Source organism: Ziziphus jujuba, chromosome 8 (genome assembly GCF_031755915.1).
Source record: "Ziziphus jujuba cultivar Dongzao chromosome 8, ASM3175591v1".
In the NCBI taxonomy this organism is placed as follows: domain Eukaryota; kingdom Viridiplantae; phylum Streptophyta; class Magnoliopsida; order Rosales; family Rhamnaceae; genus Ziziphus; species Ziziphus jujuba.
This window is the reverse complement of record NC_083386.1, coordinates 6,141,014-6,251,253: the sequence shown is the minus strand read 5'-3', so window position 1 is coordinate 6,251,253 and position 110,240 is coordinate 6,141,014. Positions and strand designations below refer to the sequence as shown.

At 33.7% G+C, this 110,240-nt stretch overlaps 12 protein-coding genes across 28 annotated transcripts; 7 read left to right on the top strand and 5 right to left on the bottom strand.

The window, feature by feature from the left end:
* Positions 1 to 23,019: 23,019 nt before the first annotated feature.
* LOC107412869 (uncharacterized) lies at positions 23,020 to 25,511 on the top strand. Its single transcript, XM_016020693.4, has 4 exons — positions 23,020 to 23,353; positions 24,448 to 24,568; positions 24,899 to 25,015; positions 25,117 to 25,511. The coding sequence occupies exons 1-4, from the start codon at positions 23,169 to 23,171 to the stop codon at positions 25,318 to 25,320; spliced, it is 627 nt and encodes a 208-aa protein (XP_015876179.2). The 5' UTR covers positions 23,020 to 23,168; the 3' UTR covers positions 25,321 to 25,511.
* Positions 25,512 to 40,340: 14,829 nt separating this feature from the next.
* LOC107412867 (mitochondrial metalloendopeptidase OMA1) lies at positions 40,341 to 41,102 on the top strand. Its single transcript, XM_016020691.1, has one exon. It carries the CDS (start codon positions 40,341 to 40,343, stop codon positions 41,100 to 41,102), a length of 762 nt encoding a protein of 253 aa, XP_015876177.1.
* Positions 41,103 to 42,901: 1,799 nt separating this feature from the next.
* Positions 42,902 to 44,523, top strand: LOC107412866 (mitochondrial metalloendopeptidase OMA1-like). The gene has a single exon (XM_016020689.3). The coding sequence runs from the start codon at positions 43,702 to 43,704 to the stop codon at positions 44,362 to 44,364; it is 663 nt and encodes a 220-aa protein (XP_015876175.3). The 5' UTR covers positions 42,902 to 43,701; the 3' UTR covers positions 44,365 to 44,523.
* Positions 44,524 to 50,431: 5,908 nt separating this feature from the next.
* LOC107412881 (serrate RNA effector molecule) lies at positions 50,432 to 56,630 on the bottom strand. Of its 2 annotated transcripts, none has more exons than XM_048470233.2 (12): positions 56,171 to 56,630; positions 55,412 to 55,539; positions 54,861 to 54,918; positions 53,708 to 53,782; positions 53,502 to 53,576; positions 53,361 to 53,408; positions 53,058 to 53,126; positions 52,169 to 52,972; positions 52,040 to 52,088; positions 51,202 to 51,512; positions 50,908 to 51,090; positions 50,432 to 50,823 (listed from the first exon to the last, which is right to left on the bottom strand). In XM_048470233.2, exons 1-12 carry the CDS (start codon positions 56,545 to 56,547, stop codon positions 50,763 to 50,765), a joined length of 2,238 nt encoding a protein of 745 aa, XP_048326190.2. In that variant the 5' UTR covers positions 56,548 to 56,630; the 3' UTR covers positions 50,432 to 50,762. The 2 variants fall into 2 exon arrangements, with proteins under 2 accessions (XP_048326190.2, XP_015876193.2); XM_016020707.4 differs by having other exon boundaries at positions 51,202 to 51,488; positions 56,171 to 56,627.
* Positions 56,631 to 57,109: 479 nt separating this feature from the next.
* On the top strand, positions 57,110 to 61,591 carry LOC107412863 (uncharacterized). Of its 4 annotated transcripts, XM_025072223.3 has the most exons (7): positions 57,110 to 57,343; positions 57,928 to 58,002; positions 58,181 to 59,939; positions 60,023 to 60,227; positions 60,721 to 60,956; positions 61,260 to 61,346; positions 61,453 to 61,576. In XM_025072223.3, exons 2-7 carry the CDS (start codon positions 57,982 to 57,984, stop codon positions 61,464 to 61,466), a joined length of 2,322 nt encoding a protein of 773 aa, XP_024927991.3. In that variant the 5' UTR covers positions 57,110 to 57,343; positions 57,928 to 57,981; the 3' UTR covers positions 61,467 to 61,576. The 4 variants fall into 4 exon arrangements, with proteins under 4 accessions (XP_024927991.3, XP_048326187.2, XP_024927992.3 ...); XM_048470230.2 differs by lacking the exons at positions 57,110 to 57,343; positions 61,260 to 61,346 and adding an exon at positions 57,369 to 57,791 and having other exon boundaries at positions 61,456 to 61,591; XM_025072224.3 differs by lacking the exons at positions 57,110 to 57,343; positions 61,260 to 61,346 and adding an exon at positions 57,369 to 57,791 and having other exon boundaries at positions 61,453 to 61,588.
* Positions 61,461 to 65,491, bottom strand: LOC107412864 (calcium and calcium/calmodulin-dependent serine/threonine-protein kinase). Its single transcript, XM_048470243.2, has 7 exons — positions 64,549 to 65,491; positions 63,908 to 63,962; positions 63,712 to 63,822; positions 62,665 to 62,897; positions 62,036 to 62,243; positions 61,749 to 61,808; positions 61,461 to 61,637 (listed from the first exon to the last, which is right to left on the bottom strand). The coding sequence occupies exons 1-7, from the start codon at positions 65,313 to 65,315 to the stop codon at positions 61,461 to 61,463; spliced, it is 1,611 nt and encodes a 536-aa protein (XP_048326200.1). The 5' UTR covers positions 65,316 to 65,491.
* A 3,262-nt stretch (positions 65,492 to 68,753) lies between these two features.
* LOC107412940 (probable pectinesterase/pectinesterase inhibitor 46) lies at positions 68,754 to 71,343 on the top strand. The gene is made up of 2 exons (XM_016020780.3): positions 68,754 to 69,804; positions 70,496 to 71,343. The coding sequence occupies exons 1-2, from the start codon at positions 68,754 to 68,756 to the stop codon at positions 71,170 to 71,172; spliced, it is 1,728 nt and encodes a 575-aa protein (XP_015876266.3). The 3' UTR covers positions 71,173 to 71,343.
* A 653-nt stretch (positions 71,344 to 71,996) lies between these two features.
* On the bottom strand, positions 71,997 to 77,118 carry LOC107412941 (probable pectinesterase/pectinesterase inhibitor 47). The gene is made up of 3 exons (XM_016020782.4): positions 76,269 to 77,118; positions 73,363 to 73,732; positions 71,997 to 72,834 (listed from the first exon to the last, which is right to left on the bottom strand). The coding sequence occupies exons 1-3, from the start codon at positions 76,935 to 76,937 to the stop codon at positions 72,134 to 72,136; spliced, it is 1,740 nt and encodes a 579-aa protein (XP_015876268.2). The 5' UTR covers positions 76,938 to 77,118; the 3' UTR covers positions 71,997 to 72,133.
* A 1,978-nt stretch (positions 77,119 to 79,096) lies between these two features.
* On the bottom strand, positions 79,097 to 86,165 carry LOC107412878 (type I inositol polyphosphate 5-phosphatase 10). Of its 5 annotated transcripts, XR_009640182.1 has the most exons (13): positions 85,528 to 85,962; positions 84,829 to 84,911; positions 84,541 to 84,616; positions 83,933 to 84,020; positions 83,718 to 83,822; positions 82,621 to 83,143; positions 82,269 to 82,462; positions 82,066 to 82,174; positions 81,427 to 81,575; positions 81,119 to 81,344; positions 80,779 to 80,847; positions 79,464 to 79,665; positions 79,097 to 79,355 (listed from the first exon to the last, which is right to left on the bottom strand). XR_009640182.1 is itself a non-coding variant. In XM_025072010.3 (11 exons), the coding sequence occupies exons 2-10, from the start codon at positions 84,859 to 84,861 to the stop codon at positions 81,149 to 81,151; spliced, it is 1,473 nt and encodes a 490-aa protein (XP_024927778.3). In that variant the 5' UTR covers positions 84,862 to 84,911; positions 86,015 to 86,165; the 3' UTR covers positions 80,642 to 80,847; positions 81,119 to 81,148. The 5 variants fall into 5 exon arrangements, 4 of the variants coding, with proteins under 4 accessions (XP_024927778.3, XP_024927777.3, XP_060675336.1 ...); XM_025072010.3 differs by lacking the exons at positions 79,097 to 79,355; positions 79,464 to 79,665; positions 85,528 to 85,962 and adding an exon at positions 86,015 to 86,165 and having other exon boundaries at positions 80,642 to 80,847; XM_025072009.3 differs by lacking the exons at positions 79,097 to 79,355; positions 79,464 to 79,665 and having other exon boundaries at positions 80,642 to 80,847; positions 85,528 to 85,961.
* A 6,201-nt stretch (positions 86,166 to 92,366) lies between these two features.
* Positions 92,367 to 98,141, top strand: LOC107412926 (uncharacterized). Of its 4 annotated transcripts, XM_016020755.4 has the most exons (7): positions 92,367 to 92,519; positions 94,616 to 94,693; positions 94,907 to 94,943; positions 95,055 to 95,338; positions 95,502 to 95,538; positions 95,730 to 96,001; positions 96,312 to 98,141. In XM_016020755.4, exons 2-7 carry the CDS (start codon positions 94,631 to 94,633, stop codon positions 97,005 to 97,007), a joined length of 1,389 nt encoding a protein of 462 aa, XP_015876241.2. In that variant the 5' UTR covers positions 92,367 to 92,519; positions 94,616 to 94,630; the 3' UTR covers positions 97,008 to 98,141. The 4 variants fall into 4 exon arrangements, with proteins under 4 accessions (XP_015876241.2, XP_048326201.2, XP_060675617.1 ...); XM_048470244.2 differs by having other exon boundaries at positions 94,907 to 95,338; XM_060819634.1 differs by lacking the exon at positions 92,367 to 92,519 and having other exon boundaries at positions 92,571 to 94,693.
* Positions 97,806 to 103,126, top strand: LOC107412932 (polynucleotide 3'-phosphatase ZDP). 5 transcript variants are annotated; one of them, XM_048470264.2, is made up of 11 exons: positions 97,806 to 98,183; positions 98,402 to 98,461; positions 99,137 to 99,205; positions 99,549 to 99,617; positions 99,779 to 99,835; positions 100,106 to 100,182; positions 100,650 to 100,791; positions 100,886 to 101,002; positions 101,299 to 101,426; positions 101,615 to 101,684; positions 102,778 to 103,126. In XM_048470264.2, exons 1-11 carry the CDS (start codon positions 97,806 to 97,808, stop codon positions 102,826 to 102,828), a joined length of 1,218 nt encoding a protein of 405 aa, XP_048326221.1. In that variant the 3' UTR covers positions 102,829 to 103,126. The 5 variants fall into 5 exon arrangements, with proteins under 5 accessions (XP_048326221.1, XP_048326224.1, XP_048326223.2 ...); XM_048470267.1 differs by lacking the exon at positions 102,778 to 103,126 and adding an exon at positions 102,143 to 102,384 and having other exon boundaries at positions 100,650 to 100,731; XM_048470266.2 differs by lacking the exon at positions 102,778 to 103,126 and adding an exon at positions 102,115 to 102,384 and having other exon boundaries at positions 100,650 to 100,731.
* Positions 103,127 to 103,801: 675 nt separating this feature from the next.
* LOC107412933 (uroporphyrinogen decarboxylase 1, chloroplastic) lies at positions 103,802 to 108,197 on the bottom strand. 2 transcript variants are annotated; one of them, XM_048470262.2, is made up of 6 exons: positions 108,175 to 108,197; positions 106,892 to 107,043; positions 105,778 to 106,160; positions 105,399 to 105,683; positions 104,775 to 105,010; positions 103,802 to 104,321 (listed from the first exon to the last, which is right to left on the bottom strand). In XM_048470262.2, the coding sequence occupies exons 1-6, from the start codon at positions 108,189 to 108,191 to the stop codon at positions 104,153 to 104,155; spliced, it is 1,242 nt and encodes a 413-aa protein (XP_048326219.2). In that variant the 5' UTR covers positions 108,192 to 108,197; the 3' UTR covers positions 103,802 to 104,152. The 2 variants fall into 2 exon arrangements, with proteins under 2 accessions (XP_048326219.2, XP_015876258.2); XM_016020772.4 differs by lacking the exon at positions 108,175 to 108,197 and adding an exon at positions 107,132 to 107,281.
* Between the last annotated feature and the right edge of the window lie 2,043 nt (positions 108,198 to 110,240).

Below are 110,240 nucleotides of genomic sequence, written 5' to 3'. Positions count from 1 at the left end.
TTGTCGATGTGAACAGAACCCATGTAGCTTCACAATGTTTTGATGTCTTATATGTGTTAATGCATGAATCTCGCTCTTAAAGCCTTTGAAATATTCAGAAATCCCACCATCTTCATTTGGATGAATCTTATTCACAGCAACAGCCTGACCAGGTCCTAACTCAGCCTTCTAAACACTCCCAGATCCTCCCTCACCAGTGCCATGTATTGGGTCGAAATCCTCTGTTGCTTCAATGATGTTCTCATACACCATTTTGCATCATAGCTCCATATTTCAAACATATTCTCATTTTGTGTTTCATTATCACCAAGTTAGGTCTGTTTTCTGTCTTCCTCATTGATCTTCTACAAAGAAGGTATAAGAGACCGAAAATGATGGATAGAAGAAAGAGGCTACAGAAAAGTGGGATCATTATAATCAAGATGTTGGCTTTGTTGCCCTTTTTACCTTGAGGATTTTGAGTTATTGTTGGACAAAGCTTCAAACCAGTGGCATTTCACACAAACCTTTGTTGTTTCTCAATGCTTCAAATGGAGCCTCGTGAAAGGCTTTGGCATTAGGAATAGGACCATCCAACTAGTTGTTGGACGGATCAACCATCGTCAAACTTGACATTTCATCAAAAGCAGATGGAGTTGAACCAGAAAGGTGATTGTGAGAGAGAAGTCAAAGCTTCTAAGCATTTCATTTGTCCAAGCTTTGGTCATATCGCTCCTATTAGCAAATTCAAGCTAAGATCAAAATATTGAAGAGTGCTCATACTAGCCATGCGAGAAGGAATATTTCCTTCAAACTTATTATTTGCCAAATTCAACTATGATAATTTGAAGCACCTTCCAAGTTCTTTTGTAACTGACCCACCTAGATTGTTTGCTGCTAGGTGTAAATTGTTGGATTTTCAGAACAAAAAACACAGCAAAAATGAAAGATAAAGAAGCTTAAACTGATGTGGTCTCTACTCCCTCGTTCATTATGGACATAATATATAACCACAAGTTTTCAGAAACAGTAAACCACCTTATTTTCACATACTACTACGGTAATCATATTGCCAAAAAACAAGCCATACTTTGGCTACCTAATACAATAGTGTTTTTTTATCAAAAACTGAAAGTACAGTAACTAATCATTACAAACCAACTTATGACAGCAACAAAAGTGACATTACACTAACACTCCTCCTTGGCACTTTTGCTGGAAACACTAAGATAATTTCTTAATGTTTCAAACCTGTTTCTTGGCAAAGTTTTCGTCAGAATATCAGCAAGCTGGACCTCAGAGCTGCAATGAACCAGCTTCACTTCACCATTTCTTTCAGCTTCTCTCACAGCATGATATTTGACTGGAATATACTTTGTTCTTCTATGTTGACCTGGATTTTCAGCAATGGAAATTGCAGACTTATTATTACAGTATATTGTGATAGCTTCTTCTTACCTCTCATTTAAATCAACAAGCAACTTCCTTAGCTATAAAGCTTGATTTGAAGCAGCTGCAGCAGCAATATATTCAGCTTCAGCTATGGATTGAGCAACTGAACCCTGTTTTTGTGAGCTCCATGAAAAAAGACCTGAATCAAGAGAAAATAAGTACCCTGAAGTACTTTTTGAATCCTCCATGCTTCCAGCCCAATTACTATCAACATAGCCCATCAACTTGCCTTCTTCATGCTTCAAAAACAAAACACCATAGTCTATGGTGCCTCTAATGTGCCTTAGCACTCTTTTAGCTGCAGAATAATGCATATGTGATGGAGCATGCATAAATCTGGAAAGCAAACTCACAGAAAACATAATGTCAGGTCTAGAAGCACATAAATATAGCAAATTTCCAATAAGGCTTCTATAGGTTGAAACTTCAATCTTGGCAGCACCATCTTCGAGTTCAAAATTTTGATTGTAAACCATTGGAGTGTTAGCTGTATTACAATTTCCATGTCAAACTTTTTGAGTAGTTCCACAGCATACTTCTTTTGGGATAAGAAAATGCCATGATTAAATTGATATATCTCCATGCCAAGAAAGTAGTTCATCACTCCTAAATCTGACATTTCAAACACCTTTTGCATTTCCGATTTAAACTCTAACACACTTTGTAAATCTCCTCCTGTAACAAACAAGTCATTAACATATAGAGAAACAATCAATTTTTTATCATTTGAACTTGACTTCACGCACAAAGTAGGCTCATTCTCACTCCTTTTAAATCATTTTCCAACAAGGTGTGAGTCAATTCTGCTATACCAAGCTTTGGGAGCTGGTTTCAAGCCATAAAGAGCCTTATGCAATTTATAAACCTTGTCTTCCTTTCCTTGAACAACAAAGCCTTCAGGTTGTTCAACATATACTTCTTCTTACAGGTAACCATTTAGAAATGCAGATTTCACATTTAAATGGTAAACTTTCCAGCCCTTTTGAGCGGTAAGTGCTAGTAGAAATCTGATTGTTTCATGTCTCGAACTAGTGCAAAGTATCTCCATAATCAATACCAGGTTGCTGCACATAACCTTTAACTACCAATCTTGCTTTATGCTTATTTATTGTACCATCAACATTGACCTTGGTCCTAAAGACCCATTTCACTCCAGTGACCTTTGTACCTTAGGGTTTGTTTACCAATTCCCAAGTTTTGTTTTTGCTTATCATATTGATTTCTGTTTTCATGGCCTTTCTCCATGTCTCGAACTGATTTGCGTCATTGAAAGTAATTGGATCACATAATGCTAGGTTACATCTTTCATATTAATCAGTCAAGGGTATTGTACCTCAAACATCGGACAGAGGTCTTATAGCTCGGACATTGGACAGGGATCTTGTATCTCGGATATTGGACAGGGGTCTTATAGCTCGAACATCTGATAGGGCTCTTGTATCTCGAACATCGGACATGGGTCTTGTATCTCGGACATCGGACAGGGGTCTTATAGCTCGGACATCGGACATGGATCTTGTATCTCGGACATCGGACAGGGGTCTTATAGCTCGGACATTGGACATGGGTCTTGTATCTCGGACATTTCTCTCGGATGCATCAGTGAAGGGTCTTGTACCTCGGATGCTTAGCTCAGATGCATCAGTCAAAGGTCTTGTACCTCAAATGCTTTTCTTATCTACATCAGTCAAGGATCTTGTACCTCGGATTCCAACAGCATCTTCATCATTTGAATCATTCTCCTCCTGAATCTCGTCATGTTCTTGGATAAAATTCTTTTCTAAGACTTGAACTTCACTTTTTTCCCAATTCCAAACAGCAGTTTCATCAACTTTAACATTCATACTAACAATTAGCTTGTTACTTTTCAAATGATATACTCTGTACCCTTTTATGTTGCTGCTGTAACCAACAAAAATTCCCATATCAGCTTTTTGATCCAACTTATCTCTCTTAATTTCAGGAACATGTGTATAACAAATGCTCCCGAATATCTTCAAATGCTCCACAGTAGGCTTAACCCCATACCACACCTCATATGGAGTTTTAAACTCCATTGCTTTAGTTGGTAATCTATTTAGCAAATACACCGAGGTGTTCACTGCTTCAGTCCAAAACTTCTTTGGTAATTGCTTCTCAAACAACAAGCATCTACACATCTGCATGATAGTCCTGTTCTTCCTCTCACTAACCCCATTTTGCTGAGGAGTATAGGGAGAGGTCAGCTAATGTTGAATTCCAGCTTCTTTGCATTGCAACTCAAACTTTTGAGCTGTATATTCAGTTCCGTTATCAAATCGTATCATCTTGATGCTACATTTTGCTTGATTTTCTACCATGGCTTTAAAGCTGGTGAAAATCTCAGCAACTTTACATTTTTGTTTCAAAAAATACACCCAACACATTCTGGAGAAATTGTCTATGAAAGTGAGAAAATATCTACTACCATTGATATAATTCTCACTCATAGGTTCAAATACATCACTATGAATTAACTGAAGCTTTTAAGAGGCTCTCCAAGTGCCTTTCGAAGGGAATGGCAGCCTTTGTTGCTTACCAAGCTGACACACTTCACACACTTCCAAGTTTTTGCTAACAGTAGACATATTATCCACCAATTTTTTTTCATGCATCAAATTCAAGGAGTCATAGTTAAAATGACCAAGTCTTTTATGCCACAACTTAGATTCATCATTAGTTTTGGCATAAAAAACATTATTTCCCTTCTTGTTCCACTCTACCACAAAGCTTTTATCTTTCATTCCAACATTTAGAATTTCACTTCTATGTTGATCATATATTATGCAGGACTTATCTTGAAAATTTAAAGAATATCCATTTTCAAGCATTTGTCCCACACTTAACAAGCTTTAATTAATTTCGGGTACATATAACACATTTGAAATGAGTTTAGTACCTGTTGAAGTTTCTACAGCCACTTTTCCTTTGCCTTGAACTTGAATAAAATCTTTATTTTCTATTTGGACTTTGGAAACAAAGCTTCTATCCAAGGTCTTGAAGAGATCAGCATCATGAGTTATATGTTGAGTGCAACCATTATCCACCAACCAAGCTTCTTTGTTGCCGTTTTCTACATAACATGTAGCAACAAACAGTCTTTTCTCACTTTGTCGTGCTTCATCAGCAACTTGTACTTGGTGTGCTTGTTGCACTGGTCCTCCTTTTTTTTTGCAAACTTTTTTAATATGTCCAAGTTGTTTGCAAGCTCTACATTGAACATTAGGCCTAAACTAACAATATTTTTCAGGATTCTTGTTCTTTTTGCAATAAGAGCACTTCGTAAACATCTTTCTTTCACCTTCTCTGCTTGTACTAGCACCATGTTTTCCTTTGACATTACTTCATCCACCTTGTTACTTCCTTTGATTATTGTTTGCTGGAGCCTTACCTTTTGGAATGCTAAAAAAGCATTTTTTGAGGTTTCTTCTTGTCTTATAGATATTCTTTGTTCAGTTGCTTGTAAAGCATTAACGAGCTCTGACAAAGAAATATGATTCAGGTCTCTTGACTCCTCCATGGATGATATCTTTGCTTCGACCTTTTCTGGTAAGCTGACCAGCATTTTTCCACCACTCTTCTATCTCCTAGCTCCTCTCCAAGAATTCTGATCTGGTTTACTACCTTTATAAGTCTATCAATAAAGTCTTTTACCAACTCAGAATCCTTCATTCTTAAAGTTTCGAACTCCTTCCTTAAGTTTAATACCTGCACTTGTCTTGTTCTTACACTTCCCTGAAACTGTTCTTTCAGCTTGTCCCAAACCTTTTTAGCTGTAGTGCAAGCCATAATTTTGGTGAACATCACTTCTGAAACACCAGCATGTAAGGCAGATAAAGCCTTAAACTTTCTAGCAAACTCCTCACTATGTTGTTTGATTTGAGTGATAGTGGTATTTGTTGTCAAAGGGGTAGGATTTCTTTCGGTCTCTACTACTTCCCACAAGTCAAAAGCTTAAAGGTAAGCTTTCATTTTTATAGACTACATGGCATAATTTTCTCTAGAAAATATAGGAGGTGATGGAGCAGAAAAATAAGTTGAAGCTATTTAAAAAATAAAGGAAAGATAGAAGGAAGGTTTCTTGTATTTTTTGCTATTTCACTCACAACCCCTCTAAGATCATTAGAGCTCTAATACCATTTGTTGGATTTTCAGAACAAAAAATACAGCAAAAACAAAAGAGAAAGAAGCTTAAACTGGTGTGGTCTCTACTCCCTCGTTCATTATGGACATAACATATAACCACAAGTTTTCAGAAACAGTAAACTACCTAATTTTCACATACTACTGCGGTAATCGTATTGCCAAAAGACAAGCCATACTTTGGCTACCTAATACAACAGTGTTTTTTTATCAAAAACTGAAAGTACAGTAACTAATCATTACAAAGCAACTTATGACAGCAACAAAAGTGACATTACACTAATAAATGCTCCAGATTTGCCAGCATTACAATTCCACAAGGAATCTCTCCGGATAGTTGGTTACCAACTTAGCATAAATTCCACAAGGAATATCTCGGATGGATGGTTACCACTTAGCATAAGTTTAAACAATGACTTCAAGCTTCCAAGTTCATCTGGAATCTTTCCTGAGAGATGATTTAAAGAGAGATCAAGCACTTCTAGCTAAAACGCTCCTCCAGGTGCGGGTGGTATAGAGCCCGAAATTCTATTGTTGGAGAAATTCAGACTTGTCAAATTATGCAATTGCGCCCATTTTGTGAAAGTTCTCCATGCAATTTGCTAGCACTCAGATTGATATATTTCAAATTTGGGTATGTACCAAGTGCTTCTATCAAATTTCCTATTGTTTGGAGTCGAGTTTACTTCCAACAAGGCTGCTGCAGTTCTTGAAGCTTTCTGGGATTGAAAATGTAAAACGGTTTCCAGAACCCACAAAATGGGCAAGCGATCCACCGCTACAGATTTGTTGTGGCAAATGGCCAATGAAGTTATTGTAAGACAATTGCGCATCTCTCAAGTTAGTGAGGTTATTGATTCGCATAGGAATCGAACCACGGAGTTGGTTATATCCAAAGCAACAAAACTAAGATGTATCGAGTTCCCTACAGAAGAAGGAAGCTCACTAGAGAGATCGTTGACACCAAGGTAAAGTTTTTCCAAGTTGCTCAAATTTCTAATTTCTTTCGGAATATTTCTGGAAAGTTAATTGTCTTGAAGCAAAAGAGAATTTAGCTTTTCCAAGTTTCCAATTTCTCTAGGAATATTTCCAGAATGTTGGTTGAAGTGAAACATTAGAGAGCTTAACTTTTCCAAGTTTCCAATTTCTCCAGCAACATTTCCAGAAGGTTGGTTTCTTTGAAGCTGAAGAATGCTCAAATTTCTCAAATTTCCAATTTCTCTAGGAATATGGAGGTTATTCCTACAAAGGTATGTCAGGACCCGTCCAGAATTCCTTCCCCGGAACCCTAGACAGCCTTGATCCCAGGGAAACCCTACCGGACCCTCCAACGGAAAATCCGACAGAGCCTCCCCTAAGGGATTTACTTACCACAAACTACCTGCACTGAAAACACACTTCTATAATCATCCCCTTATTCCTCCCGCAAACTACAAACTGTTCCACAAATTTCAGTACTTCCCAAAAACAACAACAGTCCAGTGCATAAATAAACAGAAGTATCCCAATAGTATACAGAGCTTTAAGAAGTGCTAAACAACAGAAATACAACAGGGCTGAAAAGAAATAATACACTGAAATGAAAGAGTACAGAAGTACTTCTCGAAACACAACAGCAGCGGAAAACTTGGTTCGCTCCGGAAGAACGTCTACCACCACTTGCACCTAAGGGAATGGAATTTAAGAGTGTGAGATGCTAATCATCTCCGTGAGTAACTCGAACTACTGAACACCTTTTGTGATAATAAAAATAATAGTAATAACAATTAAGGAATAGAACAAATACCAACAATTAATAAATAAATAATAATAACTGTTGGAAAATAATAATTTCCCTCGAAACTCTCACCAATCGCTCCGTTTGAAATGTTCCCTTTTTAAAACCTTTTCGCAAAACCCAATGTACATACCTCCCAAAAACCAAGGGATTAAATAATTTAACAAACAACAATTAAATAAATAAATACCCCAAATATAATTAAAATATAATAAATTATAGTAAATAATTTTGAACATCTTTGGGGTTTAAACCATTATTTGCAATTTACACCGACGCACCACACCATATACCGGTGATGCCCTCCGATACCCAGCGTCCCGAGCACTGACTGGCGGGGGGTTAAAGAGAGAAACCTGCAACGGTCACTTCGGCGTCCCGACAGTACCGCTGCTAAAACCATCACCCGGCCAAGGAGGGGGGCGGCTATGCACAACAATAACCTTGCCTGCCCACGGTCCAATGGCAACTCACGGGTGAAGTAATAACCGCACGCTAAACCACATAATAACCGCGTGCTACCACGTGTCCATACACCATACACCAGAACACCAATACTGTATGAGTGCGTCTAAAAATAAACATTAACTAACCGTACCGTTTTTCCAAAAACCACCGTGGGAAGTATACCAATTTTCACAAAACACCATCCCACATATTTTTATTTAATAACCCGGTACGAAACAGCGATAACAACAAACCACAATTTTCTTGAAGTACGAGATGCAACCACAAAAATACCGCGGGCATAATTTATAAAATTTAACCAAATATTTTCGTAAAATATTTAACCCAATCATGCCCGGAAAATCAAATTTAAAACCACATACAAATACTACCAAAATACACCTTACTCATGCATAATAAATAAATTAAACCACAATAAAACCACAATAAACCACACCACATGAGCATAAATTTAAATATCAATTTAAATACCAATTAAATATAATTTATTTCCCAAAATAATTTTTGAAGGTGGGTCACTCACCTGGAGCACGCAAATCAACTAAGATCCTCCTCGGGATCAACTCCACTACTCGCGCGTGCACCTAAACAACCACAGTGCACCAACCAAAAATATTAATATTTTATTCGGGTAATTCCCAAATGGATACCCGGGGAGCGAACGCCAAACGATATCTAAAGGGTTACGAGTTATATACCGAATCGAAGCTCGCGTGATGAGGATCACGGATTCGGTCTTACTTTCCGATGATCGGACCCGACGGGGTCGGAATCTCGTCGGAAAGCTTTTCGAGTTTCGGCTCCGCAATTCTCCCAAACCATCGCGAATTGGCGGACACGGAAGCCGGATTCGAATTCAGGAGGTCGAACACAGCGGACTGGAGCTGACCGAAAATTCAGGTACTCACCGGAATAGTACTTTCAGGCGAGCCGCCGCGGTCACCGGCAACCGTCGCCGGTGGCGGCGCGTGCGGTGGCCGTTGGTCGTGAAATTTTGTAGACTTGTAGATCGTGAGGAGAGCAATCCAACGGGACCGGCGGTGAGCAAAACGGAGGCCGGACGGCGGAGAAATCCCTGTTTGAAGATTTCCGGCCCCTCGCCGGAAAACGCTCCGATCCCGGTGCGTCGGTGGTCCGATGGCCGTGATTTTTGGTGGGTCGACCGGATTTGAGGAGAGGATCAAGGGTGTACGGCGCGTGTGGTCGGAAAATGGCCGAAAGTGGGTCGATTTGCGGTGGCCGGCGGTGGAGGGGTAAAACTCGCCGCCGATCTTCGGAGGTCCGATCCGGGTGCGTCCGGCGGCCGTTCGCCGTGAAATTTGGAGGTTTTGCCGGAAATGAGGAGGGCAAGCTTGCTGGCCATCGCATGCACAGTAACACGGTCGAAAAAGTGGAAAAATTCCCGCGGCCGGTGGTCCTCTCTCCTCTCTCTCTTTCTCTCTCTTCCCCGAGAGTTTTAACAAATAAAAACCCCTGTGTGACACTGTTCATGCCACGTGGACCAATCAGAAGCTGACACGTGGTGTTTCACTGTTCACCGACCCAAAAACATTAAAATAATACGGTATCTGGTAAACTTCAAACGTCCATAACTTTTTAACCGGATGTCCGTTTTGAGCGTGCCGCTAGTCTGTGAACTCGTATCGACGAGCACTTCACAACCATGTATGGGTCAAAGCTCAATTCCCCATAAACAAAAAGTCAACTCCGGCACTCCTTGGACAGTTTGGACCGCAACTTGTTTCGTCCATAACTTTCAAACCGTAGCTCCGTTTTCGACGTGCTACCAGTCTACGAACTCGTGGCATCGTGCACTTCGCCACGGTACCCTGGTCAACTCGAAATTCCCACCGAGTCAAAAAGTCAACTTTTGACCCACTTCGGTCAACGGTCAACCTCGGTCAACGTGCACGGATTCCAGTGTGATTTGGGACGGGGTGTTACAGGTAAATAGAAGATAAATTGGTCAAGCTTCCTATAAATGCATGTATTGCACCATAGAGATTGTTGTTACCTAGGTCAACAACTTCTAAGTTGCTCAGTTTTACAATTTCTCTAGGAATATTTCCATGAAGATGGTTTGAAGAAAGCTCAAGAATGACTAGTTTTGCCAAGCTTCCAATTTCTCCTGGAATATTCCCAGAAAGTTGGTTTCTGTAAAGGTGAAAAGCGCTAAGCTTTTCCAACTTCCCAATTTCTAGTGGAATATGTCCAAAAAGAGCATTATTAAAAAGATAAATATCAACCAAACTGGTCAAGTTTCCTATAGAAATAGGAATAGGACCTGTAAGGTCATTATGATTTAAAGCAAGTTGAGTTAGAGGCCTTAAACTTCCAATTTCTTGAGGGATTGAGCCATTGAAATGATTAACGGCCATGGACATGGTATGCAGATTCATGATGAGGCCTATCTCCACAGGTATTCTTCCTGAGAGCTGATTGCGAGATAAATGAAAAAATGAGAGATTGGAAAGATTAGCAAGGGTAGGCGAAACAAATCCATAGAAAGAGTTGGCACTCAAAGCAAGATGAGTGAACATGGAAAGGTTATAGAGGTCCAAGGGAATAGTTCCATGAAGTAGATTTTCTGATAAATCAATGGAAATGAGGTTTGTCAAGGATGAGAAGCTGAGATTTTGAATCGTAGCTCTGAGACCAGACCGCGAAATGTTTAGATGAGTAACACTTGCTTTTTATTCATCACAAGCAACTCCAAACCAATTGCAAGGGCTGCTTCCATTGATCCATGATGAAAAAAAAGGAATATGGGTTTGGTTATAAAGGCTGAGTTCCCATTCCTTAAAAGCTGCTGCTTCTTTTCCTTTTGTTGTTTCGTCATTGTCAACAACAGCTGCTCTAACAAATGAAACAGTTTTGGATACAGAAGAAAATAGAAGAAGCACTATCAGACACATATAAAACTTTAATAAGATCAACAATGGTTGTTTCTCTGACATTGGATTAGCCAACAAGGAAACCAAGGCTTTGATCTATTAATCTGTCTGCCGGAGAGTAAAGTTATAAGACCAAAATTAAAGGACTACTTCCATTCACAAAAGTCTCTAATATGGAATGCTCCCTATTTTATTTTTTATTTTTATTTTTTTTTTTATTTTTGGCTAGATTGCTGTGTTTTTTTTTTTTTTTTTTTTTGTCTATCAAACTTTAAATGTGGCGTAAAAATCAAGATTTTCAGGACCTTGAACATGTGGAACTATCTACTACAAAAGCTTGAATCAACCCGTGCATTACGCTAAAAATATATGACTAATAAAAATGAGTTATTTATATAATTATGCTAATAACTTGAATGATGAAATTTGTAGAGATTTTTTACTATCTCAAATATTGAAGTACAATTCATGGATTGTCATGTTGGTGTTGTTAATTAATTAGCAACCAAATATACATTTATATATATATATATATATATATATATATATATATATACGTATGTATATATGCGGAAATTCTATAGTGAGGACGGTCCGCATGAGGACCGTAGTATTAGTGACGGTTTTTCATAGTATTAACCATAATTTTTTAAAAAATCGTCATCAATACTATGAAAAACTGCCACCAATACTGTGGTCCGCATGAGACCCGTCCGCACCATAGACGGACTGTGTATATATGTATCTATATTCTGACCAAGGAGCTGGTTAGCTAGCCCTGTTCCTGCAACATTTCTGTCAAGTTCGTTATCAAATAAAAGAAAAAAGTAATAATAAAAAAATAAAAAATAAAAAACTGAATCAAATACCGGTTGCTTATATATGCTTGTAATCAAGTTTTTAACAGTCTTAAGGCTTATTAGAGGCATTTTTGCTAATTTGAGGCGAGGCATAAGCCTCAAATTAGACAAAAATAAATTTTAAAAAAAAAACATAAAAAATACTAAAAATATCACATAAACATAGAATAATAAGAAAAGCATTAACAACTTAGTTGATTATTCTTCAGTTTCAATAGTTTCTAGTTTAGTTATTCTCTCTTTCACATGATTGACCCAACTCTCTCATGATTTCAAATACTCTTTCAATATAGCTTTTAGGTTTCTTGTAAGAGAGAGAGAGAGAGAGGAGGGAAAAAAAGAAAAAAAAAAAAAAAACCAGTAAAACTAGGGCCAAATATGAGGCTCATGCCTCAACTGCCTCAAGGCTTAAGCTATGAGATGGTGAGCCTCACCATATCAAGGCGTAAGCCTCAGCATAGGATGCAAAGGCTATAGCTTCAAAACTATAGCCTTACGCTCTCGAGGTGGGCCTCAAGGTATGAGCCTCAAAGGAATTTATTTATTTATTTATTTTTTTCTGAAAATGTAAACAAATATACTCCGACCATGGACAATCTCCATAATACTCTGCTTCTTGATGAATCCAAAGGACTCTGTTTCAACCACTCTGTTCGACAACTCTGTTTGACAACTCTCGTAGTCTAAAAGCAAAATTAGTACGAAACATATAAATATTAGGGTCCGAAATCCTCATATACTTTATATTTTTTTATGAATGCCACTGTGTACTTTAGAGCAAAATTCTACTTTGCGGATATTCACATTTTGATACCGTGTAATTTTACCAGATTGCATGTCTCCTATTCTGACTCACTTAAAAATTTTGAACTATTTTTTTTTTTGGTGAATTTTTTTTTTAAAAAAAAGTTATAAACTAGTTGTCTAATCTCATATGTAATGCATAGGAGTACATAACCAATTAAATTTATATCAAAAATTGAAATTATTAATCAAATAAACATTTAATTATCCATTTCTAGGTTATATGAATTTTTCAACCACTAATAGATATCAACATCAATTATAATTTCATTTAGTAAATAAAATTGAGATGCTAATAAATGAGTTGATAAAAAACTAGAAATCTCATTGTTTGGAATGTCAAAAGCTGGAGAGATAGTCAGATTATTTGGGTATATAGTGTAAAAGGGAACAAGCATTTAAAAAGTGGGAGCACTGGGTACAAGTAGAACTGGTATTGTGGATAGAGGAAAAGGCTTTGACAACTGCAGAATCTAAGTTGACATTTCCTGAAAAATTTGTTTCATCGTTGGACAACTTGCGGACTGGCGTTCAAGCATGCGAATGCTATCTTCGCAAGCGACACCACTTCCCTTGCAACTGCTTTATTATCTTTTGGAGGCAATATGCGCTGGTCCAGAACATCCTTCATTGCCACTTGGTCTCGTTTGTTGCATTTGATGATGATGAAATGATGATGATGATATTGATGATGTTAGATCTCTTGGATGAAACCCCATAAGTATTTCCAAAGTTACTACTTCAAAGCTATAAACATTGCATTTCTCATTCACTTCCTTAGTATAAGCAAGCTCTGTTTGAAAAAAATTTCATAAGATGCAATAAATTTATTAAAAGCATAAATACTGTTAAATGAAACTAGTTAAAATATGATACCACAAGGGTTTGAAGTTTCAGTACTGCAGTGTAACCCAATTGGATTTTTTAGTTAAAAGTTATTGATGGCTCTGTCCAATTGGATCGATACTAAAAGGCAATGATCTATGCACTTTTATACCTTTAGTTTCAAGTTTTGAAGATTAACAAGTAGACGTGCTTTAGTTTTGGTCATGTCCAAGTTGCATGGAAACAGAACCGATAATCAATGATAGTAAAAATAAACGGACGGGTCTCAAATGCAACATTTTAAATTTGAAAAGCAAAGGTATAAAACTTTCATAGTAAATGTACTAAAATACAATAAACCTTTATAGTCAAAGACATAATAATAATAATGAAAATGAGTTACCCAAAAGAGCCAGTGAACAAGGACATGCCAACTAGTTTGGCACCCTCCTGAACTCAAAGCTCGAACAGATAGTAAAATGGAATTAAGAAAAAAAAATAGTACAATATCCAGAACAACAATGATCCAAAATAGAATCTTCTCATACACCATTTCCCCATATTAGCTCCATATTGCAAATATATTCTCATTCTATGTATCATGAGCATCAGGTTGGTTTTCTTTCTTCTTCATTGATCTTCTATGAATAATGTAAAAGAGACCGGAAATGATGAAGAAAGAAAGAGGCTGCAGAAAAGAGGGATCAGCATAATCAACATGTTGACTTTGTTGCCCTTTTTACCTTGAGGATTTTGATTCATTGTTGCACAATGCTTCAAACCAGTGGCATTTCCTCACAAACCTTTGTTGTTTCTCAATGCTTCAGATGGAGCTTCACGGAAGGCTTTGGAATTAGGAATAGGTGTTGAATAAGTTAATATTTGTGGATTTAGCATAATCAATTACTCACTTACAGGGCCTATTTATGTCATTAATGGGACTGGTTTATTTTATTATTTTGTAGTAGGGCCCTTGATCACACACTCTCTATAAGACTCCAGTTGGCCCATTGGACTGGAGGATCAACTCTCTTTATAAGCCTATTGACTTATCCATATTTTTCTAATATAATTATATTATCAAATTATTATTATTTTATGTGTGTCAAAATTAATGGATAAGTCTGACTTGCAGAGACTATTTAAAGGGGCTAGGGCAAGCAAACATTAAGAATACCATACGGTATTTGAAGATTAGGGTTTTTAGAAATCTGAGAGTGGTTTGAGAGTAGTGTGTCCATAGGCACTACTTTACGTTGTTTCTATTTTGCAGGATTAAAGATCTAATTTATCAATGGCTGCGTTTGGAGGTTAGTAATTTATGATTTATGGAATTTATTATGTATATTTAGATCCATAAAATTTCTAACAATTGGTATTAGAGCAGTGGTTAATATGCATAGTCAATTTCCTTGTAATTTATCGCAGTTCGCATGTGAATATTGATCTGTGTTTCAGCCATTCATGATTGATTATCAATGTGTTCTAGATATATATGTACGTTGCTTTACATTAATGTTTCTTTTCTTTTCTTTTCTTGATTTGTATACATATGTAAATTTTGAGATTCAAGATTATGTATTCTATTAAACATATTTACGTATATATATATAATCATGGTCGATTATTGTTTATTCTAAAAAAAATAAATAAATAAACCTGGGTTTTCGGCGACCGAATTTCACATGCTTGGGTGTTATAATTTTCTGGGTTTTGGACCAAATTGATTTGGGGAAAAAGTTTCCCAAGAAGACACAAAACAAACAGCACCAATTTTGCCCAAAACTTTCTGGAATTTCTTGTGTTTTCATGGGTGTTTTTTTGTGTTTTGGCCGGTTATAATCTTGAGTTTGGGTGTTAGTTTTTTGATTATTTTTGACCAAAAATGAGGCCAGATTATGGTTTCCTAAGAACAGAGGATTCAAATGCCGCCGGAATGGTTGAAAAAAAACGGTGGCCGGAAATCAATTTGCTGATGGGTTGAACAAGCGGGTCGAGTGACCCATTACCCATAAAACGGGTCGAACCGCGACCCAGTTGTGTGGAGAAGAAGAAGCACACGACTTGTCGTGTAAGGTTGTTTTTATGTTGTTGCTGACATCATCATGGTGACGTCAGCTCTGTTATGCTGACATCAGCGTGATGACGTCAGCAGCCGAGGTAAAAAAACAAAACCTGTTTTCTTACTTATATTTATTCTCATTTATTTAATTTATTCTTGATTATTTATTTATTTATCTATTGTTTTTATTTTATTATTATAAAATAAAAATAAAAAATAAAAAATAAAAAAATTTGTTATTTATTTGTTTATTGGTAATTAGTTCATTTGTTTATTTGTTTAATTATTTTATTCCAAATTTTATTAAATTAAATTAAATATTTGTGATTGGAAAATTGGATTGTGTGAGCTTACCCAAAGAGGCTTTATGCCTAGTTGGTATAGTAGTATGGGATTTTAAGTACTCACCTGTCGTGAGACTTATTTTGTCTGCATTATGTGTACCAATGTAATGTGTGTTGGCATAGTGGATGGCTTATCTTTTATTTACCTATATCATGATATTGCCAATTTGTTAATTATCTCCCACTTATTAACCAGGGTCTATACGGGTAACTAGGCTACCCTGTCGATAGTTTTAGTTGCTTTATATGACGCCTGGAATGGCAGTGGAAGTTAATTAAATGCCATATATTGCAGGTTCTGAGTTGCCCTATCAGTGATTCAGTTTAATGCATTTGATTGTTGTTATTTGGTTGACTGTCCCTGGCCCGCGTAAGGGTATCTTTAGTGCTACAAAGACCCTAAGCAATATTTATGTTTGTATTTTTGTGTTGAGGGACTGGAAAATAGTAATTGAATTGTCTTAATTTTTTTTTTGAATGTCTTGTTGTTTACTATTTTTACAGCTAGTAGCACCCCAAACCTTTTGCCCATGACTGCCATGATGAAATTGGATGGGACAAATTATCAGAAATGGAAGAAAACCTTAGTTATGAATTTGACCTTTATGAAATTGGATTTGCCTTTGGAGATAGATTCACCCAAGATACCAACTAATGATAGTAGTGCAGTAATTAGGAAACTTTATGAGGATTGGAAGTACTCTAATAAGTGCTGTATGATGATGATGGAGAATTACATGGATGAGGCCATATATGCTAGTATTCCTAAAGTGGATACTGCAAAGGGACTTCTTGAGGAGATAGGAAAGAAGTTTATCAAGTTTGATATGAATGAGAAGCATTATTATTTGGACCTATTAAATAATACCAAGTATGATGGTATTAAAGGAGTAAGGGACCATATTATGCTACTTTCCTCCAATTATAATAAGCTGATGGACCTTAAGATGGACGTTGGAGAGGAGTTCTTGACCTATTCTATAATGAGGAGTCTTCCATCACAGTTTGATAATATAAGGTCGAGTTTGAATACTAAGAAAGAAGGTTGTAGCTTGGAGGAATTGACTGCTATCCTTGTCAAGGAAGAGGATGATATTAAATTAAGTTCTAGGTCTGTTTCTATGGTTTCACATCAGGTAGATAAGTCCAAGAAGTTTTTCCAAAAGAAGGGACAAGGATTCAAGCCAAGACAAGGTTTCAAGCCTGGGCAGGGTTTTAACCCCAATAGGAAGAAGTTTTCTGGTATGAAGCCTAAAGGGCCGAGGGATGGTGTTTTCAGATTAGAGAAAGGAAAGAGTACTTCAATGGAAGGTGTGGATACTGCAATAAAATTGGACACAAGAAGATAGATTGTTGGCATTTGAAGGGAAAGCAAGAAAAGAAAGGGGATGATAAGGCAAAGGGGGGCCAACCAATCTTGAGCAGCATGTTTATATGGAAGATAGCTCAAGAGTGAATGTGGACATTGTGGGAACAATCAAGTTGAAGCTTGCCACTGGATATGTTTTAGAATTACAAGAAGTTTCATATGTACCCTCAATTAGGAGAAATTTGTTATCGATTTCACTTTTGGATAATCAAGGTTTTAGTTTTTTGTTTGTGAATAATAAAGTTGAGGTATATAAGGATGATAAAGTTGTTGGTTTTGGAACTTTATGTGGCAATTTATATAAGCTTGATTTATTTAATAATAGTCTCAATTTCTCTGTTAATTCTATTGTTTCTCCTATTGTTGCTTCCAAATGTCAAAAAGTTAATGATAATTTCTCAATGTTGTGGCAGAAGCGTTTGGGACATATTTCTAGGCACAGGATGGAAAGGTTAGTGAAGGATGGAATACTTGCTAATCTTGATTTCTCCTATCTGTTGACTTGTGTAGAATGTGTGAAAGGGAAGTTAACTGCCAAGGTAAGAAAGGATAGGTTAGCTAGGTGTGGAGATGTTTTGGAGTTAATCCACACTGACATATGTGGACCTTTTACACCAACTGCTTTGGGTGGTTATAGGTATTTTATTACCTTTATTGATGATTTTCTCGTTATGGACATGTTGAGCTTATCCGTGAGAAGTCAGATTCTTTAGTTGCCTTTAAAGAGTTTAAGGTAAAGATGGAGCTTCAAAAGAATAAGAAAATAAAAGCTGTAAGGTCTGATAGAGGTGGTGAGTTTTATGGTAGATATGATGAGACTGGAAGGAACCCAGGGCCTTTTGCTATTTATTTGCTTGAGTGTGGCATTGATGCGCAATATACGATACCTGGTACACCTCAGCAAAATGGCATAGCTGAGAGAAGGAATAGGACTTTGTTGGATATGGTACGGTCTATGTTGGCAAATTTTAGTTTGCCAGATTATTTGTGGGGAGAGGCTTTAAGGACGGCGGCTTATATTTTGAATCAAGTTCCAAGTAACTCCGTTTCTAAGACACCTTTTGAGTTGTGGTCAGGAAGAAAGCCTAATTTGCACCATTTTCGAATATGGGGTTGCAAAGCTGAAGTAAGGATTTATAATCCCCAAATTAAGAAGTTGGATCCTAAAACCATTAGTGGATTTTTTGTTGGCTATTGTATAGGATCTAGGGGTTTAAGATTCTTTTGTCCTTCTCACACCACCAGGATCGTGGAATCAGACAGGGCCATTTATTTTGAAGATGATTTTGGATTTGATGATAATAATGGAACAAGGGTGCCTCAATTTAGAGAAGAAAGTGTTTTCATTCCCAGTATAGTTATTCCTGGTAGAGATATTGTTGATCCAGTAGTTGATGAACCAGTAGTTGGTCAGAATGGACTTATTGTTGAAGAGCAAAATACTCCAGCTATTGCAGATGCTAAGGTACCTTTGAGGAGGTCACAAAGGACTAGGAGATCAGCTATTCCTGATGACTATGAGGTTTACTTGCAGGAGCATGAGTTTGACATAAGTGATGATTCAGATCCAGTCACTTATGAGGAGGCCATAAGCAGTTCAAACTCAAAATTTTGGTTGGATGCAATGGAAGATGAAATGAAATCCTTGGCATCAAATGGAGTTTGGGATTTGGTTGAGTTACAGAGGGTAGCAAGCCTATTGGGTGCAAATGAGTCTTTAAGACTAAAAAGGACTTCAATGGTCAAGTGGAGAGGTATAAGGCTAGACTTGTAGCCAAAAGGTTTAGCCAGAAGGAAGGAATTGATTATGCAAAGACTTTCTCTCCTGTATCCACAAAGGATTCTTTTAGAATCATTATGGCGATTGTGGCGCATTATGACTTGGAGTTGCATCAGATGGATGTCAAGACTGTTTTTCTGAATGGTGATTTATATGAGGATGTATATATGGTTCAACCAGTTGGTTTCCAACAAACAGGGAATGGTAATTTGGTTTGTAAGCTTAAAAAATCTATTTATGGTCTTAAGCAAGCTTCAAGACAATGGTATCTTAAGTTTGATGAGGTTGTCACCAAAAATGGCTTTAAGGAGAATGTTGTTGATAGATGCATATATATGAAGGTCAATGGGAGCAGTTTTATATTTCTGGTGTTGTATGTTGATGACATACTTTTGGCTACTAATGACACTGACCTATTAGCTGAGACAAAACAGAAGTTGTGCAACCATTTTGATATGAAAGATCTTGGTGAGGCTTCTTTTGTTTTGGGCATCAAGATTGTTCGAGATAGGACTAATTATGTGTTGCAATTGTCTCAGAGAGCTTATATTGATAGAATCCTTAAGAGATTTGATATGCATAATTGTTCTCCTGGAAGTGTACCAGTTACGAAAGGTGAAAAGTTTTCTAAAGATCAGTGTCCCAAGAATGATAGAGAAAGGATGGCAATGAAGAATGTTCGCTATTCTTCAGCAGTGGGTAGTTTAATGTATGCTCAAGTTTGTACACGATCTGATATAGCTTTTGCTGTGGGTGTGCTTGGTAGTTTTATGAGCAATCCCGGTCCTATTCATTACCAAGCAATTAAAAAGGTCTTTAGGTATCTTCAGGGTACTAAAGATCATATATTGACATATCGTCGCACCAACTCTCTTGAAGTATTGGGTTATAGTGATGCAGACTATAAAGGTTGTGTGGATGATAAGAAATCTACCACTGGTTATATATTTATCATGGCAGGAGGTGCTGTGTCTTGGCGGAGTGCCAAGCAATCAGTGACAGCATCCTCAACTATGGAGGCAGAATATGTGGCGTGTTATGAGGCTACCCGTCATGCAGTTTGGTTACGGAATTTTATTAGGGATTTAGGAGTAGTTGACTCCATTGAGAGGCCTATTATGATGTATTGTGATAATACTACAGCGGTGTCTTTCTCCAATAATTTAAAAGGTACTCCTGGTGCAAAGTACATTGATATGAAATATTTTGTGGTAAAGGAGAAAGTTGAAGAGGACCTCATTACTGTTGTTCACACTCCGACTTATAGCATGGTGGCAGATCCACTGACCAAGGCTTTACCGGCAGTCATATTTGAGGAGCATGTGTCCCGTATGGGATTGTTAGGCAGTTGAGACTGCTGTGGGTCAGTGGGAGTTTGTTATGTTTTCTGTAGTAATATCCATGTTGAGTATTATTTATTTCTTTGAATATTTTAATACATTGATGTATGCAGATCATTATTTATTTATGAGATGATTTATTACACATATTATTGCTCCTTGTATTTGCAAGCCTGTTGAGACTATTAGTCTATATATATGTGTATGTTGATCCACAGGTGCCCTGATGAATCCCTACTACCTAGTTTGGGTATATTGTTGTATCCTGTCAATACGCAATGTGCTTGAATGAAATGGTTTTGTGTGTTGGGGGATTGCACATGGTTAGGTAAATCTCTACTACCTAGACTGAGTTTATGGCATGCAAAGTACTCAATTGAAATGGTATAATGTTTTGGAAGATTTACTAAGAGAATCTCTACTGCCTAGTCTAGTATATTGTTGTGCCCTGTCGGTATACTATATATTTGGATGAAATGGCATTATGGTTCGGGAGATTCTATAGTAAGTGAGTTTGGATTTTATATGATGATGATTATGCAGTCCAAGTGGGAGAATGTTGAATAAGTTAATATTTGCGGATTTGGCATAATCAATTACTCACTTACAGGGCCTATTTATGTCATTAATGGAACTGGTTTATTTTATTATTTTGTAGTAGGGCCCTTGGTCACACACTCTCTATAAGACTCCAGTTAGCCCATTGAACTGGAGGACCAACTCTCTTTATAAGCCCATTGACTTATCCATATTTTTCTAATATAATTATTATTATTTTATGTGTGTCAAAATTAATGGATAAGTCTGACTTGCAGAGACTATTTAAAGGGTCTAGGGCAAGCAGACATTAAGAATACCATACGGTATTTGGAGATTAGGGTTTTCAGAAATCTGAGAGTGGTTTAAAAGTAGTGTGTCCATAGGCACTACTTTATGTTGTTTCTATTTTGCAGGATTAAAGATCTAATTTATCAATGGCTGCGTTTGGAGGTTAGTAATTTATGATTTATGAAATTTATTATGTATATTTAGATCCATAAAATTTCTAACAATAGGACCCTCCAACTGGTGGTAGCTAAGACAAATCAACAGTCGTCAAGCTTGATATTTCATCCAAAGCAGAAGAAGGTATTGAACTAGAAAGATTATTGTAAGAGAGATTCAAAGATCCTAAGCGTTTTATTTGTCCAAGCTCTGGTGGTATGCCTCCCATTATCAAATTCAGACTGAGATCAAGGTATTGAAGAGAGCTTATACTAGCTATAACGGAAGGAATAGCTCCGTCAAACTTATTATTTGCCAAATGCAAGTTTGATAATTTGAAGCACCTTATAAGTTCTTTTTGAATCGACCCACTTAGATTGTTTGCCTCTAGGTGTAAATACTTTAGATCTGCTAGCATTCTGATTGCATGGGGAACCTCTCAAGATAGTTGGTTACCACTGGGCATAAGTTTACGCAATGACTTCAAGCCTTAACGCTCCTCCAAGTGCAAGTGGTATAGAGCCTGAAACTTTGATCCTCCGGTATCTTTCCTCAGAGATGATTTGTAGAGAGGTCAAGCACTTCTAGCCTAAACGCTCCTCCAAGTGCAGGTGGTATAGAGCCTAAAATTTTGTTGCTCGAGACATTCAGGCTTGTCAAATTGTGGCATAGTGCCCATTTTGCAGAAATCTCGCCATACAATTTGTTAGCACTCAGATCAATATATTTCAAGTTTGGGTGTATATCAAAGGCTTCTGTCAAATGTCCTGTTAGTTGGTTAGAATCGAGCCTAAGTCTTTTCAAGCTTTCTGGAATTGGCTCTGTAAAATGGTTTCTGGAACCACCAAATTGGGTAAGTGGTCCACACTACAAATTTGCTGCGGCAAATGGCTAGTAAAGTTATTAGTACCCAGTTGCTTATTTATTAAACTTAGTGAGATTAGTCATTCCCATAGGAATTGAACCACTAGTAGGTTTAGCATGAAACCTACATACCTTAGATTTGTCAAGTCTCCTATAGAAGAAGGAAGCTCACCAGAGAGATTTTTGATGGCAATGTGAACAATTTCTAAGCTGCTCAAATTTCCAACTTCTCTGGAAATATTTCCAGAAAGTTGGTTTCTTTGAAGCTGTAGTGTGATTGGATTTCTCAAACTTCAATTTCTCTAGGAATGTTTCCAGAAAGGTTATTCCTATAAAGGTAAATGACAAATAAATTGGTCATGCTTCCTATAAATGTAGGAATTGCACCATAGAGACTTTTGTTAGCAAGGTCAAGATCTTCTAAGTTGCTCAATTTTACAATCTCTTTATGAATACTTCCATGAAGACGGATGAAGAAAGGTCAAGAACCACTAGTTTTGCCAAGTTTCCAATTTTCTCCAGGAATATTCCCAAAAGTTGGTTTCCATAAAAGCTAAAATATCTTAATTTTTCCAACTTTCCAATTTCTGATGGAATTGTTATTTCATCTTTCTTTGGGGAAAAAAAAAAATTGACATATGTGATCATTACATATTTGCTTTTATTAATCTTTTTAATCATAACAGTTGATATAAAAATACATAAAATATTAAAATTTAAGGCGAAAAATGGATGCTATGGTTCATTATTGTAATTTATATTGTAATATTTTTGGAGAGGAGATATTTGAAAACTTGTATTATTTAGGGGTTTCATATACATATATATATTAATGCAGATTGTAAAGTTAGAGAACAAAGTTATGAATGGTGAGGTTACAAATTTGATGTCAATAACAAATCTTCTGCTTAGGGGCTGCAGGCTGTTTTTTAAAATACGGTGTTGAAAAGGAATTTTAAAAATTGAGAGGGGAAAGAGAGATTGGATGGGAAATTATTTTGGTGCTATAAAAAATAAAATAAAATAAAATAAAATAAAAAGAAAAAAAACAAAAAAAACAAAAAGCATACATATATTTGAAGGGTTGCATTCTCGTTCATCTTCATTCATTCTTCAAAAACCCAATCTGAAAGACAAGCCGCCGCAAAGCACATCGCAACGCTGAGGGTTTTAGGGTTGGATTATCTTAGATTAGACGGCAAATCATGGAGGCCGAGGCCGAATCCCATCTGGATTCTCCAGACGAACCTGCAATTTCTTCAGATATCTCCTCCTCCGATTTGAGGATTGTTGCATCTCCATCTCCTTTGGAAAGGAAAATCAGGACACCTCTTTCCCACTCTTTTTCGGCATCCCTCACAGAGAATCAGGCGGATAAGAGTCCCAACTGGTATTTCCCTTGATTTCTTATTCTCCTGCCTCCTCTCCTTTGTCATCTTACATTACATTCTATTCTATTCTGACCCTTCTTTGCTAATCTTCACTTTTTGTTTGAGTAGTAGTCCTGAGAGTCTAAAAGAAAGCTTCTCTTAGAGTCGTTATTATTAAGACCCTGTTTTTCTTTTTTGTTTTTAACCAATTTATATTTCCTTGATAGGCTATGACAGAGCTTAAACCTTTTCCTTTATGAAATTGATTGTTTGCTTTGCTCCTTTATCTATCTAACAATGTGGTCGTTACCTATCTTTATCTTTATTTTTGTATGTGGTCGTCACCTATCTTTATCTTTATTTTTGTTAGTGTCTCTGATGAATGTATTTAGGCTCCTGTCTTTATTTTTGTCTTTTGGCTTTTGGATATCTAGATTGATCTTGTAAACTTAAACAGGGGCTTGAACCTTTATATGACGTCTTACTTTCTCAGAACTGAAGTTTTACATTTTTGAAGATGTTTTAGTTATTCCTAATAACTTGGTAATTCAATTTTTCCTTCCTCTTTCTTACATTCTGAATATTACACCACCCCTGTGTTAAACGGAAGCCCTTCTCTGATATACCCCTATTGTCCCACACCATGTGTCTCTCTCTGTGGTTTAACTCTATGATTTTGTCTATATTTATATCTGGCTTTTGGTTTTGGACCTTGTTTACTTTTATTGTATGCTGCGTTTTGGATGTGGCTTTTGCATATTTTTTTTTTGTTTATAGCTTTCGAACTTAAGTGTTTATGTTTCTGGCCACTTAAAGAGATTAGATTGAACCTAATTGTAGTATACTGATTACAGAAGTGCTTTTTAATGGGTATTTATGTTTGTTGTTTGCTTCAATTCGAGTCAGCTACCATTGGTAACAGAAGTGCTTTTATTTGTTACAGAAGTTCTTTTTATTGGTATTGTAGGTTTGTTGTTTGACAAGCAATTTTTGTGGTGGTGGTGTAGTTATGCCTTTGCTCTGCTGCCTGAAGCTCATCAAAAGTCAAAGAAGCAAAGATTAGATTTGCATAATTAATTTATACTTTTTCTTATTATTATTTTATCTTGGGCAGTTATGACTATGCCCCAGTAGATAAAGCTCGTATGGAGTCATCCGAGAGGCCACGAGAAGCTGATTACTCAAATTTGGATGACTACTTCAGACAGTACTATAATATTGTGGCCAAATCTGAGGTATACCTCTTATATTATTTGTGTTTATTATGTTAAAATTCTATTGTTAAGAAAATATATATCTATATATTGTAAATAAGCTTTTTAGGAAATTTAGAAGTTTAAATTGAAAAGAGATTAAAAATGTGATAAGTGGCTATAGTTTTGAATATCCTAAAACCCAAAGACACTAATATATATGTTTTCACAACGTGTATTTATGTTTCACAATGTATCATTGTCCACTACCATGACTATTTTTTTTTTTTAAAAAAAAGATAATTTTCAACTTTCAATAGGCTTTATAATAACTATAATATATATATATTTTATGAAAACTCCTGCCAATAGGGTTTCACGTCCTTTGTGGATCCAACATCTAGAATGGGTGGCGGAATTAGACCTTGTGAAGTTGATGAAGATGCACAAGAAGCTGCTGACTGCGCTGTGCAAAAGCATAATAGTGAGGTAATGAAGATTTTTTTTTTTCTTTTTTTTATTTCCTTAGGTTCTTTATATTGAAAATATATTTGAAATAATGAAAACTTGTTTTTGTTTTTGTCATGTAGGGTCCAAGTGTAATAAAACTGAAGAGGATTTTGAAAGCTAACAGGCAAGTCCAAGTGCGTTCAGTGTATTATATTACACTTGAAGCTGCAGATGCAGATGGAGATGGAACAACTCTCTATTATGAAACTAAAGTCAGGGGAACGTCAAAGCCGGGCAGGTATAAGGTGGAATTTTTCAGACCGGCATTGAATCATATCCAGTGATATGGTGTCATAGTATATATATATATATATATATATATCAGTTTCGACGTTTTCTTGTGCTGTAGATGTTACTAGTTGTAGTTAATGCCTGGAAGGATTGGAGAGAATTTGTGATGCTGTTAAAGACTGATATATGTAGTTAGATTATTTAACCAATATATAGAATATTATTAATGTTTATTATATTAAAATTAATGTTTATTATATAATATTACAATTCACTGCCTACGTAGGATATTCCCTTTATCGATCGCTTGAGAGAGTGCACCATAAACACGGCAATCTTCCATTTGGTTTTGTCTAAATTTACCGTCACTTAGCTAATCTTCCTCTTTCTCTTTTTGGATAAATATAATAAAATAAAATAAAAGTATTATATTAAATAATGAGTGCTTAATTATTGCTGTGACTAGCTTGATGATTAGATTTAAATATCATTTATATGCTTGGCTAATAACAATAAGTTAAAATAGATTGATTTTTTTTTTTTTGTTTGGTGAATTTTTAAAATAGATTTTTCTATTCCTTCTATATGCTGTTGTTGTTGTTATTATTATTACTTTATACTTTCTTCTAAAATAAGATTTTCATGTATAACAAAAGAACAAAAAACTCCAATAATCTTGATGGAAGATGGCTCCGTGGTCCCACCTCCTCGGTTCCATAGTTACATGGTTGAGGACAATAGGACCGCGTTTTAGAAAGATCAATGTTGTGACATGTGGGACTTTTAGGGTAAAATTGAAGGATTTTCAACATTGACTTTGGTTTTTAGAATTATATATTTGGACAGCAACTAAAGCTTTGGAATTGGTGAAGAAAATATCTAATAAGCTTTGCACCGACTTTGAAGGGAAATCCAGAAGGTTTGAGTGAGTTTAGCAACCGACATGCCATGCTATAAAAAGGGAAGCGAGGCTGCTATGTAACGTGAGCTACCCAAATGAGCTCCCATAAGGCTCTCGGTCTGTATGAGTGAGAGCGCGAGACTCGTAAAAGGGCTTATATGTGTGTGAGTGGCGTGTGGTTAATGTGGCCCGGTTTAGGAAGTGCTAGGTGGCTATAGTAACATTTGAGTGTGAGTGCTGAGTTGGGTCCATTGAGTGTATGAATATTTTATGTTTTATGTATGTATTTGTTGAAGAACAATCTAACACTAGTGTCTGATTGTGCAAGCGTGCCATCTTCTGGATTGACACCTTCTGGATTGAAGGAAATGGGGAAAATAATAATAATAACAATTGTAAAAATAAAATAAATTCAGATGATTATATTTAATTACAGAGAATAAACAATTAATATGGTTTTAATAATTTAATTACAGAAAATAAACAATTAACAAAGTTTTAATGCCTTAATAATTAAAGGATTTTAATCAACTAAGAAAAATAATTAAGAACAATACTAATAATAATAAAAATTAAAGCTAATAAAATAGGTGATCTAAAGACCAGTACAAAATTAAATGGCTAAAACTAAATAATAAATGGCTTAAGGGCCAATACTAAATAATAAGCAACTAGAAGATTTGTTCTATGTTAAAACTAAAATTCAAAATGAGAGAATTATTCTAATGTAAAAAGATGTAGTAGAAGTTGAAGTCCTTTCAATGAACAAATGAGATTTCAATATATAGTAAGAGAAGCAACCCAAAAATTTCTTTTTTTTTCGACGTGGAATATTTGAAAACTTTTTATTTTTTAAAATCCAATTAATTTTTTCTTTTCCTAATCCATATGGGATATTTTTCCTTTTGTTTTTTTATTATTTTAGGCCGAAAATATTGGTACAAACAGTATTTGTTATGTATTTTTTTGGTATAAGTCATTAATATAATAGAAGTTATGTATCTTCCTACAACAAATTAAATATTTACATTTAGATATGCCAAGAATAATAATGTTAATTTATATTCAAGAAAAAAAAGAAGTAATAATAATGTTACTTTTATGCTCTGGCCATGCATGGCTGTTCGAAACTATGGAGGAAATTAAGCTGATTCTGCAGGCATGTATAATTCCAAATACAGCTTTGGAATTAAATGTTATCACAAATATAGAAACCCGACTTCTTTGCATGATTTACTGTTTCCATAACTGCACAGAAGGAGGATTAGGTTCCTCGACCTTCTTTCTCATATTCATAATTTTTCAAAAGAAAATAAAAAAATAAAAAGGGAAGCCTTAATTTGGGGGGTCTTTATTTCCTTTTTTGGTGAATGAGTGCCTGTTTCTTTTGATCCTCCGAGATTTTGCTGCGTGAATTGCTAACTTTTCTCAGAGGCAGGCCTGCCGCTGCTCAGGAAATAAGTGCTGCCTTCTTGGCCAATGAGATACCAACAAACCCCAAGAGCACTGGTTTTTGTCTTCATCTTTGACCCCATATCTCTCTATTTCTGAAATAAAACACGTTTTATAAGGTTTCAATCTTTCTTCTTTTCAATTTTTCAATTGCTTTTTGATCATGTTCTTTCTTTGAGATGATCATATTGTAAAATACCCATTCGCCAAAAAACGAAAAACAAAAATTGCTTTTTTCGAAGATACCGTAATGAATAAAAATATAATATTCTAATCTAATTGGCATGTATATATATATATATATATGGTTATATTGATTGGTTGTTATATTTATTTATTTTATTTTTAATGCAGCAGGGTAGTTCAAAATCACGAGACTGAGAATCAGCAATGAACACTGTATCAAGCAAAATTTGCTGATCATCATCAAGCAGCACAGTTGGAACCAGAATAATCAGGAACATCAGCAGCTTCAATATCAAGATCCAATGGAAAGCAGTGATCATACTTCAGTACTTTTTGGGTAAGTAAAATCAATTTTACTTGCTTAACAAATTAACGGTAAGTAAGTAATTTCTGGTATTTTATTTTACTTTTTTGGTATTTAATTGTTTAAACAGTCCTTCTATGGTGCGGTGCGAACGGTGCTCATGCGGACCACAGTATTGGTGACGATTTTCTAAAAAACCGTCGTTAATACTATGTAAAACCGTCACTAATACTGCGGTCTTCATACGGACCGTCCTCACCATAAAATTTCCAATTGTTTAAAATATATAAATATATATATATATATTTATTAACATGTCTATCTTCTTTCATAAAAAAAAAAAAATGTTTTTCTTTATATTTACGATGACCACCTAGCATTGATAAAGTTTGACAAATATTGGGGTTCACTTGGAAATGTCAACAAGTTGTTGCTTATTGCCATTGTGCTTGATCCACGATATAAGCTGGAATATGTATCATATCTTTTTGAGGATGCTTATGAAAGTGGTATGGTTGAATCTTTGACTAGGGATGTAAAAGATACTTTAGTTAACCTTTACAACTTCTATAAGGAAATTGATTCTATGAATGGGAGTTCTAAAGTATCAAATTCAAATGATGGTCAATCAATGCAAGCACAACAAAGTGGGATGATGATGGATTCATTGGATGATGGAAGCATAGATGATCGTCGGCGTTTGAAAGAATCACAATTTAAAAAAAGAAAAATGGAAAAAAATGAATTGGAAATAAAGAATGAGGTTGATAAATTTTTGTTTGATCCATGTGAGGATGTGGAGAGTGAGAAATTTGATATTTTGGCTTGGTGGAAAAATAATTGGACAAAATATCGAATTTTATCTCAAATTGCAAGAGATGTATACGCCATTCCAGTTTCTACAGTAGCATCCGAATCTACTTTTAGTACCGGAGGGCGTATTCTTGATGCATTCAGAAGTTCATTGGGTCCAAAAATGGTGGAGGCTTTGATTTGTTCTCAAAATTGGTTGCAATCAAAGCCTATGACGTATGATTATAGAGTTGAAATACCAATAGAAGATGTCGCATATTATGATTCTATTGAATCGGGTAAGAATTTTTTTTATTATTATTATTTGTAATTTTATTTTTATTATCTATTTTAGAGTTTTTAGAATTTTTTAGTAATATTTACAACTTCGTTTAGCTTACTAATTAATCTAATATCATATTTTAATTTGTTTAGGAGCATCTTGGGTTACAAAACAAAGTTTACCTCCACCTAATTGATATATGATTACTTGGTAAGTTTGTTGTTAATTCCAAATCATCAATTATCTTTTACGTTAGATAATATTTTAGTAATACACTTAATGTTTATTGATTGCTAATTCTTTACATTTAATGCTTAATGTTTAATGTTTATTTATAATTTTAATGTTTGTTGAAGGATGAATGGAATTTGGTTTATTGAGGTAGTGAGCTTGTGGTTGCTGCTGGTGGCTTTTCATGCAATGGAGAATGTGGAAGAAAACAATATTTAAACTAATTTTTATTTTTATGGATTATTAGTTTATTTAATTATAAGTTTATTTTAAAATTTTAGATTTCAAATATGGGTTGTATTTTATTTTGTAGCTAATAATGGTTGTAGACTTGTTATATACTTTATTTGTTGATGTATGGTTTATAATTGGATGGTGGTAGTAGTAGATTTGTATTATAGTTGTATGATTATGTGTTGTATTATTTAATATGTTTGATGCTTAATAATTAACTTATTTGGTATTTTTGTTTAGGTGGATGGATGTATGTTAAAATTATTTAATTTAAAGAATAATTTGAAAAGAATATCTAATTTAAAATATAGATTGATGATTAAAAAGGTCTAAAAATTTTTTTATACAATTTTGGTCCAAAAAATACCAAATTCGAAATATATATATATATATATATATATATATATACAATTTGGGCCGAGGCCCAACACGAAGCCCAGACCGGCCCAACCCGCAAACCCAACCCAAACCGATCAAGTATGGTCGGTTCGGTTCGGTTCGGTTCGGTTTTTGTATTGGGTTCGGTTCGGTTCGGTTATGTAACCAACCCAAACCGAATTGGTCGGTTAGGTTTAAAAAAACCCCAAAAACCGAACCAATCCGCACCGAGCCCACCCCTACCTAGCAACCTAATTTACTTTTACAAAAACATAAGATATAAAAATATACTTGAGCTCATTATATAGTTTCTTTTGTAAAATTTTCAAAACAAAGAAGAAGAACCATTAATATATTTTTTTAAAATAAAAATAAAAATAAACTGAAAATCCAATTGAAAGAAAATAAACTAGTATGTCTAATTAAAAACTGTACCCATTGTTATGTACGGTAAAACTTATATATATATATATACGGAAATTCTATGGTGAGGACGGTCCGTATGAGGATCGTAGTATTAGTGATGATTTTTCATAGTATTAACGACGGTTTCTTAGAAAATCGTCACCAATACTATGAAAAACCATCACCAATACTGTGATCCGCATAAGGACCATCCGTACCATAAACGAACTGTATATATATATATATATATATTGGTGTCCTGCAAAATGAAGCTTCACAAATTTTCTTCATGTTTTACTTTCCCCACCGTAAATTTGGACCAACATTTAAATGAAATATAAAAATTACGTTTAATTAATTAAGATCAACAATAATATATATATATATATATACAAAAATTCTATGGTGAGGACGGTCTGAATGAGGACTACAGTATTAGTGACGGTTTTTTATAGTATTAACGACGGTTTTTTAGAAAATCATCACCTATATTATGAAAAACCATCACCAATACTGTAATCCGTATGAGGACCGTTCGCACCATAAACGGACTGTATATATATATATATATATACACATTTATATATATATATATATATTGCCTGGCCAAAGGCTAAAGAGAGTCATACATATATTAAAATTATAAAATCATCCTTATGCTGTCAATGAAGATATGCCCCAGTCTCCCATTCATTCATATTTCTACCGGTTATAATATTTCCAGTATGCGACCAGTATTGGGATATGTGAATGCTTTTCCGTTTTGCCACATTTCTGAGCCGATCCTTCCAGTTATCCTCAAACTCATTTTCTGGAAAAATAAAAAATAAAGTTTTTTTTAAATCATAAATAAAGAATAAAATTAAAAGGATAAAATAGATTTAATCGAATAAAATTAAAGGATAATATAGATTTAATCAAGTTAACATCTTGGATCTTTTCAGCAATATTTTTCTTTATTCTAAAAACTAAAAACAAAAAATTGACCTAATTGAGAAATTGTGCAGCCTAATCGTGGGTATATTTTTTTCTTCTTTTTTTTCAATGGTAACTTAATGCTTCTGTATTCGCGTGGATGGGGTGGCATTAAATATCAATTAGTTAACATGATACAACTAATTAGCTACCTATTAAGGGAATAGAGATCAACATATTGACTACTGGCAGGTGTTCTTTTGTTTTTTTAATCAATTACTACTGGCAGGTTTGTTTGTTTGTTTCTTTTTATTTATTTATTTATTGCTTTTGGTAAAACGCTAAGAGAGTGAATCACTTTCAAACCTTTTGCCACGAAAAGCAAAGCATCATTTCAAACCAATTAACAGAGCCTAAATATTCACCCAAAAAAAAAAAAATGAAAGGAGAGAGCCTGAAGCCGGTACATATAACCTATGGCCAATCAACGCGGGGCTACATTAATGGTCCGTTCTTTTTCTCTCGTCTCTCTACTGCCTCAGCCTTCTGCCGTCTGCCCGTATAAACTTTGTGCGTACTTCACTCGCTCTCCCTCTTCCTTTCTTGCAATTTCCTCTAAACTTCAAGGACAAACCGGGAAAACAAATGGAAATAAAGGGGCAAGGCGCTTTGGGCGTGAAGAGCAAGCTTTCTGCGCTTTCTAACAACTTTCTGTTCTGCGGTTTCTTGTTGCCTGCGCTATCTCAATGGGCTCAAGTCTCCCAGTTAAGCGAATTTAGATCATGGGAAGCAACTACAGAAAATCGAAGATTGTATTCAATGCGCTTCGTGGTTTCACTGGTAGGATTTTTCCCCTCAAATCCCCAATTCAACATCCGAGAAATACCCTATTGGGGTCTTCAATTTTAGCTCCCAAATAAAGCCAAGTTGTTTTCAGGGTTTTCTTCCTACCCTATAATCCCATGGAAAAAATCAGTTTCTCGTTATTTTGGGTTAACAAGGACACAGTACACTCTCCTTCATGGCTGTGGCGCAAAGAGATATTACCATGTTGATCCACACCACCAGGTGCAACATTTTAAGCCCTCAAGGCCCTGGTTCGGAATCCTAGAAAGAAGATCATCATTTCTGTTCTTGGTGTCTCAGGGACACTGGCAAGTACTTGTGTATTTTTGGAATTTAGAAACTATTCCCTACTCCAAGAGAACCCATTTAGTGCTTTTATTCAAAAAATTGGAGAGGAAGCTCGGAGTCTTCCTGTTTTTGGGATTGAAGGGGTAATTCTAGGGCAAGATATTGCCCACAACGCACTCCAAAAGTGTTCGAGTTAGATCGATATCCAACCACATAATAAAGGCATTGCAGTATAAATTAGGGGACTACTGATTCAACTGGGATGTTGTGGTTGTGGATGATCCTGATTTCGAAGCATCTTACTGGCTGGGAGGGAAGATTGTGGTTTGCACTGGCGTCCTTGAACATCTAAAAAGTGATGCTGAAATAGCAGCTATAATTCCGCATGAGGCAGGACATGGTGTTGCTAGGCATGTACTTGAGAATATTACAAACCGTTTTACAAAGTATATGTAGTTGGATATCCTGCAAGTTATACTTAATCTATTGGTTAACAATCATAATTTTGTCAACAGAATGTCAAATCTTTTGTTAAAGCTTCCTTGCTCTTGAAGAAATGAATTTGAAGCGGATTACATAGGGATGATGTTGATGGCACCTGCTGGATATGATCCTAGAGTGGCACCCAAGGTGTGGCGCAAGCTTAGGGATGTTAAAGATTCTTGTAGGATTTTTAGAACAAAAAACACAACAAAAATGAAAGAAAAAGAAGCTGAAACTGGTGTGGTGAACACCCTCGTTCATTTTGGACAGAACATATAACCACTAAGTTTTTAGAAACAGTAAACCACCTAATTTTCACCTACAATTGCAGTAACTATATTGCCAAAAGACAAGCCATACTTTGGCTACCTAATACAATAGTATTTTTACCAAAAACTGAAAGTACAGTAACTAATCATTACAAAGCAACTTATGACAACAACAAAAATGACATTACACTAACACTCCTCCTTGGCACTTTTGTTGAAAACACTAAGATCATTTCTTAATGTTTCAAACCTGTTTCTTGGCAAAGCTTTTGTTAAAATATCAACAAGCTGGACCTCAGAACTGCAATGAACCAATTTCACTTCACCATTTCTTTCAGCTTCTCTCATAGCATGATATTTGACTGGAAATTGTAGACTTGTTGTCATAGTATATAGTGATAGCTTCTTCTTGTCCCTCATTTAAATCAACAAGCAACTTCCTGAGCCATAAAGCTTGATTTAAAGCAGCTGCGACAGCAATATATTCAACTTCAGCTGTGAATTGAGCAACTGAACCTTATTTTTGTGAGCTCCATGAAAAAGGACCTGAACCAAGAGAAAATAAGTACCCTGAAGTACTTTTTGAATCCTCCATGCTTCCAGCCCAATCACTATCAACATCACCCATCAACTTACCTTCTTCTTGCTTCAAAAACCAAACACCATAGTCTATGGTGCCTCTAATGTACCTTAGCACTCTTTTAGCTGCAGAATAATGCGTATGTGATGGAGCATGCATAAATCTAGAAAGCAAACTCACAGAAAACATAATGTCAGGTCTAGAAGCATATAAATACAGTAAACTTCCAATAAGGCTTCTATAGGTTGAAACTTCAATCTTGGCAGCACCATCTTCGAGTTCAAATTTTTTATTGTAAACCATTAGAGTGTAAACTGGATTACACTTTTCCATGTCAAAACTTTGTGAGTAGTTCCACAGCATACTTCTTTTGGGATAAGAAAATGTCATGACTAAATTGATATATCTCCATGCCAAGAAAGTAGTTCATCACTCCTAAATCTGACATTTCAAACATTTTTTGCATTTCAGATTTAAACTCCAACACACTTTGTGAATCTCCTCCTGTAACAAACAAGTCATCAACATATAGAGAAACAACCAATTTTTCATCATTTGAACCTGACTTCACGTACAAAGTAGGCTCATTCTCACTCCTTTTAAATCCTTTTCCAACAAGGTATGAGTCAATTCTGCTATACCAAGCTCTGGGAGCTTGTTTCAAGCCATAAAGAGCCTTATGCAATTTATAAACTTTGTCTTCCTTTCCTTGAACAACAAAGTCTTCAGGTTGTTCAACATATACTTCTTCCTGCAGGTAACCATTTAGAAATGTAGATTTCACATCTAAATGGTAAAATTTTCAGCCTTTTTGAGCGGCAAGTGCTAGGAGAAATCTGATTGTTTCATGTGTTGCAACCGTTACAAATGTATCTCCATAATCAATACCAGATTGCTATACATAACCTTTAACTACCAATCTTGCTTTATGCTTATTTATTGTACCATCTGCATTGACCTTGATCCCAAAAATCCATTTCACTCCAATGACCTTTTTGCCTTGGGGTTTGTTCACCAATTCACAAGTTTTGTTTTTGTTTATCATATTAATTTCCGTTTTCATGGCCTCTCTCCATATCTCGAACCGATTTGCGTCATAGAAAGTAATTGGATCACACAATGCGAGGTTGCATCTTTCATATTCATCAGTTAAGGGTCTTGTACCTCGAACATCGAACATGTGTCTTGTAGCTGGGACATCGGACAGGAGTCTTGTATCTCAAACATTGGACAGGGGTCTTATAGCTCGAACATCAGACAGGGGTCTTGTATATGGGATATCGGACAGGAGGCTTATAGCTAGGACATCGGACAAGGGTCTTGTATGTCGGACATCGGACAGGAAGCTTGTATATCGGACATCAGACAAGGATTTTGTATCTCGGATATTGGACATTAGACAGGAGGGGTCTTGTATCTTGGATATCAGATAGGTGTCTTGTATCTCGGACATCGGACAGAAGGCTTGTATCTCCAACATCAAACAAGGGTCTTGTATCTTGGACATCGGACAGGAGGGGTCTTGTATCTCGGATATCATATAGGTGTCTTGTATCTCGAACACTTCTCTCAGATGCAACAGTGAAGGGTCTTGTACCTCGGATGCTTCTCTCGAATGCATCAGTCAGAGGTCTTGTACCTCGGATGCTTCTCTCGGATGCATCAGTCAGAGATCTTGTACCTCGGATGCTTTTCTCATAAACATCAGTTAAGGATCTTGTATCTCGGATTCCAATAGCATCTTCATCATTTGAATCATTCTCTTCCTGGATCTCATCATGTTCTTGGATAAAATTCTTTTCTGAGGCTTGAACTTCACTCTTTTCCCAATTTCAAACAGCAGCTTCATCAACTTTAACATTCCTACTAACAATTAGCTTGTTAGTCTTCAAATAATATACTCTGTACCCTTTTGTGTTGCTGTTATAACCAATAAAAATTCCCATATCAGCTTTTTGATCCAACTTGTCTCTCTTAATTTCAGGAAAATGTATATAACAAATGTTCCCAAATATCTTCAAATGCTCCACAGTACGCTTGACCCCATACCACACCTCATATGGAGTTTTAAACTCCAATGCTTTAGTTGGTAATCTATTTAGTAAATACACTGAGGTATTCACTGCTTCAGCCTAAAACTTCTTTAGTAATTGCTTCTCAAACAACAAGCATCTACACATCTCCATAATAGTCTTGTTCTTCTTCTCACTAACCCCATTTTGCTGAGGAGTATAGGGAGAGGTCAGCTGATGTTGAATTTCAGCTTTTTTGCATTGCAACTCAAACTTTTGAACTGTATATTCAGTCCCATTATCTGATCATATCACCTTGATGCTACATTTTGCTTGATTTTCTACCATGGCTTTAAAGCTGGTGAATATCTCAGCAACTTCAAATTTTTATTTAAGAAAATACACCCAACACATTCTGGAGAAATCGTCTATGAAAATGAGAAAATATCTATTACCGTTGATAGAATTCTCACTCATAGGTTCACATATATCACTATGAATCAATTGAAGCTTTTCAGAGGCTCTCCAAGCGCCTTTCGAAGGGAATGGCAGCCTTTGTTGCTTACCAAGCTGACACACTTCACACACTTCCAAGTTTTTGCTAATAGCAGGCATATTCTCCACCAATTTCTTTTCATGCATTAGATTCAAGAAGTCATAGTTAAAATGACCAAGTCTTTTATGCCACAACTTAGATTCATCACTAGTTTTGGAATAAAAAACATTATTTTCCTTCTTGTTCCACACTACCACAAAGCTTTTATCTTTCATTCTAACATTTAGAATTTCACTTCCATGTTGATCATATATTATATAAGACTCATCTTGAAAATTCAAAAAATATCCATTTTCAAGCATTTGTCCCACACTTAACAAGCTTAGATTAATTTCGGATACATATAATACATTTGAAATGAGTTTAATACCTGTTGAAGTTTCGATAGCCACTTTTCCTTTGCCTTGAACTTGAATAAAATCTCCATTTTCTATTTGGACTTTGGAAACAAAGCTTCTATCCAAGGTCTTGAAGAGATCAGCATCATGAGTCATATGTTGAGTGCAGCCACTATCCACCAACCAGGCTTCTTTACTGCCGTTTTCTGCATAACATGTAGCAACAAACAACCTTTCCTCACTTTCTCATGCTTCATCAGCAACTTGTACTTGGTGTGCTTGTTGCACTAGTTCTCTTTTGTTTTTGCAAACTTTTTCAATATGTCCTAGTTATTTGCAAGCACTAAATTGAACATTAGGCCTAAACCAACAATATTTTTTAGGATGGTTGTCCTTTTTGTAATAAGAGCACTTTATAAACTTTTTTCTTTCACCCTCTCTGCTTGTACCAGCACCATATTTTCTTTTGACATTACTTCCTCCACCTTGCTGCTTCCTTTGATTATTGTTTGCTGGAGTCTTGCCTTTTTGTAATGCTAAAAAAGCACTTTCTGAGGTTTCTTCTTGTCTTATAGATCTTCTTTGTTCAATTGATTGTAAAGCATTAACAAGCTCTGATAAAGAAATCTGATTCAGGTCTCTTGACTCCTCCATAGATGAGATATTTGCTTCGAAATTTTCTGGTAAGCTAACCAGCACTTTTCTCCATTACTCTTCTATCTCCTAGCTCCTCTCCAAGAATTCTGATCTGGTTTACTATAAGTCTTTTACCAACTCAGAATCCTTCATTCTTAAAGTTTCGAACTCCCTCCTTAAGTTCAATACCTACATTTGTCTTGTTCTTGCACTTTCCTGGAACTCTTCTTTCAGCTTGTCCTAGACCTCTTTAGCTGTAGTGCAAGCCATAATTCTGGTGAACATCATTTTTGAAACACCAGCATGTAAAGCAGATAAAGCCTTAAACTTTTTAGCAACCTCCTCACTATGTTGGTTTATTTGAGTGATAGTGGGATTTGTTGTCAAAGGGGGAGGATTTCTTTCGTCTCTACTACTTCCCACAAGTCAAAAGCTTGAAGGTAAGCTTTCATTTTTATAGACCACATGGCATAATATTCTCCAGAAAATATAGGAGGTGATGGAGCAGAAAAATGAGTTAAAGCCATTTAAAAAAGAAAGGAAAGGTAGAAGGAAGGTTTCTGTACTTTTTGCTATTTCACTCACAGCCCCACTAAAATCATTAGAGCTTTGATACTATTTGTAGGATTTTTAGAACAAAAAACACAACAAAAACGAAAGAGAAAGAAGCTTAAACTGGTGTGGTGAACATCCTCGTTCATTTTGGACAGAACATACAACCACAAGTTTTTAGAAATAGCAAACCACCTAATTTTTACCTACTACTGCAGTAATCATATTGTCAAAACACAAGTCATATTTTGGCTACCTAATACAACAGTATTTTTACCAAAAACTAAAAGTACAGGAACTAATCATTACAAAGTAACTTATGACAACAACAAAAGTGACATTACACTAACAATTCTTCAGAGAGAGAAGAGCTTTCCACACATCCACGTGGATACAAGAGAGCTCAGTTTCTGGCTCAACCCAAGGTCATGGAACAAGCACTACTCATATACAGTAAAAAGGATGAGAAAGCAGAGCAGGACATTGGGATTGAAGCACATTTCATAAACAAAACCACAGCTTATTGATATTCAACAACTTTTAACAAAAGATTATGGTGATATCATATCTTTTCTTTTTTAAATGTATTTTAATCTTTGTGTAAAGCATAGTCAAGATGAAATTAAACATTCTATGCTAACGTGTAAGGCCCTATTATAATTTTTTTCCTTGAAAAATAAAAAACATTTAAGCCATACATAGAGCAATTTCAAATCAAATCAGATTAGAAAACTTATAATTTGATATTTCAGAATCTTAGGGATGGCAAACGCCGTAAGTATTACAGCATTTCGAAAACCTGATCCCTACCAGCAATATTTGATTTGTTTTTATGTTTTTTCTTTTTTTCGTTTAAAATTTATTTTCGTCACTTTATTTTGAAATATATATGTATTTAAATATTAAGATAGTTTATTACTAATTTATCCCAGCAATACAGTCCCTGACTGTTTTTACATATATATATATATATATATATATATATATATATATATATATATATATTTATTAACAATACGGCTTGTTCAAACGCTTAGATAGCATAACACAATACAGAATTTGAAAGTTCTATGAGATTAATTATGATTCTCTTTAAGAAAAAAAAATCTGTATTTTTACTTGTTTTAAATAATACTTAAAAGTCCTTTTTTTTTTTTGGGTTAAAAATATAATATTTAAAATATTAAAAATATTGTAAAATATATATATATATATATATATATATATATATATATATATATATATATATATATATATATATAATATTGAAATAGGGTTTGGATCCCAACTCAGTACTTCAATCCATGTCGGATATCAACTAAAATCTCCTTTCCGAAATATACTCGTTTGGCCACAAACCCACATTTATTTTTGCCATCAGTAAATGTAATGCGTAAAAAATATTTAAAAAATGCAGAAAAGAAATACAAACATATATTTAAAAACAAGAAAAAAAAATTTACTCTCAAAACTATATTTAAAGTGATTATTATTATTAGTTCTCTCAAATCTTTTACTATAGCACAACTCTAGTGAATCGAGAGCGGAGGCTATTGCGCTTCTAATATTATTCAATTATCCTAATATAGTAATCATTTTTTGTTGTACATAATTTTTTAAACATAATAGCTTCTGTTTCTATATTTTGGTGATAACAATTAGAGGTAATTATAATGAATAAAGCAGAAAGGCAAAAAAGATAGAATCTTTTTTTTTTTTTTTTTTTTTTTTACCCTAAGTTATTCGGGGTTGTAATATGTATTACGTACCGTAGACTATAGCTATTTGGTGCCACCTATTATTGCAATAAGAGGTTATATTTGGATGTCGAATAGGAAAAGGAAAGTAAAATTTAGTAAGGAATAGGAAATTTGAAGTGGCATGTGGGCTTAAGTACTGATTGAATATATTTATCTTCTTTAGGAATTTACTTTCTAAAAATCACCAAAACCCAAAACGTTTTTTGTTTTTTTATAAATATATATTGATCTATATATTCTTTCCGGGAAGGGAATTGGGTTAACTTGGGGGTGTGGATCATGGGAAGAAGATTGAAGATTGTACTGGATGCGTTTCGCTTTTTCACTAGCAAGATTTTTCCACTCAAATCCCCCATTCAACATCCCAGAAACATCCTATCTGGCTTGTTTTCTTCCAATTCTATGATCCCAAAGAAGAAAAAACCAGGAATTTGGCAATATTTACGGTATTATTTGGGCTTAACAAAATGGACGCACTACATTACTTTTCATGATCGATACCAGATGCAACATTTTAAGCGGCAAGCGTCTCGGCGTTGGCCTTGGGCGGCTTTTGTGGGTTGTTGGATTCTGTCAAGGGTGTGTTTTAGGAATCTAGAAACTATTCCCTACTCCAAGAGAACCCATTTAGTCCTTTTTTCCAAAAAATTGGAGAGGAAGCTCGGAGACTACATGTTCGATATAGCGAAGGAGGTTGAATACCAAGGCAAGATATTGCCTTCAACACACCCACAAAATGTTCTGGTTAGATCGATATCCGACAACGTAATGAAGGCAATGAAGGATAAAGGGGACGGATTGAACTGGGAGGTTGTGGTTGTGGACAAACCAGAAGATTGCAATGCGTGTTGCTACCCGGGAGGGAAGATTGTGGTTTACACTGGCATCCTTAAACATCTTACAAGTGATGCTGAAATAGCAGCTGTGATTGGGCATGAGTTTGGGCACGGTGTTGCTAGACATGGAGCTGAGAGTGTTACAAGCCTTGTGTGGTTGGGTTTTTTGAGATTCATACTAAAACGGTTCGTTATGAGTTTCATTGCCAATGCAATGTTAAAAATTTTCTTAAAGCTTCCTCTGTCTCGAAGAATGGAAAAGGAAGCAGATTACATAGGGATGATGTTGATGGCTTCAGCTGGATATGATCCTAGAGTAGCACCCAAGGTATTTGAGAAGTTGGAGAAGTTGATGGGTGATGAATCTTCAATCGGAGAATTTCTTTCCACTCATCCATCTGGAAAGAAGAGAGCTCAGTTGTTGTCTCAACCTAAGGTCATGGCAAAAGCAACACGTTTATACAGTGCAAACATGAGAGAGCAGAGGCTGAGTCAGAGCAATAATAATGATAATACAACTTCTAACTCGCTAGCTATGATTGATTTATTACAAAATTTATTTTTAACAGTTTTGGTTAACCATCCATCCCCTTGGTAGTAAATTTGTAGATGGGGATTTTTTTTTTTCCTTTTTTTTTTCATATCAATTTTTGTTTCGAGTTCAAATGTAATTAACATTTTGTCAATCTTCTTGAACCGTTTTTTGATATATATCCAAGGCTAAAATACACAAATCTCTACTGACAAATAACCCAGTAATCATAATAATAACTTTTAAACTACGGAAAAATTATAATTTTGAGTAAAAAAAATGTTCCTTTTTTCTATGGTATAGTAAAAAAAAAAAAAAAGTCGAAAATTAAATAACTACCATTTAAAAGAAATGCACAAAAAAGCTTTTAGACCTATTAATTTTATGTTATATTTATTATTATTATTATTATTTGGTTTATACTCCTTTTAGTTGTATACTTTTTAAAATAATATTTAATGAAAATATTTTTTTTTTTAAAAACATCAATTTAATGTAAATATTTTTGGTAAAATAATGTAAAATATTGAGGTATTGTAAAATATGAATATTATAAACCCAATATGATTATAAAAAACTATCGTAATCATTTTGTTTAATTATGAGTCATTTGAGAGATTATTTATAAATTGCATGTAATAGTATAGCGGGTTTAGTGTGTTTTCCCTATCCGAGTTATATTTTTAGTTTTCATATTTTATAGATTAATTACATTATTTTTAGTATTGATATTATAACCAATAAATTTATTTGACAGTAAAAGAAAAAAAAATTAAAAATAAATATATAAAAACACTATTTGGCAACAGAAAGAACGTAATTAGTTAGAATAACCAATTAATTGATTAACTTTAGATATTCTTTTAGTAATGACCTGTTAGGTAAGAAAAAAACAAAGCTTCTATTCTTTGTATTTATTATATTATATTCCTATGCATAAATTTTTCATTTTTTTATTGTAAATTTTTTCCCTTTCAAATAAATAAACCAAAATAAATAAATAAATAAATTCCTTATAATTTGGTATATGTGAGGGATGGCAAACAGGGTGAATATTCCCTTATTTGGGGCAGTCCACTTAATCACTACCTTAAATGGGCACTGGAAAACCTTATCTGTACCAGCAATATTTGATTTTTTTATTTTTTTCTCTTTTTTGGTTTATTTTTGCCACTTTATTTTGAAACATATGTAATTCAAATATAAGTATAATGGATTACTAAGGCCCTGTTTCGCCCAACTGTTTTTAGAACAGGTTTTTTCATTATAGTAGACTTGACCCATCACGATTTCCCTATTAACTCACAGTTCTCTTAAGTGTTATATTTTTGGTCTATGACCCCAAGATGTCCCTACACCTGAATGAATGCAAGACTAATCCTCATTCAGAAAGTGGAGCATTAATAAGTTACAGTTCCTCCCAATTAAAGCTATTCTAACCAACTACTGACCTTTCTCATCAAATCCCTTAACTTTTTTGAAAGTAAATACGAAATAATTATTCTATGAGTGTTATATTTGCACCTTATATATATCCATTACCAGTCCTCTACGACCACATCTTCCATAACTACAAAATATATACAAAATTATGTACATATATATATATATATATATAATAAGAATAAAAATTGAAGTGATTACTATTCTATACCGTCTTGTTGTGTTCTTGTATATACAAGACAGTACATTTACTTGCTCATTTCTTTTTCCTTTTTTTTTTTTTATAGGAGTTAATTATAATAAAACAAAAACAAATATAAAATATGTTTCTTGTCAAACAAGTTTTATTTATATATATATATATCTATATATATATAGATAAACATATATGAGAAGCAAGAAGAAACATGAAGAATCTGAATCCAAAAAGGTTTCTTTTTTTTTCTTTTTAAAATAAATATATACGGATTGATTTATTGTTTCTTGGAATACAAGGAATTGGGTTTGGGCGTGTCGGAAGAAGCTTTCTGCTTTTCCCTCTTGTCAGTTCATGAGCCGGCCATAAAACCTCTCACCAAACAAAACCCCGTCGTTGCCTCAAAGCCTTTTGTCTCTTTTTGCCTAAGTTTCCTTCAACAAGGAGCTCAAGTCCCAGTTGAGCGAATTTCGATCATGGGAAGAAGATCGAATATTGTACTGGATGCTTTTCGCTGTTTCACTAGCAGGATTTTTTCACCCAAATCCCCAATTCAACATCCCGATTTCGCTCCCAGAAATACCTTATCTAGGTCTTCTTCTTCAATTTTAGCTCCCAAATCCAATAAAGGTAAGTTGTCTTCTGGGTTTTTTTCCTACTCTAAAATCCCACCGAAGAAAAAACCAGCAATTTGGCATTATATTGTTTATTATTTTGGGTTAACAAGGACACCGTACAACAGTCCGTTTCCGCTTCATGGCTGCTGTGGTGCAAGGAGATATTACCATGTTGATAGATACCAGGTGCAGCATTTTAGGCCCCGAGGGCCTCGGCATTGGCCTTGGATTTGGTTTCGGAATCCTAGAAACGTTATGATTGCGGGTCTTGTGGGTTGTGGGGTTCTGGCAACAGCGTATTTTAGGAATCTAGAAACTATTCCCTACTCCAAGAGAACCCATTTAGTGCTTTTATCCAAAAAATTGGAGAGGAAGCTCGGAGACTACCTGTTCGAGGACATGAAGGAGGATGAATTTGAAGGCAAGATATTGCCGGAAACACACCCCAAAAAGTGTTCGGCTTAGATCGATATTCAACCGCATAATAAATGCATTGAAGGATAATGGGGACGAATTGAACCACAACTGGGAGGTTGTGGTTGTGGATAAACCAAAAGTTTCCAATGCGTTTTGCCTACCGGGAGGGAAGATTGTGATTTTCAGTGGCATCCTTAAACATCTAAAAAGTGACGCTGAAATAGCAACTGTCATTGGGCATGAGGTGGGACATAGTGTTGCTAGACATTCAGCTGAGCATATTACAAGTTATCTGTGGTTGGATATTTCGAAATTTATACTAAGACGGTTCGTTATGCGTGATATTGCCAATAGAATATCAAAAAAACTTTTGGAGCTTCCTCTGTCTCGAAGGATGGAAAAGGAAGCTGATTACATAGGGATGATGTTGATGGCATCAGCTGGATATGATCCAAGAGTGGCACCCAAGGTGTTTGAAAGTGATGGGGGAGATGAATATTCAGAATATTTTTCAACACATCCATGTGGAAAGAAGAGAGCTCAGTTGCTGTCTCAACCCAAGGTCATGGAAGAAGCACTGCGCATATACAGTACAAGGATGATGGGAGAAAGGAGCTGTGACAGAGTAGCAGGACGTCGCGGCCGGGATTATTGAAGTTTTTCTTTAGTAATAATAATATTAATACAACTTTTACCTGGCTATGATTGATTTACAACTCTACTTTTAACAGTTTTGGTTAACCATCCATTGATCCCCTTGGCAGTGATGGGGATTCTTTTCATATGATATGAATTTTTGTTTTGAGTTCAAATGTAATTAAGGTTTTGTCAATCTTAAATCGTTTATTCTTTTCAAAATATATATATATATATATATATTACAAAAATATTATTGTGTTAAGTGATAAACAGGCCTGCAGCAGGGCCGGCTGAAAGCATAGGCCACTAAGGCATGTGCCTAGGCCCCCATTTAGGCCCCCATTTTATTGGGGCCCCAAAATATATATTTTCTATATTATATATACATATATATTTATTAAATAAAATATTATTATTAATTTATTTTGGAAATATAAGAAGTTGGTTATTGTTAGAATTCTAAATTATCTTTAATTGATCATTTATTGCTATAATTATTTATAATTATTTTTATTTTTGGAAAAGAACACTAATAAAGTTTAATTGAATTTTTTTATATTTTATTTCTATAATTAATTAGATTGTAACGGTAAAAAAAAGAAAAAAAACACATATTAAATACTCATTCCTGTTTCTGCAAAGTTTATGCGTTTTTTTCTCTTGCTAACTTCCTTTATTCTCTTCTCATTCACTCATCTTTTCTCATTCACTCATCTTTCATAGTTGTTTAATCTTTGATACTCAATATACATAATTGCAATTTTAATCCAGAAGGCCCCAAAATTAAAGGTAAGCTTGTTGGTTTTTATTTATTTTAATGAATTCACATTTATTCTCTTGCTAACTTCCTTTATTCTCTTCTCATTCACTCATCTTTTCTCATTCACTCATCTATCATAGTTGTTTAATCTTTGATACTCAATATACATAATTGCAATTTTAATCCAGAAGACCCCAAAATTAAAGGTAAGCTTGTTGGTTTTTATTTATTTTAATGAATTCACATTTATTCTCCTCATATATTATATCTATATATATATTTGTATTATTTTATATGAATTCATGATGATGTTATTTACTAATCATTCTTATTGTTCTTATATATATATGTAACTCACGGTTTTGTTCTGTATTTTGTGTTTTTATTTTTTTTTTATATCTTTTATTCAACTAAATTGGTTGGATTTGAATCCTTACATGGTGTTTTTAATTTGGGCCAATTATTCTCCTAGATGCTTATTTTAATTAATCTAAATAAAAGTTAATATTTATTTGTTCTTTTATCATATTCATGCAGATAACAGTGTCAGATTTTAAAGTTCATCAAATTGAAAGTACAAGGCATAAATCAGGTAATATTGTTTCTTTAATTTTAAGCATTTTAATTTTGATAAAATATTAGGGATCTATATTTTCTATTATTTGAATATAAATATGTCTACTAGAAAATATGAGTCTGGATATGCAAAACGTATGAAAAAAAGAAAAATAGAAGAATTTGTTCAACCTCAAAAATGAGCACTTGATAGGTTTGTTACTTATACTAAAAATCAAAACTCAGAAAAACTAATTGAAAATTTAAATGAAAAAACAATTGAATTTTCACTAAAAGATGATACTTTATTAGGACAAAAAGAAATCTGTCAAGAAGTTTCTAATAATCATAAATCTGATTCACTAAATATTAATATTAACGAAGAAGATAATAATAATTTAGAAAAAGATGAATTAGTTGATCAAGAAGATAAAAATTTTAATGATATTGATGAAACTATTGTTAAAAATATATATGATCCAGCACAATGGGAAAACATAAATACAAATTTAATAGAATTATTAGTTGAAAAAGGTCCAATTAGAGACACTAATTTATGTTTTCCACACAATAAAAATTCTAGACACTTTTCTACTATTCATTACATTCGAAAATTACCAAATGGAGAAAAACATGATAGGAGATGGCTAGTATATTCAAAAGAATTAGATAAAGTATTTTGCTTTTGTTGTAAATTATTTAGTCAAAAATCAACTACAATTCAATTAGCAAACGAAGGATGTCAAGATTGGAAAAATCTTAGTGCCAAACTTAAAAGTCATGAAACAAGCAGTGAACATATTATAAATATGAATATTTGGTTTAATATTGAAATGAGATTACTTAAAAATAAAACTATTGATCAAAATTTACAAGAAAAGATAAACAAGGAAAAAGAGCATTGGAGGAACATATTAGTAAGAATTATTGCTGTAATTAAAAATCTTGCAAAAAATAATTTGGCATTTTGTGGCACAAATGAGAAGATTTATCAAGATAACAATGGAAATTTTTTAAGTTTAATTGAAATGATTGCAGAAGTTGATCCTATGTTGCAAGAACACCTTAAACGTATTCAAAATGGTGAAATTCATAATCATTACCTTGGCTATAACATACAAAATGAGTTAATAAATATATTAGGATTAGAAATAAAAAATATTATAATTAAAAAAATAAAAGAAGCAAAATATTTTTCAGTTATACTTGATTGTACCCCAGATATAAGTCATCAAGAACAAATGTCTCTTATATTAAGATGTGTAGATATTTCAACAAATCCAATCAAAATAGAAGAGTATTTTTTAGAATTTTTAAAAGTGGATGATACATCAGGGAAAGGTCTTTTTGATATACTTATTAGCATAATAAAAAATTTTAAACTTGATATAAATAATATAAGAGGACAAGGATATGATAATGGGTCTAATATGAAAGGTAAATAACAAGGCGTACAAAAGAGATTGTTAGATATAAATTCTAGAGCTTTTTATACACCATGTAGATGTCATAGTCTTAATTTAGTGCTTTGTGACATGGCTAATTCTTGTCCTAGTGCTATAACATTTTTTGGCGTGACACAACATATATACTCATTATTTTCTTCTTCTACAAAAAGATGAAAAATTTTACAAGATCATGTTTCTAATTTAACTCTTAAACCATTGTCACAAACACGTTGGGAAAGTCGTCTTGAAAGTGTTAAAGCAATAAAATATCAAGCTCCACAAATAAGAGATGCTTTATATCAACTAACAGAAGCTAGTGATGATCCTAAAACAAAAAGTGAAGCGATTTCTTTAGCAACATATGAGATTGAAAATTTTAAATTTTTATTATATATGATTATTTGGTATGATATATTGTTTGCAATTAACACTGTTAGTAAATTTTTACAATATAAAGATATGGATATTGCCATTGCATTAGATCAGCTAAAAGGTCTTATTTCATTTTTTAATGGCTATAGAGAAAATGGGTTCACATCTGCTATGATTTATGCTAAAGAGATTGCTAATGAAAAATGTATGACCAAAATTTCGTGAAAAACGTGTAATTAGAAGAAAAAAAAGAATTTGACGAGAATGAAACTAATGAGGTGAGACTTTCACCTAAAGAATATTTTAAAATTAATTATTTCAATTATATAGTTGATCATGCCATTTCTTCACTTCAAATTAGGTTTGAATAGTTTAAGATATATGAAGATAATTTTGATTTTTTGTATGATGTAGAAAAATTAAAATTGCTTGATGATGATTTTCTAAAAGAAAAATGTTTGCATCTTGAAAATTTTTTAAAACATAACATGTTATATGATATTAATGGTTTACATTTATTTTCAGAACTAAAAATTTTAAAAGAAATAATAAATCCTGAATTAAAAACAGCACTTGAGATATTAAACTTTATAAAAAAATTAAATTATTTTACTAATGCATTGATAGCTTATAGAATACCTATTAACAATACCTATTAGTATAGCTTCAGCAGAAAGAAATTTTTCAAAATTAAAATTAATAAAATCTTATTTACGTTCAATAATGTCTACAGAAAAATTAAATAATTTGACAATTTTATCAATTCAAAAAAAATTATTATCAAAACTTGAATATAAAAATTTAATTAATAACTTTCCATCTCAAAATTTAAAAAATTAAATTTTATATAAGAATCTACTTTTTAAAAACTAATATTTAATTTTTTTTTAAAAAAATATTAAAACCCCAAATATTTTTCTCTGCCTAGGGCCTCAAAATTGCTTGAGACGGCCCTGGCCTGCAAATTATGAAATTCTAATGGATATGGAAGTTGTCGTCCACTGTAGTGCCCAGTTTTATCTACAATAGCAGCCATACACATGTGAGTATAAATAGCATTATGCTAAAGAAAGCGGTGCCTCTCACTAATAGGAACAAAATATTTATATTCAAAAAGATTATATTATATTCAAATTATAATATAAAATAAGAACTTTTGTTGGCAAAAATATAATATTTAAAAGACTTAAAATATTTATATATAAAAGTAGAAAGCAGAAACCTTATTATCAATTACCCAAAAAAAAAAAAAAAAAAAACCTTATTATCGGTCCACCGACTCCACCCACCGCCTCAGCTTTTTTCCTTTTCTTTTCTTTTTTTAATTCTAAAATTTAACTTTAATTTGATTTATATATATATATATATATATATATATATTAAAACCCTTAGAATTTTTATTATTAACTTTTTCATTGATTTAAGAACTCTTGGTTATTTAATAAATAGACAAAATTAACTTTATCTAAATTTATTTAAATTTTTTTAAAAAAAATTCTATCTTAACATTCGAAATAATTAAAGGATTGTGATGTAAAATTCTAATAGAAAAACTATTAAAATGCCTTGACGGGAGACTTTTCTGGTGTGTGTGTGTGCGCGCGCGCGCGCGCGCGTAAATAGATAATAATCCTCTCTGATTTAGGAATATTAGATAAATTTGTCTAAACAACGAGTAATCAAATTTGATTATGCATATATTTTTGTTTATACGAGTAGCCAAACTTGATTACCGAATGTTCCTATCGAAAATTTATCCAAGATTTTATATAAGAAAATTAATATATATTATTTCCAAAGCTAAAAAACACAAAACTCTATTGACAAATAACCCAATAATCATAAAAATAACCTAAAAACAGGTTACAAATTTATGTTAAATGTATTATAGTTTTTAGTTAAAAAAAAAAAAAATCGTTTCTTTATCTATGGTATAGTAAAAAATTTAAAATAAATGCATAAAAAAATTTAAACTCGTTAATTTTAATTTATATTTATTAGTTTTTTTTTTATAATCCTTTTTTTAAAATATATTTTGGTAATTTAAAATTGTAAGCAAAAATGTTGTAAAATTTTTTTTTTTTCAACTTTTTAGTTAATTATAATATTATTTATCAATTCAATGTAAAATATTTATGTAGTGTGATATAATGGATATTATATCCAATAGGACTGTTCTTCAAAAAACTATGGTAATAATTTTTTTTTTAATTACGAGTTATTTGTTATATATATAGTTTGAGAGGTTATTTATAAATTGTATGTAATACAATAGTGAAGTTTTGTGATTTTTGCCCATCCAAGTTATATTGTTAGTTTTCATATTTTATTGATTAGAGCATTTTAGTATTGATAGCATAACCAATAGATTTATTTGAAACGAAAAAATCTAAAAAATAAATAAATAAAACACTATTTGACTTCAATTTGAGAGTCTTTTCTTAATGATAGCCCAAACTTTTAGGTAAGAAAAACATAAAGCTTTTAACCTTTGTAATTATAATATTATATTACTATACATAATTTTTTCATATTTTTATTGTAATATTTTTTCATTCAAAAAAAATAAACCAATAAATCTATACACCAAAGACTACAGTAATTTAATGGATTTGTTGCTAAAAACTCCAAAAAGGAAAAAAGTCAATTTCTTCATTAAGTTTGCCTCAACTCATCTTAGACATTCTTATGAAAAATGTCCTTAGGTTTGTTGGTGAAGGAACTTGTCTCTTTCCCTTGTAAATATTATCCAAATTTCGTTCTATATAATGCCATTTACCATTCATGAGAGGGAGAGACAGAGAACCACCACTTTCCCTAAACAAAGTTGAAAAAATAAGCCCCATCTCTACGCTTAAAATTTGGGAAATCAACCCTTCTTCAGAACAGTCTAAATTCAATCCTCAAGGCTTCTATATCAGACAAACTAAAATCAGCAACTCAGCCAGTGTCTAAAACGGGTAACGAAACATCATTTTTATTTCCCTTGTCATACGGTCCTAGATTGTTTTTTGGAGAACTACTATCTTACAATATGATACAGCATGTCAACCGCCTTAAGTACCCCTGATACAGAATTTGAAAGTTCTAAACAAGCTAAAGCCACCTCTAATGGAAAAGGAAAAAACAAACAAAACAAACAAAAAGCCGCATGCAGAAGTCGTGATCTTTACACCACATTCTCTTAGCTTGGACAAGTTGAAAATAAAGATGCAGATCAAGCTTTTCCTTCGTTACCAAATCCTGTATGATCACTGCATTTACCAAAACCAGTGAAACCTACAAACTTCGATAGTCTATTACAGTGACTTCATCTTCTGGGGCATCTAGATCTTGATAACTGTACCACCATGAGAAACAGAGTGTCAAACACACTCCAGAAAGCAAAAATAGCATAATAAACTAAGACCTATACATCACTTACCTTCGCATTCTTCGAGGATCTTGCCTAAAAGCTGGAGGGACAGCAAGAATTGGTGTCGGCCCACCTATATTAGGACCAGACCGCATTTTTCTACCACCACCATCATAGGGGGAAGGCCCCCCCTGGTCCCTTAACATCTGCATTGCAACTTCAGGTGGAGCAGGAACAAAGGGTCCCAAAGGCCTAGAGGTTTTAAAATGTGCAAATGCTACAATTAAACTGTGAACTTAAATAAGCTCAAGATATCAACAGAAAGCATTATTTTCAACAAAAAAAAGGCAAAAAAACACCAACCCTGCACCAGGTACAGGCATCAATACTGGAGGAGGGGCCATATCTGATGCAAAAGGGGGAACACCACCCACACCTTGCCCACCATATACATCATGCATAGATACATCATGATTCCCTCCATCTAAGCCACCAGATTTCAACTGAAGATCACGGGAGGGAGAATTCTCGAGATTAATCATCCTGTCTCCATCATTAATTCTGTCAATCCATTCATGATCTCTCCGGTTGCCACGATCATCTCTCAACCGACCTTCCAAACCTAACCTACGCCTCTGTGGCTTGTCCTTCTGCAAGATCATGAAAGAAACCATCTAGCATATGCAAAGTGATTCAAGAGATAAAGAAACCACATCGTGAATAACAGAAGTATGCTAAGCACAATCCTAGCACCCCAAGAAAAAGTTGAAGCGCAAAAACGATCACATTTGTGAAGTGCAAAATTGACAAAATTCTACAATTACCAAAAGTCTCAAAGGTAACTCATATTCTTGTTCTTTCATTTTAAGCTAGGGATAAAGATATTTTCTATCTTACATGGACTAGGAAGTTGACCTTGGAAGTGGCACATGTCCAACTTTCATACTGTATTTTCATTACCAAACTTCTTTCATGGGTTTGAACAACAATTACCAAACTATAGAATGCCATATTCAATTGACAACTGTACAATCAGACGAAGTGGACATTTAATGTAAATGCAGATGCTCCTCGAGTTAGGAGATAGAGTGAAGTGACAGGATGGGAGGGATTAGTTTTTTAAATAACTATTACAAAGATAATTTCGGGTTATCTATATGCCTTAGCAACTCAACAGACTGGACTAGTAAAGGAATATTACCTGAGGTTGCTGCTGCATGATAGGTGTTCCACCAGGAGCATCAGGATCACTGAAAAGATATCCAGGTAGTTACCAATCAATACAAAATTTATGCTAACAGTTCCATTGAACAAACAAATGTGAAGTTACCTCATGTAGTTATGGAAATAAAGATCTTCACGCACTTTTGAAGTAAGCTCCATCACAAGTTCTGGGTGTTTTAGCTTCAAATGTTTATGCACAAATTCAGCAGCATGGAAAAGTTTTGTACAACCCTTGGCTCCACAACCATACTTCCATCCATACTTTTCATCCCTTATTTTCCTAACATACGGATCTAAACCTTCAACAGCTGCTGCATCTATTTTCTCCTTGGCAGTCATAGCTTCCAAAGGATCCTGACCCCTCAACCTCTCTTGCCAAAATGAATCAAATTTCTTTTCCCACTCAGCCCCAGATTCCTTGGTTTCTCCATGATTCTTTCCATCAGGCCTCACATGTCTAAAACCTTTGGGTTCACTACTTTCAATCATGCCATAGTAATTTACACCATGGACGCGCCAGAGATATGTAAGAAGAGTGTCCAGAAGTTCAATTCCCTCTAGGCCCTTTACAGATGTTAAACCACGTATAATCACAATTGGACCCACAGATCCACCACGAGATTTATCGTTATCCATCTTGCTGTAATCAACGCTACACAAAACATTGTCTTCAATCCCTTTCTCAATGTCAAGTTTGCGTACAAGTGCATGAGCTTGTTCAATATCGGCTTGTATTCGTCTAGGCTCAGAACTGACTGGGTGAACCTTTAGCGCAGATGAAAAATCACTTTCTTCGACTCGACCTTTACCATGCTGCCTTCGTTTGCCACCAATGTCTGCTTCAGCATCAGAGTTTGGCTCACTAGCCTGCCCTGACTTGCTTAAGGATGGTGCAGTGGCACTGGGAGTCCTACATTACAAAATTGTGATTATTTGCATTGCATCAAATTTGAGAGAGAGAAAGACAAGAGAGATAGAGACGATAAAATCCATACAAGTCCAATGTTCCACTCTGCAGGTCAAGTAAAAAATTCTTTGCAACCTGCCGCGCATGCTCATTTCTCCTGTAAAGATCATGCACCAAATGAACAACAATATGTGTTGCAGACTGATTAAATTCTAAAATGAGTTAAGTCATATTATAAAGCTAATGATTTAACACCATATTTAAGTACTAATAATAATGATAATAACAATATAGTCATTGTAACCATGATAATAATAATAATGATTAACAATGAGGAAAACAACAACGATGATGATGTCAAGTTTTATCAATCTTCAAAAATAGAACTCACCTATCAATGACTGCAAGTAAATTTGTCGGATGATATTTATTTTTCAACCTTCATCGACATAGAAGTCAAGATTAGAGAGCTGAAAGAACAAAGAAAAACCCAAGAAGGAAACAACCAAATTAACATAACTAGATGATGTACCATTCCTCATCCTTATGAGCATTGAAGAAAGCACGCTTCTGAGTGGAAATGTACTCTGATCTGTACTCCTGATACCTGTAAAATCATTTGACTTTATCATATCTCAATAATATAATCAATCATGCCAAGCAGAAGTCTATAGATATAATCACTCACTAACTCTCTCTCTCTCTCTCTCTCTCCCTTGTCTGAATATTGAAACATACCTACGCTCGGCTTCTGCAGGTAGTATGTCATCTTCAAGCTCCTGAATGAATTGCTTATAAGACATCAAGCCTTCTCTGAAACAGTTTACGGTTCCATTATATTGATATACCAATCCTCCCTAATAGACTATCACAAAAAGGGCAAGAGGGGGAGGGGGGGGGGGGGGGGGGGGGGGGGGGAATATCTCGAAATCAACTCTTAGCCTTTTTTGTACTTTTCCACAATCATAAGAAAACAACTCAAACAAAACATATATGAGCAAATAAATGATTATTTAAAACTGGTTCTACTCATCATTGCCAAGTGATATATAAAAAAATGGATAAACAAGTTATAAGTTATACAAAAGGTATGCCAATAGGAAACCACACAAGTACACAAGCTGCATATAGAAAAGAAGAACAAACATAAACATGTAAAACAGAGGCAAAATCTAAAGATAGATGAAAAGAACCAGCCCAATTATTTCAAGTCCAACAAAAGAACCTCCTCAAAGAAAAAGGTGGACTCTACATTCCATAAATTTTGCAAACATAAATCTTAGAGCCATAATAAAACTTAAAGGTCTTCCACGATGCTATCACTGTAACAGTAATTCACTACGAAGATGCAGCTGTATAGTATTAGCCTTCATTCGAAAGATTTAAAACATGTTCTCCCATGCACCCAATCTTTACGATTACTATTTCTAGCTGGCATTACAGGTATGATTACTATTTCTAGCTAGCATGAATTTCAATATCTATCACCCTCCAGAAAGGAAATATATATATATATATATAATTAAAAAATAATAATAATAATAACATTTAGCCATCAAAATCTTCAATTTTCATCTCATAATTTGTTAAATGCATTAGACTTTTTTTTCTGCAACCTCAAGCCTCTTGTTACAACTTCACAAAATCCTAAAGACTACAAGATTAGTAATGGCATGCAGATTTCTAATTCTTAACTAAAGTCCACAGATATATCAAGTATCAACATAAAAGGACATGGAGGCACATATATTAAGACAAATTTATGAGATATCACATACAGTATAACACCAAGTAAAGTTATGTATCCTCGCTCCTCCTTGTACTCCCATAATGATGGCAAGTACAATTACTTTTAATGATAGCAAAAATTCAAGAATAGTTAAATGCTAACCTTTGTGCACTCCCTTTGTTGGATGTATCAGCATAACCCCCACGATTTGATTCTAATTCTGCCAACAAATAACTCCAAACGAAGAATACAGACTAAAAACAGAGTCCCAGGCCAGCAAACATAAAAACATATTACATTTACAGAGAACAACAAAGGACAATGTCATATCATGTAGCTCATTGAGGATTGTGCAATCACCATTACAAGCCAATCCACCAAATCCAATAACATAATGAAATTTCAAGCTTCTAGGATGTCATATAAAAAGACAATGATCGGATACAGCAAATATCAGCTGCACTCCCATAACAATAAAAGAGGTGGTAGAAGTCCCACATGCAAACTCCAGCAATCTATGATATGAATATAGCAGCCTCAAAGGAGTTCCAATTGAGCATCAGACTAGTAAATAAATGTTCATAGGAAGTCAAGGTCATAATCATGAGTTCACTCATACAAAATATATCATATAGACTCACCCATGCTCAATAATCCACATGCAAGAAAGTCAAAAAAATCAAAGCATGTAACCAAAAACACAATTTAGATACCTGGAGGTCCATGTTGATAGCCACCAAGTGGACGGTTAATAAAACGACCACTGTGCGACTTCTCATCAGCATAACTAAGCCTTCCCCCCAACCCGCGCTCATATCCACTATTATGGTCGTAGCCAAACCTGCAATACCATCAACAGGATTTTAAACTTCAATCGGAAATTGGATGTCATGTAAAGATATCGGATTCATGTGTAACATACTACCATAAAAACTGAAACACCCAAATAAATAACAACTGAAAAAAAAAAAAAAAACAAAAACAAAAACCAAAAACTTCCAAGAAGCCAGGATTTCCAACATTCTTACAATTATTTCAGACTCTTTTTTTCCTTTATCTTTGTTTCTACGGGAGGCAGGGCACAGGACATCTACATCTATGGAAAGAAGATCAGATAACAGGGTATAGTAAACTCGCACTAGTATTCACTGTTTCTGGAAGAATTGCTAAAATTTCACCATAAAAGTGGTCAAAACTCAAAAGCAAGCAGAATATTCTAAGCTGTTGGATCCTGGAAGTTGTCATGCAAAATCTTATATCAAAGAAGCAACCCACAGCCCCAAATTTCAGCATATTTCCTTTCTACAAATACAGCATATTGAACATTGAAACCCTAACTAAACAGTTATCCCAATATATCCAAATACGAAATGGAAAAAGCCAATGTTAAAAGCTAAACAAATTTCCACTAACAAACCGTTAATAGCTACAGAAAAACTGAATACATAAGAAAAGCAAAATCACTGTCCGACCTATCATCGTGTCCATAACCACCGCGAGGACTACCACGTCTGGACCGCTTGAAATACGATGGAGAATACCGGCGGTCACGATACGGAGGAGAGCTAGGGCTCCGGCGGCGCTTGTATTCCCTATCCCTCATCGGCGGCTGCAGGGGTGAGTTCCGGTCGCCGTAATCGCGGCGGTTCGGGGGACGATCGAAGTCCCTGTTGTCGTCTCTCCTGTCTCCTCTAGGTTCTCTCTCCCTTCTACGCGACAAGGTGTGAGAATGAGGTGGAGGCGCCGGCGGCGGAAGGTCATCGTCTCCGGCAGTTATGGTGGCTCCGGCACTGGAGGCCGGAGGGGATTTGGTGAGAGAATCGGCGGCCGCGTTCATGACTTGCGCCATGGATGCGGGAAAGAGACCAGGAAGGAAAATTTTTCGAACGCTAAAACGAAATGACAATTATATTTCGAATTTTTTTTTTTAACCCAATTAGGATTTTTTATTTTTTTTGTACGGCTTTTTCTTTCCAATAAATAAATAAAAGAAAATTTTGCCTGCTTTTTTTTTTTAATCTTTTTTTTTTATGAATCTGATATTATAAATTGGTTCGATTTTCAATTATTTAAAAAAACAATGAAAACAATTTATGTATTTAGAAAAAAAAAATTTAACTTTATAAATTTCAAATAAAGCAGAATAAATCGTCCACAAGAAAATATAGCAGAATGAAAATTTTGTATTACGTGAATTATATATTAGACTTTATTAATTTAGTTTTTGAAAATTGCAAAAATATTAATTAAAATAAATAAAAAAATAAAAAGCGATGCTAACTCACACGTGCGAGAGTGAGACGAAACGAAACGGTACGATAATTAAGACGCGAGCGAAACTCTTCCACCGTGGCCATACGATTATTTCGCGCCGTCATTTTTTTAAGACGATATTTCCGATACGCTCTTTTTTTTTTTTTTTTTTTTTTTTCTTTCTTTCCTTTCAAAGTTTCGGTCCTCGCTAGTTTTGCTCTTCGGTCCCCGAAAAACTTTGAAAAATCGGATCCCTTTTTCATTTTTTTTCGGGTTTCGCTTCCAATCTTTCTTGATCTCTGCTTTTGTTGTTTGTTTTTGGATGCGAATCTTTTAGCCTGAGACACCGATATTTCGGGAGGTGATAGATATCGACATTCGGAAAATTTCAGGTGAGGCTTGCTGTTTCGCTTGTCAAATGGAAAACCCATTTCTATGTGATAGAAAATGAAATTGAAAATTGGGTTTCAACGAGACGATTGAAAAGTGTGTTTTTTTCTTATTTTATTTTATTCATTTTGTTGGTTAGTTAATTGAGACTAGAACCGTTATGAATTTTTGTTTCTCTGGCCTGTTAGAAAAAGCAGTGATATTGATTGTTTGGAGAGAAAGAAAATAGTAGAATTTTACAAGAAAAGGGAGAAGATGCATTTGTATATTGTGTATTGTTAAGTGTGTTTGGGTAAAGGGCTATCTCTGTTATTAACAGGGTGGTGGATTTTTGGTTTCCTGTGTATATATATGCGGCTTATACATTTTTCTTCAAGTTCTGAATGCAATCCAAATTTCCAGTCTCCTACATTGTTCTCTAAAATGCAACTCAAAAGTTCCACCTGCCAAGTACAGTTTCCAAAATTTATTGTCTTTAACATGATGGTCAAGTTCTTATTATCTTTGTGCTTATGTTTATTTTTTTCTTCGTTATTGCCGTTGATGCTTATTTCTTATCTTTTGTATTTTGGCTACTCAAAACCAGTGTACTAACAGCACATGGTGGGGATTTAGGAGTTTTTTGGATATTTTTCGAGCAATGCAATTCAAGGATAATCAAGTAAGCGGTATATGTCAATGCATAGTTTTTCAAGTGTGCCTTATATGACATATATTATAATAAATCATCTATAATTGAAATACCTCTCATCATTATGACATGATTTCGTATCTTCTTTTTCTTTTTCTCTTTTACATGTGTTTGCATTTTTACGTTTTTGACTGAGCATTCTCATCAGGGTTTGGTGCCTCCTCGTGCTTCTGATCCTGGTTGGGCCCATGGTATTATGGTAAATGGGGGCCGCCAAAAGATTAAATGCAAATACTGCCACAAGGTAATGCTTGGAGGTGGGATTTCTAGACTGAAGCAACATTTAGCAGGAGAAAGGGGGAATGTAGCTCCATGTGAGGAAGTACCTGAAGAAGTAAAAGTGCAGATTCAGCAACATTTAGGCTTTAAAGTATTAGAAAAGCTGAAAAAGCAGAAAGGACTGAAGCATTGCAAGAAGTCTGCATCCTACATGCAATGTAGAGAAGAAGAAGATGACCATGATGATAATGATGATGTCGTCCGAATTCAGAAGACATCTCTCACACAAGGTTCTGGGAAGAGAAGGGGAAAAGAGGTTGTGGAAGGAATTTCCAGTCGAACAAAGAGGCAAAAGAAGCAATGCTTTCCAACAGCTACACCGATTGTCACTCAACCATTGTTTCAGAGTTTTGCTTCTCAAGAGATCATAGATCAAGCTGATATGGCTGTTGCAAGATTTATGTACGAAGCTGGCATACCATTCACTGCTGCAAATTCACATTATTTCCAAGAGATGGCTGATGCAATTGCTACTGTAGGTCCTGGCTATAGGATGCCTTCTTATCATTCTTTGAGGGGCAAATTGTTGAACAGAAGCGTTCAGGATGTTGGTGAATATGGTGAGGAGCTGAGAAAATCTTGGGAGGTGACTGGGTGTTCAGTCATGGTTGATAGGTGGATGGATAAAACTGGCCGTACAGTCATAAACTTTTTTGTTTATTGTCCTAAGGGTACTTTGTTCCTCAAATCTGTCGATGCATCAGACATCTCAAATTGTCCAAATACACTTCTTGATTTATTTGATGGTATTGTTCAAGCAGTTGGGCCTAAGAATATTGTCAATTTTGTCACAGATTCCACACCCAGTTATAAAGCTGCAAGAAAACTCTTAATGGATAAATACAAAACCTTTTTCTGCAGTACATGTGGAATACATTGTATTGACTTAGTGCTTGAGGAAATTGGAAAACTAGATGAAGTAAAAGGGGTTCTGGCAAAGGCAAAAAGGATAACTCAGTTTATCTACAACAACGCATGGCTCCTTAATCTAATAAGGAAAAAAACAGGTGGAAGGGATATAGTCAAACTTGCACCTACAAGGTTCGCTTCCATCTTTCTAACACTGCAAAACATTGTATCTTTGAAGGATCAGCTCCATCAAATATTTACTGGTGCTACTTGGATGCAATCAGCTTTCTCCAAACAAAGGGCTGGACTTGAGGTGTCAGAGATTATTGTGGATGAACATTTTTGGTCACTATGTGATCAAACTGCAAAGGTGACAAAGCCCCTACTTTCTGTTTTACATCTTTTAGACGGTGAGGACAAGCCCTTCATTGGATATATGTATAATGCAATGGAAAAGGCAAAGAAAAGTATCATTGTAGCATTTAACAATAAGGAATCAAAGTACTTGCCTTATTTGAAGGTAATTGATGATATTTGGAAGGCAGAGTTTCATAGCCCACTTCATGCAGCTGCATACTATCTCAACCCATCCATATTTTATAACCCTAGTTTCTCTACCAACAAAGTTATCCAGAAGGGCTTTCTTGATTGTATTGAAACCTTAGAGCCTAACATAACAGCCCAGGTAACAATTACAAGTAACATAAAATTCTATGAGGAAGCTGCGGGGGATTTTGGTCGGCCTGTTGCTTTACGTGGTCGAGAATCATTAGCTCCAGGTTACAATCTTCTCAGTTGTTTTGTCATGGGCTCCAGGTCTATTTCATAATGATTGTTAACTTTGTGCTGTCTTGTTTTCCAGCTACTTGGTGGTCACTTTATGCAGCAGATTACCCTGATCTACAACGATTAGCTGTAAGGATATTAAGTCAAACTTGCAACATAATTCGATGTGATAGGAGCTGGAGCATGTTTGAACGTACACATTCAAAGAAGAAAAACCGGCTGGAGCACCAACGGCTGAATGACCTCTTATTTGTTCACTACAACTTACATCTTCAACAGAGGTAGGTTTTCTTGTCCTCTTAACTTTTGAAAACTAGTGTTTTTACGATGTGAGTTATTTGCTATAAGCATTATCTCTACTTACATTTAAATTGTTGTATTCATGTAGTTTTTCTAATCAATTTAAATACAAGTGAGAAGAGATTACAAAATGCTTTTGTGCTATTATTCTTTATTAGGGTAATTTTTGTTTGATGCACCTCAAATTTCTATTCATGACAGAAATTGATGATTTCTGATCAGAATAATTTTGGACTACAGGATGATAAAAATTGTTTGGTTTTATTACATTTATCTTTTTGTCAATGTCTTGTCAGTACTCCTACTTATATTCAACTAATTTATCATTGGTTAATTAATCGATATACTGTCCTGATAGGGCACCTTTTCTTTAGTTTGTAACCATAAGATGCTGTAAACATGTTCACATCACAGTTTTTCTGCAGAACCAAATTTGCTTACCATATCTTAACCTGGTTTTTCTTATATGGGCAGACGATCTGAAACAAGTAAAACTAGATATTCAAGAGGTATGCTGGATCCCATATGCTTAGAAGCTACAGATGCCAACATGGTAGACTGGTTGGATGACCCAGGAGTTAACGATAATGAAGATCTTAGCTGGATGGATGTAACAATTCCCTGTGAGAAAACTTTGCCAAGTAATAGTGCAAAGAGTACTGATGATTCTAATGACAGTACAGATGACCGGGGTAGCGATGATGCAAGAGGTATGGATGAAAATGATGATTCGTAGTGGTCATATTAGAGTCAATTAGACCACCTAGTCACATTTATTGATAATGCTCATTGTATGAGGTTTGTCTGTTGGTGGTTCTTATTCTCTCTCGCTCTCTCTATTGTACATGCACAGACTAGTTTGCATTGCTGACGTGAGGCATGCATGTAATAAGGATTAATCAGCACTGAATTCCCAGAAAATAGATTTGCAATTTTTTTTTTTTTTTTTTTTAACGAGATAGAATAGAGACAGAAGTGAAATTGTTTAAACTTATACAAGAAATCCCTCATAGGAGAATCCATTTCTGCCAAAGCTGGGGAAATTCTTCTGATTTTCGTGAATTCAACATCTTTGTCTTTCTCATGTTTCTTGTACATATGTAAGTCAATATAGAAATACAAAATAAGCTCCTACATTACCTTTATATATTATTTATAGGGGGAAAAGGAAAAAAAAAAAGTCATAATTAATTAAAACATATCCAGTAGGAAAACTATGAAGGGCGAAGAGAAGAGAGGACTAGGTCTTTGAGAGAGCTGTCTATCTGCATGGCGGCTTTGAACTCATCGAAGGTAACTTTTCCATCGCTGTTTGCATCCATTCTATCAAATATCTCATCCAATTTCCCTGGTTCTGTTATATCCACTGGTAGACAATCATCTGGCAAGGCCTGCATTTCCTCACCATATAAATATAATGTACGTGTAAATATAATATAGAGCCTCAGCTTAGATGGAGTATTACAGTAATTATAAAGGATAAGATTCATTAGTTTACTTACTCTTAGCATGGATGCTACTTCTTCCTTAGTGATGCATCCAGATCTATCTGTATCATACATCTATGTATATATACACATATTCACAAAAGCCAGAAACCAAGAAAATCAGACATGTTAGAGAGGATCTGAGCAATCTCTGATCAAGCAGTGAAACAACTATGATGATTCAGGCTAGTTTGCCTTTTAACTTTTGATGGGTTTTATACTTTGATCATGAAGAAGAAATTATGGCATTTAGAAAATAACAAGAAAGATGGAAAAAAAGAGGACATTCTTTTGAGTTACACCTGAAAGCAGAGGCGGAGAGCATCGTCGCCTTGAGATTTTCTGAGACTCGAAAACCCGCAAAGTAGTTCTCTCATGTCCACAGTTCCATCACGATTGTTGTCGAAAAGGTCAAAGATGCGAGGAGCTAAAGGGATTAAGGATGACATGTTCATTGCTTTCAAAACCTCTTCAAACTCAGATAGAGTTGCATTGTCCCCTTTTGCACATCTGCACTTTCACCAGAATTTAGATGATCATCAACTATTTGGTTTCGAACTAAATTCTTCTTTCATTTGCAATTTCTAATCTTTTTCATATAAAATGCAAGTTTATCTCCTTAATCTAATATCAACATGCTAACTAAAACTGCTTCAACATGAAGAATCTGGAAGATAATTTGAGCTCATAAAACATTACATTATATTTGGGTATTAGTATAAATCTTCTTTACACTAGTCAAGAATTCTATATTTTCAGGAAGAATCCAATGGTGAAGTCTACAATTTTCTAAACAGAAAGCCCGAATTAAAATCTTTTTACGTCTAACATTCAAAAAATAAAAAATAATAAAAATAAAAGCTTTCCAAGAACTCCATACTGAATAGAAAAATGTTGATCGATAATGAGTTTATGATGAGTGGTGACTCACATTTTCTTGAAATGATCCCTGAGATTTTCAATTTCATCTGGTGAGAGGTCATGGGAGCCAAGCAAAGATTTGAGCTTTTTGGTCCTTAAGAAAATGGAGGAGCTCCAAACACTAGCGATGGCAGCTGCTCGGAGTTTGCGGCGAGCATTGAAACTCTGCAGCCTGGAAACGATCTCGGCGTCCATTTGATCCTCCTTAGCTGAATCACCTCTCACCCATGGATGATCTAGAAGCTGCTCCACTCAAACATATACAATCATTTGTAAGTTTCATTTTCCTCACTTCCTTTAACTATCTCCCAGCTATTCAAATTCACTCAGAAAAATAAATAAATAAATCCCAGCTATGCAATTCAGTGTAGTTTATTACACTTTTTTTGTTTAATTCTTTGATATTTCATATGACTAAATTTATTTATCAAATTTTTCTTACCAATTAGTGATAAGAGAATTCAAGTTGTTGAAAAATAAATAAGACCAAACTGTAAAAACGGTGGGACTAAATGGAGACATAGAAGAGAGAAAAAATGACACAATATCTTTTGTTGTGTAATTTGATTGCCTAGGTCAGACTAAGGTGTGACTTGAATTTATTTAATTTTCCAACTATTTCAATAAATAAATAAAAAATATTCAATGTACTAGAAATAATTCAAATTGTAAAAATTTATTGAAACATCTCCAAATTGCACTACTTGAATAAAAAAAAAACAATACATTTCGTATTATACAAAATTTATTATATTGGTGATTTTGAACTTCTACAGAACTTGCAGAGAACAGTCCTATTGACTAACGTATTGACTTAGTTACAGTAACTTCCTCGAATTTTAAAACAAGTTACAATAATAAATTCTAGCTAGTTTGCCATAAGATTCCTTAAGGCAATTCCTCTATGAATTTTATTTTTTAAAAAATAAATAAATAAAAAGATTCCTCAACTAGGGATGGGATATATTTACACAGATAGATACAAAATAAAATATATATATATATATATATATATATATATGCAGGGAAATTAAAGGGCATTTTACATGTAGCTAACCTCTAAAGCACTAGGCCTCCATTGAGGGTCAACAGTCAAGAGGCTTTTGATCAATTGTTTTGCTGATGAAGAAATGTTTTTCCAAGTTTTCTCATAAAAACTGAATTCTCCCTGAAAAATAACCAAATGAGTTTATTTGAAGAGAATATATATTTTTGCCAAAAAAAAAAATGCAAATTAAGCATGTATGACTTACAGCCATTATCATTTGTTGCTTTTGCCGATTTGACTGAGCAATGAAAGGTGGATACCTAAAATTAAAATGTATGAAAATAATAATTATGTCAAATTCTGAAATTGTAGAATTTGGAATTCTATACAATTACCATTTCAATTTTAAAAAAAAAAAAAAAAAGATTTGGCAGGAATTCAAATTATATATTTAACATTGAGAAATATTCAACAACTTTCTATTTGGTGGCTTCAAAAGTTAAACAAACAAAAGGAATTTCAGAATCTAACAAACACATGGGAATTGGAATATCAAGGAAATAAAGATGCCAAAGTTTGAAAATCTGTTTAATTGCTAAGAATACAGGAGAAAAATTTTCCTTTTTTTTTTTTTTTTTTTTTTCTTTTGCAAGAGTTTTTTGGTTTTACGCCATGCAACAAAATCACTGAAACAAGAAAATATTGCTCTTATATATGTTAGTATTGTAATTATAATCACAATGCTAGAGTACTACTAGGTTAATTATTTCATATAGACTAAGCATATATAGAGAAATAATATTCAAAATCAAAACTTTAGCAGGCATAAAAAGGAAATAATATGCTGCTTGTTTGGCAAAAAAGAAAAATCCAAGCACTATCCTAGAAAAGTTTAGCAAAACATACCCAGAAAGAAGGATATACAAAATAACACCAAGAGACCACATATCACTCTTGCAAGTAATATTTCCCTGAGAAAGAGCCTCAGGAGAGACATAATCAATGGAACCAAACAATCCAACAACAGGGTCAGTGAATTCCTCCACAGAACTCAATCCAAAATCCATGATCTTCAATGGAGAATCCTTATTGGTGTTCAAGAAAAGGCAGTTTTCAGGCTTCAAATCCCTGTGGACAATATTAGCCTTGTGAAGAGCTCCTAATCCTTTGGCAATCTGCCGGACAACAGTGGCGGCTTCGACCTCATTGTACTTTTCTTGTGCAACAATCCTATCAAACAGTTCACCACCAGAACAGAGCTCCAACACCAGGTGGACCCCATTTGAATCCTCAAATACATCATAGAGGTCAATCACATTCTCATGGGGTGAAACATTTTCTACTATCTTCCTCATCACCAAGATCTCATTGGTTAATAAAGCATCTGATACCGAGACTTGTTTCCTCAATGGAAATCCCATTGAACCCATGTTTGTTTTCTCGGAAAATCCGCGAGAATTAGATGGAGGAAAATTTGTCGATGAAGGTCCTAGCCTTTTCAGAGTTTTGATTGCTACATGGGAATTGATGTTGTTGTCGCTATTGTTGTTATTCCCTGCTGATGATGATGATGATGATTTTCTTATCCCTCTTCTTACAACTGAGAATCCTCCTCTGCCTAAAACCTCTGAGATTTCATATTCATCTGTGAGTCTTCTTTTTTCCTGTCCCATGTTTGGAAGCCTAGAAAACCCAAGAGAGAAAATTATTGAAATAATTTTTTGTTTTTGTTTTGGAAAGAAAGTCACATGGAGGAAAAATATATATATATTAAGAAAGAAGAGGACAGGTAAAGGTCATATAAATGATACGGAGGATTGACATCAGCTTTTTGTTTTGGAATTGGAGATTAATTAGTTTTTATGGAATAAAATATGAATGGAAATTCAAATGGAAGCCAGAGAATAAGATGAAGGGAATAAGAGCTGAGGAAGAAGGAAACAGAGACAGAGTCAACTTAATCATGTTAAACAAACTTTGTTTCATTTTTATATTAAATTAATTCTGTATGTAATATTATGCATGGCTTTATATGTATGCATAACATACATATAGGGAGTGTTTTACAAGCCAAATAATTTTTTTTCCACAAATTATTCTAGTCCTAGCTTGAAAGTTTACATGTAACGGTGGATAAACAACAAAAAGTAAAATACTTAATTATGCATATATTATTAAGACCATAATTTATACATTGTTAGATCCAAGCATCTTTGTTTGAAGATCTAAGTTGATGTGTTAAGTAGTGCTATAAAAACCAGTTTGTTTATTAAATTCATTTACCTAATAATGTGTTATCATATTGTTGGTTGAAAAATGAAATATTAGAAATAAAATAAAATCTCAATACAAGTAAATAAAATATTATCATATTATTTAGTATAAAAATTTGGTAACAGTATGATGTTTCTAACTTTCTATTATTGTTCATATATATAGATTTATAAAACCCTCTCTAACATACATCTATGTCTTTCTTTTTCTTTTTTCTTTTTTTTTTCTTTTTTTCTTGTTTTCCAGTGGGCTGTGAGTGTTGGATGTATTTGTTTACATACCAAGATGATGAACTATAACACATGGTTAATTTTTATTTTTATTTTTAAATTAAACGTCCCTTATTTAACTATAATGTCATAGGTAGAGTGAAAATCATGTTCATAGTGGGTTTTGTAATGGAAAATTAAGTTCTAAATTATTCATTGATAGAGCGGGTGCAAAAATCCTTCTTCTTAATTTATCAAAAAAAATTCAAAAAGACAAAAAATCTAAAGTACTCAGCAGAAGGAGGAAAATAAAAATAATTTATAAAATATTGTGATTTAAATTCCAAGATGATCTGTGGGTCTAACTTTATAAAGCTCAATGGGCTTGTAAAGCTCCAAGAAGACAGTTTGAGCTTACAAGGCCATGTTTGTGATCCGTTTCTTGCGAGCCCATTTACTAACTGGCTGTGTTTTTTTTTTTTTTTTTTTTTTTTTTTTTTTAACAATTTATCTAAATTACAATCTATTTAAAATTTTTTCTTTTTTACAATTTGAATTTATATTCTCGTGAATATAAATAAAAGTGTTCATTTACTATCTGGCTGTGTTGCTCACATCTATTTCACACCTTTTAGAAATCCCTTACCTTAGACCATAATTTAGGCACTGTTAGATGTAGTTATTTAAAGACCCATATGATCTATCAAAGTAACCCTGCAAACACCAAATTGTTTATTGAGTACATTTGCTAGATGATATAATACAGGATGAGTCAAATCATTGTTGGTTGGAAAATGAATAAAAATTAAATATTGAAAAAGTTAATCCCAATAAAGCTGATATTTGACTGTTATCACCTTATTTGGTATGTAAATTTTGAAAACAAATTTGGTGTCTCTTGTATAATTGTTTATCATACTATGAATTGGTTCATAAAACCCTCACTAACAAGCATAAATAACTTGTTTCAGGTGGGCCGCATCTGGGCTTAAATGGGCCTGAATGTAGTGGCTAATTTGCTTGTGGGCTTGATTATTGAACTATGTGGATATAATAAATTAAAATAAGAATAATAAAAGTGTAATTCTGCAAACCAATTTTTTTTTTTTTTTTTTTTTGATAATTAAGTTTCTTCAAACAATAGATATTTATTTTGATCATGGACAACCAAATCGTCCTATGAAGATGTTCTTAAATTAATGAAGCATTGAAAAAGTAAGCTTTCATCAATTTATTCCGGTTCTTAAGTTGAATTAGGAAGGTGATGATCTGTGACTTATATTCTAAGAAATATAAATGTAGAAATAATATTGACAAAATTTATCTTTAAAGGACAATTTTAGCTTTGGTATTCGATTTCAGAATCAATAAATTGAAATATTTTCAAAATTAATCAGTCATTTAAATCTCCTTTTTTATCCCCAAAAAAAAAATTAAAGTCTCCTAAATATTTTCTTAATGCAGTCATCTAAGTCTAATAAAGTTAATAATAATCTATAAAATGTAAGATTGTATTCCTACAACGTATGTAAGGTAACCACGTAAGGTATGCTAAATGTTTTTCTAACAATAAGTTGTATTAGAAAATTTGAAAATTCAACTTATAGAATATATGATGCTTCAAATATTCTTCGCACGCTGAGCTATATAAATAATTAACATAAAAAGCTAGGCTCGGACTATATACAATCTTAATTAGATGTACTCTGCTAAATACATATTCTATATCTATGTATATTTAGAATCAGATCACTTTATATATTATCTGTATAACTCATCACTTCATAATATTTTCTTTCTACTATATTTGTAATATATCGATTCAATAATATTATCCACGAAAAATTATTATCCTACCATGTACACTTTTGGTTGATGCACGCTCATTTCTATCAGTAAAAATGAAAAAGGAATTAAGCTTCTGATAAAATCCTTTATTTTTATCATTTCTATAAAAATCAATTCTTAAATTAAATATAGCACTCTTTTATTTTATTATTATCTTTTTTTTTTTTTGGCATACATCTAACTTTACCCATAAAAATTTCAAAACAATTTACACAGATATAAGATCACAGTCTCAAACCCAAATTATTATGTAAAATTGAAAGCATTTAAAAAAAAAAATTTTTTGATGAAGAAAAATATGACTCCACCTAAAAATCAATTCTTAAATTAAATAAAGCACTCTTTTATTTTATTATTATTATTTTTTTTTTTTTGGCATACATCTAATTTTACCCATAAAAATTTCAAAACAATTTACACAGATATAAGATCACAGTCTCAAACCCAAATTATTATGTTTTATTGAAAGCATTTTTTTTAAAAAAAAAAAAATTGATGAAGAAAAATATGACTCCACCTAGACAAACTTCATTGGCTCCAATTACATATATACAAGTCCCAAACATGTGAAGCACTCAAGGTTACAAATTTGAAGCTCTTATATATATACATAGGGTAGTGCCTCGCACGTAAGACCACGTTACATACCAAAATAAATAATTGCTTTCTTCAACCTTTCTCTATATATACAAACCCTACACGCCCACCAACCCTAATATCATACACAAAAAAACACAAACACATAGAATTCAACACTCAAAAGAAACAAACATGTCAAACATGTCTTCCTTCAAAGCCCTCGGCAAAGACGTGGACGAAGCCGAGCAAGCCATGATCGAAGCTCGTAAGACACGAAAAAGATACATCAAGATTGTCTTGTACTCCATAGTCTTCGTGGCAGTCGTCGTCGCCATCGTCGTCGGAACCACCACGGCTTCTCGTAACTCGGGAGGAAGTTCCAAGAATGGAGGAGAGACCAAGTCTCTCACTTCCACCGTCAAGGCAGTCTGTGACTTAACCCTATACCAGGACACCTGTTACAGAAGCCTCACTCCTCTCGCTAACTCCACCGGTATCCTCCAGCCGGCGAAGCTCTTCAAGTTGTCGATCCTCGTGGCGAAGAACGAACTGTCGAAAGCTGCCTACTACTTCTCCGAGCATGAAGTTTTCGTCAATGTCACCGATAAAATGTCCATTGAAGCTTTGAAAAATTGTAGAGATTTGATGGGACTGGCAATGGATCATCTCAATAGCTCGGTTTCGACCTCCGGTGACGACGATCAGACCTTGATCGAAGCCATCGACGATCTCAAAACTTGGCTGAGCACCGCCGGAACTTGCTACGAGACTTGCATAGACGGTCTGAAGGAAGCGAAAGAGTCTCTCGTGGAGTCCATTTCGAGTCATCTCAAGAATACCACCGAGGTGACCAGCAACAGCCTCGCCATTGTCTCTTCTATGTCGAAAATCGCCAGGCGATTATTATTGAATTCCTCCGAGGATGGTGAATCCCATGGAGAACCGAAATGGATTCGTTCTAGAGATCGGAAGCTTATCGAGAGTTGGGATTTGAGGAAGAAGGCCCATATTGTAGTGGCTCAAGATGGAAGTGGGAGGTTTAAGACAATTGGTGAAGCTCTCAAAGCTGTTCCTGATAATAGCAAGAAGCGGACTGTGATTTATGTGAAGAAGGGGATTTACTATGAAAATGTGAGAGTCGAGAAGTCCAAATGGAATGTTGTCATGGTTGGTGATGGGATGACTGCCACTATTGTCTCCGGCAGCCGCAACTTTGTTGACGGAACTCCGACCTTTTCGACCGCCACATTTGGTAAGCTTTCATGGTGTCTAAAATTTTTAAACATGCATATAATATAACTTGACTTGTTTATTAACATATATATAGTATATATAACAATGATATACTAACTAATAGTATAAATTTACCTTGTTTAAAAACATTTATAAAGAAATAAAATTATTAAAAAAAATTAAAATATATATTTTTAAGATGAAGTGGGATTTTATATCGAAAAGGAATAAAGATATAAAAATGGACATGAGGATAGAAAGGAAGATTCGCATCCATAATAATGTTATCAAATGATATAAATATTAAGAAAAAAACAATACTAAGGTATTAAAGAATCTACCTACTAAAATATTATATTAATATTTCAATCAATAAAGCAATGATACTTATACATTTGGTAAATATGTTAGATAAATTTTATTGGGACCTTAGTATTATTTTTTTAAAAAATATGTTATTTAATAGTATTAATGACCATACCTAATAAAAATTAATAGTAATATTTAAATTTTTAATAGGTTAGAATTTTGAGTTGACTTTCTCTTAAAAGTTTGTAGTAATTTAAGTGCCCACTTTTATGATGCAATAACTTCTTTATATATGTTTAAAGAGAATCATAATCTTTTGTGCTTAGTACTAATTAAATCTCCATTAAGTTGCTAAAAGAAAAACCCTTTTTTTTTTTTTAAATTATTTTGTGACCATGCAGCTGTGTTTGGAAAAGGATTTATCGGAAGGGACATAGGATTCCGCAACACCGCAGGAGCTATCAAACACCAAGCAGTTGCCCTAATGGCAAGTGCAGACATGGTGGTGTTCTACAGGTGCCGGATGGACGCATTCCAAGACACTCTCTACGCACATTCCAACCGCCAATTCTACCGCGAATGCGACATCTACGGGACAGTCGATTTCATCTTCGGGAACTCAGCGGTGGTCTTCCAAAACTGCAACATTCTTCCGAGGGTTCCAATGAGTGGCCAAAAGAACACCATCACAGCTCAAGGCAAGGTGGATCCCAACCAAAGCACAGGCATTGCAGTGCAGAACTGCACCATTTGGCCGTTTGGGAACTTGTCCTCCGTCCAAACCTTCCTCGGGAGGCCATGGAAGAACTACTCCACAACAATATACATGAACAACTACATGGCAAATTTCATCGATCCCAAAGGTTGGATGCCATGGGTAGGAAATTCAGCTCCAAGCACCATTTTTTACTCGGAGTTTCAAAACTTTGGACCTGGTTCATCCACGAGGAATAGAGTCCAGTGGAAGGGTTTGAGAAGCATTAGTAACAAAGAGGCAAACAGGTTCACGGTGCAGTCATTTCTTAACGGTACTAAGTGGATCTCTAATGCTGGTGTTCCTTACAAATCTGGACTTTGAGTGATGGGAATAATATTTTTCATTGACTGATGATAAAAATCATGTATTTTGTTACCTAATTACTTTTCTTCTTCCTTTTTTCAATATTTATAAATTTGTTTTCGTTTTGCTCTATTCCTTTTGTGATACACTATACTAACTGGTTTTGGCAATCTTGATTGAGTTTGATTTAATGCATATGGACTATTGACGATATGTTAATATGTAGCAATATTTTCATATCGGATATATGTTGTATCATTGTTTAAGTTTTGGTTAATTAATAAATTAATTGAAATTAAAATATAGCCCTATTAATCATCATATCAGCATTCATCTAGGTAGTTAGAGTCATTTTGTGATCACTGTTCTATATTTGAGAGTGAAACAAAATACAAAAGCAATTTAACATAATTATGTACAAATTCATAAAGATCAATTAACTAATATTGAATTACATCATGCACATATATAAGAAAAATATTACTATGTGCATAAAAAAAATATTACTTGTCATTATTGATAAATCATTATCAAAATCTATATGTCAGATGATAATTTGAATGGTTACCATTAAAATATTCAGTTTTAAAATTTTAGTATAAATAATTTGAATATTATCATTAAAATGTTTATTTTTAAAGTTTTAATATAAAAAACAATAAAACTAAGAAAAATACTATTTGTCACTAAATGATCACCAAAAAAATTTTTATTGGTCATCATTAAAAGGTTCACATTTACAATTTAAAAATAAAAATAGTAAAATTAAATATTCCAATTAAAATTTGACATGTAGATTGGTAATTTTTTTCATCCGCACGTGGTGATAAACAATACATGGCTCAATTAAAATTTATCACATAAATTGATAATAGTCACTGATAATAACAAATCTTAGGACTCAATTAACTTACATCAAATGAATCAATCATTGTCATCATCATTAACACCTAATGATTTCCAAACTAATTAATACCATCTAATTGACATGTATCAATCCAGGATGGTATGGTATATCTGTTTGGGGCAACCAAGTTTCAGCCAAAGTGAAATTATACAAAGTAAAATTCAAAGCCTGTGTAACATTCATCAAATTATACCCACCCCACTTCACTCTCATACTAGTATTCGAACCCGGTCCATAATTCTCAAACTCACCATAATAAAGAGTGTCCAAACCAACAGTTCCATTCCATTCCAACCATCCATCAGGAGTTATCAGATCTCCAATATACGACTGCATGAAAACAGTCCTAGAGTAAACCTTCCATGGCCTCCCCAAGTAGTTCAAAGTCGAGTTCAACTCCATCGCCAAGTCCGGTGCTGCTTCGATCGTGCAGTTGTGGATGGAAATGCCGGTATTCTGATTTGGATCGGTACGGCCCTGAGCCGTGACGGCGTTCTTCTGGTTGGCCATCGGTTTCCGAGCATAGATGTTGCAGTTTTGGAAGACGGCAGCCGCATTGCCAAAGATGAAGTCCACGGTGCCGTAGATGTCGCATTCGCGGTAGAATTGCCGGAGGGAGTGGACGTAGAGAGTGTCTTGATACCCCTCGAAGCTGCAGCGGTAGAAGGTGGAGAGGTCGGCGTTGTTTCTCACCGCCACTGCTTGGTGCTTTTCTGGACCTGCCGTGTTCCTGAACGTTACATCTATTGCTATGAAGCCCTCCCCAGAAACAGCTGCAACATTGACATTTTTCAAGTTTGAAATTCATAAGGGGACACATGAAAGGTCAGCATAAATATAATTAACACTTGTGTATGAAGTAAATTAATCATTCTTAATTTGTCCAATCAACATTAGAAGTTTAGAAAGCTAGCTCTAGAGCTTTTTACATATACCAGTAATGGTATGTTAGCAAAAAGGGGTAAGTTGCTTTCTCTTTAAAACTGCTAATTCAAGTGAATATAATAAATTACATGTAAATAATTTTGGAATTAGTTTGATTTAATTTAATTAAAAAATTGAATGACTAATTAATCATATAGGAGATTATAATCAAGATCGACATATATAAAATCATATTTTATTTAAATAAAGGATTATCTTTCGAATTTTATTTTATTTTTATACTTAAAAATAAAAAAGTGATGAGACAGATAAGGAGATACATATAAAAAAAAGGATAAAAATATATAAAAATTGAAAATAATTATAAAAAAATTAATTATATGATAAAGTGTATTATTTTGAGTGCTAATACTTACCAAACGTTGAAGAATTAAAAGTGGTCCAACCATCCATGACACTATGGTTTCCAGTAATGACAGTGAGATTGATGCCATCTCCAAGCAGCATTATATTCTTCTTATACTTTGGAACGACAATGTATTCCTCGTAGTATGCTTGTTTAGCATAGATTACAAAATAACCATCTTCAGGCCTTGAATTGTTTGGAGCAGAAGCTATGGCTTCTCCAATGGATGTGAAATTGTCACCAGATTCAGCACCATATGGACTCACACTCACCATATCGCTCACTAGTATTCCTCCACTGTTTTCCCCTTCGCCAAGAATCCTTTCTTCTCTTAAAAAGCAACCTCTTGATGATTTATGGCATGACCCTTTTCGAACAGCCTGCAAATATCTTGCAAGTCGCTAATAATAACCAACTATACATATATGCATAATTCATAAGAAGATGAATTTTGATATGGGTACTTCAAAATAATTGAATAATAGATTGTACACTTATTAGGCATATCATTGTCCCGCTTTGGTATTATTTCTGATAGATATATATATATATATATATATATATATATATATATATTAAATAGAGGGTTTGCGTATCATTAATGCTCATTGATATTATTGACGCATGATAAAACAAATACATATTGTATTAGTTAGTACAATGTATGTGTGTGTTACATAGAGTTCTTATCTAAAAAGAGAGATCAATTTCACCATTATGTGAGTTGTTTATATTACTCCGAAGAATATAATACTTACAAATATCCCATTCCATTTCTTATAGGATAAGGAATAAACCAAGGTTTGGGATGTAGATTTTGGTCCCAGTCCATTGTTGTTTTATGTATCGTGCACATTCCGAATAAATCCCATAGAAAAAGACAAATAGGGACACCTTCGGTAGTTTGGTTTCTAGCTAATCTCTAAAATGCAAAAGCTTATGAGTTAATCGAAAAATCATTTTCTATCCTTGAAAGTCTCTGCATGCCCTCAGAGGTGATACATCTAATTCATATAATAGTTTAAAAAACTGGCTTGTAATGGATAGGAGTACTCCGTGAGCTATCACGAGCCCCGTGTTGGATATAATTCCAATATACCGACACACTTTATGCAATTGGATCATGCTTGATCCTTCTACTCTTTCAAAACTAAAAAGGAAATAATTGTTAGTCACGTTCTTTCATTTAATATTTTTTTAAAATATAAAAATAAAAATAAAAATAAAAATTATAGTAATTAAGACCCTCTTTTTTTAATTATTTTAATATTAGATATACTCTAGAAAGTATAAAAATATCTCATGAGTTAAAAATTAGTAAAATTTAGAATAAAATCAACAAAATTTTTCCTTGTCACTTTATTAGGGTAGAAAGAAATTTCATTTTTGGTTGGTAGGCCGATACATTCACTTGACCGGGATCTGCAAGTAGTGTCACTGTGTCAGCACGTGGAAGTGCATGTCTATATCAAGCTTTAGTTGCCTTATTATAATATTTGTCTCATATAGCAATAATTAATTAGTCTTTTTGAAACAATCCACAAAACAACCGTTTTCATAAATACTAATAATAATGATAACGAAATATAGAAACAATAAAATAATATAAGGAGCAGGGAATGGGCAATATGCATGAGTATGCTCAAGTTGTCTCTTCTTCCTAGTTGTTACATGATCCAATTCCAACTTCATCATCAACATATGCATGTGTCATGTCCAAATTGCCTTTCCATATGCAAACCCCATGTGACATTTGCTTGCTGGATAGCTGGACCCCTTTGACTCTAATTTATAAAATTGTTTATTAATTTATTAAAACACACACACACACACGCGTATTTCTTTGAACATCAAGGCCAGCACATATGGTTGACCCTTCAAATATACTCACAAAGACGAGCTCTTCTACAAATTTTTACTAGATCTAGAATAGCTGAGCACCAATCAAATGGTTATGTAACTATAAAATAATAGTTCGACAATTATTTTAATATATTTGTGTTTCGGGTTTATTAATTTGAATGTAATTACTAGCTAGCTAGCCAATATATATCCTCTGGGAGGATCTACTTTGACTTCATTGACAAATTGAATTCAGATTTTGGAGGGCGCATGGCTTCAACTAGACTATATATTAATAGTTAGATTTGTTAATACTTGTATTGGATCTTTTATCGAACTTCCGGCTTAAAATGGCTTTTTTTCAACTTAAAAATATTTAATATTACCACATTGGTAACTGCATTGCTTATATACATATATATATATATATATATATATATATATATATGATTCGCATATATAAATCTCGGTGAGAAATTTTTAGCTAGTCAAACAAGATTTTAGCTTTATTTCAAACAACAAAAAGGGGAATAACTTGTTAGAGGTTATATTGTTTAACAAAATATATTTACGACCCCTAATCCTTGAAAACATATATATTTTCTTCAAATAATTCTCGACCATCCATATATCTTATTGCCTTTATGTTTTTTTTTTTTTTTTTAAAAAACACATTTCCTGTTTTATTAAATCATTACATTTATAAGTAAAAAAAAAAAAAAAAAGACAAAAAACCATTTATCTTGTTAATATTTCGCACAATATTATAGAAAGTCATAAGTACCAGCAACAATAAAGTTCCAAATTATAAGAGAAAGAAAGATATACTACATTTAACCTAAACTTCATGGAGGGTTAATATTTTTTTTTTCTTTTTGGGAAAAGAAAACTCAATTAAAAAAAAAAGAAAAAAAAAAGAAATGAAGGAAAACTTTTTTAAATAGAAAACCAGACACCTACCATGTGTAGACGGGAGAACTAGGATTACCAAATCTAAGTATATACCATATCTAAATATCTTCTTTAAAAAAAAAATCAAAATCAAAATCAAAATCAAAGCGACAACCAACATACCTTGATGAGAGTAGTAAGATGCTCGCGGATCGGGTGAGCCTTACTCGAAAACCCACTCCGACCCGACGACCCATTTCGTTTCCTGTGCTTCTTTAGATTCCGAGCCAATTCGCTGGTCACCAGCCCCAACGACACACTGTACAGCTGCGTTGCATTCGCAAGCGGAACCGACAAATCCCCACCACCTAGAACGACGCCGTTTCCCGCAGCCACAAGTCCGTCATAACAAGTCTGCTGGTTGGTCACAATGGCGCTAAGCATAGTCTGAACCCGGTCCACGAGCTCATCGTTCATGGACTCTGCCGACTTCAACTCCTCGGAGATGGATTCGAAATACTCCACGTTGAGCTCCGAGAACTGGTAGCAATCCTCCATGGCATTGGCCTCGGCGAAGGTCAGGTCGCGGCGGAGCTTGTGGATGTACCGGCGGATGACGCGGGACGTTTTCCGAGCCTGTTTGAGGCACTCTTTGACGGAGAACTTGCCGTAGTTGTAGGGATCGGATGGGGAGGTTCCGATGGAGGAGATGATGGAGCGGCATAGTTTTGGGTAGAGTGAGGATTTGCATGGTGATGATGAAGATGTTGATAGGGAGGAAATGAGGGAAGGGAGGAGGAAGAAGAGGAGAAGAGAAAGGAAGAGGAAGATGGAAGAGTGGAGCTTCTTCATAGTCCAAGTGTTTATGTGTGTGTGTGTGTATGTGTATGTGTGTGTGTGTGTGTGTGTGTGTGTGTGTATACATATAGAAGGTGGGGGTGGTTGTTTGTTTGGTGGGAAAGTATAATGAATGAAATTAAAGGCAGCGGATGGTACATTGCTGTTATTAGATAGGAACGTGAAAGGAAAGACACATTAGTAACTCTTTCATCATTTTTTCTTTCTTTCAACATAAATTTCTAATCATATTATATCCCAAAGGAATTTGAAAAAAAAAAAAAAAAAAAAAAACTAATAAGATTTATCTATCATATGCTTTTCATTAAATGCTGTTAGCTTTGTAACCAACAATTAGCTCAGAATTTTGTTCTAATTTAACATTTGACCCCAATGAATCTTTTAGAAAATAATTTATTTTGTTTTTATTTGAATAATAATAATAAGAAATCTTGCATAATTATAGTAATAACAATTTATGGGTTTGTACTGGTGATGTGCATATGCAGAAAAGACAGGTCGACTCAATGCAATTTTTTTTTATCTTTCTGTTGTAAAGTTTAAGGCATTTCTTTTAAATATATAAGTAATTATGTACTTGCATATATTTATATTAACTAATTTACATAGTTGTCCATTAATTATTAAAATCATCCCTTTAATTTTTGTTAATTTCAATTTTGTATTTGCATTTTTTTTTTAATGTTAATTTCAAATTTGATTTTTTTTTTATATCAAATTTTCATGTGTTTTTTTTTTTTTTTTTTTGGTCTTTTGTTTGATGACAATATTTCTGTTTAAATCTAATTGAAAAAATTCAAATCATACGATATTAATAAGGCCAAGTCTAATTTATGGGGCTATTTACCCAAAAAAAAGTCTAATTTATGGGGCTCTAGGAATACTCGGGGCAAACGCATCAAGCTGTTCAAATGGAATTGGGCCAAGTCAGGCTGGATCCAGGTTGGAATAACTCTATGCACTCCTATCCATATCAAATTACCAAAACACTATTCAATAGCATTGCAAATGGAAACACTTAAACCTTAGACAAACAATATGGACATCACGGATCCAATTTCGTGCATAACCTTCAATCTTCGCTGTCAAACAAAATAACTTTATATAAATTAGCAAAATTTATAAATAACATGGTCTATTTAGTAACTTAAACAAATTGAAAGTTTAAGAAAAGCAATCAACGTTTCTTCATGCAAAAGTTCCTCAGTTTTATTAAAGCAAAATATATATGAGTTTTATTAAAGCAAAAAACATATATATATATATATATATATATATATAGTTCCTAAGTTTCAATTAATCATTCAACCTCAACTCGGAAAAAGCAAAAGGAAAAATTTATTTACTACATTTCTAAAGCACTACAAACACACGTGCCCTCATACATTTTCATGCTTCATTCAGAAAACAATTTTATCACCGAATTTAAGTTCCATTCTAGCAGACTGTGATCAAGCAAATTTGTCCATATAGAAACAAATTGTTCTTTCTCTTTTTCTTTTTCTTTTCCTTTTTTTCTTTTCTTTTCTTTTTTTTAATATTCAAGGTAAGGGAATTTGAATTTGGAATTATTACCTGAAGAAATAGTGGAGTTTGTTGGTAAAAGCAAATCAAATTAGTTTTATAGATGGTTTATAATCAAGCGTTTTGTCTCTTATACTTACTATTATCACTTTTGATGAGTTTTTATTATTAGTGGTTGCAATGTGGTGACTGTACGAACAAATTAATAATTGATGGATTGTATTCTTTTATACATCATTTTATTATGTAAATATAGCGAGAAAAAAGAATAAATGAAATTAAGGAAAGAAAGATTTAGTTCATAATGATAATTGATGTCCAGCTAGCAAGCGTCACTTGATTATGATATGTAATTGAGAAATATAACCATTTCTCTATCAATGGGTCAACATTAATTCTGTATACAAAGTGTATGTATACATGCTTTGTATACGTATATATATTTTTCTTTAAGAAGATAATAAATTTAAAAATAGTCCTAAAATTGATTCCTTGCTTGCTAAACTTTCAAAAAAGACTAGCTCCAAAAGGTAATGTAACAAAATTTATTAGAAAAATGCTACGAATCCCCATATGTATATTTCTAACAATAGTACAAATTAACACAAAAATTAAAAATTAAAAAAAAAAAAAAAAAAAAAAAAGGATGAGCTCTCTTATAACCATATAAACTCTCTTATATTCTTTTGCCTCAGACCATTTCTATCACCTAATTAAGCTCCTTCTAACAGAGTTACAATAATCTAACTATTTTTAAATACTCTTTAAACAAAAGAGAGTTACACAATATGATCCTTCAATGGCTTCAAGCAAAAAGACCAAGTTGTGAACGTTCAGAAGTTCATGCGAAGCCAATACCTTCTTCAACACTTTATCTGAGGCTTTGACCTGCAGCCACACAAACATGTCTTGGAATCAATTCCACATACAAACTAGCTATCAAGCCATGGTGATGAATATACATATGTATATATACAGTGATCTAATTAAATTTACTTGTTTTGTGTAGGGTTTGGAATGCTAGGAGGTATTCTTCGAAGGCTAGTAGTTGCCGGCGGCACTACTTTTGAGCCTCCATTTTGCCTCTCCAAGTGCTGAGAAGGGAATAGAGTTTGAGAAGACAACGAAGAAGAAGAAGTTGATGATGATGATGATGATGATTGTGGATGAAGCCTGGCTTGGGAAACACTACACCAAACTGAAAGCATCAATGAAACAGCAAAAAGAACAGCAGTCAATGATTTGCTGATGGATTTCATGGTTTTGGTTGAGACTGTGTACTTGGATGTTCCTTGTCAAGGCTTGGTCTTGTTGATAAGTTTGAATGGTTAATATTTGGTGCTCATGATTTATAGAGAAAGAGAGGTGGAGTGATTATTTTTTATTCCCCAAAAAACTTCTTATTTGTTGGTATTTGGGCAAATTAGAAAAGGATTGAGAAATTGGATGCAGCCGGTTTGGCATGTGATAAATCTTTGAATATTAAGCTTCACATTTGACTAATTTTGCAGATTTTCAAGTTCCAAAGCTAATGACCCCACAGGATTGAGACTAGCCACGTGATTTAATCGGAGATAATTGGCTGGCAAACTTTGGATTCTGCTTCTAAACAATTTACTATCATCAAAAATGAACAAACCAAGATATACTTCAATGACGTAGATTACCAGGCTTAAATATTTCACTCTATGAGTAAAATAAACAACGTTGCTACTACCTATGCAAAGTAAATAATATATACATATATATATATATATATATATATATATATAAATACAAATTATAATATAATTTTGCAGCAGAGTATCAAATATAAAAATACAAGCTTCTCTTCCTTTTTGTTTTAAGAGAACCTTTGAAATGTTTCTTTATAACTAATGGAATCAGATATCGAATCCAGTTAGTTTACAGGTAAAACTCTGAAGCTAAATCAACTTGGTCCAATATTTTCACCTTGACCAACCTTTCTTTGATCTAAGTTTTGCAACCTAGAGAAAAAAACTGACACCAAAGTGTGTATTAAACAAAAAAAAACAAAAAACAAAAAACAAAAAAGGAGATTCAAAAAGATATCAGTTTTTTCACAATCCTGCAACTTTTTGCAATTTGTACCAACCTCAATTGAGTTTGACCCAAAAAAAAAGACACAGATATATACCAAAGCAAATTGCCTGTATGGGACACCATTTGTATTCGAGGACACAAAAATTTTGATCACATAACCATTTTTCAACATAACATTGGTCGTCGAGGAGCTATTTACGCCTGATAATATATGCATATATATAAGGCTCTATATCAGGACACCTACTTTGTCTTGGGAGATAAGCAAAAACTCGGTATTCTTTAACCTTGCAATGCCCGGTTAGCGAGTTAGTACCTGACAAACAGAAAAGGACAATCAGTCAAAGATTCATGACACCTAACACTCAGAAAAAATGCCAGGTCCTATAAACAAAACAAAAAATTGAATAAAAGAAATCATAGTTTTGTGATAGGGTCAAAAAGCAGAAACTAATAATATGTCAACAATTATTTTTTTGGTCAAACTAATCTGCCTCTTCAAAATATGTAACATGGCACTAGTCTGTAAAATAACTACTCTGTATAACTTTAGTCATATGAGCATAGAGTTTTAGGCACTAACTCACATGTTATTAAAAGAAAATTTGAGGTAAGTATTAGTTGGTGGGCAAAAGCTCCTCAATTTCAATCTTCATATTATAGTTAGATGATCCCTTCTTAAATCCATTACTATTAACCACCACATCCACCATAAATGTTGCACAAACTGGCCGGTGATCAGAAAAACGGAATTCACCGCGTATGTAAGAAAGTTGTCGGATCCCATTTCCATGCCATAATATTCTGTCACACCTGCAATACCTAACTAATTTAGATTTTCTAACCAAAATGCTAATTCAAAACCTATTACATATTTTTTCAAGCTTAGACGTACCAAGCTGGGGTTCTCCTTTTCTTTTTCGATGTTTTAGTTTCTCCAGTGTAATAGTCCGAGTTATAGGAGTACTTGTATGTAGGTGCAAAGTAGATTTTTCCCTCTCTCCATCCCTTAAACACACGCCCTGCTTCCCTTTCAATCTTGAGCTATATAAGAAAGAAATTAAATCTATATGAGCTATACAATAAAGGAGGAAATAAATGGTTTTGGGAGAGAGAAACAGAGAGCAAGTCTACTACAGTGGGCAGTCATGCAAAAGTCGAGGACAGAGAGGCAGTCTTATTATAATTGAAAGGCTTCTTTGAATTAAAACAGTGTTCTGCAATCACATGTTCATTTTGTATTTATTATGCAGCAAAAAAAATTGAATTGTCCAAAATACTGTCAGGTCGTGAAATGAGTTTTCAATTTTATGAAAAACCACAAACTCAGAATTTTACATTGTCATGTCAGTTTCAGCCATTTTTTTTAATGACCATGAAAGAAATTGTAGCCAAACTTGTCAGAACTATTGTGAGGTATTGATTCAAATTTTAACTGCAGAACAAACTCACCAAAAAGGTCAAGAATGAACTACTTATACGATGTCCAAACTGTATCCTAAAATCTCAGTCAATCAATGGTTAAAGCAACAACCTGATCTTTGTTAAGAAGTGCATCCCAGTTTTGAGCCTCAAGAAGCTTCCTGGTATCAGAGTAACTCAAGGCAATCCGGTAATTCAAATCCCCTAGCCATATGATCCGACTGAAGCCATTTCCAAGAAATATATTAATGAGACAAACAGTTTACTATAAAGACAATTTTCAAGTACTTAGTCAATAATTTCTTAGATGCATACTCATGTTCTAGAATCTTTTCTGGCACCCTACTGTAAGAAGTTCTGCAAATCCTGGGAAACTGAGTGCTTTTAAGTATCTCTATGACATCAAGATTTCTCCTAAGTTCATCCCCCTCTTTCTCTCCAGATGCCAAGTGACTGCAGATAAAACAAAACGTCGTCTGGTGCAACGAAAATCTGACAGATATACACCCCTGCATTCAGAGAACACATTGCAATTGCACATTAAATGATAAGGAACTAATATAATATCTTCTCAATTCAAACATATCTAAGACATGTATTTCTCTATATATCCAATGTAAAATATAAACAATTTGAAAGTCTATGCCTATAAAAGTTTTAAAACTACCTTATTTCCAAGACAGCCCATGATCCCACGACTAATGCAGCAGATCCTCAAGTGACCTATATGTTGAACAAGTTCCTTTCTCACCCAAATAGTAACGAAAATTCCCACCATCTGCTTACTCGCTATAAGGCTGTACTTCATCTGGTTATTATGGGGAACGGAATTCTCCAAAATATCATATCCATTAGCACCATCTTCTTCCTCATCCGAAGATAGGTCACCTTCGCTTATATAGGATTGCTGGCATCGGAAACAGAAATCCTTACTATGCTTCCTTTCCAGTTCTGTACTGCAGTTACAAGTCTTCAGCTTCCTTCCACCATCTGTCCTAAAAGTTTTACTGATTTTTTTGAGGGAAGGCTTCGCGAAGAATAGTGATCCTCCAAGGCCTGCCATTCGTCTTGAAACACCATTGGGTGGTTTATTCAGTGACTGATTGATTAGAGCTAGCCATTTTGCAGCAGGTTCATTGTCTTCTATAACTAGCACATTTCCAGCGTTTAAAGGAACAATCTCCTGGAAACTGATAGGTCAAAAAAAGAGCAACTTAGATAAGAAATAAAGATCAAACAACTATTCCAATGAAGATTGGCTTTGACATGAACAAAATTCTGAAACTATTCAATGACAAGAGCAACAGGGGCCCCCTGCATAAGTGCATGCACAATTTACCCTCTTGCATGTGAATCTATTGAAACACCTGTATAAGTTAAATGAAATATCACACGCTATGAGTACCATCTTTCAATGAGTTTGTTTTAAATTCATCTACATATATTCTCTTCCAACAAAAAATTGAATGCATGATTCAGATCAATATTAAAATAAGATTAAATTTTCTTTCTTTTCATGCTTTTTGGATGGAAAATACAGAGAAAAGTGAAAATCAACAGGTACAGCACAGATGATAGAAAAAGAATAGGAGGATGGTTATTAGATAAGTGCTTATACTATTAATATATACGTAATTCTGATAAAACCGTAACAAGAAGAAATGAACAGCTCCAAAAGAAAAGCATAACAGTAGCAAGATTTTGGGTTCCAAATTTTGGTCAAAAATCAGAGATAAAGAAAGTTGAGAGAAAGAAAGGAAATACCCCAAGACATATATGTCTGATTGATTATCAACTTGAAGGAAATCATCCAAATTAAGGCTGGTGTGAGGAGACGTTCCTCCTACATTCCATGTAGCTACAAACACTCTAAAAGAAATAAGAAAAAAAATTACAAGAAATTAAAGATTACCATAGACAATTCTTCAATCAAGGGACGAAGAGATAGAGAAGAGAAAGAAAGAGAATTTCATGAGTACCGGAAAGACTGAACATGATGGTCAGAAGACATAGATGGTCCTAAGCTTCTCGAAGATGAACTCTCAAGGGCTGCTTTAGACTGTGCAACTACATGTAGATAAGAGCATAGATATATAAGAAGCAAAGATAGAGAAAGGGATATTCTCCAAGAATTGAAAGCAGATAGAGAGAGAGCTAACATCTACTATTCTCACTTGTTTTCGTACGCTAGCTTAAAGTTCAAACACGAATATATTCTAGTCCAGATCAAATTGCCATGATGATGCTATTTCTTTCTTCTCAATTAAGCCTTTTAAACAGTAAAACTTATACCAAGTAAAACAATTTACGAATGAAAATTATGACTCCGCCTACTAAAACAGCATATAAATAAAACACTGTTTCAGTAATATAGACAAAAAAACAAAAAAAGGAATAAAAGAAAATAAAAATGGTCATTCAAGAAAAGGCAACTATATCAGCATTATCTGTCTTTATAACGAATTAAAAGAGACAACAACTATATTTATCACAAAAAAGTTACTATTTCACACCCTCTGAGAAGACAGAAAAAAGCACATTCTCTCTGCTTCTTTATAATAAAATACCGATAAGTTAAAGCACTAACCAGAAGAATCAAACGAATTCTTTATCATTTTCCTTCCGTGTCTCTCCCTGGCGGTGAAAATTCTTTGAATGAAAGACTGAAATCGTGTTGAAAATAAATTAAACAGAAACACAAATTGAGGAATCCCATTTTTGTTTAATGGGGATAACTGTAGAATTTGATCAAATTGGTGCCTGCCTATCCAAACTTTTCCAAACATTAAAGATATATTTGAGGAAAAAAAAAAAAAAAAAAAGAAGTCGGAAAATGAGAATCAAATGAAACACAAAAAAGGAGAAGAATAGGAACCTTCTTTTTCCTGTCCAGATTCCCAAGACTCATATTTGGAACACCAGTTCTATCATGAATGTGTATGACCGAAAATCATAAACCTTCATAAACGAATTGCATAAACCGGATCAACATACTTTCAAGTTAGATATAGATTCTAATCCGCAAAATTGCATACACAAATCCACTAATTAACTTTATAAGAATAATTAATTATCACAATATTGTCAACCAGCATATGCCATAAAACAAATTCATTGAACATGAAGATTCAAATTGACAGAAAAATTCAAAGAGAAAATAAAAATTCAAAAAAAAAAAAAAAAAAAAAAAAAAAAAAACCTACAAAAACTTGATGGCATTGATAAAACAAAAAAGGATTTTGAACAATGCCCATGAAACTAAACATTCTAAGGAATATCAAATGCAAACCCAAAACTTACTTAAGTCTAAGAGCATTAAAGAAAACAAAATTTACCACAATTTGAAGAAAACAGAATGGCATTCATGGAGGAAAGGATCTGTTTCCAATTCTATTACATAAAATAAAAAGGGTGGCAACCAATGAAAGGGGTTGACAGCCCTATTGGGTTTTCTCGAGAAAGTCAACTGGACAAAGCAATTCCTATATATTATAAACTATTCTATTGTATATTTTCCTTAATAAAAATATAAAACTTTGATGAGAAAATAAAAAGGAAAAAATAAATAAAAAACCTGAATATTGGACGTCCTAGAACTAAAAGAAAACTCTTTCTGTCTGATAGTCCAAATATTGTGAGACGGCATGAAAACTTTTGCTTGTTCCAAGAGAATGAGAACGAGGAAGAAAATATTATTGGAGTTCTCAACGAAATTTATGTACCCGTGTGATATTGAACTTAAAAAGGAACAAAAGCAATGAACTTTACGGTTACAAGCAAAGAAAGATATGGTTTTTCTATTTTTTTATTTTCTCGGGAAAATGAGAACGAGAGAGAGAGAAAAAGAAAAAAAAAGAACGGTCAAAGTGGGGCTAAAAGAGATCTCAAAACATGTCCTTTCAAAGACTCTGGGGAAACTCTGTGTTTTCGTCAGTTTATACTTTGTTATCTTCTCCATTCCAAAAACCCTTTTTGCTCTTTTGTGGACATTTTTTTATGTGCAAAGTTTGAAGCTTCCAATGATTCAATCAAACCGAGAGAGAGAGAAAGAAAGAGCTTACACGAGGCCCCACGTGTGAGTATGCTCTGCTCTATTTGCATACAAGTCTGACAAAGTTTTAGAAAGAGAAAGAGAGAGAGAGGTAGAGAGAGACGACTTTCTGGTTTGGTTTCCTGGCTGTGTGGCAAGGCACTTAGTCCGGCATCAACGTGTCCTCACCCGGTCTCTTCCTTGTTTGGGTCAATGGAAAAATCAATTATTATTATTTTATTTTCTTTCTTTTGGGACCCGTGTATAAGATTTTCCAACAATATTTTCATTTTTCAATGGTCTAATTGCTTCCTGGGTTTTCTTCTTTCAATCTTATAGATAATATGTACAATCTTTTATTTCATTTTCCAATGGAGGATAGAGGGATTTAAATCATTTTTTTAAATGATTTAAATCTAAATGTTAATAAAACATTAATTTTTTAATTAGATTGCCCTACAAAGAAACTATATAAATAAATTTCTTAAACATTGTTTGATTTATAATTTGATTCGCTTTAATTTGTATTTGTTGCAAAAAGGGCAAGGTCGTAATAAAATCTTTATAAATGGTAGGTCCAACTCATCAATATGGGTCCAATTTGAGTAAAAAGTTGGAAGCTATAAAAATTCATAACTTGTACTACCAACATAATGAACACCAACTGGATTGTGGTCCGTGTTTGTTTTTGTGGGTCTTCAGGTTATTAGTCAAATATTTCAAGGCCTAAGAGCCAACAGGTCTTGTAATCAAGTATGGAATTCAATCAAAGACTATCAAATAAATGGGGGATTTGCCATTGCAGACCATAAAGCAGAGAAAAAGGTGCAGATTTTGAAAGAAACCCAGTCAATCAGAGAGTCTCTCCTGGTCCTCAGGTGGAGTAAAGTCTTATTATTATTATTATTATTATTATTATGATTATGAACTGTAATCTATATATATTTCCTTTGAGAACATATATATCTATAGGTTTTATATATTATATGCTTATAATTTGGAAGATCACTTTTGGATTCGGTGAGAAGCCAAAGATAATATGCCAGATGCTGGCATTTTTCTGATCCAAAAAGCAGAGAATTCCCTCAAAAAAAGGAAGACCAATTTTTCCTTTTACTTTCTAAGCTGGCAAAGGTGGTGGCCTCACAGACAGCATGTTTAGTAGTAATCTTTTTGTGCTCTTAAACTTGAAGCATTCCTCCACTTTCCCATGAATCTTGTGTAAATACAATAACTCCTAGTGGGCCTATCTATATTTCCCTGCAATGAATGAGTTTTGTTATAGATTTCGGAACCCCATTAAAGTACATGAATTTTATTAAATGCTGTTTAATAAAAACCATTAGATGAGAGAATCTATGGGTATTTATGTTATAATCAATTTAAATATGATCCATGTGTTTAAGTCCAAAGGGTTACCATCATAGGTTTACCTATTCCAATTTAAAATTTAAAAAAAAAAAAAGGCTTATTTATGTATTCCAATTGGCATTAGCCTTTACAAAGTACATGTTTAATTTGCCATATTTGGTATCCAACAAAGCAAATTGGTATGACATCTTCATTTATAGATGCCAAAATATGGCATGCCTAGTTTTCAACGGCTCTTAGTTTAATGGCAAACAACTACTCTTTTACAATGGCATTAGGTGCACCAAGTTTCTCAATTTTTAAAAAGCAAAGTAATGTGCTATTATTATTATTATTATTATTAATTATTATTATTTTGGATACAAAGGAGGGCAAGCATCTTCAACAACCACAGTACCAATCAAATTAGGAAGAGTTTAAAGCATGGTTACTCCAGAGATTCCAACTCACACGTTATCCAAGAATTTTGATGTGTCATTATTTTATAAAAGTTACTATTTATTATTATCGATAAATTATAATTAGTGGTAAGTAAAATTTATATGCTAGATTGCAAATATTAAATAGTTTATTTTTAAAATTTTAATATAAAAAATAAAAAATTAAATATTTTAATTAAAATTTATAATATAAAATAATGATAGTGATAACAAATTACGAAACTTTTAGGTTATATTTCGTATGCAAAATAAATAAAGAAATAAAAAAATTATTCTAAAAGTTTAACTATTACCATATTTGGTAGCTTTAAAATTTCAATAATATCTATTTCATATAAATATTTATTTTTCATTTTAAGAAATAACTATTTTTTTTTTCAAAAAGCTTAGAATTATTATTATTATTTTATTTGAAACATAAATATTCTTATTATATTTAAAATATATTCAAATTGAAATTTATTATTCTAAATTAAATATACACAGATAATTATAAAAATTTTAATTAATTTTTATCAAATTTGATATTTTTGAAAAGAAAATAAATCTTTATAAAAATTAAACATTAAACCTAATTCAATATAATATTCAAACATATCAATAGGAATATTTATTTATTTTTTTCATTTTTAATTCCTATGAATATATGTTTTTATTTTATCAAGAATAATTATTTTATATATCAAACATGATCTTATTTTATTAGTTGTTTAGACTTTACTTATATATATATATATATATATATGGAAATTCTATGATGAGAACGGTCCGCATGAGGACCACAGTATTAGTAACGGTTTTTCATAGTATTAATGACGGTTTCTTAGAAAATCGTCACCAATACTATGAAAAACCGTCATCAATACTGTGGTCCGCATGAGGACCGTCCGCACCATAGACGGACTGTATATATATACACATACTAAATTTCTAATAATTCACAAACAATCCTATTGGTTGGTATCAAAAAAATTTTGATAAAAGAGTTAGATCCTATTTGGTATAACTTTTAATTTTGGCTATACTTTTTCAAAAGTATTTTTTGATGAAATTATTTTTTATTAGTTTTGATTAAAAATACTTTTAAAAGCTTGAAACAATTTTTGAAAATTATTTAAATACTCTAGTAGCAACTTTTAAATTTTAAAAATTATTTTTAGCTTCGCATAAACTATGCCAAACATAACTTTAATACCTTTCTCATGCTGTCATTATTTAACAACCATTATCTTTTGCTTTGCTAATTTTATTTTATTTTTTAAATCATTTGTACTAGCTGTGAAATTTTTATTATTTAACCTTTGCAAAATAGTTTAGTTTAATTCATACTTGATTTTACGAATGGCAAACAAGGTAAGTCCATACACTATGTAGTTCACCATTTCTAATATTTGTATCCACCGCTAATTTATTTTAGTTCACCATCCTTCTTGACCCAATTACATTTAGAAGTATATACGTAACGGATTCCAATCCCTCCACTACTACAAAAAAAAGGAAAAAAAAAAAAAAGTTGCATAGTAGAATTTGAAAGATAAAAACTATAGGTTTATCTCCCAAAATTACATCGTTTCCATCATATTACTCAAATTAAATAACTATGAACACTTAACTACTGGTGAGTGTTAATAAAAAAAAAATTAATGGTGAATTATTTCTTAAAATAAAAAACTAATGATGCATAATTGATTTTAATGTAAATTTAAATAACTAGAAAAAGGGGAGCTTCGTTTGATGTATAAACGAATAATTGTTGGTAGATGAAATAATGATATTGTAGATGGGGTAAGAATAGGTAGGAGAGGAATGATAACTTAAGGAAGACAAATGACTAGTTAAGGAAGAACAAATGAATGGCATATCATTCAGCTAAGGCACTAAATATTATCTTAAATGAACTAAGTAAAAAATTTATCATTTTCAAATCAAATTTCCAACACCATCTGAATAAGTAATTCTAAATGTATAAAATAATGTTAGTTGTTAGGAAATTAATGATACAAAAAGCTGGTCATGAAAAGTATGCAAAGTAATTAAGAAAGTGATCAGCCATAGAATTAGGTGCATAACAACCAGTTAATGCAGCATTTAATGGGATGAACTTAGGATGCAGTGTACCACAACTTCCTGTGGGGGAACTGGTCAAGATTCTACATTGTTCTCTTTCTTCACCAAACCTTACAAACCTCATTGTTTTGGCTCTTTAATATGCTATTTCTTTAATTTTATTGGTCGATTATTTTTTGCTTAACTTGGTCGATTACATATTTTCCCTAGTCAATTTCCTACGCTCTGCTAATATATTGGGTCTTACTTGTTAATAAGTTTGGTAAATGTCCAACACCCCATTAAAGTAATAGAAATTCTTTGTACTTCAGCACACTGTTAATGAGATCTGAATCTGGATATATAATATACAAGGTTAAATATGAAACCATCATTAATTGACTAAGTTATAAGTCATAACCCAAATATATAGATTTATATATAATATGATCATATGTTTGGTTAGATCTGAATTCTGAAAGGTTAGTCAAACGAATATACCAATCTCTTAAGTGCCTTGTTCCTTCAACTGCATTGCACTTGACCCTGAGGCAATCCAAAATGCATTTGAATTAAAAATTCTACTAGTACTAAAATATTGGTTTGGTACACTGGTGATCGTTTTCTCCGCGATTGGAGTCTAATCCAATAAATAGTTGGCGGGTGTAACTTTTACAAATTTTTATTTTGACCTTCATCGGAAAAAAACAGATTTAGAGTCCAACATTGGCTCACCTTCATAATCGATATTGCGTTGATACATTCTTTTCCATCCACAATGAAATCTAAACCATAGGAGATTTGAAATAAAAGGGATAATTATGACTTATGATTGCCACAGTTTTTCATTTAATTAGGATCGTTGGTATACCTTACATAAGTTATATATATATATATATATATATATATAGAAGGATGCATTTTCTTCAAAAATAAAAATAAAATAATAAAAGAAGAGGAGGATAATGATACATTTAAGCTCACAGTTTCATTTAATTCCTCCTTTATTTGGTAATTTATTTAATTCTTTCCTAATTAATGTTCATTAGAAGAGAAAAAGAAAATTAAATGTTCATTAAAAGGTAGAAAACAACAATATAATTTTCCTTTCATCTAATAATAAATGCTTTCAATCTCAAACCAAACTTTATCAAGCTAAAACGAGTGTATAAAAACTACATAAATTAATTCAATCAAAATTGTTGTTCGAATGGCTATTCCTCTTCAAAGATCAAGATGAAGCTTTGCAGAATAACTTTTGTTCTTCTAAGTGCGTTTCTAGCTCTCTGCTATACGTGCCAAATTCACTCTCTATCATTCAATGAAACTAAAATTGACTATATATTCCAAAAAATTTATGTTCATATATTTAACGGCTTCCAAAATGAGACTTTTATTGCTCATTGCTCGTCAAAAGACGACGATTTAGGGTTTCAACAAATTGTAGTGGAGGGTGAATTTAAATGGCATTTTCGAATCAACATTACAAACACAACCCGTTTTATGTGCACCTTCAGGTGGTATGGAGGTTCTCTTACTTTCACTGCATTTTGGACAGGTTATCAATTTATCGTTGATTATTGTGGTAATAATGACTGCATATGGAAAGCTCAAGAGGATGGAATTTACATCTATCACTCTAGAGACCATGAATACCAACCTGTATATAAATGGGAAACTACCATCTAATTACCAGATCAATATCAATCTTCATTTCTTCATTATTATTATTAGTATCATTATTATTATGGTGAAACAAATAAATAAACTTGCACCTTTAAAAACTCTTCTTTATTTTTATTTATCTTTTTTTTTTTTGTTCTGCCTTTCAATTTCCTATTTATGGTGTTCCTATTCAATTTTTATAATTAGAATCTGGGTGTGTTGAAAAGAGCTGTTGGAGCCATCCTTTAATTGATGCCCAACACTAATAAAAATAAAGATATAAAACTACTGGTTTTTTTTTTTTTTTTGGTTGTTAAAAAATATAAAATAATTTTCAATTTTGGTCTTTTTGATATAGTTGTCTTTATATTTAATGAATTTTTCATATAAAAATCTATAAATAAAAAAGCCCATTAATAAGAAACAAAAGTATATTTTTAAACTGGATTTTTAGCATCTATGCCCCTCCAATGATAACAATTTTACACTTTGCTACCAGATTATTTTTTTTTGTCATTTTAGTATCCATTTTTTTTTTTTGGGGCATTATAGTAGCCCTTTTACCATATTTTGTCTACCATATAGTGGCTTGTATATGCATTTACTGAAATAATAAAATAATAAATTAGTTAATTTCAAAGGATTAAAGTGTAAAAAATTTAACATTTGAGAATTAATATGTCCCAAAAAAAAAAAAAAAAAACTACGGACCAAAGTGAAAAAAATTTAATAATTGCTAAATATCTTTTAAAAATATAAACTATAGATGTTTTTCATAATAAAAATATATGATTTTTTTTTTTAAATTAAATAAATGGCGGGAGTACCACCCGCCACTGTTAAGATCCAAAATTGAAAAAAACCAGCGAAGCAAACCCCGGTGCTCTCTCTCTGTGCTATCGCAGTCTGTTAGTTGCCGCGTCCCATTAATAAGCTGTTGATGGTCTACTCTGCTCTCATTGGCTCAATTAAAGCACACTGGGCTCTGTGTACATCTCTCTCATCCTCTTATATGTAAGCATTCCTAAAATTTTTCTCTCTATTTCATTTTCTCCTTTTTTTACCTTCTGGGAATGCCATTGTTGTAGCTGGGGTTTTCAAAATTTCTTAGTTTTGGGGGGAAAAAAATTGCTTTTTGATACTATCAAATGTGGATTAGATAGTTAGGTTACTTTTTAAATTCGGGTTTGTTTGGTTTCTGAGAAATTGGATGAAACTTTCTTGTATGTAATGCGACTGTTTCAATGGGGAAAAAAAAAATTTCGCCTTTTAAGCTATTAAGTGATGGCTGTTATTTTGGTTTCACATGTTTGATTGTTATTATTATTTTTTTCTTGATACTGGGATTAGGTTAAACCATTTGCTTGTGATTTTGGTTGGGATCAAGGTTTTATGGATGCATATAATTCTATTATTCCTAATTCCGGTCAAGACCTAGAGCATAGCAGATTGTTACATTAGTTTGCAAATTTCGCATTAGTTTTGTGTTACTCATTACTGCAGCTTTCCTGAACTCAAAGCCTCATAGTCATAGTGAAAGCCTTTTGCAAATTTCGCATTAGTTTTGTGTTACTTATTACTGGAGCTTTCCTGAACTCAAAGCCTCATAGTCATAGTGAAAGCCTTAGGGTTTCTAACTTGGTATGAATGATCTCTCGTCTTGCTTCTCTCTGTCTCTGTCTCTGTCTCTATCTATATTTCTTTAAGTTTGTAGAAGATGAAATTGATTGCTATTAATATGTTGGTGATTAAACAAGAGGAAGTGAGGGAGTTGGATTTGAAGTGGTCAGTGCAATTTCACCACTAGTTGTAACCAATAGGATTTTTGTTTCTAAAATCTTCCTGTAGCCAGTTGGAAGCAGTAGTAGTTTTCCCTATGAAGAAGTTCCAGTGATAAATATATAACTAATTACTCATTAGGAAAATGGAAAACATAGTTGTGCTTGTGGATTTTTCAGGCAGACATACAGTCATTTAGTAATATTGTATAATTCGTATTGTTGTTTTCATGCTTTCCTTTGTATGTGTTTTTGTTACCAGATAAAATACCTGGTGTCACAGATAAGTGAGAGACTGAGCAACGGCAATACCATTAAACCTTAAGCTATTTTTCAAAATTTGAGAGTGTGCAATCTCTGTAGAAAGTGTAGGATTACCTTACACTGCATATGTAACCATATCATCAGTATCTCATCCCTAGCTGTGATCAATAGCGTCTTGCTCAAATCTTCCAGTAGTCAGTTGAGATTGATCGAAATTTTCCATATGAAGATTTGCTCATTAGGAAAATGGAAAATGAGTTGCGGATTTTTTTGACACACTTATCTACCCATTTGATAATACTGTTTTGTTGTCTTCTTGCTTTTTGTTGTGTGCATTTTTATCACTGGACAAACGTGTGACGTAACACACGAGTGAGACACCTTTTATTTTGTCCTTCTAAGTGTTAGTCTTTGAATAGACTCGAAAATTCAAAATTTCATTGTAGGATTTTACTTGTTATGAGTGTTTTTAGAAAGTAGAGGATCACCATTTTTTAAGGGAATTTTCCTGATAGGCAGCCAAAATAGCCTTAAAAAAATTTATAGACATTCAGGTAATAGCAGTTTCATTACTATATAGTTAAAATCGGATAGCAGGAGCATTCCATGTATCTTTGAATGGGTACAAATATTTACCAAAACGTCATTGAGTTATTTGTATCGATAACATAACATTTGTTACGGTGACCATCAAATGTGTGCCATCTCTTTTTTTAAGTTCATTTACTTTTGTTGTGAAACCACCCCTAAAGGGTAACCACATCATTGGTATGTTATCACTTGTGGCTGATAGCATTTCTGTTGCCAAAATCTTTCATTAAGTTATTTGGTTTATATTCGTACTTGGAACTCTTACCATGGCCTTTTAATGACCGATAGCCAGTCGTTTGGATGGAATTCAATGACCTTCTAAGTATTTTATTAAATTCTTTCCACCATTGAATATGGTGCCACCTGCATTAGAAGGATATTCAAAATAAGACAAATGAAATAAAGGAGTAATTATAAAAATCTCTGTTTTTTGGTCTCAAAATTTAACGTAAGTGATCACAATACATTGATTTTCAGGCACAGAGAACTCTGATGGAGCATTCAAAGCCAAATGTCGAAACCTCTGATCTCTCTCTTAATGCCTCGGATTCTCAGGTACGGGTTTTCAAAGTTACAATAGTTAACTACAGGAAAGCAGGAAGGTAGAACGTTAAGTATTCTACATTGGTAGGGCGTGTACTCCATCTAAAGCTCTTAGCAGAAACACATCTTTACAAAGCTTGGAACTGCTCAATTTTAAACAATTTTGTTTTTGTTTTTTGTTTCTTGTTTTGTTTTTTTATTTTTTATTTTTTTCCTGTTTTGCAGTTTCTGGATCATTCATATTCGCTCGCGTTCCCTTCTGGTTTGTCTTTCTTTTCTCCAAACGGTTACTGTTTTCCCACCAACCAAATAAAAACTATTGAATTCTTATCCAACTTCATTATTTTTTATCTTCTTTTCTGGGTTCTGCCAGAGCCTCCTGAGCTTAGAATCTGGTTTTCAAGCTATGAGTATGAATCACCTGCGTTGGGATCCATTAATAATTTTGGGGAACCTGTTTTGGAAGAAAGTGAAATTGAAAAAGATAAATCTGTTAAGAATGAGGGTGCAAGAGAAGAAGAAGAAAATTTAGATGGGTTTAGAGAAATAGGAAAGAGAGAAAAAGTGCTTGTTGGTGAGAAGCTCAACTCGAATAGGTTTATAGAATGCAGCAGTTCATTTGATGATGATGAGGGTGAAAACCAGTCTTCGGATAAGGTACTTTTTCTTTATTTAATCTTTTCTGTCCTCTTGGAGTTCGTTCCTGAAATCTATATTATTACAGTTTACAAATAATTCTCACCTATTTGTGTAAGAGCTATTAAATGTGAAGTTGCATCATGCTTGAGTTTCTAACTCAAGCTTTTTCTTGTTTTTACAGGATAAAGATTGTTCATATTCACCTTTGCCTCTTTCTGGTTTGTATCACTTCTTTCTACAGTTCAATTCCAAATTTTATCAACTTTTTGGCTTATAAGAAAATGGAAGTTTCTCTGTCATTTGATCTGTTTTTGTTGTTTTCTTAGCAACAAAACAGATTATGTTAAATTATGGTTTAAGTGAAATGTGAAAAGTACTGAGTTCTTTAATTTATTTCCCTGATATGTAGAGCCTACTGACATCAGAAACTGGTTTTCAAGCTATGTGTATGAATCTCCTGCCTTGGATACAAATGATGGTTTAATGGATTCTGTTTATCTACAAAGTAAATCTAAGAAAGATGAGTTGGTTGTTGAGGAGAGCAACAAAGATAAATCAGAAAAATTTTGGGAGTTTAAGGGAAGTGGAATTAGTGATGAAAAGGTTGTTGGTGAGTCAGGACTTCAAAGCTGTGATGACTTTCGGGGGTATAGTAAGCAGAAAAAACTGCCTTCAATGAAGGTGCTTACTTCTATATCATTCTTTCCCTTTTTCATTCCTCTCTTTCATGATGACTGCTAATGAATTACAATTCATTTGATTCTGGCTAATAGTGTTAATCATACTTTGGGACTTAGGGTTTCACGAATTAAATTGGCATATATTGTAACAAAGCTGAAACTAACTCCATCTCCAGAAGTATTCTTCTTGGTCTTTCCATTTTCTTTTATGATATTTCCAATGGGAACTCTTTAATCAGACAAATGGAGAAAAACTTATTATTCATGTCATTGAAGTCATTGCTTATCATCATAACTTTTGAAAATTACAGGCTGGTTCAAGGTTTGGAGTGGAGACTGAGAATCTGTTTGATCAGAGTGGAATTCATATTGAAAGTATGTTCAAACAAAGCTCCAAGCATAAAGTACCACAAAACCAAGGTACTGATTCAGCTAATAATATTACAATACCAAGTTTGGGTGAGGAAGGTTCCAACTCCATGCCTAATCCTTTCCATGAAATTGGCTCTATGCCATTGAACATCCAAAATTCATGTAGTAAAGCTTCAAAAGAGTTGTCAAATAGAATAAAATCCATACAGGAGAACTCACAATTGAATTGCCAAACTAAAGCAGCTAGTTGTCTATCACGTGGGAGTGGTTCGAAGTCTGTTCTAGATAATGGAGCATCGGTGAGAAAATTTACTCATGGATGTAATGGTAAAGAAAACACTGGAAAAGAAATCTCAAAAGATGGTTTTGTTTCAACAAGGAAGGGAAGATATAGCAGTTCAAATGACGAAAACTGTCTGAAAGTATCAAAAGAGAATGGTGATGGGACGACGATGCCATTAGCAGGTGATAAGCATCCACATGTAAAAAGAAAGGCCCTATCAGAAAGAACGAATTTGCAACCATCTAGTGGAGTGGAGACCATTGGGAAATGGAAGTGTCCTCAGAGAAATAAGCCAATCCTTGGACCTCCATTGAAGCAGCTTCGACTAGAGAGATGGGTTCACAGGGTGTGAAACTTGCTTTGCTTCAGTATTCCATCTTTGCTGCTTGAAGAAATTGGCTCTGCAGCAGAGGATTCTTGTATTGGACTGTTTAAGTCATCAGTGTGTATATATAGAAAATATTTGACCTATCTAAATTGGACTTTTTGTCAGAAAAGGGCATTGAAGACTTTGTCTATTGTCTTCATTATATATACATTAGTGTTTAGAATCTGATGAATGCAGGAAGTTTTGCTTGAAATTATAGATGGTAGAGTGTTATATTGAGGATGTACATCTGAAACTCAATTCAGTATAAAAGCTTTAAACCTCTAATTTTACTTTCATCAAATCAGAGCATTTTTGACCCTTTCTTTTTTTTTTTTTTTGGTTTTGGGTTATTTTTCTAACCAGTAACCACTTAAATCATGTCCTTTAGGAACAATCTTATGACTTTTGGTGTTTAACTCCATGATCTGGTTTTTATTGAAAGTTCTGCGGCTAAAAAGTACCCTTGGATTATTTAAAATTGTATCCTACATCAGATAAGTTTAATTTATTATTCAAACAAGGCCCAAAAAAATAAAAATAAATAAATAAATAAAAAATAAAAAAATAAAAAGAATGAGGTCAAAAAACAAAACAAGTCAATTAACAGTCCGAGCCTATTTTAGTAAATTACATACCAAAACTGTTTTTCATTTTGGTCTTGGTTGGCGAAACACGGTCAAAACCAGAGTCCATCATCAAAGCAAAGCACTTAAAGAAATGGCGGGAACAGTCTCAACTCCCAAAAGCTACTGCTTAGGCCAAGCTCCTTCCTCTTTGTAAATGCTAACCATCTTCAATTTCGGTACAACCTTCTGTAATCCTATATTATCTCCACCCTCAATTCCCCTCCTTCCCAAAATCCCCAAATCCATAACCCTATTCTCCAATCGTTTCGCTTGTTTCTGCTTTCAAAAACCACCAATGCCTCGCTTCTCTTCTTCTTCTACTACCAAAATCGTTGCCGAGTACGCGAAGTCGAACCGTTCGACTTGCAAGAAGTGCTCCAAGGCAATTGATTCAAAGGCTCTGAGGTTGGGTCTCGTCAGTAGAGACGCTCGGGGGTTCGATATGACGAAATGGTATCACTTGGCTTGCTTTTCTTTCGGCTCGGAGTCGGTTGCTTCGGCCGAGACCATCAAAGGGCTCGAGTCTTTGAAGGTGTGGTGCAATTGGGGTTTTATGAGTTTTTGTGTTGTTTGTTTGGTGAGAGAAGTGAGAAAGATGATAAAAATCAGATAATTACTATCATTTTTTAAAATTCTGGAATATATATATATATATATATATATATATATATTTTTTGGTTAATCTGTGTTAAATTTATTAAATATATAATTATTCTTGTTATTAGTTGTTCCACCACGTTTTTGTTTCAGAGTGATGATCAGGAAGCTTTGAAGAAATTGTTGGCTACTACAAGTGATACAACTCAGGAGGTATGAGTGGATCTTCTGCACTAACTTGCTTTATTTTGTGAATTAACAAGAATGAAAAAAAGTATTGAATAAGGTGAAAATGTATATTATTGAAGTGTTTTGATGAGTATGGAAATTTTGGTTGAGCTGGTAAAATGGCAAACAATCCTACTTCGTGGACCTGAGTATAAAGTGTACTAGACAAAGAATTTCTTGGACATAATCAAATAAGACCAAAGCAAACTTGCACTGCTGATCGACAATACAAAATGCCCCAAAAAGAAATTCTACAAATATTCAATTCTAATAAATCAACTGCTAACACAACAGTAAAATAACCAAATGCCAAATATCATAGGTAAAATAGATTATTGCTTACAATATATATTAGCTAGAGGACTCCCAAGTTGTTGTAATTTTCTGAGAAAATTTCACTTGAGGAATATTATTATGGCAGTACTTGAACTCGCAATCAATCCGTTTCACTTTTATTTATTTATTTATTTTTAAAACACATATTGTTTGGTTGCATGATAGCTTCTTTCTTGTGTGGTGTTTGTATGTTTTTTTCCCTGGTTAAGACCAAACTTTATCTGTGGAGGGGGTTCAAGTGAAATTAATAATTCTGCTTTTTTTACTGGACACCAATTTACTTAAGCAAAGGCTTAACTCATGTTTAACGTTTTCCGTTTATAGGTCCATGAACAAGATGAAGATAAAGATGAGGAAAATGAACTGGAGGAAAGAGCTTCAAAGAAGGCAAAGGTTTGCAGATGCTATTTTTAAAGGCATAATATGTTTAGTGGTTGTGCTGATACATTCTACCAGCTTTGTTAAACATTGCAAATGAGTTTACGAAGTTATTTGTTCTGCCTAGAACACCAATTGACAAGCAATTTACCTGGGGCATAGTAGTCCAACTTTAGTTAGGCTATAAACCCGACTCTTTTAGTAGTGAAACACTTAAAATTGAGAGTTCATGTGCAAACTGTTTATTGATGTTTGGCATACCCATCTCTTCTTCTTTTTTATTTTTATTTTTATTTTTATTTTATTTTTTTATAATTATTTATTTATTTTTTTATATTTTTGACATCATTGCTTGCAGATATCTAAATCTAATGGAGAAAAGCTGCTTATTGCCTTTTCAGTTTCTGATATCAAGGACACGTATAAGGTCTGGTCCGTCCTTTGTTGCCTTCTCACATATATTTGTCTGTCTCTGTTTCCAATTGTCCAATATTTATTTGAAAATTTTGTGGCATAGCTATCTTTTTCAGATTGCATGTATTTACCTTTTACTATGATTTTGTTTTTCTGGAATTGTTTTCCATCCAGGATGCAACACTTTCACCAAAATGGAAGGCATTCCAAACTACAATATTTCTTGAACGGGTGAGATATTTGGCCTACTTGTTAGTTGATGAATATTATGCTGGAATCCTCTCCCCACTCTCTCTCTCTCTCTCTCTCTCTCTCTCTCTCTCTCAAGTTTATCTGTTTCTGTTCTGCTTTTTTTCTTGCGTGTAGCATAGACATGCAATTTTGCACATATATAGTCTAAGTTGCAAGTTTTATGAGTTGTCAAGTCTCACTTGCATATGAGTAATCCAAGATAGTGCATACTTGATGCTTCTTGTTTTTTATGTGTATTGGTTTATACAGGATGATGGTCTTCATGATTCAAGTAAAATTGCTGCTTTTGATTTTGATGGATGCCTTGCAAAAACTTCGGTGAAAAGGTGTGTTCTATCCAATGAGGCATTGTCTCAAGTATAAATTGCTGAACTGTCTGTAATAGTATAATAGGCTTAACAATCTTGAGCAATACATGTAGTGATAAAATCATATTTTGCAGACTAGTGTCCCATGAATTGGGTAAGAATTTGATAGTGTTTAGATGTGATGGCAGAAGACCACTATAAAACCATCCATGATATTGGTATTAATCAAAATTTTACTTTGCCATAAATCATGAATACCATCTCTTTAAAAAATAAATGCTCTTTATTGTTAAGAAAGTAATTGTTCTCTAATATCTTCTGTTAAAGATCATGGTCAAGGTCTATTATAAAAACACTATTGGATACATTGCATGCTATACAAATTTGAAACATTTTTGTTTTTTACTGTGTCAAAAAATGCTTAATAAGAAGGAAGTTTTCCCTATTTTCTTGATTAATAACCCATTTTGCTGCTTTAATTTCAGAGTAGGTCCTGATGCTTGGTCCCTGATGTATCCTTCAATACCTGATAAGCTACAGAGCCTGTACAATGATGGCTATAAGCTGGTTTCTTTCATTCATATAAGCTGTCTCAAATTTTTGGTTGGAAGTCTAATGATTGTGGCAGTTTGACTTCGTATAACTAACCTGTTTAGTTTTCTATTTCATTTATTAGAAAGCTTTCAATGTCTTCTTCACTTCAAGCTTCTCTAACATCCAGGTAATCTTTACCAATGAATCCAACATTGAGCGCTGGAAGAATAAGAGACAAATAGCTGTTGACTCAAAAATTGGGCGCCTCAACAGTTTCATCGAGAAAGTAAAGGTCCCAATTCAGGTAGTTCTGACTGAATTTTGAGTGTGTCCCAAATCTAATTATTTCATATCCACTTCATATAGATCAAACTGTTTTTGTTGGGTTATCAACATATGTGTTTATCTATGTCCCAAGTCCTAGTATTTCATATACACTTCATGTAGGTCAAGCTGTTCTTATCGGGTTATCAACATATGTTTATTTACTGGAAATAAATAAATAAATAAAAATTGATTGTATTTTACTTAAGCATTTGAAAAAAAAAAAAAATTCTGAAAAGAAAGCAAGTTGTTTGAACTGGGTTTATATTTATGCAGGTTTTCATTGCTTGTGGGGTGGATAAATCTGGCGGTCAAGCAGAAGACCAATTTCGCAAACCAAAACCAGGGATGTGGTATCTTATGGAACAACACTTCAACTCTGGCATTCCCATTGATAAGAAGCAGTTATTTTACTTTACCCTATTCTCACCCATTGTGTTTTCATAGCCATTAGCGTATGAACTGGAAAATATGAGTGTCAGTTTTTATATATATTTTATCAGTTTAATTTTCTTGGTTATTATGTAATGGTTGATCATTTGAATGAATGGAAAGACTGGTCAAATATTTGCTCTTTTTTTCTGCATTGTAGATCATTTTATGTCGGAGATGCTGCTGGAAGAAAGAATGATCACAGTGATGCTGATATTAAGTTTGCAGAGGTACAATCATATCTTATTGATGTTTTCATCGTGATGAAAAAATTCTATCTTCTTTATACCCCTGTTGTAGTATATCTTTGAAAACTTTGTTCTTTGATACATTCATTTTATTTAGCATAGTCATAGGCTGCTTTGTTAATTGAGTAATGGTCAAGAGAGAGTCACTACCAATTGCTGGGTTGGGCATTCTGAAAGGTAAAAAGTAAAGTTTAAGGCCCAGCCTTTGGGTGGTTCAAATGGATATAGATGAAGCACAATCACAATCGCTTCATTATTTTCTTTTTCTCATGGGGGGGAAAAAAAAACATCAATCCCTTGTTTTCTAAATAGATTTGGTATTCATAAATGAAAGAAATGGTTAGAACAAGTCCTGTTGCACTATTGCCGTCGTTGCTATAAACTCATTAAAGCTACTTCCTTGTCTCAACAGATATGTATTCTTTTTTTGTGGGTTGCAGGCTATTGGTCTAAAGTTCCATGTCCCGGAGGAATATTTCAAAATATGATGAACCATGCTTTGTTTGGCTCTTAGTTACTGCAGTTGATATACTAGGCTCTTTTTCTTTTTTCGGTTTTTCTGTTTGGGTAGGACCTCGTATTAGCATTAAGGACATTTTTGAGACTGGCCCAAGAAGTGTTAATAACCACTTCAAGCCCAACATTAATCTAGTTATCTTATTGAACTGATTATTGTTATCTATTCTCATTGAGCTTGTTTAGCCACCTATTTTTTGAAATTATATTATTGATTTTACATTACAAATTATAACAATTCATGTCCTATGAAAAAGTATTGAAAAGCAAAATGAATTAAACCAGGTAAAATTCTAAAAATTACCAGATACTTCAAAATCCGAAGTTCATATCAGGATTTCTATGAGTAGGTGAACAAACCAGCACAATTCTCTGGATCATCTATCACGTAAACTGCTCCATGGTGGTCGACTGTTGTTGTGCCAACGTTGTTCCATTTAGAGTCTTATCACCTTGCAATCTGGACCTTTGCAAGTGAAATTTTTAAATTGCCCTGGACAATAATGTCCAGAGTTCCTGGATTCAAATTTTGAAGGTGTTCTTTTTGTTTGGTGAACAGGAACTTTGGACAGGATTGCCAAGGCAATTTAAACACCAGTTGCAAAGGTAAGATTGTGTGATCGAGCATTGTGTTGTGTTGGAGGAGAAGGAGAAAAGTTTGATGGGTACTTACCTGGCACCAGTTTTGGAGAATTGAATTGAATTGTGAGGAAGTGGAGGAGGAGAATATTAAGGATTTTACGTAGGCAAAAGAGTTTCACAAAGGGTTTGCATTTCCATTTCTCATTGCATATACTTATAGGGGAATACTTACAAGGCGCTTTTACAGTGCATCATGAATGTATTATTACCAAAAAAAAAGTGCATCATGAATGTGATTTTCATTCAATGCATAGAAGAATAATGCTGATCATAAGGAAGGAAAAAATAAAAAAATAAAAAAATAAAAAAGGAAATAAAAAAATTCATTTATCAGGAAAAAGCTATTGATACATTACAGCGCAAAAGTATCAATTTATTATCTGATGTGCACCGCCCTTCTATTTATTGCACTAGATACCGAAACAGACAATCAAAATATATAAGACAGTCGTTTCATACTATATGAAAGAGAGCCCTTTGGTTTTCTAAATCTGATCTTCACCATCACGTAGAGTTTAACCTTTGCATCTCCTGTCTTTAGGGGGTTTGTGAATACAAAAAGAGAGTATTACACTGCCCAGAGGCCCATATTCATATTTAGCAGTTTTAATGAAACTCTCTTTCCAGAATTCGACAAAAGGAAAAGAAATTTAATAGATACACCATTGCCATTTTCAGCTTCCACCTAAAACAATTTCACTACTTCTCATATTTTAATAGCCGTTTTGTTGGCTGCTTCTCTCAAATAATCACAAAACCAGTTCCAAAACAAACATATCTCGCATGCTATCTGCATGTCACAGCCACTAAATGTATAAACAAATTTTCACATTCAATCACTTCTTGAATCAAGCAAGTGAAAATTGTTGTTCAAGAAAGTTGAACCTAACACAAGGTAAGTTTCAACATAGGAGTTCGATCAAATGCAGATGGAGAAATGGTTATAACATCAAACATATTTATTTATTTCTTTTATGCAGAAGTTGGCAAGTTATCCAACCCAAAAATGAGTGATTGACATCTACCACATAAGATACAAATAAAGGTGGCAATAATTACAACTAGACAACCAATACAAATTCGATATTTAATCTCAAAAATCGTTAATTACAAATACAAATGAATTAAACTAGTGAGCTCACCCTTAAGCATGCAAAAGACCTCAAGGTTTCTGTCAGTCTTTCTACCGCATGCTAATCAAGTGAGATTAAGCAGGCATGTTGATGCATGTCAGATGCTAATTCTCAACCAGAAGCTAAATTTTGTATACAAAACTGCTGAAATGCACTTGCTTAAACTACAAGATTAGGTTCCCCAACTGCTTGATTTTGGAAAAGTGAATCATACTTCAAGGTTCTTGCAACATCAAAGAAATGTGCAACAGCTTCTTCTGGTGTCCCAACAAGAACTCCATGTCCTAGATTGAGGATGTGACCCCTAGGCCCCGCACATTTTACAACCCTGACAAATAAAAACTGTCAGTTGGATACTGTATAAATTAGGAATTCGACAAACTGATAATGAATTAAAGCTATAAAATTTTTGAAATCTAATCGATCTGCATAAGATATTTATCCTGCTTTGAACATTCTTTTTCATATGACTCATATCAGACACCCAAAACTGTAAATCTGCTACAAAAACAATGCTGTTAAGAAGCAATATGATGTGACATATCTCAGTTTCTGATCCCATGTCTGTTCACACTAGTGGAACTAAATAAATATATTTAAGCATTTTCATTGAAGGGATATTCATGACTGAGTAGTTGAGAAACTTCCATATAATTAAGGAAATCACAAATGAACATGGAAGTCAGTGCACCACATGGATTGAAAGCTGAAATCCCCTAAAATTTTGTATAAAATGAGTTACAAGAAATGAAATTTAGATCAGGACACTTCCTTCACAGACCTTTGAATCTCTTCAGTGAGGGCAGGAAGGGTAGAAAATAAGTATGCAGGGTCTACATTTCCCTGTACACTGATTCCACTGCCCAATCTTTTCCTTCCATCTGCCATGTCCACAGTCCAATCAAGCCCAATCACGTCAACACCAGTTCCTTTCATACGTTCAAGAAGGCCACCGTTTCCATTGATGTAGAGAACCAGAGGTGTTTCAGGGCATTTTTTTCTTACAACTCTCACAATCTGCAAATTTACAAACCCTTAAAAATGAAGAGAAAGAGGGAGAGAGAAGCTTGGGATAGCATGAACCTACTGTGCAAGTATGTAAAGTCTAGACCAGATGACAGCACAGACAATTAACCAATTTGCACCAATGCCAGAATATGAAACTGAAAGATAGCAGTACAGGTCTTCTGATGACAAGATCAGTATTCAACTTTTACAACTTGATTCTAATAAGCATACTGAGTAATCTTTTGACACTAAGAAGCAAATTTATAGCGATTTTTGTAACAAAAAGAAAAAAACTACAAATGCATTTAAGGCTCAAGACTTCACACTGAAGCACACAATGGCAAACTAATAGGAATTATGCCTACAAATGTTTTTATATATCCATGTTCCACCTTACCTCTTCAATGAAAGGTTTTGACCACTTCTCCCACATATCAGGTGGCAATTGTCCACCCCAGGAATCAAATATCTGTATGCAATGAGCCCCAGACTCTACTTGGAAAACAATGTAGTGTGATATTGCCTGAGTCAAATGAGAAAGAAGAGCCCTTAATACATGTGGTTCTGTATGGCACATTCTCTTTATTGTTGTATAAGTGCGAGTTGTACCCCCTTCCACTATATATGTAGCAATTGTCCAAGGTGCTCCTACAAAACCCAAAACAGCCGCATGCCCACCAACCTAAATAAAAAGAATATCTTAGGGAAGCAATCATTTAAGGCACAGTACTACAGTTGGTTTTCTTTATAAGGCAAGTAACGAATATAAAAATTACCTCCCTGCGTAATATTTGTAAGGATTCCCTCACAAAATGAAGTTTGTCAAAGTCAATGGGATGCAATGTCTTCAAGCCATCTTCCGAAGTAATTGGTGACTGAATAACAGGACCCCTAACTTCTTCTATGTCAAATGGGACACCAAATGCAGGTAAAGGGGTAAGAATGTCAGAGAAGATAATTACTCCATCAGGACGAAATGCCTCCCAAGGCTGCAAAGAAATTTCCACAATGAGATCAGTTGTCTCTGACCTCTCTCTGAATGATGGATGTTTCTCTGCAAGCTTTCTGTAAGACGCCATATACCTTCCTGCCTGGCGCATCATCCAAGCTGGAGGTCGACTTACAGGATCTCCTCTCGCAGCTTTAACCAAGAGTGGATCTGAATAATAAATAAACAAAAGGATAATACGAATGATAATGCAAATTTGGAAAGTAAAACGCATCCTTCACCAAACTTAAAAACATTAGACTTCTAGAACAATAGGCAAGTGCTTTGGAAATTGATACTGCAAAACACAGCCTCCAGAAACTTCCACAAATAACATAGAAAAAGATCCATGTAGCAAATAGGTGTCAACTATTAAGTTTTGGTCAATAACCATTCCACAGTATCAACGGGTTGTCTCACTAAGTTCCCAACAAAATTATGTACAATGTATACGTGAACCAACAATAACCTTAAAGTTTGTAAATTTTCCACCATTCAACACTCTAATATACAAAGAAGTCACATTAAGCTTCTGCAAATACCATTTCACTCAATAAACTATTTCTCAAAACTTGATACCATTTCAGTTAACAAACTATTTCTCTAAACTTGATCTAAGCTGGTCAAAAACCTAGCTTACTTATATTCCAATATTTTCCTTGACTGCCGAAATCCTATTCCACAAATTAAAAGTAAATAAAAATGGACAGTGGGTATAAATGGTTAATCGGCATTGTACTAAAAAACCCGCAAATATTAGCAAATATTATCATAAAACATAACTTGAGGAACCAAAAGCTTGAATTTTTTTCACCAATGAAAGATAATGGAGAACAACCCATTTCAAGATTTTTCATTAACAAAAGAAAAATCCCAAAATAAAGTTCGAAAAAGAGACATACCGGAATTTGATGAGGAGGAGCATGATACAGAGAATTTTTTCTTGAGGGGGGGTTTGGATTTAGAAGAAACCAAGAATCCATGGAGACCAACAGAAGTTGGCCCCAGAGTTGGGAACAAGCTCGAAGACTTCCAGTCCAGAGAAGTACACACACTGTAAAAAGAAACCCACTTTCAGAAAACTTACAACTAAAGAAGAAGTATTGCAGAGAGAAAAGAGGAAGAGAAAGACAGAGCTTTGCCTTGCCGGAGATGACAGACTCATTAGGCAATTTTGAGAAAGACTAAGGCAGAGGAGGAGTGAGAGAGATTGTTTTCAAGCTGTTTCCTTTTTATGTGTTTTTCTTATCCGCTTATATTTTATTGGGTATTTTATTATATTATCATTTTTTTAAATTCCTTTTTTTTTTAAATAAATATGATCAAGTATTTTAGTTTTTTGAAATTTTTTTTTATTTTAACTTTTATTCTTATTCCATCACCTAGTAAAAGTAATTACTTTTAACTTCAGCACAATGTCAGTTTTTGGATCTTTGAATTGTACTTTTAATTTCTTATTAATGTCAAGGTGAGCTGTTATTTATTTAATAATTACTACCGTGCAGTTTTTTATCCTTTTACAGTAAGAACATATATAATTAGTAAAAAAAAATGCTCTACCAATATATCAAGGGTGAGATATTCAAAATTATTGCTTTGTTTTGAGGAAAGAATAGTCTTAAGGGGACAAAAGGCTTAATATCTAGAACAAGGCACATTTTTATTATATGTTCCTAAGAATATTTTTATTTTGATAAAAAAAATTATAGAAAATCAACCAATGATTAACTAGTTATTATTGATTAAATTTTCCTCGTATTATTTCTTTTTCCATTCATTTAAGCGTTTATATGAGCATGTTTTAACTATTATTTTATAATTTTAAAAGCAAAAAAAAACGAAAATAATCAATTTCTTCAGTCCTTTTATATAATAATAATAATTTAAAAAAAAAGCATATGTAATTAATAAGAAAAGCAAAATATAAATAAATAAAAGGTTTATCAATATATTTGGGGTGAAATAGCGGTAGGAATAGGAATCTCCATATATGGAATCGACTATATAAAATAGTAATAATAATCATAGTTTAAGGAAAAGAAAATAGATGAAGTAGAGAGAGAGAGAGAGAGAAAGAGAGAGAGAGAGAGAGAGAATTAGTTGACCCTAATTCATCGTTGATGAGCGATGGAAATAAAGAAGGTAGTGGAGACTCATGAGACTGCTAAGATTACCGGCAGAATACCTGATTTGCCTGATCATGTACTGTGTCACATCCTCTCATTGACTACCGCAAACGACGCCGTTCGAAGGAGTTTGGTTTGGTCTCCAACGCTGGATGAACATGTGGGTTGGGTTTCCAGTGTTAAGTTTCCATAATTCCAAAAGTTAAGCCATTCTCCGATTGAGTTTGTGGGAGAGTATCTGGATTAACGTCTGGGCCCAAGACTACCAGAGGAGTTAATTTTGGGCCTGCTCGAATAGTAATTAAAAACAATAATGTCACTCACTGTAAGCATCATGTCATGGAGCATATTGAATAGTTTTTGCTTAGCAGATATTACTTTTTGGACACGGGAAATAGAAGAATAGATAATTGGTTAAAATCAAGGAGTTAGTTAGACCCAAAAAAACATCATATCATGGAAATAATATTGCCAATAACCAGGGAAGTAAAAATCGGCGAGACAGTGGAAATGTCGACGACAATTTCCATTGTCGACGCTGTCCGACACCGACAGGGGGGGAAGAAGTTTCTTGCACGCGTGTCGTCGATCTGTCGCCGGAATCGATGGAAGTCGACGGAATCGTCCATTGTTGGTGAAGATGTCGGATTTTGGGTGGATAAGGTGGAAAGATCGGGCGGTTGTCGACGGAAAAATGTGGAAATTTCTAGATATATCGGCCGACTGGTTCATACCTTTACAATTTTACTAATCAAAGATAATTATATTTACATATGAAATGAGATGAGAATAATGATTGGGAATGAAAAATTCATTCGGTTCGGGGGGGGGGGGGAATAAAGGGAAATTGATGCAGCAAACAAAGAATCAATCCAATTAACCAAACAGCAGAAGAAAAATACAGAAAAAATAAAGAAAATAATGATTGGGAATGAGGGGATCATTCGGTTCGAGGGGAATGAGGGGAAATTGATGCAGCAAACAGAAATGAAAGAATCAATCCAATTTTTCCAGCAGAAGAAAAATACAGAAAAAATAAAGAAAACTAAAAATTTAGAACTTAAAAGAGCAGAGCAGCGACCCAGCGAGAAAGAGGAATACCCAGGGCTCCAGCGAGGCAGCGACGCTACTCCCACATCTCCCCTTCACGCACTGATGCACGCAGTCGGTTTCTTCAATTCCACCACCGTTTAGCTAATTTTTTCTCTTTTTGTTTATGATCTTTCCTTCTTGAATACCATTAACTATCTGTCAATTTGCTAGCAAGGCAAAGAAATTTTTTTTTTTTTTTTTAACTCCATGTGTTATGAGTCTCGGGTGTGTGTGTTTGCTGTGTGTTTGGTCGGCTGGGAGAAGAAGCTTGAAGAGATGGCCGGTCGAGAAGAGAGAAGAGGGGAAAGAGAGGGCCGGCCGGAGGGGGGGAAGAGATGGGGGTTTCACAGAGAGAAGAGACGAGAAGACAAGAGAAGAGAAGAGAAGAGAGAGGCCGAAATTGGAAAATTGGGTTTTTTTTTTTTTTTTTGGTTGTTATTGGCTTAAAAAAAAAATTGATTGAGAGGGTGAGAGCCGAAATTGAAGAAAGCCGAAATGATTGATTGTTTGATTTTTTTTTTTTTCAAAATATTAATCAAGTATGATACCGAAAGTATAGGAAAAAAATTTAAAATGAAAAAAATAATAAATTTACTGTGAGTCCACATGCTTTGAGCCTCTGAGCCTCTGAGCCTCTGACTGAAAAAGTAAAAGTGACGAAAAAAAAATCATCAAACAATTCCAGAAACAAATAATACAATGAGAGAATTGCGAAAAGAAATAATAAAATAAAGTTATTATAGGTAAGTTGGTGCTGTCGTTTTTGTTTTTTTTTTTAAAGTACATTCACGAGACAATTATAATCTTGAAGAGATAAGGAAATGAATGTACTATAAATATGGGTGTATAGCACCTCAGCTATATTTTGATGTTTTGAATCCGTCTGTTTCACTTTCAGCATAAATCATAGAGAGAGTAAACATAAAGCTTCAGAAAAATGAAATTGAGTGCAGGCGAAGTTTAGTTTTTAATCTTCTTTTCTTTCTTTATTCAACATTTATATTCATAAAAAAAAGAACTTTTGGAAGATCCA

Bases quoted from the DNA above. Each gene is read 5' to 3' on its own strand.
- LOC107412878 (XM_025072010.3), bottom strand. From the start codon at position 84,861: ATGAGTCTTGGGAATCTGGACAGGAAAAAGAAG. The intron at 84,021-84,540 runs GTTAGTGCTTTA...ATCTACATGTAG, and splicing joins GAATTCGTTTGATTCTTCTG to TTGCACAGTCTAAAGCAGCC. The intron at 82,463-82,620 runs GTAGTTTTAAAA...CTCTGAATGCAG, and splicing joins TGGGCTGTCTTGGAAATAAG to GGGTGTATATCTGTCAGATT.
- LOC107412866 (XM_016020689.3), top strand. From the start codon at position 43,702: ATGAATTTGAAGGCAAGATATTGCCGGAAACACACCCCAAAAAGTGTT.
- LOC107412926 (XM_048470244.2), top strand. From the start codon at position 94,631: ATGGAGCATTCAAAGCCAAATGTCGAAACCTCTGATCTCTCTCTTAAT. The intron at 94,694-94,906 runs GTACGGGTTTTC...CCTGTTTTGCAG, and splicing joins TTAATGCCTCGGATTCTCAG to TTTCTGGATCATTCATATTC. The intron at 96,002-96,311 runs GTGCTTACTTCT...TGAAAATTACAG, and splicing joins AAAAACTGCCTTCAATGAAG to GCTGGTTCAAGGTTTGGAGT.
- LOC107412933 (XM_016020772.4), bottom strand. From the start codon at position 107,154: ATGAGTCTGTCATCTCCGGCAAG. The intron at 107,044-107,131 runs GCAAAGCTCTGT...TTCTTTTTACAG, and splicing joins AGTCTGTCATCTCCGGCAAG to TGTGTGTACTTCTCTGGACT. The intron at 106,161-106,891 runs GTATGTCTCTTT...TTTATTATTCAG, and splicing joins CTCCTCCTCATCAAATTCCG to ATCCACTCTTGGTTAAAGCT.
- LOC107412881 (XM_048470233.2), bottom strand. From the start codon at position 56,547: ATGGCGCAAGTCATGAACGCGGCCGCCGATTCTCTCACCAAATCCCCT. The intron at 53,783-54,860 runs GTTAGCATTTAA...AAACTGTTTCAG, and splicing joins AACAAAGGGAGTGCACAAAG to AGAAGGCTTGATGTCTTATA. The intron at 51,513-52,039 runs GTAATATTCCTT...TGCATATGCTAG, and splicing joins TCATGCAGCAGCAACCTCAG to ATGGTTTCTTTCATGATCTT.
- LOC107412863 (XM_048470229.2), top strand. From the start codon at position 57,693: ATGCGGCTTATACATTTTTCTTCAAGTTCTGAATGCAATCCAAATTTC. The intron at 58,003-58,180 runs GTAAGCGGTATA...CATTCTCATCAG, and splicing joins TGCAATTCAAGGATAATCAA to GGTTTGGTGCCTCCTCGTGC. The intron at 59,940-60,022 runs GTTACAATCTTC...CTTGTTTTCCAG, and splicing joins TCGAGAATCATTAGCTCCAG to CTACTTGGTGGTCACTTTAT.
- LOC107412940 (XM_016020780.3), top strand. From the start codon at position 68,754: ATGTCTTCCTTCAAAGCCCTCGGCAAAGACGTGGACGAAGCCGAGCAA. The intron at 69,805-70,495 runs GTAAGCTTTCAT...GTGACCATGCAG, and splicing joins CTTTTCGACCGCCACATTTG to CTGTGTTTGGAAAAGGATTT.
- LOC107412867 (XM_016020691.1), top strand. From the start codon at position 40,341: ATGTTCGATATAGCGAAGGAGGTTGAATACCAAGGCAAGATATTGCCT.
- LOC107412864 (XM_048470243.2), bottom strand. From the start codon at position 65,315: ATGGGACAGGAAAAAAGAAGACTCACAGATGAATATGAAATCTCAGAG. The intron at 61,809-62,035 runs GTGTAACTCAAA...ATATATACATAG, and splicing joins CTCTCCGCCTCTGCTTTCAG to ATGTATGATACAGATAGATC. The intron at 61,638-61,748 runs GTAAGTAAACTA...GAGGAAATGCAG, and splicing joins AAGTAGCATCCATGCTAAGA to GCCTTGCCAGATGATTGTCT.
- LOC107412869 (XM_016020693.4), top strand. From the start codon at position 23,169: ATGGAGGCCGAGGCCGAATCCCATCTGGATTCTCCAGACGAACCTGCA. The intron at 23,354-24,447 runs GTATTTCCCTTG...TATCTTGGGCAG, and splicing joins GCGGATAAGAGTCCCAACTG to TTATGACTATGCCCCAGTAG. The intron at 24,569-24,898 runs GTATACCTCTTA...TCCTGCCAATAG, and splicing joins ATATTGTGGCCAAATCTGAG to GGTTTCACGTCCTTTGTGGA.
- LOC107412932 (XM_048470263.2), top strand. From the start codon at position 97,806: ATGCTAACCATCTTCAATTTCGGTACAACCTTCTGTAATCCTATATTA. The intron at 99,836-100,105 runs GTGAGATATTTG...TGGTTTATACAG, and splicing joins CTACAATATTTCTTGAACGG to GATGATGGTCTTCATGATTC. The intron at 100,183-100,649 runs GTGTGTTCTATC...CTTTAATTTCAG, and splicing joins GCAAAAACTTCGGTGAAAAG to AGTAGGTCCTGATGCTTGGT.
- LOC107412941 (XM_016020782.4), bottom strand. From the start codon at position 76,937: ATGAAGAAGCTCCACTCTTCCATCTTCCTCTTCCTTTCTCTTCTCCTC. The intron at 73,733-76,268 runs GTATGTTGGTTG...AGATATTTGCAG, and splicing joins ATCTTACTACTCTCATCAAG to GCTGTTCGAAAAGGGTCATG. The intron at 72,835-73,362 runs GTAAGTATTAGC...TCAATGTTGCAG, and splicing joins TTTTAATTCTTCAACGTTTG to CTGTTTCTGGGGAGGGCTTC.